At 43.5% G+C, this 144,179-nt stretch overlaps 3 protein-coding genes across 5 annotated transcripts in view; 2 read left to right on the forward strand and 1 right to left on the reverse strand.

Moving 5' to 3' along the window:
• The window catches only part of odad4 (outer dynein arm docking complex subunit 4), an 81,984-nt gene extending 58,810 nt beyond the window's left edge, over positions 1-23,174 (reverse strand). Inside the window, exons 1-6 of the mRNA XM_080213384.1 lie at positions 22,956-23,174; positions 14,541-14,672; positions 11,891-12,044; positions 9,184-9,245; positions 8,144-8,312; positions 3,830-4,054 (exon numbers count right to left, since the gene is read on the reverse strand). Of these exons, the coding sequence (XP_080069510.1) occupies positions 3,830-4,054; positions 8,144-8,312; positions 9,184-9,245; positions 11,891-12,044; positions 14,541-14,672; positions 22,956-23,078 (865 nt within the window). The 5' untranslated portion in view covers positions 23,079-23,174. The remainder of the gene's footprint in view (positions 1-3,829; positions 4,055-8,143; positions 8,313-9,183; positions 9,246-11,890; positions 12,045-14,540; positions 14,673-22,955) is intronic.
• Positions 23,175-25,431: 2,257 nt separating this feature from the next.
• On the forward strand, positions 25,432-119,313 carry aclya (ATP citrate lyase a). 2 transcript variants are annotated; one of them, XM_080213753.1, is made up of 29 exons: positions 25,432-25,877; positions 53,273-53,448; positions 57,142-57,264; positions 60,473-60,535; positions 63,054-63,244; positions 65,282-65,361; positions 66,670-66,800; positions 68,802-68,920; positions 69,857-69,993; positions 70,729-70,790; positions 74,132-74,249; positions 75,462-75,616; positions 76,091-76,184; positions 82,043-82,072; positions 89,266-89,407; positions 90,668-90,836; positions 92,381-92,485; positions 96,858-97,054; positions 97,950-98,031; positions 100,316-100,426; positions 101,049-101,176; positions 101,526-101,619; positions 103,083-103,237; positions 104,193-104,343; positions 108,858-109,001; positions 112,322-112,435; positions 113,074-113,156; positions 114,885-114,961; positions 117,726-119,313. In XM_080213753.1, exons 2-29 carry the CDS (start codon positions 53,290-53,292, stop codon positions 117,818-117,820), a joined length of 3,309 nt encoding a protein of 1,102 aa, XP_080069879.1. In that variant the 5' UTR covers positions 25,432-25,877; positions 53,273-53,289; the 3' UTR covers positions 117,821-119,313. The 2 variants fall into 2 exon arrangements, with proteins under 2 accessions (XP_080069879.1, XP_080069880.1); XM_080213754.1 differs by lacking the exon at positions 82,043-82,072.
• Positions 119,314-132,611: 13,298 nt separating this feature from the next.
• klhl11 (kelch-like family member 11) overlaps positions 132,612-144,179 on the forward strand; it is a 12,531-nt gene continuing 963 nt past the window's right edge. Inside the window, exons 1-3 of one of the 2 annotated variants that reach the window (XR_013889547.1) lie at positions 132,612-133,015; positions 138,210-139,889; positions 142,602-144,179. The exon at positions 142,602-144,179 is cut by the window's right edge and continues 963 nt beyond it. Coding sequence is in view for 1 of the 2 variants with exons in the window: in XM_080213489.1 (XP_080069615.1) it covers positions 132,612-133,015; positions 138,210-139,794 (1,989 nt within the window). In the remaining variant the exon portion in view is untranslated. Of the gene's footprint in view, positions 133,016-138,209 lie in introns of both variants that reach the window. The other variant, XM_080213489.1, reaches the window with a different exon arrangement.

Raw genomic sequence — 144,179 nt, forward strand, 5'->3', positions numbered from 1 at the left:
CCCTCTCTTATCAAAAACCCATCAACCCGCGTCTTAAAAATATTTAGCGAGGCAGCCTCCACCACTTCAACAGGCAGAGAATTCCAGAGATTCACCACCCTTTGAGTGAAGAAGTTCCTCCTCAACTCCGTTCTAAACCGCCCCCCCTTTATCTGGAGGCTGTGCCCCCTAGTCCTGCTATCCTTTCTGAGCGGGAAGAGTCTCTCCACCTCTATCCTATCCATCCCATTCATCATCTTATACGTCTCAATGAGATCCCCCCTCATTCTTCTAAATTCTAACGAGTACAAGCCTAGTTTATTCAGCCTCTCCTCATAGCTCAACCCCCTCAACTCCGGTATCAGCCTAGTAAACCTCCTCTGCACTCCCTCCAAGGCCAAAATATCCTTGCGTAAGTACGGCGCCCAAAACTGCACACAGTACTCCAGCTGCGGCCTCACCAATGCCCTATACAGCTGCAGCAAGACCTCCCTACTTTTATATTCAATCCCCCTCGCTATGAAGGCCAGCATCCCATTCGCCTTCCTGACCACCTGCTGCACCTGCAAGCTGGGTTTTTGCGACTCATGCACAAGGACCCCGAGGTCCCTCTGCACTGTCGCCTGCTGCAGTTTTTCTCCACGTAAGTAATAATCCTTCCTACCATTATTCCTACCAAAGTGGACCACCTCGCACTTGCCAACATTAAATTCCATTTGCCAGTTCCTGGCCCATTCGCCCAGCCTATCTAGATCCTTCTGTAGACTCTGCACACCCTCCGCACAATTTGCCGTTCCACCAATCTTGGTGTCATCAGCAAATTTCGACACCATACACTCGGTTCCCTCCTCCAGATCATCTATATCAATGGTAAATAGCTGAGGCCCCAGCACCAACCCCTGGGGCACTCCACTAGTCACCATCCGCCAATCCGAATAGCACCCATTGACCCCCACTCTCTGCCTCCTATTTGACAACCAATCCTCTATCCACACTAACACCCTACCCCCAACTCCGTGTCCCCTGACCTTCTGCAATAACCTCTTGTGAGGTACCTTGTCAAACGCCTTCTGAAAATCCAGAAAGACCACATCCACCGGCTCTCCTCTATCCACCGCCCTAGACACATCCTCATAGAACTCCAGTACTTTACTCTGTATCTAACCCAGTGCTGTACCTGTCCTGGGAGTGTTTGATGGGGGACAGTGTAGAGGGAGCTTTACTCTGTATCTAACCCCGTGCTGTACCTGTCCTGGGAGTGTTTGATGGGGGGACAGTGTAGAGGGAGCTTTACTCTGTATCTAACCCTGTGCTGTACCTGTCCTGGGAGTGTTTGATGGGGGGAACATTGATCATAGAACATTACAGCGCAGAACAGGCCCTTCGGCCCACGATGTTGCGCCGACCAATTAAAAAAGCAATGACCCTGTAACCTAAACCAATCCCTTTCCATCCATAAACCTATCCATGGACCTCTTAAACGCCCCCAAACTAGGCGCATCTACAACTGCAGCAGGCAGGGCATTCCAATCCCTCACCACCCTCTGGGTAAAGAACCTACCCCTGACATCCGTCCTATAACTACCACCCCTTAATTTAAAGCTATGCCCCCTTGTGCTAGCTTTCTCCATCCGAGGAAAAAGGCTATCACTATCCACCCTATCTAAACCTCTAATCATCTTATATGTTTCAATAAGGTCCCCTCTTAGCCGCCTTCTTTCTAACGAAAACAACCCCAAATCCCTCAGTCTCTCCTCATAGGACCTCCCCTCCATACCAGGCAACATCCTGGTAAACCTCCTCTGCACCTTCTCCAATGCCTCCACATCCTTCCTATAATGTGGGGACCAGAACTGCACACAATACTCCAAGTGCGGCCGCACCAGAGTTTTGTACAGTTGCAACATGACGTTGCGGCTCCTAAATTCAATCCCCCTACCAATAAACGCCAAGACACTGTATTCCTTCCTAACTACCTTATCTACTTGATTCCCAACTTTCAGGGATCTATGTACACATACACCTAGATCCCTCTGCTCATCGACACTATTCAAAGTCCGACCGTTAGCCCTATACTCTACACATCTGTTATTCCTGCCGAAGTGAATTACCTCACACTTTTCCGCATTAAACTCCATCCGCCACCTCTCGGCCCAGCTCTGCAACTTGTCCAAGTCTCTCTGTAAACTATGTCACCCCTCTTCACTATCTACCACTCCTCCGACTTTGGTGTCATCAGCAAATTTACTGATCCACCCAACTATACCCTCATCCAGATCATTTATAAAAATTACAAACAGCAGTGGCCCCAAAACAGATCCCTGAGGCACACCAGAGGACAGTGTAGAGGGAGCTTTACTCTGTGTCTAACCCCATGCTGTACCTGTCCTGGGAGTGTTTGATGGGGGGACAGTGTAGAGGGAGCTTTACTCTGTATCTAACCCTGTGCTGTCCCTGTCCTGGGAATGTTTGATGGGGACAGTGTAGAGGGAGCTTTACTCTGTATCTAACCCCGTGCTGTACCTGTCCTGGGAGTGTTTGATGGGGGGACAGTGTAGAGGGAGCTTTACTCTGTATCTAACCCTGTGCTGTACCTGTCCTGGGAGTGTTTGATGGGGGACAGTGTAGAGGGAGCTTTACTCTGTATCTAACCACATGCTGTACCTGTCCTGGGAGTGTTTGATGGGGGACAGTGTAGAGGGAGCTTTACCCTGTATCTAACCCCATGCTGTACCTGTCCTGGGAGTGTTTGATGGGGACAGTGTAGAGGGAGCTTTACCCTGTATCTAACCCCGTGCTGTACCTGTCCTGGGAGTGTTTGATGCGGACAGTGTAGAGGGAGCTTTACTCTGTATCTAACCCCGTGCTGTACCTATCCTGGGAGTGTTTGATGGGGGGACAGTGTAGAGGGAGCTTTACTCTGTATCTAACCCCGTGCTGTACCTGTCCTGGGAGTGTTTGATGGGGACAGTGTAGAGGGAGCTTTACTCTGTATCTAACCCCATGCTGTACCTGTCCTGGGAGTGTTTGATGGGGAAACAGTGTAGAGGGAGCTTTAATCTGGATCTAACCCCGTGCTGTACCTGTCCTGGCAATGTTTGATGGGGACAGTGTAGAGGGAGCTTTACCCTGTATCTAACCCCGTGCTGTACCTGTCCTGGGAGTGTTTGATGGGGGACAGTGTAGAGGGAGCTTTACCCTGTATCTAACCCCGTGCTGTACCTGTCCTGGGAGTGTTTGATGGGGGACAGTGTAGAGGGAGCTTTACTCTGTATCTAACCCCGTGCTGTACCTGTCCTGGGAGTGTTTGATGGGGGACAGTGTAGAGGGAGCTTTACCCTGTATCTAACCCCGTGCTGTACCTGTCCTGGGAGTGTTTGATGGGGGACAGTGTAGAGGGAGCTTTACCCTGTATCTAACCCCGTGCTGTACCTGTCCTGGGAGTGTTTGATGGGGGACAGTGTAGAGGGAGCTTTACTCTGTATCTAACCCCGTGCTGTACCTGTCCTGGGAGTGTTTGATGGGGGACAGTGTAGAGGGAGCATTACTCTGTATCTAACCCCGTGCTGTACCTGTCCTGGGAGTGTTTGATGGGGGACAGTGTAGAGGGAGCTTTACTCTGTATCTAACCCCGTGCTGTACCTGTCCTGGGAGTGTTTGATGGGGGGACAGTGTAGAGGGAGCTTTACTCTGTATCTAACCCCGTGCTGTACCTGTCCTGGGAGTGTTTGATCATGAATGACACTGGTGTTTACAGCGGCAGATTCATTCTAGTGAAAGTTCAGACTAGCCACAGTGCGGCATTAAGCCGGCCAGCCTGATTGGTGACTGTGCTCTGGGGTTCACATACACATGTCAATCTCTTCCATGCGCTGCAGAATGAAAGTGGTTTGCTCCGACTCCGCTTGTTTCCTTTGGCTTTTCCACCTCTGCTGCTTTATCCTCTGCTCCCGCTCTCGGGCAAAGATCGGTTTCTGCTGCCTCCAGAACTCAGTTCGTGTGTCGAGGAAAGTGATTCCGCTCATGATCATATCCTGGATAGTTCCTCCACTCTCCGTGCTGGTTCTCACCAGCTCTGGCAGCATTGGGCAGAGAGAAACGTGAGTGTGAGCTTCAATCATTCTTACATCAATCTCCCAGTCCCTCCTCCCGAAATCTCCCCATTCCTATGCAGGGTGCTCTCACGGTTTTGTGCCTCTTGCCTTGCAGCCTGTTCAGCAGTGGGCTGATCGACCATGTAGAGCATCACCATTAAGACAAATACAGCCCCTCACCCAGCATTGGGGCTCACAGCTTAAACCCTTGGCTGGTGATCACAAGTGGGACCTCTGAGTGGTTTCCTTCACTTAACCCCCACCTCTCCCCATCCCTCTCCCCACCCCGCACCTCTCCCTCACACCTCTTCCCACCCCCTGACCTCTCCCCACACCCCACAGCTCTCCTCCACCCTCCACACGTCTCCTCCACCTCTCTCCCCACTCCCCCACCTCTCCCCACCCCTCTCCCCACCCCTCTCCCCACCCTGCACCTCTCCCTCACACTTCTTCCCACCCCCACACCTCTCCCCACACCCCAAAGCTCTCCCCCATCCTCCACACGTCTCCCCCACCTCTCTCCCCACCCCCACATCTCTCCCCCACCCCTCTCCTCCACCCCCCACCCCTCTCCCACCCCCACACCTCCACACCGCTCCCCCACCCCTCTCCTCCACCCCCCACCCCTCTCCCACCCCCACACCTCCACACCGCTCCCCCACCCCTCTCCCCACTCAGACCCCTCTTCTCCACCCCCTCTCCCCCACCCCCACACCTCTCCCCCACCCCCACACCTCTCCCCCACCCCTCTCTGCCACCTCCCTCCCCACCCCCTACACTGTCTTCCCAGGAGGGGAGGGGGGAGTTGTTCCTGAGCCAGTTGAGTTCAGGGTCGTGTGTCCGGATGCTGAGACGTGGGGAGCAGTTTGTTGGGATTTCCTATCATTGCTTCTTTTGTCTGGAATTCTCTCCAGAGCCGGAGAGGGGGGGTCACATCCTCCACACTCAGCCCCCCACCCCCTCTGACAGCAGCTGATAGACTGGGGAGGGGGGGAATGGGGTAAGAGTGGTCGTGGGGGCCAGAGGAGAGGGCAGTAGTCTTGGAGGGTCTGATGATTCTCTCAGTCTGTGTGGGGAAATATCCCCCCCCCCAGTGGGTGTCACTGGAAACACTGGCTTCCAGTGTCTCCGAGCTGTCTCACCAGCTCCCTACACAACCTCTGAACAATTGAAGGTTTACTGCAATGGAATAAAGTATTTGTCGATTTAACAAGCACTGACAACCCTCTGCTGGTGAGAGATTGAACATCTGCAATGTGCATTTATATAGCACCTTTCACAACCAGAACGTCCCCAAGCGTTTGACAGTTAGAACTGTACTTTTCCAAGTGGAGTCATTAGTGTGATGTAGGAAACCTGGCAGCCAATTCCTGCACAGCATGATCCCATAAATAGCATTATTGACCAGATCATCTGTTTTAGGTGTGAATTGGGGGATAAATGTGGGCCAGTAAATCCAGAGAGTCACTGGGTGTTTATCTCAAATTAATTAATATCTTATCCAAAAGACGGAACCTCCGGTAGTGTAGCCAACCCCCCCCCACACCGAAGGAGGAATCTGTTGTGAAGGTTCAGAGAGGCGGCTGGCTCAGTGTTTGGAGTGGGAGGGTGTGTAAACTGAGAGTTTCAGAGTGTGTGAACTAGCGAGCAGATGGAGAGAGTGGGACTGAGACTGGAGGAGGGTGCAGAGGTAAATCAGTTAAGGATAAGCAATGCAGGGGACCAATGGTCGTTCAGTGACGGAAAGATGGAGATGGATGCCTTGGTAGGGAGAGATTATGTTGGAGAGTGTGGAGTGGAAGCTTTGTTGTGAATCATGTTAGCCCACATAGATTAAAAGATCCTGAAATTTGATCCCAAGGCTGTGTAAATTTGTGGGTTTGATCTCAGAAGTTGGGAGAACCACAATTAACCTCAATGCTCTGATCTTAAAAAGGGAAGCCAGCCTGGCCTCCGGCTCCTGCTCACTATCTAGTGACTTCAGCAAGAAAACATTTGCAACTAACTGTCCAGTCAGCACAAATCTGGCAGCATTCTGCTGCCCTCCACACTCTGGGCTCAGAGGACACTTCTAGCTCAGTTGCTCTTCGGAGATTTAGTACTTCACACACGTGCTCACCCCGGGTCAATACTGGAGGGTGAGCTTCCACCTGGAATCAGCACCATGGGGTCAGGAAAAGGGGAAACTTAGAAAACAGGCAGGGAATTCAAACTGGAATCTTGGCCTTCCTTGGTGCCTTGAGACAGGGAGAGGAGAAGGCCAGCTCCAATGGCCACTCCTGGTATTCAGTGCCTCCCCCACCCTGGTGAATGGTGTGAGTGTTGAAGGTGGGGACAGGCTCGGGCAGCTGGCTCTCCAGCCCAACCTTCACTCTGGGCTCAGAAAGAGCAACTGTGAGGTCCCTGGAACTGAAACAAAGCAACAGTCTGAAGAGGAAAGAGAGCCTTAGAAACAAGACTGTAGGGTTTGGATTCTGTGTTGCACAGAAGTGCAAGCCAGGCGATACCAAAGCAATGGATTTCCGAAAAGTGTTTGATAAGATACCAGACTAAAGGCTACTTGATAAGATAAGAGCCCACAGTGCTAGAGGTAGTATGTTAGCATGGATAGAGGATTGGCCAATTAGTAGAAGCCATGATGTAGAAATGCCGGCATTGGACTGGGTAAGCACAGTAACAAGTCTCACAACACCAGGTTAAAGTCCAATGTGTTTATTTGGCAGCACTAGCTTTCAGAGTCTCAAGTTCCTTCTTCAAGTGAAGTCTCACAACCTGGTGTTATGAGTCTTCTTACTGTAATTAATAGAAGACAGAGAGGTGGGGTAAGAGGGGCATTTTCAGGATGGCAACCTGTAATCAGGGGAGTGCCACATGGATCAGTGACAGGGGCACAATTATTTACAAAATACATTAATGATCAAGGGAAGTGAATGTACTATTGACAAGTTTGCAGATGACAAAAAAAGGCAGGAAGCTAAGTGGTGAGGATGAAACAAAGAGTCTACAGAGAGACATGGACAGGTTCGATGAGTGGGCAAACATTTGGCAGATGGAATATAAGGAGGAAAATGTGATGTTATGCACTTTGGTAGGAAGAATAAAGGAGCTCAATATTATTTAAATGGAGAAAGACTGCAGAAAGCTGCAGCAGAGGGGGATTTGGGGGTTAGTGCATAGGTCACAAAAAGCTAGCATGCAAGTTCAGTGGGTAATTGGGAAGGCAAGTGGAACATTGGCCTTTATTCCAAAGGGAATGGAGTATAAAAATAGGGAAGTCTTACTAAAACTATATAAGGCACTTGTTAGAATACCTAGAATATTGTGAACAGTTTTAGTCCCGTTATCTAAGGAAAGATATATTGGCATTGGAGGCAGTTCAAAGAAGGTTGACTAAGTGATCCCCGGAATGGAGGGATTTTGTTATGAGAGCAGGTTAAATAGTTGGTGACCTTATTGAGACATATCTGATTATCAGGGTGTCTGACAGGGTGGATGCTGAGAGGTTGTTTCTCCTTGTGGAAGAGCATAGGACCAGAGGGCATAAGTTCAGATGAAGGGGTCACCCATTTAAAACAGAAATGAGGAGGAATTTCTTCTCTCAGAGGGTAGGGTTCTTTACCGCACAGCACTGTAGAGGCTGGGTCATTAAATATGTTCAAGGCTGAGATAGACAGGTTTTTAATCAGTAAAGGAATCAAGAGTAATGAGGAGAAGGTGGGAAATACAGTTGAGGATTATCCTATCAAATCAGTCATTGAATGGTAGAACAGATTTGATGGGCTGAATGGCCTTTGTCTGCTCCTGTGTCTTATGGATTCTTCACTGGTGAAGAAAGCAGGATTTAGTGTAAATGTGCTGCGGTTCTCTATTGTGAGTGGCCTTTTCTCTAAACATGAGTTTGTTTTTTGAGGGATTTTTGATTGAATGGGGTTCAGGTGGTGGATTGGAATGATGTGCTCTCAGTATAAAACAGGTTGCTTCTGTTTGCTAACACCAGAGAGTGACAACAGTGTGTTTACTTTGCTGATAGCCACAGCAACAATTGACTTGTACTGACAATGCTTCCTTACCCTTGTCCAAGAGCATCTTCTCCAGGTATTCCTTGTCTGCATACAATTCCCCCAGCAGCACTCGCACCGTTTTGCTGGTTTTTGGCTCTTCCTGTTCCACTTTCACGCTCTGCTGATTCATGTTTAATTTCTGCCGTCGCAGTTGAGATTTGGTCTTGGGGACCACTTTCTTATTGCGAGATAGAAAGTGTGATCAGTTTATTCTCAGTGTCCTGGTGCAACAAGAGCAACTAAACAAGACAAGTATATAAATCCCAGCTCAGCAGTTAGGGAATTTAAATCAGTGGGTTCAATAAATCTGGATGGAAAAGTCTGTATCTATGATTGTGAAAAAAAACTCATCTGGTTTGCTAATGTCCTTGAGGGAAGGAAATCTGCCCTCCTTATGGACTCCAAATCCCCAGCAGTGTGGTTGGCTTGTCACTGCCCTATGAAATGTCTCAGCAAGACTCTTGGTGGCATCAAAACTGCAGCCAAAACTCTAGCCCACATAGTCTGTGGCTGTACAAGAAAACATCCTCAGGGGCAATTAGGGAGGGGCAGTAAATATCAGCCTGACTTTCAGATCCAATAAATAAATGTCAGCGTATCCCTTAACCTCATGGGTGGTCCAGTGGCACGGTGGTTAGCACTGCTGCCTCACAGCACCAGGGACCCAGGTTCAATTCTGTCCTCAGGTCTCTGTCTGTGTGGAGTTTGCACATTCTCCCCGTGTCTGCGTGTGTTTCCTCTGGGTGCTCCGGTTTCCTCCCACCCTCCAAAGATATGTGGGTTAAGCGGATTGGCCATGCTAGATTGCATCTCAGGGGACGAGCAGGGTAAATATGTGGGGTTATGGGGATAGGGCCTGAGTGAGATTGTTGTTGGTGTCAGCTTGATGGGCCGAATAGACTCTTTCTGCACTATAGGATTCTATGATTTATCTTCTCTCTACATCTCACAAACCACAGTACCACAGCCCACCACCGCACCCCACCATCCTCAGAAGGTTAATAATCTTTGTGATTTTCAGAACCAAATGAGGTGTCTTCCCCGCTCACCTCCTCACGTCTGTAAAATAAGGACAGGTCCCCTTTCGTATCGAGCTTCACTGAGGAAGGGCCTGTGTGAATTCAATGAATGGTTACATCAGCAAATGTTCATATTCAGAGTTAATAACAGAAGCTGTAGAGAAATGGACAGAGCTCTGAGCAAATCCTATTCAGTTTCAACTTCTCTTATTTCCTGTCCTCTGGTTGGTGAAGTGCAAATTAAACAACTTAAAGTTTTCTTGAATTACTCTCTTATGCTGCAGTGTCTTGCATCTTGGTGAACCTGTAATAACTCATCTTCGGAATGCACTACCTGCCCTCAATCATTCCAGATCTTGATTCAGTCTCCAAACTGTGAACGCCTGAGTCCCACCAATTACCTCCCCATGTCTACAGAGTGCTAGAACTCTCTTGATTTCCTCCATCTCACCATCTCCCTCCTTGCTTTCAAAAAACCGCTGAAACCATCGCCTCCAAAAGCAAAATTCTGCAGATGCTGGAACTCTGCAATAAAGGGAGGAAATGCCAAAACAACTCGGCAAATTGCAGCAGAGTGAGAGAGTAACAGTGGAAGTTTGAGAGTTGGGAGAATAGCCTGAATGTGCCCCAGGGCAGGTTCATGTGTAGGCCACTGGCTAAGATTCCCCACGGCAGTCTGGAGGTGGCCCAGTGTGTTGATTGGCTGGCAGAGGGCAATTTGCATAATGAAGCCTCCTATTGGGGCCATTAAGTGGGGCTGCCAGCGTTTTGCTAATGGCTGCTGTCTCGCTGGACAGAATTCTCCCACCCTGCGGGTGACGGGAGCAGAGGAGAATCTAACAGGAGCCACAACGTCAGAGACCTGCTGGCATTAAATCCCGCTGCAATTCTCCCAATGGCAGATCAGTCTTCCTGCTGGCTGGCAGGAATGCAGTTTGCATTCATTTTCATCTCATGAATCCCATTAAAACAGCGGCCAGCATTCCGTCAGGCCTCCCCAATCCCGCATCTCGCCAGCGTGAAATCACATTGCTCTGAAACCCGATTAGTAAAAAGAGTGGAGGGCACAAGATGGTCCTCACTTTGCAAAATACTTAGTGGTGAGTGTAACAAAGCCTTTCTGCCCCAGTGCCACGCTGCTCCTGATGCCCTGTACCAGGGCAGACCAATTCCTGCCCTCCATCGTCATGCCAAGCTAGTCTTCGTGGCCAGCACCATGCTGCTGGAGCCATGGACCCTCCTGCGTCACCATCTTGCATCAATACTGTGCCAGGGTTTGGGGAATACAGGAACTCCTTCCTCCAATGCCTGCATCAGTGTCTATCTGCACAGCACCATGGCTGTGGGACTTATGCAGCCACCTCAACAAAGGAGGGAGAGGGTTGGGGTGAGTGATCTGATTAAGCTAAGGGGCGGGCATTATGAAAGGAGGGTTGTGCAAGGAGTGGGGGGAGGATTTAGGGTGAGGCCTCATGATAGCGGGCAGCGAGCCAAGGAGCTGGATGAAGAAGATGGGAGGCAATGGGAGGCAGAGGGAACTGAACTCTGACAAGGCTGCATGAAAAGCTCACAAGCAAGGGGGTCAAAGGGACATCACATTGTTTACTGGAAGGTGACGGAGATGCCAGACACAGTGGGTAGAGGTCCATATAGGGCATGGGTGCCTCACAGGCTTGGTGGAAGTTGGGTTGAATTTAGGAAGAGAGCCTTTACCCTCTGGGTTGGTGACATCCTGCACAGTCTGGTGATGACAGCTGGGCTGGAGAGAGGGAGATGAGTGTCCAGGGCTGGTGTTTAAATATGGCACCGGGACCTTTGAACTCAATAGCTGATTGTGGGTGGACGAATCAGCTGCCAGCCCGCGAGGAGGGTTGGAGGAGAACTCGCCTGTGCCTAATTAATGAGGATCCAAGCACAGAATCTGGTGCGGGATCCCATCATTCTGTCCAGAGGGAAAGGCACCAACGGAGCTCCTGCCATCATACTTAGTCTCAAAATAAGAGAATTCCACCCTGTGTGGGGAGGTTCTCAGCTTCATGGAGGTGACTTCCCACTACGGGGTCTGGAGGGAGGAAGGACAGCGGCCAAGGCCTCAATCATCTCTCTCTGGAGAGGATTCCCCTCCAATTGATGGGGCTTTTTGCCCTCAGTATTTTTGAGGCCACTGTTTCTGATAACCTCTGCGAGGGCACTCCCAAAATGAGGCATCCTCATGATGAAGGTCACCAACCTGCCTCAGAAACATCAACTGCTGCCAGTGGCAATGTTGAGGGTTCAGAGTTGGGTGGCAGCTGCAGGAACCTGCCCACTCTCCTTCATTAGAGAGTGGAACGAGAGGTGGCTGGTTGGGAGGGAGAGTCACTGAACTGGTCCAACTGGCATGAAGTGTGGACTCGGACCTTTGCTCCTGGAGAACGCAAAGTCAACTGTGAATTTGATCATGATGTTTCCACCAGCTGTTCCATGATCATATTGAATAGTAGAACAGGTCCATGTGGTTTACTTCTATTGTTCGATTAACCCTAGAGATCTGCTAAAGTATTTACAAAATGTTCAGGTTTTGATTTAAAATGCCTTCTATTCACTCTGGGGTTTTCATGACTTCACCCCCACAACATTGCCTGTTCATTGTCGTTTCCCCTTTCTGCTCACAATCCATCCCTGTGGTTTTGATGTCCCCTTTTTCTGCGTTACAAAGAGAGAGGAAGGGGAGACTGGAAGATTAACACACACTTACTTCCCACAGAGTTGTCAATAGCTTCCCGAGCCTTCTGAATTCCCAGACGGAAGTTGCGGTCATCTGGACGGAGTTTATGTCCTCGATGGTAGAACATTAAAGCGAGTTCAAACTCCCCTTTAGCATACAGGGTTTCAGCCTTTCGATAAACACCCTAATAAGGCAACAAAATATATTTTAAAAACATTGATTTCTTTCAAAAATGTGCACATTAAATTTAATAAACATCAGACTACTTTACAGGACACTGGTACACCTGGGGCCCTTTAGTTATTAAATATTTACAAGCTTTACATTTACACTGCCACAGTACAATGCATCGAGTGTGTGCACCACTGGGACAACCCTGGTCTTAATACCTTTCGTGATGTGGAGATGCCGGCGTTGGACTGGGGTGGGCACAGTAAGAAATCTCACAACACCAGGTTAAAGCCCAACAGGTTTATTTGGTAGCACAAGTCACAAGCTTTTGGAGCACTGCCCCTTCATCAGGTGAGTGGGAGTTGTGTTCACAAACAGGGCATATATAGACACAAACTCAATTTACAAAATAATGTTGGAATGTGAGTCTTTACAGGAAATCGAGTCTTAAAGGTATTCACCAGGCAGGAGTCTTCTCTTCCTGTTGGGGAACACTTCAGGTCACAGGCATTCGGCCTCTGACCTTCGGGTAAGCGTTCTCCAAGGTGGCCTTCACGACACACGGCAGCGCAGAGTCACTGAGCAGAAACTGATAGCCAAGTTCCGCACACATGAGGATGGCCTCAACTGGGATCTTGGATTCATGTCACACTGTCTGTAACCCCCATGACTTGCCTGGACTTGCAAAACCTCACTAACTGTCCTGTTTGGAGACAATACACATCTCTTTAAACTGTGCTTAACCCTCTCTCCACTCACATTGTCTGTATCTTTAAGACTTGATTTCCTGCAAAGACTCGCATTCTAACCATTATCTTGTAAATTGAGTTTGCATGTTTACATGCCCTGTTTGTGAACACAACTCCTCACTCACCTGATGAAGGGGCAGTGCTCCAAAAGTTAGTGGCTTGTGCCACCAAATAAACCTGTTGGACTTTAACCTGGTGTTGAGAGGCTTCTTACTGTGCTTAATATCTTTCCCCACCCACTTTACCAAAGAGATGTCAACTTTAAGTGCATCCCACTGAGATGCTCCCAAAACCCTGACCTGGTGAATTGTCCAAACAAGTTGCGTTATCGCAGTTATATTGTCTGAGCTGGGTTTACTGGTTTGAGTCGGGGTAGCAGATAGTTCCTGGCTTCGGGAACCAAGGTGGGGAAATCAGCCAGGGTTCCTGCTTCCAATCCATCCCCACTGCTGAAAAGCACAAGTATTTGAATATCAGACAGGGATGAGTTTCCCTTTTGGCTGTGATGCCCCTCAAAATAAAATAGAGCCAAGATTCATCTAAATGAGTTGTGAAGAACAGTCATAGGAGAAATTACTGATTGTGGAACCTAATTGCCACTGAGTTCCTGGTAGGGCAAAGTTTGAGAGAGGAATTCAAAATCATGAGGAGTCTGGACAGAGTATATTGGGAAAAGCTGTTGCCATTTGTGAAAGGGTTGAGAATCAGAAGGCACTGATTTAACGTGAATGGAAATGAACCAAAGGAGACATAAAGATAAACATGAACATAAAGACAATGGGGATGAAGTAGAAAGAGTTGAGAGCTTCAAGTTTTTAGGTGTCCGGATCACCAACAATCTGTCCTGGTCCCCCCATGCCGATGCTATTGTTAAGCAAGTCTGCCAACGTCTCTACTTTCTCAGAAGGCTAAGGAAATTTGACATGTCAGTTACAACTCTCCCCAACTTTTACAGATGCACCATAGAAAGCACTCTTTCTGGTTGTATCAGAGCTTGGTATGGGCTCCTGCTCTGCCCAACACCACAAGAAACTACAAAAGGTCATGAATGTAGCCCAATCCATCATGCAAACCAGCCTTCCATCCATTGACTCTGTCTACACTTCCTGCTGACTTGGCTAAGCAGCCGGCATAATTAAAGACCCCAATCACCCCGGACATTCTCTCTTCCATGTTCCTCCGTTGGGAAAAAGATAAAGAAATCTGAGGTCACGTACCAACCGAATCAAGAGCAGCTTCTTCCCTGCTGCTGTCAGACTTTTGAATGGACCTATCTTGCACTATGTTGATCTTTCTCTACATCCTAGCTATGACTGTAACATTACATTCTGCACTTTCTTATTTCCTTCTCTATGAATGGTATGCTTTGTATAGCGCAAGAAACAATATTTTTCACTGTATGCTAGTACATGTGACAATAATAAATCAAATCAAGTCAAATCAAATGAGAAAGAATGCTTATTACAGAGAGAGATTTAGATCTGGAATGCAGGAAAGGTGAGATAGAGGGAACTTCAATTCTGGATTTCAAAGGGAATGGGGTAAGCAGGCGAAGAGAGAAGTTGTAGAGCCAAGGAGAAACCCTGGGAGGAGGGGGTGCCCAATTTATTGTTCTCTCAGAGAGGCTGGAATGGACTTGAAGGATTGAATGACCTCAATTGTGCTGTAACATACTTCTATGATTCTGTACACACACAACACTGACCATTCAGGTATCAAAGGCAATAAATTCACTGCGTTAAATGTTTTATTAATGTTACCTTGGGAAATTCTTTATTGCCCAACTGGGAGGCTTCTGCATCTTTCAGAGCAAGTGTGGTATTTCCAATGGCCAGATAGCATCGCGATCGGGCAACCAGGCAGTTCCTGTTCTTTGGTTCCTGCTGCAGAGCCTGCAGTAGAAATTTCAATAAACTTCATCATCCAGCATAATGCAAACCGATTTAATCACATTCATTAAAATGAAAGTTTACCTCAAATGAACACTTTCTGCCTACTCCGTAGATTTAAAACCAGGACAACAGCAAGATACAGAGTAAAGCTCCCACTGCAACATGCCCATCAAACACTCCCAGGACAGGTACAGCACGGGGTTAGATACAGAGTAAAGCTCCCTCTACACTGTCCCCCCATCAAACACTCCCAGGACAGGTACAGCACGGGGTTAGATACAGAGTAAAGCTCCCTCTACACTGTCCCCATCAAACACTCCCAGGACAGGTACAGCACGGGGTTCAGTACAGAGTAAAGCTCCCTCTACACTGTCCCCCATCAAACACTCCCAGGACAGGTACAGCACAGGGTTAGATACAGAGTAAAGCTCCCTCTACACTGTCCCCCATCAAACTCTCCCAGGACAGGTACAGCATGGGGTTCGATACAGAGTAAAGCTCCCTCTACACTGTCCCCCCCATCAAACACTCCCAGGACAGGTACAGCATGGGGTTCGATACAGAGTAAAGCTCCCTCTACACTGTCCCCCATCAAACACTCCCAGGACAGGTACAGCATGGGGTTAGATACAGAGTAAAGCTCCCTCTACACTGTCCCCATCAAACACTCCCAGGACAGGTACAGCATGGGGTTAGATACAGAATAAAGCTCCCTTCTACACTGTCCCCATCAAACACTCCCAGGACACTCCCCATCAACACTGCAGAAGGCAGAGAGTGGTTGTGGATGGGTCTTTTCCTGCATGGAGGTCGGCCACCAGTGGAGTGCCCCAAGGATCTGTTCTAGGACCCTTGCTGTTTGTCATTTTCATAAACAACCTGGATGAGGAAGTGGAGGAATGGGTTAGTAAGTTCGCCGACAATACGAAGGTTGGTGGTGTTGTGGATAGTCTGGAGGGATGTCAGAAGTTGCAGCGTGACATAGATAGGATGCAAGACTGGGCGGAGAAGTGGCAGATGGACTTCAACGCAGATAAATGTGTAGTGATCCATTTTGGCAGGTCCAATGGGATGAAGGAGTACAATATCAAGGGTAGGAGTCTTAGCAGTGTTGAGGAGTAGAAGGACTCTTAAATCGGTCCATAGGACTCTTAAATCGGCCTTGCAGGTGGAGGATGTGGTCAAGAAGGCGTATGGTGTGCTAGCCTTCATTAATTGAGGGATTGAGTTTAGGAGTCGGGGGGTAATGCTGAAACTTTATAAGACCCTTGTCAGACCCCACTTGGAGTACTGTGCGCAGTACTGGTCACCTCACTACAGGAAGGATGTGGAAGCTATTGAAAGGGTACAGAGGAGATTTACAAGGATGTTGCCTGGATTGGGAGGCATGCTTTATGAGGATAGGTTGAGGGAGCTAGGTCTCTTCTCCCTGGAGAGACAAAGGTTGAGAGGCAACCTGATAGAGATTTATAAGATGTTGAGAGGAATAGATAGGGTGGATTCTCGGAGGCTATTTCCCAGGGGCTGAAATGGTCGCTACGAGAGGACACAGGTTTAAGGTGCTGGGGAGCAGGTACAGAGGAGATGTCACGGGTAAGTTTTTCATTCAGAGGGTGGTGAGTGAGTGGAATCGGCTGCCGTCAGTGGTGGTGGAGGCGAACTCGCTGGGGTCTTTTAAGAGACTTCTGGATGAGTACATGGGATCTAATGGGATTGAGAGTTATAGCTAGGCCTCGTAGGTATGGATATGATTGGTGCAACTTGTGGGCTGAAGGGCCTGTTTGTGCTGTAGTGTTCTGTGTTGTATATTGACAGGTACAGCACGGGGTTAGATACAGAGTAAAGCTCCCTCTACACTGTCCCCATCAAACACTCCCAGGACAGTGGGTACAGCACGGGGTTAGATACAGAGTAAAGCTCCCTCTACACTGTCCCCATCAAACACTCCCAGGACAGTGGGTACAGCACGGGGTTAGATTGCTATAATTCATAGGAACATTGAAATTAGAAGCAGGAGTAGGCCATTCGGTCCTTCAAGCTGCTCCACCATTCATTTTGATCATGGCTGATCATCAAATTCAATATCCTGATCCCTCCTTCCCTCCCTATCCCTTGATCCTTTTAGCTCCAAGAGCGGTATCTAATTTCTTTTCAAAATCAGACAATGATTTGGCCTCAATTCAAATATGAATCACAAAGAGTTAGTATACAGGTACAGCAAGCGATTAGAAAGGAAAATGGAATGTTGTTGTTTATTGCAAGGGAAATGGAATATAAAAGTAAGGACCTTTTGCTACAGGTCAGAAACTTCAAAGTGTTTTATGAAGTCTGCCTGGATCGTAAGTTTTACATTTTGAATTTGGATAGAGTGAGTATGAAATACTTCACTTCAGGTAAGATTCAAATGACCCACTAGGGAGCTTTTATCAAAGTTTATTTAAGAATACAGTTACCATGTTTGGAAAGAAAAGTTGCAATATCTTTTACCAATTACAAACAAGGAAAAAATCATGAAATCGGATCAACCTTAACAGCCAAATACTGTTCCAATGGAAGAAATCCCATAAACAAAACCTTTGCCACAGGTTTAACACAGCTAAAACAAATGCTCACATGACACTAGAATTTAATCCTTTGGTTAAATGCTGCAATTCTCTTGAGGCACACACCGACAAGCTTGGAGTCAGAACACCTTCAGTCCTTTGGCTGGAGAATTTCGGTGACCAGTGAGCTTGTGCATGCCAGTGGGAGAGGGACTGCAGCTGGAATGAAATTCAACCAGGGTGAGGGTATCGGAAATTTGGAGCTGCGAGGAAATTCAGTGCTGAGGGGAAAGAGGTGCTTATCTTCGGGGGACCTGCGAGAGAGAGATTCGAGGGCAAGTGAGAGGTAAAAAGAAATCGAACCGTGACATCACAGCCAATAGGTATGTGATTTGGCTGGTGACTTGTAAGTAATTTTTCTTTTTTTCTCTTTTTTTCTCTTGGCATTGTAGTCGTTGTTTTAAGTTAACTTAAGTCATGGCAGGAGATCCCAGACTTGTGTCATGCTCCTCTTGTGCGATGTGGGAATTCAGGGACTCTTCCAGTCTCCCTGGCTCCTTCATTTGCATAAATTGTGTCCAAATGCAGCTCGTGTTGGATCACTTGACGGCTCAGGAGCTGTGGATAGATTCACTTTGGAGCATCCGCGATGCTGAGTAAGGGGTGGATAGCACATTCAGTGAATTGGTCACACTGCAGATAAAAACTACGGAGGGAGATAGGGAATGGATGACCACCAGACAGAGGAAAAGTAGGAAGACAGTGCAGGGGTCCCCTGCGTTCATCTCCATTTTGAGATACTGCTGGGGAGATAGCTCACCAGGGGAAGGTGGCTGGTTCTGCTGGACAGGAGGGCAGGAAAGAGAGTGGCAGAGCTTTAGTGATAGGTGATTCAATTGTAAGGGGAATAGACAGGCATTTCTGTGGATGCAAACAAAACTCTAAGATGGTACGTTGCCTCCCTGGTACAAAGATCTGGGAGAGGCTGCAGAGCTTTCTGGAGGGGGAGGGTGGAAATCCAGCTGTCATGGTGCATTTAGGCACCAACTGTATAGGTAAAAAACACTGGATGAGGTCCTACAAGCTGAATTTAGGAAGTTAGGAGTTGAACTAAAAAGTAGGACCTCAAAGTTAGTAATCTCAGCGTTGCTCCCAGTGCCACGTGCTAGTCAGAGAGGAATGTCAGGATGGCTAAGATGAATACATGGCTTGAGGGATGGTGCAAGAGGGAGGGATTCAAATTCCTGGGACATTGGAATTGATTTTGGGGGAGTGGGACCAATACAAATTGGACAGTCTGCACCTGGGCAGGACTGGAACCAATGTCCTAGGGGCAATATTTGCTCGTGCTGTTAGAGAGGGTTTAAACTAATGAGGCAGGGGGATGGGAATCGATGCAGGAAATCAGAGGGAAGTAAAGTGGGAACTGAAACAAAATGCAGTAAGGGGAAAAGCGGAAGGAAGAGAAACCAAAGGCAAAAATCAAAAAGGGCCACAGTACAGAGTACAGAGACTGTGGAGAACTCAGTGACTGGGTCCAGTAAGGTTAAGAGAAATAAAACAAAGGGGGAGTATACAAAACGTGACAGGACAGTTGGTCTGAGGTGTGTTTGCTTTAACCAAGGAGTATAACAGGTAAGGTGGATGATCCTAAAGCTTGGATTACTCCATGGAACTATGATATTGTGGCAATTACAGATACTTGGAGGAAAGAAGAGCAGGGCTGGTAGCTTAGCATTCCAGAATTTAGATGTTTCAGGTGAGATAGAGAGGGTGACAAAAGAGATGGGAATGTTGCTTTACATGTTAGGGAGAATGTCATAGATATACAGAGCGAGGACACCTTGGTGGGATTGTGCACTGAGGCCATATGGGTAGAACTCAGGAACAGGAGTGGTGCAATCACACTGCTGGGGTTGTACTACAGTCCCCCCAACAGCCAGTGTGAAGTGGAGGAACTGATGTGTCAGCAGATTATGGGAAGATGTAAAAACAACAGGGTTGTTGTGATGGGCGATTCTAACTTCCCCAACATAGACTGGGATTCCATTAGTGTCAGGGGCTTGGATGGGGCAGAGTGTGTTCAGTGTGTCCAAGAGAGCTTCTTGAGACAACATGTCAATAGTCCAACTCAGGAAGAGGTATCTCAGACCTGGTTCTGGGAAACAAGGCCATTGAATGATGTCTCAGTGGGAGACCATTTTGGGAGCAGTGATCACAATTCTATAAGTTTCAAATTACTTGTAGAAAAGGAAAGTAGTCCCAGAGTGAAAGTACAGTATTAGGCAGGAGTTCGGGAATGTAAACTGGGGGCAGCTGTTTGGGAGTAAATCTACATCCAATATGTGGGAGTCTTTTAGAAGTCAGCTGTGAACAATTCAGGACCAGTATGTCCCTGAAAAATTAAGGATAAAGATGGCAAGGATCGGGAACCCTGGATGACAAGAGAGGTTGTGAGCTTAGTGAAAAAGAAGAAGGAGGCATATATAAATTTCAGGAATTGAAAATAGATAAGGCTCTTGAGGAATACAAAGACAGCAGGAAAGAGCTTAAACAGGAACTTAGCTGGGCAAAACGGGGCCATGAAATGTCTTTGGCAGGCCGGGTTAAGGAGAATTCCAAGGCATTTTATGTGTATAAAAGGAGGAAGAGAGGAACTAAGGAAAGGGTAGGTCCACTCAAGGACAGTGGAGGGAATTTGTGTGTAGAGTCAGATGAGATGGGTGAGGTCCCTAACAAATACTTTGCATCAGTATTCACAAAGGAGAAGGATGTGGTGGACGGTGAGTGTAGAGAGGAGGATGTTGACATTCTAGGACATGTTAAAGAGAAAAAGGGAGGAGGCATTGGAAGTTTTGAAAACATTTAGGTGGAGAAGTCCCCAGAACCAGATAGGGTCTAGCCTAGAATACTGAGAGAGGCAAGGGAAGAAATTGCTGAGGCCTTGGCCAAAATCTTTGTATCCTCTTTAACCATGGGCAAGGTATTAGAGGATTGGAGAGTAGCTAACATTGTTTCTCTGTTTAAGAAGGACAGAAAAGACAATCTGGGAAATTACAGGCCTGTGAGCCTTACATCATTGACAGGAAAATTATTGAAGATTTTTAGGGACTGGATGTATTCACATCTGGAAGAGAATAGGCTTATTAGCGACCGACAGCATGGTTTTGTGAAGGGGAGCTCATGTCTCACAAACTTGACTGAGCACAGTAAGAAATCTCACAACACCAGATTAAAGTCCAACAGGTTTATTTGGAATCATGAGCTTTTGGAGTGCTGCTCCTTCTACTTGATTGAGTTCTTTGAGGAAGTGACAAGAAAAATTGATCAGAGCAGGGCAGTGGGTGTAGTACATATAAACTTTAGTAAAGCCTTCGATAAGGTTCCTCATGGCAGGCTGATACAGAAGGTGAAGTCATTTAGGATCCAATGTGAGCTGGTAAGATGGATACAAAAGTGGCTTGGGCATAGAAAGCAAAGGGTGGTAGTGGAAGCATACTTTTCTAACTGGAGGTCCGTGACAAATGGTGTTCAACAAGGATTAGTGCTCGGGCCTCTGTTGTTTGTAATATATATAAATGATTTGGAGGAAAATGTAGGTGGTCTGATTAGTAAATTTGCAGATGATACAAATATTGGTGGAGTAGTGGATACTCAGGAGAATTGTCAGAGGATAAAGCAGGATATAAATCGGCTGGAGACCTGGGCCGAAAGGTGGCAGATGGAATTTAAACTGGATAAATGGGAGATGATGCAATTTGGAAGGTCTACTGCAGAAACAAAGTCGACAGTAAATGGGAGAGCCCTTAGAAATATTAGCATACAGAGGTATCTAGATATGCACATCCACAGTTCCCTGAAGATGACAACTCAGATGGACAATGTGGTCAAGAAGGCGTATGGCATGCTGGCCTCCATTGGTCAGGGCACTGAGTATAAGAATTGGAAAATCATGTTGCAGCTGTATAAGACTTAGGTTGGGTCACATTTGGAGTGTTGTGTACAGTTCTGGTTGCCACACGAGTGGAAGGATGTTGATGCATTTCCAAGACAGGTACAGCATGGGGTTAGATACAGAGTAAAGCTCCCTCTACGCTGTCCCCATCAAACATTCCCAGGACAGATAGAGCACAGGGTTAGATACAGATTAAAGCTCCCTCTACACTGTTTCCCCATCAAACACTCCCAGGACAGGTACAGCACGGGGTTAGATACAGGGTAAAGCTCCCTCTACACTGTCCCCCCATCAAACACTCCCAGGACAGGTACAGCATGGGGTTAGATACAGAGTAAAGCTCCCTCTACACTGTCCCCCTCAAACACTCCCAGGACAGGTACAGCATGGGTTAGATACAGAGTAAAGCTCCCTCTACACTATCCCCCATCAAACACTCCCAGGACAGGTACAGCACAGGGTTAGATACAGAGTAAAGCTCCCTATACACTGTCTCCCATCAAACACTCCCAGGACAGGTACAGCACGGGGTTAGATACAGAGTAAAGCTCCCTCTACACTGTCCCCATCAAACATTCCCAGGACAGATAGAGCACAGGGTTAGATACAGATTAAAGCTCCCTCTACACTGTTTCCCCATCAAACACTCCCAGGACAGGTACAGCACGGGGTTAGATACAGAGTAAAGCTCCCTCTACACTGTCCCCATCAAACACTCCCAGGACAGGTACAGCATGGGGTTAGATACAGAGTAAAGTTCCCTCTACACTGTCCCCATCAAACACTCCCAGGACAGGTACAGCACGGGGTTAGATACAGGGTAAAGCTCCCTCTACACTGTCCCCATCAAACACTCCCAGGACAGGTACAGCATGGGGTTAGATACAGAGTAAAGTTCCCTCTACACTGTCCCCATCAAACACTCCCAGGACAGGTATAGCATGGGGTTAGATACAGAGTAAAGCTCCTACCAATTTCTCCCCCTCAAATTTCGATGTTCTAAATCTAACAAAAACAGAAAAAACTGCAAAAGCTCAACAGGCCTGGCAGCATCTGGTGGAGAGAAACTGGGGCAACAAATTCCTTTGACTTCTTTGGAGCTAAACCGAGGGAGAAAAGTGATGGAGTTTAAACTGTAAGATGTCTCACAGCACCAGACTCCACTCACCTGATAAAGGAGTAGCACTCTGAAAGGTTGTGATTCCAAGTAAACCTGTTGGACTTTAACCTGGTGTTGTGAGACTTCTTACTGTTCCCACCCTGGTCCAATGTCAGCATCTCCACATCATGGTTCTTAATTTGTTTGACATGGGATGGAAAAGATGGAGCAAAATAGACAAGTGGGAGTTGGAGAGAAAGTCTCCTCTAGATGGACTTTGAGGGAAGAGGGAAGGAATCCTATGGAGCTGAGCAGGGTCTATCGTGAACAATCCAGTATCCCCAGCGCCATTTCCTAAGCACTCGTTATCCTAGCCTGTGAACAACTATAGATGATTGCTGTGACCTGTGGGGCAACATTAAACAGCTCGTGGCGAGAAATCGGAAACAATTCGCGGGAACTTGCACCGCACTGAAACTCACCCCCTCCCCGCCCCAATTCCCTGAGGAACAATCGGCTTGGAAATAACCCCAGTCTCAATGGCCTGAGGGAATCACATTACCTGCAATACTCTTCAATTCTGTGAAAACATCAGGTACTTAGAGAGTTACAGCATCACTGGGTTGCACTGGTTAAGCCAGTCACCAGTTGTGCCCTCTGGCTGGTGATCTTCTCCTTTAACTTACGTGTGTATAACTGTTGATAGCCTTTTCATATTCTCCCAGCATGTACAAGCGGTCTCCCTCTGACTTGTAAGTGAGATATGAGCAAACTGGGCTCCTCATAATCTCCTCTTCATCGTCAGCCATATCTCTCTGATTCTGTGTCCGTCCCTGACTCTGTCTGCTCTTTGTGTGTGTGTGTGTGTTCTTCAGGCTCCCTCTCTGTCTCTGTTTCTCTCCTTGCTGTTGTAATCTACTCAATGCCTGGGCTTGTCGCGGTTACAATCTGTTTGGAATGTAACCAGCCTGTCTCCTAGCAACCCCCTGACAACCGGACGCTGGGTCACTTCGATAAAGCGGACTTCTGGTCAATTTACTTTGAAATTGATATCAATAAGTTGATGCTAATATTTTATAATCACTCCCCAGTTTCCTTAAATGCCAAGACTAGCTCAAAACAGCTATGAGGTTAATGTCCTTATAAACATGGGAACACCACGACCTGAAAGTTCCACTCCAAGCCACGCACCCTCCGAACTTGGAACCATATCTCTGTTCCTTATTTGTCGCCAGGTCAACCTCTTGGAACTCCCTCCTTAATACACCACATGGACTGCAGCGGTTCCGTTAAGGCAGCTCACTCCTACCTTCTCAAGGGCAAATAGGGATGGGCATCAAATGTCAAGGATGCTCACATCTTGTGAATGAATTAATAAACAAATTATCAGTTTCACACCCTAATATCCATAGCAGTTATCTCTAAGCGTATTTAATGGATACATTATTTTATAATTGGAATATGAGCTTATATTCAATAATGTATTGTATTTCTTCCCAGTGTAATGAGTGAATTGGGAACCTAACTCTACAACAACTCTGCTATTTTTAATTTATCAGGAAGTTAAATCCTCGATAAAAGAGTTAATAATTTGGCACTCTGTGAACAGTGTCTTTCATATTTAATGCAAAGGACTATATTCATATTTAATGCAGCAGGCGATGGTGCAGAGGGACCTTGGGGTCCTTGTGCATGAGTCACAAAAACCCAGCCTGCAGGTGCAGCAGGTGGTCAGGAAGGCGAATGGGATGCTGGCCTTCATAGCGAGGGGGATTGAATATAAAAGTAGGGGGGTCTTGCTGCAGCTGTATAGGGCATTGGTGAGGCCACAGCTGGAGTACTGTGTGCAGTTTTGGTCGCCGTACTTACGCAAGGATATTTTGGCCTTAGAGGGAGTGCAGAGGAAGTTTACTAGGCTGATACCGGAGTTGAGGGGGTTGAGCTATGAGGAGAGGCTGAATAAACTAGGCTTGTACCCGTTAGAGTTTAGAAGAATGAGGGGAGATCTCATTGAGACGTATAAGATGATGAATGGGATGGATAGGATAGAGGTGGAGAGACTCTTCCCGCTCAAAAAAGACAGTAGGACTAGGGGGCACAGCCTCAAGATAAAGGGGAGGCGGTTTAGAACGGAGTTGAGGAGGAACTTCTTCACTCAAAGGGCGGTGAATCTCTGGAATTCTCTGCCCATTGAGGTGGTGGAGGCTACCTCGCTAAATATTTTTAAGACGCGGGTTGATGGGTTTTTGATAAGCGAGGGGATTAAGGGCTATGGGGAGAGGGCGGGAATGTGGAACTGGGACACGACAGATCAGCCATGATCTTATTGAATGGCGGGGCAGGCTCGAAGGGCTGGATGGCCTACTCCTGCTCCTATTTCTTATGTTCTTATGGCTGCTCCATAACGAAAATCGCAACTTTCTATTTGGTTGTATGCACAAGTTAATTTAGTTGCTACCTATGCTCTAGGAAACGATAACCCCAATATATATTGCCAATATATTCACTTGAACATGTCACCAGGACCCATATAATAGGCTACAGATTACACATTTGACTTATTAAGAAATAAAATAAAATTAAAGAAAAGTCATATAACAGTGGATAGATCAAGTAATTCAATTATGGAGAGAGACTGGATAAACTGGGCTTGTTCTTCTTAGAGGTCATAGATCATGAAGGTTTTGATAAAATAAACAAGAAGTAAAACACATCTACACTGCAAGTTGTGATTTGGAATGTTCTGTTTAGAGGGAGATGAGGGCAAATTTAATTATAATTTTCAATACAGAATTGAAAAGGTAGCTTTGGCAGGGCGGTGTGACTAGTTGGGTTGTTCCTTTGTGCAAATAGCCAGCAATGGGTGAATGGATTGAATAACCTCCCGTATCTTTCCAGGGTTCAGCCGTTCACCAGAACAGCGCGGCCGGTCGCGCAGTGCGCTTCGGGAGCTGTAGTCCGGGTAGCGAGCCCCACATCGTGTTCCAGCGAGAGAGGGACTACAACTCCCAGCATGCATTGGATTCAGACGGCAAGCATGCGCACAAGGCGAGGGGGTGGGGCAGTCAGGCGTTCCTGTGATGTGCCCTAGGCCAATCAGCAGCCTGGGATGGGTGATCAGCAGATGGTGAGGCGAGAGCGCGGAGTGGTTTGAGAGCCCGCCCGAGAGAGCGCCTCAGACCGAGGCCGGAGCCCGCCCGAGAGAGCGCCTCAGACCGAGGCCGGAGCCCGCCCGAGAGAGCGCCTCAGACCGCGGCCGGAGCCCGCCCGAGAGAGCGCCTCAGACCGCGGCCGGAGCCCGCCCGAGAGAGCGCCTCAGACCGAGGCCGGAGCCCGCCCGAGAGAGCGCCTCAGACCGCGGCCGGAGCCCGCCCGAGAGAGCGCCTCAGATCGCGGCCGGAGCCCGCCCGAGAGAGCGCCTCAGACCGAGGCCGGAGCCCGCCCGAGAGAGCGCTTCAGATCGCGGCCGGAGCCCGCCCGAGAGAGCCTCAGATCGCGGCCGGAGCCCGCCCGAGAGAGCGCTTCAGACCGCGGCCGGAGCGGCACCGAGGGACTGGCTGGAGCAGGCTGAGGGATCGCGGGCTGAGAGACCGAGCCTGACTGGGCAGGTGAGAGGGGCCGGAGCGGGAGGTGGGATATCCTGCGATCTGCGGTACTGGGCCGGTCGATGAGGGAGGCGGCAGCCTGTGCAAGGCCGGAGTCTGGGATTGCCATGGATACAGTCGCGGGCAGGGAGCCGCAGCCGGCACCGCCGCGTGCTTCACAACAGCACCCGGGCTGTGGTTCCGGAGGCCTGCCTCTAAACTCTGCAGTCTCCTCCAGATCAGTGAGTTGTTGTAGGATTTCTGTGATCAGTGGCAGCAGTTTCAAGCTAACCAAAATTTAATAATGGACAATAAAACCAGCCGAGGAAATGGAGAGAATTATTTCACTGTTGTGATAGTGCGCTGCCTGAAAGGAAACAGATTCAATATAAACTTTCAAAAGGGAATGGGATAAGTACTAAAGAAAGGGAAAGATTTGCAGGGTAAGGGGAAAGGAGAGTAATTTTTGCAACGAACAGTTACGGTGGGTCCTTTTTGTGATTTGAATATAACTGCCTCAGGTTTACCTGTAATTTGTTTTATTATAGAATATGTCTTCGGTTGATAAAATAATCTATTATCCTACTTATAGTTTTTTTTTAAGTTTTATTTTATAGGAGAACTTCAATATTTCATAGTTCAGGGATAAGGTTTCAGTGACTTCAATCCACTTGGAAGCTAAATTTTTAATTGTGTTAAAGAAGTTCAAAGTTGTATTGTTTAATTTAGGGTAAAATAATTTCTCTTTGTATATGAGTGTTGCATATTGTTAAAATAAAAGCAAATTACTGCGGATGCTCTAATCTGAAACCAAAAGAGAGAATGCTGGAAAATCTCAGCAGCTCTGGCAGTATCTGTAAGGAGAGAAAAGAACTGATGTTTCGCGTCCAGATGACCCTTTGTGCTCTGAGATTTTCCAGTGTTTTCTCTTTTGGCTGCATATTGTTAGCTGTGCCTCAGTGGGAGCATGATCATGTCTGGAGTATAAGATTAGAGAACTGTTGTTGCAATTGTATAGGGTATTGATGAGACCACACCTGGAGTATTATGTCCATTTTTGGTATCCTTATTTGAGGAAGGATGTGGTAGTGTTGGAGACAGTTCAGAGGAGCTTCACCAGATTGATTCCAGGGATGAAAGGGTTGACGTAGGAGAGATTAAACAGTTTGGGTTTGTAATCACTGCAGTTTGGAAGGATAAGAGTGGATCGGATCGAGGTATATAAAATTTTAAAAGGGATTGATAGAGTAAAAGTAGATTAAATGTTTTCTCTCGTACTAGATTGCCCCACAAGTGGACACAGGAATAGATTGAGAGATGGTAGAATAAAAACTGATATGAGAAGGAACTACTTGCAGTGGGTGGTGGATTTGTGGAACTTGCTGCTCCATAGTGCAGTGGAATCTGAATCGTTGAATGGTTTCGGGAAGGAGATAGACATATTTCTAATAAAAACTGGGTTAAAGGGATATGAAGAACAGTTAGTGGATTTGAGACCAGGGAGAGATCAGACATGATCTGATTGGCCAAGCAGGCTCAGAGGGCTGAATTTGCCGACTTCTGCTCCTAATTCCTATGTTTCTATTCCTGTCAGTAGGTTGTGGTTATTAGCCCCACTCCGGAGAGTTGAGGCTGGAGCTCCAGTGCAAGCTGAGTGTTGCAGTGTATTGTCTTTTGGATGAGATGTAAAAGTAGCTATGGTGCTATTTCTCCCCAGTGTTTGGTTATGGCCAATATTTTTCTCTCAACCAAATTGCAAAAACAGATTATCTGACTGTTGTGACATTGCTGTTTGTGATGTAGAAATTGCCTGTTTTGTTCCCTACATTACACAAATAGTTGCGGACGGTGTCTTGAATTGATTTGTTGTTGTCACATGTATTGCGATATAGTGAAAAGTATTGTCTCTTGCAAGCTGTTGAAAACAAAACATACTGTTTGTAGAGCATAGTGGGGAGAAGGAATAGATAGTGTAGAATATAGTGTTACAGTTACCAATAGGGTGAGAGAAAGATCAGTGTACAATTTTAAGAACATAGAACGAGGGTAAAAAATAGAATTTGAGGGTATGCTGGGGACAGCTTACAAGAAGTCACCTTTGGTGCCATTTGGAACAGTGGAGCTAGGATGACTGGTACTTGGAAAAGTTACAATATTTGTACTTGTAAAAGTGAAGCAAGGCTAAGGGAACAAATCAATATTTGTGTATATGGTGAAATATCTGATAAGCTGGGAACCTTGTGTGCCGATGGAGCTGAGCAAAAGGATGGTCGTGTTTTTGGTCCAGGATGATAGAAAGCTATGTTGTATGGAAATATGTTGGGGAGTATCATTTGTTTGGAACCTGGAACATATGTTGCACAGTACAACATATATTGATAGGCAGCACTTGCATTCTTTAGATTTACTGTGTGTTATTCGGATTGTTATTAGCTGATTCTTACTGAGATTGCGCTCTGATTTCAAGAAGGTGGTGTAACACATTGCAATGCAATTTCATTGCCTATGAGTTTTGTTCACTCATCCACTTCAACAGTTGATAATCAACAGCAGTTTATGGCTACTTACTGTACGCTCACTCCAGCTCCAACACGTTTGCAAGAAAGTTGTAAGTTATGATTAAATTACTAGAGAAAATAAATATTGCATCTTGGCAATCTTTGTTCCTATTTTGCATAAAATTATGTCTGCGTAGGATTATAACGAGTACTCTAGAATCGATGATGTGTTAGTATATTTTAAGTCTGTGACATGGAACTGTTGGAAATGCATATCTGATAAGAGTCTTCAACAGGTTGTTTCCTGGTTCCCTCAGAATACATGAATAAGGAGATGGATATTTCTGTATTACAAACTGGAACTGTTTCTGAAAAGAATTGTAAAATTAGCAGAGAATTTGTTTATTTTTCTGCCTGAAGGTGATTGCTTTTCAAGGCATTCAGTATTTAACCAAGTTGTATGGCAGAAAGCTGGTGCAGCTGCTTTGCAATCCTTTTGCAATGAAATATGCCTCACTTTGTTTCTATTTTTAGATATGCTGGCCTCCAAATCAGTACCACTTTATTTAATACTGAATCCGTACATGAGCTTTGTAGCCATTCCTCCTTTTTATTGGCAGTGGTTGATTCATGTGTATGTTGTGATATAAAGGGTTTATCTGTAATGAGTCTATAAATATGCTGCTAGATACATTACAGCTCTGTACATTGATGCTTATTGCCCTGAGGAATTGACAGCAAAAAAAACGTTTAGTTGATCAGAACATTGAAAATAGGAGTTGGGACATCTTGTTGAAGTTATGCAAGACATTAGTAAGGCCACACTTGCAATACTGAGTATAGTTCTGGTCAACCTTTATGGAAATATTAAGCTAGAAAGAGATTTACTAGGATGCTACCAGGACTTGATAGTTTGAGTTATAAGACGAGGCTGGATAGACTGGGACTTTTCCCCCTGGAATATAGGAGGCTTTGGGGTCATCTTAGAGGTCCATAAAATAATGAGGGACATAGGTGAGGTATATAGTTGACATCTACGACATCTAATGCTTCACGTCGTTAGTGTATGCTTAAACTGAACCAACTGATGGGCAACACGACAGCTCAGTGACTATCACTGTTTGCTGTGCAGATATGTGGACCTGGGTCGCTGTCTGTGGGAGTTTGCACATTCTCCCTGTGCTTGCGTGGGTTTTCTCCGGGTGCTCCGGTTTCCTCCTACACCCCAAAAACGTGCTTTTAGGCTGATTGGTGTTTACAAATTGTCCCTAAATTAGACCTCCCTTGATCTGGCACACATATAATTCTCTAAATTTGCACCCCTTTATTGTGGAGTCCAAGAGGCGTAGACAAAAGTCATAGGTAGAAGAAGGATTGGAATGAGGCACTCACTGAATGTTAAAATGGGCAGCGCGGGCTTGTAGGGCCAAAGGGCCTGTTTCCTGTGCTGTGTTGTTCTTTGTTCTTTACCTTTTTCCAAAGGTAGAGGAGTCTAAAACGAGAGGGCATAGGTTTAAGGTGAGGGGGGAGAGATACAGAAGGGTCCAGAGGGGCAATTTTTTCACCTGATGGTGGTGAATTCTGGAATGAGCAGCCAGTGGCAGATACAATTTTGTCTTTCAAAAAGCATTTAGATGGGTAGATTAGGTATCAAGGATATGGGCTAAATGCAGGCAATTAGCACTGGCTTGTGGTAAAAACTGGGCAGCATGGACAAATTGGGCCAAAGGGCCTGTTTCCATGCTATAAACCTCTTATTATTCCATGGTTCTGGCTACGTTGAAATCATATCCCTTTATTATGTTGTTTCTTCCCTCACCTGTAACCAGGTAAAGCTATCCATGTGCTGGGGCTTATGGTGTGGTTCAAGCTTCTGTGGTGAGTGACTTGCCATAGTAACTCCACAAACCCTTTCCAGTGCCTACAAGGCGGGAATGTAATTGAATGCTTTCCATTCATCTGGATGGGTGCAGCTAAGCATCTGCTTGGGTGGCAGTTCACCAACCAGTTTAAACACCATCTGCTTTCGCTGTGACTCCGCTCTATACCATCTGCAAGATGCAGAAAGGCACCAAGACGCTTTTGACATTACTGGGTACATCATCTCCAAGTTACATTATAGAATCTCTACAATTCTTGCAGATGGAGACCATTTGGCCCATCAAGTCTACACTGATGACGATCCCACCAAAGCCGTAGCCCTGTAACCCCATGTATTTACTCTGTAAACTAATGGACAATTTATCACGACCACTCAATCTAACTTTCTCCTCTTTGAATTGTGGGAGGAGACCGGAGCACCTAGAGGAAACCTGTGCAGACCCCACACAGTCTGCTGAGGCCAGAATTGAACCTAGGTCCCTGTGCGCTGTGAGACAGCATTGCTAACCACTGTGTTGCCGTGCCAAGCCTGACTTGGATGTTTATCATCTCATATCATTTGTAGGTTGAAATTGCTGAAACTCCCTGCATAAAAATATTGAAAAATTTTCACCTTATCAGCTGCTTCAGATCAAAAAAGTGACTTTTTCAGTGGCAACTAGAGATTGGAAATAATGCCAGCCTTACTGGTGATACCCCCTAAAGAATGATTGTAAAATAGACCAGTGCAGTGCCCCTTTCTCAACTTTTCTCCTTGGAATTTTGTTCTTTGCTTTGCAACCTCCTGGCTTCCCTGTACTCTCAGTAAAAAGTCTGACAACACCAGATTTAAGTCCAACCGATTTATTTGATAGTACACTCACTAGCTTTCGGGGTTAGTCCCTTCGTCAGGTGAATGGAGAGTTCTGGCCTCAGACAGAGCATATAAAGCACAGACAGTTTACAGATTAGTGATTAGAATGTGAATCTTTACACCTAACCTGCTGTTCAAGTCTTAAAGTGGCTAACAATGCCACTTTAAGATTTGAACAGCAGGTTAGGTGTAAAGATTTGCATTCTAATCAGTAATCTGTAAACTGTGCTTTATATGCTCTGTCTGAGGCCAGAACTCTCCATTCACCTGACGAAGGGACTAACCCCGAAAGCTAGTGAGTGTACTATCAAATAAATCGGTTGGACTTAAACCTGGTGTTGTCAGACTTTTTACTCTGTTTACCCCAGTCCAACGTCGGCATATCCACGTCGTTCCCTGTACTCTGCAGAGATATCCTGTAACCCTTCACTCCTGTGATATGCTGTGTGAGATAGCTACTCCAAAAACACCTGCAGAGGTAGGATTTTCTGTTCAGGAGTCCTTGAACTCTGCCTTGACGTTTGTGCCCTTGGGTATATACGTGTTGTTTTCCCCTGACCAACCTGTTCCGTACAAGGTGTTTCTATCTGAGAATTTGGCAGCTTAGTGGATTGTTATTTGGCAAATGTGGTAGGTAAAATGTTAGAATCCATCATTAAGCAGGAAATTGCGAGGCATCTTGAAGGGAATTGCTTGATAGGGCGGACGCAACACGGTTTCATTAAAGGGAAGTCGTGTCTGACAAATTTACTGGAGTTCTATGAGGATGTGTCTAGGGCAGTGGATAGAGGAGAGCCGGTGGATGTGGTCTTTCTGGATTTTCAGAAGGCGTTTGACAAGGTACCTCACAAGAGGTTATTGCAAAAGGTCAGGGGACATGGAGTTGGGGGTAGGGTGTTAGCGTGGATAGAGGATTGGTTGTCAAATAGGAGGCAGAGAGTGGGGGTCAATGGGTGCTATTCGGATTGGCGGATGGTGACTAGTGGGGTGCCCCAGGGGTCGGTGCTGGGGCCTCAGCTATTTACCATTTATATAGATGATCTGGAGGAGGGAACCGAGTGCAGGGTGTCGAAATTTGCTGATGACACCAAGATTGGGGGAAAGGCAAATTGTGCGGAGGGTGTGGAGAGTCTGCAGAAGGATCTAGATAGGCTGGGCGAATGGGCCAGGAAATGGCAAATGGAATTTAATGTTGGCAAGTGTGAGGTGGTCCACTTTGGTAGGAAGAATGGTAGGAAGGACTATTACTTACGTGGCGAAAAACTGCAGCAGGCGACGGTGCAGAGGGACCTCGGGGTCCTTGTGCATGAGTCGCAAAAACCCAGCTTGCAGGTGCAGCAGGTGGTCAGGAAGGCGAATGGGATGCTGGCCTTCATAGCGAGGGGGATTGAATATAAAAGTAGGGAGGTCTTGCTGCAGCTGTATAGGGCATTGGTGAGGCCGCAGCTGGAGTACTGTGTGCAGTTTTGGGCGCCGCACCTGCGCAAGGATATTTTGGCCCTGGAGGGAGTGCAGAGGAGGTTTACTAGGCTGATACCGGAGTTGAGGGGATTGAGCTATGAGGAGAGGCTGAATAAACTAGGCTTGTACTCGTTAGAGTTTAGAAGAATGAGGGGAGATCTCATTGAGACGTATAAGATGATGAATGGGATGGATAGGATAGAGGTGGAGAGACTCTTCCCGCTCAAAAAAGACAGTAGGACTAGGGGGCACAGCCTCAAGATAAAGGGGAGGCGGTTTAGAACGGAGTTGAGGAGGAACTTCTTCACTCAAAGGGTGGTGAATCTCTGGAATTCTCTGCCCGTTGAAGTGATGGAGGCTGCCTCGCTAAATATTTTTAAGAAGCGGGTTGATGGGTTTTTGATAAGAGAAGGGATTAAGGGTTATGGGGAGAGGGCGGGAAAGTGGAACTGAGCCACGACAGATCAGCCATGATCTTATCGAATGGCGGGGCAGGCTCGAAGGGCTAGATGGCCTACTCCTGCTCCTATTTCTTATGTTCTTATGTTCTTATGTTCTTAAATAGTTGCCAGTAGTTTTATGTTTATAGTTGCTGTTCCACATCTAAAAGAAATGCCAGAATTTGAAATAAAATGTACTATTTGATTTGCGTACCTTCCACCTTCTGTCAGGAAGAAAATATAAAAGCCTGGGGTCATTTACCAATGACTCGTACAGCTTCTTCCCTGCTGCTGTCAGACTTTTCAGTGGATCTGCTTGCACTAAGTTGCTCGATCATAAGATCGTAAGAAATAGGAGCAGGAGTAGGCCATCTAGCCCTTCGAGCCTGCCCCGCCATTCAGTAAGATCATGGCTGATCTGTCGTGGCTCAGTTCCACATTCCCGCCCTCTCCCCATAACCCTTAATCCCCTCTCTTATCAAAAACCCATCAACCCGCGTCTTAAAAATATTTAGCGAGGCAGCCTCCACCACTTCAACGAGCAGAGAATTCCAGAGATTCACCACCCTTTGAGTGAAGAAGTTCCTCCTCAACTCTGTTCTAAACCGCCCCCCCTTTATCTTGAGGCTGTGCCCCCTAGTCCTACTATCCTTTCTGAGCGGGAACAGTCTCTCCACCTCTATCCTATCCATCCCATTCATCACTACACCTTGGTTATGATTGTGATACTACGTTCTGCACACTCTCCTTTCTTTCTCTATAAATGGCATGTTCTGTCTGTATAGTGCTCAAGAAACAATGCATTTCACTGTATACTAACACATGTGACAATAAAAAATTCAAATCAGCATGTCAGTCAGAATGAGGGACGGAGTGTTAATCTATTAGTCTGTTGATCAGTCAGAAGAGCTGTCGGTCCTCCAGTTCCAAATGTGGATTGTTTTTAGCCCTCTGAACATTAGGCTGAGGTTCCTCCTGGGGTGGAATTAAATTGAATGGATGGATGCACGCATACTACAACATGTGTTGATCGGACCACACTGGGGTATTGTTGGGTATCGAACTTCAGAAAATGTATATTGCCTTGGAGGGAATGCAGCACAATTACCAAAATTGTCAGGGCTGAAAGGGTTAAATTGAATAAAAGTTGCATTAAGTTGGCTTGTACCTCCTTGACTCTAGAAGGGTAGGGGATCTAATCAAAATGTTTCAACGAATAAATTGCTTTGAGGAATAAATTCAGAGAAACACTTTCCTCTGGGTGTTTAAGAATCATAGAATCCTTACAGCGCAGAAGGAGGCCATTTGGCCTGTTGAGTCAGCATTGACTCTGATAGAGTATCTTGCTCAGGCCCACCACCCTGCCTTATCCCATGGCAAACCCATCTAGCCTACACATCTTGGGGCACTCGGGGGCAATTTACCATAACAAATTGATTTAATCTGCACATCATTGCACTGTGGGAGGAAACCGGCACAGATTTAAGGAGAATGTGCAAACCTCACACCATCACCCAAGGCTGGAATTGAACCAGTGTCCCTGGCGCTGTGAGGCAGCAATGCTAACCAAGAAGGGGGCATAATCCAAAAATTATACTTTGGGATGAAATAATTTCTGAAATCAGATTTTTTTTTTCCTCGCTGGGTGGTGGAAATCTGGATCTCATCCCTCAGAACCAGTGGATACTGGGGAACAGTTGAACTTCTGGGATGTGGTTTGAACCCACAGCCTATGTATGGGACATAGATTTTAGTGAGGGTATATGAGATTATGGATTGAAATCTCATCCATGATCTAACAGAATGGAAGACCAAGTTTGAGGGGATTCCAGCTGTTGCTATGACCCCAAGACGGTGTAACTGTTGCCTGCTCTTTCCTTTTTCCCTAATTCTAGAAAGGATTTCATTTATAACCACCCTAGTTGACCTTTCAACTTTAGGCATTCTATTTCCATTTTCTTTTTGTATGTTAGATTTTTTCGGTGCCTTGTTCTTATAGCAGTCATTTTCTTTGATTTGTCCTCCGTCACTGCAACCAGGAATTTGCAAGTGTTGATGAAGCTGCCATCCACCTAAAATCAAAAGCTTGGGATTTCTACCCTGCTGACCTTATTTAAAAACAAATTGTCATTATTTTTAAAAAAAGCTGATTCATTGAAATTCAATTCTGTCTGGAAGTTGAGATAGTTTAAGCAATCTGTTTGTTCTGTGTGTTATATTTGCACTATGTATATTAGGAATAAGGAACAAGTTTAAACTAAATTCATGTTTCTGTAAACTTCAGTTTAGCTTCATCTTAAAGATGCCTATAAGTCTGTCGTCTGGTTTAAACTTTAGCTGCATTGTCCACCAGTGATGCAAAACCTGAAATACAATCTGCGGCTCTGGGCCACGCTTTGCCCATCAGACTTCTGAGTGCAGCCCCTGAACAATTTTGTTGACTATTTCCCGCATGCAGCATTGCCAGCTTCCACTGATTTCCATCCATAGGTTTTTTTCCCTACCATCTGACACTAAATATGAAGGAAGGGCAGATGAACTGAGGTGTGTGCTGATTGTACACAACATTGAGAGTGTGTGCTCCCTTTGTATCCGATCAAAGCATAAATACCATTTTGTTTTTATCATTTGAATTTGATTCATATGAGTGAGCAGTTTCTATCGCTTGTGAAATATTTGGTGTGTTAAATGTATTTAATCTAATCTGTAGGATCACAGTTAATGAACAAGTCCAATTTCAACCTTGCGGACCACGCTTGCAGCCCACTTGCAAGTCTAGATTGCCAACCACTCTTTTACATCGTAAAAGAAATTCCAGCCTTTAAAATAACTTAACCTGCTGCTTAGCAATGAGTTACTCACACTGAAAAGCTCGTAACAGGTAACCCAGAAGCAAGGAGTTTGAGAAATCCACAAAAACAAAAATTGGATCTATCAAGCCAGCTTTCATCCTGGTATCTGACTAGCCCAGTGGTAACATTAGCTGGGATTTTAACATGTAATTCATATACTTTAAAACCACTGATTAATTTCTGTTGTCTTCTGGATTCTTCATAAAAGATGTTTTTCAGTTTAATTACAGGACTGAAATTAAGGGAAGGAAATGAACATGTTTCCTGCGTAAATGTTTCTGTCGCCTTCCCATGCAACTTTAAAAGATAATTGTCAATTTTTTTTCAAAAACAGTTTTGTGAATACTGCCATTATTTGATGTCATGATTATGTTCTTTAGTAAAGTTAGTCAGCCTGTTAGCCCATAATTGGTTAACTCTCGATCTAATTTCAATGCATTACTAAGGAAAACCTTTTAATTTATGAAATATGGGTTGGCATTGCTGACTGGGCAAGTATTTGATGTCCATCTCCAATTGCCGTTGAACTGAGTGGCTAGGCCATTTCAGAGGGCATTTGCACTAACAAGATGCCATGAGTCACATGTAGGCCAGACTAGGTAAGAATGGTAGATTTCCTTCCCTATAGGACGTTAGTGAACCAGATGGCTTTTTATGACCATCAACATGGTTTAACAGCCATTGTTGGACTTTTAATTCCAGATTTTTAACATTCAAATTTCACCATCTAGTGTGGGAGTCAAACTAGTCCCCCAGAGCCTCTGGATTACCATTGATGTGACAATGCGGAAATTTATTCCGATGGTCAAAAAGGATAGTAGGAGGAGAGGTAATAAGCCGTGGATAACGAAGGAGGTGAAGGAAAGTATTAAACTAAAAGCGGAGGAATTTAGAGTAGCTAAGAGTAGTGGGCGAGAAGAGGATTGGGAGAGGTTTAAATGTCAACAAAGATTGACAAAGAAGTTGACAAAGAAGGGTAGGAGAAACTATGAAGCTGGGCTAGCGCTTAATATAAAAAGGGATAGCAAGAGTTTTTATAAATATATAAAAAGGAAGAGGCTGGCTAGGGTGAATGTTGGTCCTTTAGAGGATGAGAAAGGGGACCTAGTGGTAGGGGATGGGGATATGGCTAAGGTATTGAATAACTTTTTTGTTTCTGTCTTCACGGAGGAAGATGTGAATAATTTGCCGGGTGTTAGCGATGGAAAGGTGGTAGGACTGGAGGGTCTTAATGACATTACTGTTACTAGAGAGGCGGTGCTCGACAGACTGGAGGGGCTGATTGTGGACAAGTCCCCAGGACCGGATGGAATGCATCCGAGGGTTCTGAAAGAAATGGCAGAGGTGATAGTGGATGCCTTGGTGGTTATTTTCCAGACGTCGCTGGATTCCGGGGAAGTGCCGGATGATTGGAAAACGGCTAATGTTACGCTGTTATTTAAGAAGGGTGGCAGGCAAAAGGCGGGGAATTATAGGCCGGTTAGTTTAACGTCTGTGGTAGGTAAAATGTTAGAATCTGTCATTAAGGAGGAAATTGCGAGGCATCTTGAAGGGAATTGCTTGATAGAGCAGACGCAGCACGGTTTCATTAAAGGGAAGTCGTGTCTGACAAATTTACTGGAGTTCTATGAGGATGTGTCTAGGGCGGTGGATAGAGGAGAGCCGGTAGACGTGGTCTTTCTAGATTTTCAGAAGGCGTTTGACAAACTGCCTCACAAGAGGTTATTGCAGAAGGTCGAGGGACATGGAGTTGGGGGTAGGGTGTTAGCGTGGATAGAGGATTGGTTGTCAAATAGGAGGCAGAGAGTGGGGGTCAACGGGTGCTATTCGGATTGGCGGATGGTGACTAGTGGAGTGCCCCAGGGGTCGGTGCTGGGGCCTCAGCTTTTTACCATTTATATAGATGATCTGGAGGAGGGAACCGAGTGTAGAGTGTCGAAATTTGCTGATGACACCAAGATTGGGGGAACGGCAAATTGTGCGGAGGGTGTGGAGAGTCTGCAGAAGGATCTAGATAGGCTGGGCGAATGGGCCAGGAAATGGCAAATGGAATTTAATGTTGGCAAGTGTGAGGTGGTCCACTTTGGTAGGAAGGACTATTACTTACGGGGCGAAAAACTGCAGCAGGCGACGGTGCAGAGGGACCTCGGGGTCCTTGTGCATGAGTCGCAAAAACCCAGCTTGCAGGTGCAGCAGGTGGTCAGGAAGGCGAATGGGATGCTGGCCTTCATAGCGAGGGGGATTGATTATAAAAGTAGGGAGGTCTTGCTGCAGCTGTATAGGGCATTGGTGAGGCCGCAGCTGGAGTACTGTGTGCAGTTTTGGGCGCCGCACCTGCGCAAAGATATTTTGGCCTTGGAGGGAGTGCAGAGGAGGTTTACTAGGCTGATACCGGGGTTGAGCTATGAGGAGAGGCTGAATAAACTGGGCTTGTACTCGTTAGAGTTTAGAAGAATGAGGGGAGATCTCATTGAGATGTATAAGATGATGAATGGGATGGATAGGATAGAGGTGGAAAGACTCTTCCCACTCAAAAAAGACAGTAGGACTAGGGGGCACAGCCTCAAGATAAAGGGGGGGTGCGGTTTAGAACGGAGTTGAGGAGGAACTTCTTCACTCAAAGGGTGGTGAATCTCTGGAATTCTCTGCCCGTTGAAGTGGTGGAGGCTGCCTCGCTAAATATTTTTAAGACGTGGGTTGATGGGTTTTTGATAGGCAAGGGGATTAAGGGTTATGGGGAGAGGGCGGGAAAGTGGAACTGAGCAGCGACAGATCAGCCATGATCTTATTGAATGGCGGGGCAGGCTCGAAGGGCTGGATGGCCTACTCCTGCTCCTATTTCTTATGTTCTTATGCTGCTACGCCATTGCCTCCCACAAACCAGTAACATTGTCCCTATTTTCCCCCGAGTTACTGTTACTTTCCTTCAAATTATCATTCACAACTGCTCCCTAGTATGTCTTCCTAACAGTTAATTTTATGAAGGTATGTATTTATGAAGTTTTATTGGAGAAATAGACTTTATAGAAAACACTTTAAATGGATCATGTGTAAAGTACAGATTGTGCTTTTTAAGTGTTAGTACCTGGAAGAGAGCAACTAGATTAATCTTTCAGATGCAATCTTACACATTACCCTATCTTCATTAACTGTTGACTGATTTGTTCTGCCTTTTCCTTCACGTTTGCAGCTTTGCATCTCTTTGCATTCCACTATGCAACAGCATGTTTGGTTTATTGGCTTTTGATCTGACATGACCTTCATTGTCCATAGCTCCAGTTGAGAAGGGCAGCACATTCTTCTAGATCTGGACTTGACACTGCACAACAGACGTTGACATTTTTCATCTTCTCGGGAGATTTGTCAATAGGCAAAGTGTAGCATTGCTTATGTTCTTTTTCCCCTTTCCAAAGGAAGCGATTGGCTCACTTCCAAAGTACGTGACTCATTTTATTAATTTAGTGCAGATACCTGGTGTTTCGCTGGAATGGAAAGAATATTCTGAAAGTTCAGTTGATGAGGCAGTGCCTAAAGTAAAGCTGAATATGATGTTCAGTTCCTGGTCGGTGTTGAATTCGCTTGGGGCAGCTTCTGAGACTCAACAAATGGACTTACTACCTATGGGCGAGGGTTCCTGCTCACAGTTACTAATGCCAAATGTTCAACCTGAGGCATTTGCTTTCTATCTAAATGACTTCAGTTTTCAGTAGTTATTTTTGAAATGCTTTGTGTTCTGTTGAATGGCAGAGATTTCCTTGGTGTAATTCCTTCTCCTCAGTTGGAGATTGGTACCATTTTGGTCCAGAAAAGCAATAATTCTGTGTGGCTTGGTTCAGTGGATTCTCCAGGAAGATATTGCTCAACCTGCTGTCTGTGTTTCTTTCCAAATGCTGGCTATGAAAGTGGACACAGCTTTGGATTTCTTGAGAAGCCACAATATTAAAGAGCCCCAAAATACAGATTCTGCTTAATCCATGTCATATGGCAACAACATGTTATAGTGATGTCTTCTGTAATATGTGCACAACCTTACTTTAGCTTGAGATTGGCAGGCTCAAGTAAACATAAACCAGTCAAAATCATTATCTAAATTTTGGAATAGAAATCAGAGCTGGAGAAGTTTATACTTGATATTTAAGCTGGCGAGAGACGTGATGTAGCGGTTAAAGGGCAGATACCTTAATTAGCAGGATGCTGCTTGTGCTGTGCTGCAAGAATGTACTAGGACTTTAAATTTTCATAGCCATACACAGTGGGACAAAGCAACACATCCAAATTTGGCAATGACACAAAGATGTTCATAGCTATTGATACATGAAATGAATGGGATAATGGATTTCAGTGCAGGTAAAGATGAGATCTTCCTCTATTGTGGAGCAGGGTTCTTTCTCAATGGTGTCAATTTACAAGCAGCAGAAATTCAAATAAACTTGGTCCAGGTATATTAATAATTGAAATGTTACAGAGATACAGAACATAATCAAAAAGGTGAAAGGAATGCTGGCTTTTATATCTTCTAGGGTACAAGGGTCGAAGTCACACTTCAGCCCTGGTTAAACCATGCTTTAGGAAGGAAAGATTGGCCTCGGAGAGAGTTCAGCGTTATCTTTGTCCTTGTTTTCTTTCCATTTCTTTGCATGTTTCAGTTTTTTCTTTTGTGCAGTAGAATACCAGTCTAAGCACATCTTTTGTTTTTCTGTTTCTTTTCTTGTCCTATCACCATTCTCTTTGGTCTTGTATGACTGACTCTTCCGTTATTTAATCTCTCCTTTCACAGACCTTTTTGTCTTGTCCCACCCAGCCCTTGCTCAAACCTATTAGATCTTTAACTCAACTATTTACAATCAATGACTTGGGTGAGGGGCCGAATGTATATAGCTGAATTTTCCGATTACACCAGGATAGGTTGGACAGCAAGTTAAGAGGAGGAAAAGAGTCAATAAAGGTATATAGGCCAAGTTAGGTAAGTTGACTAAAATGTTTCTCTTTCCTCAGTTCTGATGAAAATCTGAGTAAAGCGTGGGGATTGAAACAACTTGTGTTAACTGAGACAGACAGTGGCATTGCAATTATCATTGGGCTAATAGTAATCCAGCAACCGAGGATAATGCTGTGTTTGAATCCCACCGCAGTAGATAGTGAAATTTGAATTCAGTAAAAATCTGTTGACCATGAAACCGCTGCTATTGTGAAAGCCTTTTTGGTTTACTAATGTCCTTTAGGGAAGCAAATCTGCCATCTTTACTTGACCTGGCCTAGATGTAACTCCAGATCCACAGCTGTGTAGTTGACTCTCAACTGCCCAGCAAACCACTTAGTTCAAGGGCAGTTGGAGATGGACAATAGGTGTGATGCCCATATCCACTCGTTTTTGATAAGAGAGGGGAATTAAGGGTTATGGGGAGAGGGCGGGAATGTGGAACTGAGCCACGACAGATCAGCCATGATCTTATTAAATGGTGGGGCAGGCTCGAGGGGCCAGATGGCCTACTCCTGCTCCTATTTCTTATGTTCTTATGAATAGAATAAAATTTAAAAAGAAAATCAGCACTCTTTCTCTCCACAGATGCTGCCTGATTTGCTGAATATTTCATTTTATTTTAGATTTTCAGAATTCTCTCAATTTGCTTTTCACTGGGTGATTATAGCTCCAGTCTCTCTTGGTGTTTTTTGTAGTGTAAACAGTGATTTTCCTCTCTGGGGAAGGACAACTGCGAAAGGTTGAGGCTTTTTGTTACTCCTTTCCGCCTCCACCAACCCAGACTCAATACGACATTTCCATTTCCCAAACCTTGTGGTTTGTGTGAAACCAGACTTTCCTGCTACATCGCTGAATCACAAATAGTTGTGCCCGTTTCCTGTAGATAGTGCAAATAATTTATCGTGATGAGGCTTTCATTGTACGAGCAATGATGAAATTTTTATCCTTCCTTATAAATTTCTCTATCGCTTCTCTCCTCCTTTCTGAAACCCTCCAAGATGTCTGTGCTCTTCTAATTCTAGCCCCTCGTGCATCCCTGAGTTTCATTGCTGCACTGTTGGCAGCTGAGTCTTCAGCTCCTGGACCATAAACACTTGCATTCCCTCTGAACATTTTGGCTTGTCTCCTGATATCTCCTGAGCTGGTTGTCAAATTTTGGTTGATAATGCTCTTGTAAAATACTTCTGGATTTTTTTAAAACTCATTCATGGGATATGGGTGTTGCTGGCTGGCATTTATTGCCCATCCCTAATTGCCTGAGGACAGTTGAGAGTGAACCACATTGCTGTGGCTCTGGAGTCACATATATGCCAGACCCAGGTAAGGATGGCAGATTTCCTTCCCTAAAGGACATTAGTGAACCAGATGGGTTTTTCTAACTATCAGCAATGGTTTTATGGTCACCATTAGATTCTTAATTCCAGACATTTTATTGAATTCAAATTCCACCATCAGGTGGGATTTGAACCTGGGTCCCTAGAGCATTAGCTGAGTTTCTGGATTAAATCTAGTGATAATATCAGTAGGCCATAGCATCATAGTAATAAGAATAGATGTAGGCTATTTTTTGCTTTGAGCCTGCTCCACCATTTGATAAGATCATGACTGATCTGCCTGTGGTCTCAGCTTCTCTTTCCTGTATACCCATATAACTCCTTGACTGCCTTGTCAATCCAATTCAGTCCTGAATAAATTCAAATTACCCAGCCTCCACCACTAACTGGGGAAGAGAATTCCACAGACTGATGACCCCTGAGAGAAAGCTTTCTTGTCATCTCCGTCCTAAAAGGGAGACCTCTTACCCTTAAAATGTGTTCTCTAGTTCTAGTCTGTCTAACGAGATGAAACTTCGTCCTGGTATCAAGTGTCTAATCAAGTGCAAGATAGGGTGCATTGCCTTATCTTGTCAGCTTGAATCTTGTTTGTCTCTCTTGTGACCATGAGTTGGATTCAATTTGAATTTGGTTTCTGGAGCAAGGAGAGAATGGATTCAGGTTTGCATGGTCTGCTCTGAGCATTGACTTTGTAACTTTAAGGATGGAGTAATAAAATAAGCTCCGTTCTTAGTACAAGGCTGTTTTGGCTGTGGAGGTCTGTTTTCTTACGTGGTCACACATTGAGGAACTGAGTATTGGGCTGATTGGTCACTTCGTTGGAAGGTTTTTTGTGATGACCCATGGATGATATCAGTATGATTTAAAGTTACAAAAGTTCATTTGTATATAAAGGTTGACATACTTCCTGTTCAGTGCATTCCCTTTGGAATATTATTAAAATCATTCATTAACACAAAGGAATAATAAATCTGTACTGTACAATGAAATACTTGTGCGTTGGAGATTGTTTGTTTGCTGAAGTTACATGATAGGGCAGAATAAAAGGTAACTAGGTAGGGCTGAACAATAGATGCATTGCCTTTGCCTGACCAAACTGGCAAAGGCCCTGGGGACAGCAAGATTTTCTGGTTTAATATTGTTCCTGTTCTATTTGGTCCAATAACTCTCATTCCCTCATGACAGGAAAGCAATAACAAGGTGAGTGTTAGTTCACACAACTATCTTGATTGCTTAGTATGGCATTTGGAAGAACCAAGTTCCTTGGTTGATGCTGTTGGCTAACAATAATATTGGCCAGTGGAGTGTACCAATTAACCTCTGCTTTCCTGGTAAGATCAGCTAGGGGGAGAAGATTGGGTGTCACGGTGGGGTAAAACTGGCTCTCATGTCAAAATCATCCCTTTTTCAATGTATAAAGGTTCTAATGTGAAATTAGTCTGAGTATTCTCTGTGCAGTTCTGCAACAATTGTTACAGTGCAGAAAGAAGACATTTGGCCCATTGTATCTATATCAGTTCTCTGAAAAGTTTGTTTAGTGCCATTTTTCCACCACCTCCCCATGTCCCTGCAAATTCCTTTTTTCCTGATAACTCTAATTCCATTTTGAATGCTTTGATTAAACTCTCGGGCAATGTATTCCAGTTCTTAGCCATCATTGCCTGAATTGTCTGTCTTGTCGCTTTTGCTTCTTTGTCATTACTTTAAATCTGTGCTGTCATGTTCTCAATCTTTTCATGAGAGGGAATGTTTTTCCCCCATCTATTCTGTCCAGACTTCTCTCAATTTAGAATACGTTTATCAAATTTCTTAATATGACAATGGTTACCAAAATCAGTCAGACTAAAGGATAGGCAGTACCTGAAATGGAGGGGAGAAGGCAGACAACAGTTGAGGGTGATCTTGAGTGAGGAATTGAATTAACTGTTGAAGCTGAGGGAGACTTGGTCTGTTGTACCTGACTTAGGATTGCTTAATTCTGTCGTCGGCAGGGTTACAGCCTCACTCATAGAATCATAGACTACTGGGGAGGTCCCAGAAGATTGGCGAATAGCCAATGTTGTGCCCTTGCTTTAGAAGGGTAGCAAGAATAATCCAGGTGATTGCAGCTGGTGAGCCTTACATCAGTGGTAGGGAAATTATTGGAGAGGATTCTTCGAGACAGGATTTATTCCCACTTAGAAATAAGTGGGCCTATTAGTGAGAAGCAGCATGGTTTTGTGAAGGGGAGGTCGTGTCTCGTGAACTCGATTGAGTTTTTTGAGGAAGTGATGAAGATGGTTGATGAGGGTAGGGCAGTGGATGTTGTCTACATGGACTTCAGGAAGGTTTTTGACAAGGTCCCTCATGACAGACTGGTGCAGAAGGTGAAGTTGCATGGGATCAAATGAGTTGGCAAGGGCGATACAAAACTGACTCTGTCAAAGAAGACAGAGGGTAGCAATGAAGGGGCGCATTTGAGTGGAGGGCTGTGACAAGTGGTGTTCCTCAGGGATCAGTGCTTTTGCTATATATATATAAATGATTTGGTGGAAAATGTAACCGGTTTGATTAGTAAGTTTGCGGACGACACAAAGGTTGGTGGATTCGTAGATAGCAATGAGGACCACCAGAGGATGTAGCAGAGTATAGATCAGTCGGAGACTTGGGCGGAGAGATGGCAGATGGAGTTTAATCTGGGCAAACGTGAATAATGCATTTTGGAAGGTCTAATACAGAAGGAAATATACAGTAAATGGCAGAACCCTTAAGAGTATTGATGGGCAAAGGGATTTGTGTACTGATACTAAAAGTGGCAATGCAGTGGAGAAGGTAGTCAAGAAGGCATACGGCATGCTTGCCTCCATTGGCCGGGGTATTGAGTTTAAAAATTGGCAAGTCATGTTGCAGTTTTATAGAACCTTTAGTTAGGTCGCACTTGGAAAATAGTGTTCAATTCTGGTTGCCACACTACCAGAAGGATGTGGAGACTTTGGAGAGAGTATAGAAAAGATTTACCAGGATGTTGCCTGGTATGGAGGGCATTAGCTATGAGGAGAGATTGGAGAGACTTGGTTTGTTCTCACTGGAGTGATGGAGGTTGAGGGGGGACCTGATAAAAGTCAACAAGATTGAGAGCTATGGATAGAGTGGATAGTCAGAAGCTTTTTCCCAGGGTGGAAGAGTCAATTACTACGGGGCATAGGTTTAAGGAGCAAGGTTTAAAAGTGATGTATGAGGCAGATTTGTTTAGAGTCTGGTGGGTGCCTGGAACTTGCTGTCGGGGGAGGTAGTGGAAGCAGATACGTTAGTGAATTTTAAATGGTGTCTTGACAAGTACATGAATGAGATGGGAATAGAGAGATATGGTCCCCAGAAGGGTAGGGGGTTTTAGTTAAGTTGGGCAGCACAATAGGTGCAGGCTTGGAGGGCATAAGACCTGTTCCTGTGCTGTAATTTTCTTTGTTTTTTGTACCGACAGTGCAGAAAGAGGCCATTAGGCCCATTTGAGTCTTCACTGACCACAGTCCCCCCGAGCCTCTATCCCTGCAATCCTACATATTTACCCTGCTAATCCCCTGACACTAAGTGGCAATTTAGCATAGCCAATCAACCTAACCCGCGTATCTTTGGAGTATGGGAGGAAACCGGAGCACCCAGAAGAAACCCATACAGACACTTGGAGGATATGCAAACTCCATACACACCTAAGTCAGGAATCGAACCAGGTCCCTGACGCTGTAAGGCAGCAATGCTCACCACCGTATCACTCGGCTGAGACTGGAAATACTTGCTTGCGGTCATCGGAGATTTCCATTGTTGGACCCTTGCCCACTCCAATTCCTTGTCAGGTGAGATGGTAGAGTTCCAGCATAGGTGTCTACAATGGAAATTTTCATTTGACTTTCTAGGCGCGATACCATGGCACAGTGGTTAGCATTGCTGCCTCGCAGTGCCAGGGAACTGGGTTCAATTCCAGTCTTGGGTCACTGCTGTGTTTGCACATGCTCCCTAGTTCTGTGCAAGTTTCCTCTAGTTTTGGGTGCAAACAAGGAATGGATTTGGGTTTGCGTGGGTCCACTCTGAGCATTGCCTTTGTAACTTTAAGAATGGAGAAAAAAAAACACCCCTTTGCTGTAAATTAGATTCCCTTCCACAGTGATGATGCTGTAGTGCTTCATATGCTTGACCAGCACTGAAGAAGACCCTTGCAATGCATTCAGCCCCATCTGTTTCCAAAATTGCATTATTTAGCTAGAATTATAAAATCAATGTAGTAATGGTGACTGAATGTCTTGGCCTTGACTTCAGCTAATTTGGTATTCACCAATTGTGTTCGGGTATAAACTACTTGGAAAAAGGAAAATACTGTGGATGATGGAAAATCACAGCAGGTCTGGCAGTGTCTGTAGAGAGAGAAATAATTAACATTTTTGAATCCATATAACTCTTCAGCGCTGCTCTGAACTCAGTGTGAACTCTGATTCTCCCTCCACAGATGCTGTAAGAAGTCTCACAACACCAGAACCATAGAACCCTACAGTGCAGAAAGAGGCCCTTCGGCCCATCGAGTCTGCACTGACCACAATCCCACCCAGGCTGTACCCTCTGTATTCCTACACATTTACCCACTAATCCCTCTAACCTATGCATCCCAGGACACTAAGGGGCAATTTTAGCATGGCCAATCAACCTAACCCGCACAGCTTTGGGCTGTGGGAGTGAACCGGAGCACCCGGAGGAAACCCACGCAGACACGAGGAGAGTGTGCATACTCCACACAGACAGTGACCCGAGCTGGGAATCGAACACAGGTCCCTGGAGCTGTGAAGCAGCAGTGGTAACCACTGTGCTACCGTGCCGCCCAGGTTAAAGTCCAACAGATTTGTTTGGAATGGTGAGCTTTTGGAGTGCTGCTTCTTCATTGCTGGCTCGATTGAAGGAGCAGCGCTGTGAAAACTTGTGATTCCAAATAAACCTTTTGGACTTTAACCTGGTGTTCTGAGACTTCTTACTGTGCTCATTCTGGTCCAACGCTGGCATCTCCATATCATGGTTTCCACAGATGCTGTCAACCTGTGTTGTTCTAGCATTTTCGGCAATCCAGTTGATATTATGCGTCCTTTATACAGAATGCTGACCAATTTTCCTGATTTTAGGCTGACTTCATTCTGCTGTATTGTTTTCCTTTTATCTGCAAGTATTTAACACAACTGTTGCCGTTGGAAGTGATACTGTAAATGATTGTGGTTTCTGTAACTTGACTGATAAGTTGAACAAACAGAACAATTTGGTCGTAGCCACTTGAAAGAGGGGAGTGTGTATCTCCTTATCACTCAAGGTTAAACAGCTATGACTGCATGCTGCCAGCTCTATAATATTGTCACTACAAGGACAGACACATAACGCAGCGCAACATTTATCTGTTTCCCTTTGGGGTAAAGACATTTATCGAACTGCATAGATATGGGGGGAAAGGCAAGATCAGGGTTTTGAATTTTATGATCAGCCAAGATTGTAATGAGTAGTGAAGCAGGCACGATGGGCTAAATGGCCTACCCCTATTTTCTATCTGCTTGTATATCTTTTAGAAAGATTGAGTTCTGGTCTCAGTTACTTGGCACATATAAATGTTATGAAAATATAATTTGTATAATATCTTCCAGAAATATTCCAATGTTTCACATTATGATTTTATTTGAAGTGACTTTTTTAGGGAAAATAGACTGCCTTGTGGTATACATGACTTGTTTTGAGATCAATTTCTCAGCATGATTATCTACTTCTAAATCTAGGCAGCAGTGTAAGAAATGTTAATGGGTAAATCTTTTATATTGTGATTGTAGAAACTTATACCCAATTTTATCAATTTTATATTCATTTTGGTTGTCCAATTCTAAATTACTTATTTTAAAAATGCCCAAATCTTCCAGTTGGGGTCAGAACCCCTGTTTCTGACCATGGTTTGACAAAAAAGTACCCACTTGCCTTTCTCCAAATTTTCTGGCCAACTTTTTGATGGAGGATTCTGCAGAACTCATTCAGCACAGGGAACCTCCAACATCAAGAAAAAGATAATCTAATCCATGCAGAAGCTATGAGTCCTTTATACAGCATGAACTGCCATATTCTGGATAGTGTTTGCTAATGCACTAAAACCTTTGAGACATTTAAACAGAAGTGCAGTGTATTAGCGAATGACGTGGGTGGGTGTGTCGGGTATGGGGGTATTACGGAAGCTGAATAAGGTGGTGCTCAGGTCAGAGTGGTGGTGGCTCGTTAGTCAGTGGAAATGGGAGTTGGGTGGGGGGGGGCTGTCAGTTGTATGGAGTTAGACTAGGATTCTTGCTACCACTTCCTGGATAACTATTTAGGTAAGTAATCAGAACTGTTCAATGACTTTGAATCTTAAGTCAAATTTGGAGATCTTTTGGGCTCTGGGGATCAAAGGAATCGCCCATTGGAAGTTCAGATTTCTCAGGCAATTTCTATGGTGCAAAAGACAAGGCTGAAACATTCCCAACAATCTTCAGTCAGAAGTGCTGAGGGGATCATCTATCTCTGTGTCCTTTGGAAGTCACAGATATCATTCTTCAGCCAAATGTACTTACCCTGCCTGATTTCAAGAAACGGCTGAAGGCACTGGATAATGCAGAGGCTGTGGGCCCTGACAATTTTCCAGCAATTGTACTGAAGACTTGTGCTTCAGATCTTGCTGCACCCCTAGCAAAGCTGTTCCAGCAGAGCTACACTGCTATCATCTACCTAGCAATGGAAAATTGCCCAGGGATGTCTTGTGCCCAACAAACAGGAGAAGTCCAACTCAGTCAATACCGTCTCTTCAGTCTATTCTCGATCATCAGTAAAGTGACTGAAGGGATCATCATTAGCGCTACCAAATGGCACTTACTCAACAATAACCTGTTTATGGATGCTCTGTTTGTGTTCCACCATGGTCTCTCAGCTTCTGTATCCAGGGCGGCAGTGGTTAGCACTGCTCCTTACAGAGCCAGGGATCCAGGTTCACATCTGGTCTTGTGTGATTTTGTGTGGAATTTGCATGTTCTGTCTGTGTAAGTTTCCTCTGGGTGCTCTGGTTTTCCCTTTATCAAACATGTCATTGGCCAGAAAAAGAACTGGGCTTCTGAATAAATACTGTGGCTACCAGAGCATGTTGAAGGCTAGAAATCCCACAGAGTAATTCACCTCCTGACTCCCCAAAAGCTATCAAAAGGCACAAGTCAGGCTTGTAATGGCATACTTTCCACTTACCTGTATGCGAGCAGCTCCAACAACACTCAAGAAGTTCATCACCATCCAAGACAAAGCAGCTAGTTTGATTGCTATACATTCCATGAACATTCAGTCCCTTCACCACTGACGAACAGTGGCAGCTGTATGTGTCCCATCTACAAGATGTACTACAGGAACTTACCTTGGGCAGCACGTTCCAAATCTATGACCATGACCACCTAGAAGGACAAAGGCAGCAGATACCTGGGAACACCACACCTGGAGGTTCCCCTGACTTGGAAATGTATCGTAGTTCCTTCATTGTGGCTGGGTCAAAATCCTGGAATCACTCCCTCCCTATAACAGCACTGTGGGTATAATTACACTTCAGACTGCTGCAGTTCAAGAAGGTAACTCAACAGCACCTTGTGATGGGCAACTAAGGATGGTCAATAAAAGCTGGTCTTGCCAACAATGCCCACATCCCATAATTTTTTTTAAATGCATCTGCTTCCACCACACCCTCGGAGTGCATCTTAGATCTTAATTACTTGCTGCATAGAAACAGTTTTCTTATCGTGCTTTTGCTGCTTTTACCAATCTGCGCCCCCTCGTTTTCTGATCCTTTCATTAGTGGGAACAGTTTCTTTCTATCTACTCTGTCCAGACTCCTCATGATTTTGAATACCATCATCAGATTACTTTCAGCCACCTTCTCTCTTAGGAAGACAACCCTAACTCTAATCTGTCTTTATAACTGAAATCTCTCATCCCTGGAACCATCCTTGTGAATCTTTTCTTCATTCTCCCCAATGCTTTCCTGAAGTGTGGTGCCCTGAACTAGGTGCAATATTGTATGCCACTATTAAGAGAGCCTAGGATACTAGGTTCACTAGGCTGATACCGGAGATGGGGGGTTGGCCTATGAAGAGAGACTAAATAGACTGGGCCTGTACTCGTTGGAGTTTAGAAGGATGAGGGGGGGATCTTATAGAGACGTATAAGATAATGAAGGGGATGGATAGGGTAGAGGTAGAGAGATTCTTCCTGCTTAGAAAGGATAGCAGGACTAGAGGACACAGCCTCAAGATTAGTGGGGGGCAGTTTAGATCAGAGTTGAGGAGGAACTTCTTCACTCAAAGGGTGGTGAATCTCTGGAATTCTCTGTCCGTTGAAGTCGTGGAGGCTACCTCGCTAAATATATTTAAGTCACGGGTAGATAGGTTTCTGATGGATGGGAGAATTAAGGGTTATGGGGAGAAATTGGGAAAGTGGAACTGATCCACTTCATATCGGCCATGACCTTACTGAATGGTGGGGCAGGCTCGAAGGGTTAGATGGCCTACTCCTATCTCTCATGTTCTGTTCTTATGATACTGTATGCTTTTATTAACCGCTCTCTCGACCTACCCTGCCACCTTCAATCACTTGCACATATGCACTCAGGTCCCTCTGTTCCTGCATCCCTTTAGAATTGTGGCCTATTGTCTTTCCATGTTCTTTTGACTAAAATGAATCTTTTTTTTGTATTGAACTGCAATACCTATTTACTATTTATATAGATGACCTGGAGGAGGGGGCTGAGTGTAGGGTGACGAAATTTGCTGATGACACGAAGATGAGTGGAAAAGCAAATTGCGTGGAGGGTGTGGAAAGTCTGCAGAGGGATCTGGATAGGCTGAGTGAGTGGGCGAGGACCTGGCAGATGGAGTATAATGTTAGCAAGTGTGAGGTTATCCACTTTTTGGCAGAAATAATAGTAGGAGGGATTATTATTTAAAGGACGAAAAGCTGCAGCATGCTACGGTGCAGAGGGACCTGGGGGTCCTTGTGCATGAGTCACAAAAACCCAGTCTGCAGGTGCAGCAGGTGATCAAGAAGGCAAATGGTACGCTGGCCTTTATAGCGAGGGGGATAGAATATAAAAGCAGGGCGGTCTTGCTGCAACTGTACAGGGTAGTGGTGAGGCTGCAGCTGGAGTGCTGTGTGCAGTTCTGGTTGCTGCACTTGGGCAAGGATATTTTGGCCTTGGAGGGAGTGCAGAGGAGGTTCACTAGGCTGATACCGGCGATGAGGGGGTTGGACTATGAAGAGAGACTAAATAGACTGGGTCTGTACTCGGAGTTTAGAAGGATGAGGGGGGATCTTATAGAGACGTATAAGATAATGAAACGGATGGATAGGGTAGAGGTAGAGAGATTCGTCCCGCTTAGAAAGGATAGCAGGACTAGAGGACACAGCCTCAAGATAAGTGGGGAGGTGCAGGGGGCAGTTTAGATCGGAGTTGAGGAGGAACTTTTTCACTCAAAGGGTGGTGAATCTCTGGAATTCTCTGCCCCTTGAAATGGTGGAAGCTACCTCGCTAAATATATTTAAGTCACGGGTAGATAGCTTTTTGACAGACAAGGGAACTAAAGGTTATGGGGAGAGAGCGGAAAGTGGAACTGATCCACTTCAGATCAGCCATGGTCTTATTGAATGGCAGGGTAGGCTCTAAGGGCTAGATGGCCTACTCCTGCTCCTATTTCTTATGTTCTTACCTCATATTATCTGCACGCTTTAAATTTGTGCCCTGTACACCCAAGTCTAGGTCAATATGTATCAGGAAAAGCAAGGGTCTCAAAACTGACCTCTAGGAATTTTACCATAAACATTTCTCCAGCCTGAATAGCATCCACTATTGTTTCCAGCCACTCAACCAAATTCACATCTGTTGCTACTGTCCCTTTTCGTTCCATGAACTGAAAATTTGCTCAAGTCTGTTGTGTGGCATTGATCATATGCCTTTTCAAAGTCCACGTACACTACATAAGTTTAATTGTCCTCATCACTTTGTAAAATTCATAGTCGGTTAAACATGATTTTCCCTGAAGAAATCCATGGTCTGACAGACTGTGACACTAATGATACAAGAATAAGGAATAGGAGTAGGCCATTCAGTCCCTCCATTCAGTTTAGTAAGATCATGGTTGACCTGGCTTCCACTGCTCTCTGGGAAAGAGAATTCTACTCGCACTGTCTACTGTTGGTTTTGGACCATGCACCCACTGGAATGAGGGGAATTATGTTGCTTAATTCAATTCCATTTACAACGCAGAGTTCATTGAACTGAGGAATGTTGAGATAAGTGCTGGGGGCTATGTGTCTGTTTCTGAGGGGATAAGTAAAGAACACTGCACAATATATGGATACACATTCAAAGGCGTCAATGTGTTGTATTTCAGACCAATAGTTAAATGTTCACTTAGACCAAAGCATCTAAATATGAATCATACCATTGTAATGCACTTGGATGCTGCTTCCATGGTTTACTCTTTAAATAAATTTAGCAACCTGAATATTTGGACACACCCTAATTGGGCATTTTTTAAACACTGTTGTAATTGTAGTGTCAAGTCCAAGGTATTTTGCAGACAAATTAAAATTGAAGTTATCTGCTCGTATTTGCTATCTTGTGTATATGCACAATCAACCATCCTATGTTTAAATCCTGTTGATCAAAAATGCATTCTGACCAAAGTTAAAATGGAATTCACATGATTCAGATCATGGACATTAAGTGCATTCGCTGATAATACCACAACCACAGATTCAGTCTGAAGTCAAACAAACTTGTTTGCTTTCATCATAATGATATACCTTGTACAATCATGAAAGATATTCTTGAGAAGATGGATCTGTGTGAATTTTGTGTTTCCAGGACTTGAGGATGAGAACAATAAGATTACTGATAATCTATAGCTGGTCAAAGTCTGCAATATATTCTACTGATCCAACATTGTTCATTGTCCTAACCCATGAGTTGTTTGAATGAAACGCACTGCATTGAATTTGAAGTCCATGTTCATTTTCTAAAATCACTTCCTTATTTGTTTAAGATTGATCTTCTGATGTTTTTGTTTTACAGTAACCAACTGAACAGTCATGTCTGCTAAAGCAATATCTGAGCAGACTGGTAAAGAATTTCTTTACAAATTCATCTACACAAAGATTCCAGTTCAGAACAAGTTTAAATATGCTAGATTGCAACCTGAAACTGACTGGGACCTTCTCGTCCAAGAGCACCCCTGGCTTCAGACTGAGGTGAATGTGTAAGACATGATAGTGATATTATAAGATGCACTGATTTTAGTAGTGTAAATGCTAGAGAATGTGGGGGGAGAGAATCAGTTTCAGTGATCTGATATCTTGTAAATATGTCGTCATTTCACAACTCCATGGAAATCTTAGAACTTGCAGAAGGAATTTGGACTGCCAAAATTCAAAGCCATAATTGTGATACCTGTGCTTTTGGATGACGTGAAGTATCTATGATTGAGTCAGGAGTGTTTAATTTAGAAACCGTTCTATCTATTTGTGGTCCATATCAAGTCAAAAGAATTGAGAATCTTTTCCCACTTTGTCCTGTTTTATTTTGTATTTCATGTACTTCCCCGGTGATGAGTGCTGGAATCGAGACACTTGGATTTTCCAACATTCAATGATATCAGATCCTTCCAAGTCAATTGCATTAACACACCCAAACAAAAAGGAAAGGGGCCTCCATTCAGTTCAGCAATCTACCTCTGCTTCCTCTAATACAGCAGTCCCATAATCCCATAGCAACCACCTCAGTAACATTAGATACTAAATTGGGGGCCGTTTTATGATTTGGATCCATACCCACCAGAGTGGACTTGCTTCACGTGGGATCCCAGTACTTTATAGAAGGAAGGGACATTTATCCTGGCAGAGCTGGGGTGGACTTGTTATAATTCTTTCAGATTTAAAAAAAATAGTGCTATTTGGTTCTTTTAAAGACTAATTATGTGAAAGGTGATGAAGTTGTTGGTGCAGATGGAGATTTGTTTAATCTATTTCTAAACACAAGTGAGTAGGTTACTGTCTCAATAGCAGTAACTGCAGCTGTAATAAATGAGATCCAAGTAAACTGACTTAGCTTGCATTTCACGTGCGTTTTCCCCAAGTTATTTGCAGAAATCTTCATAAATTAGGTTTTTGTTTAAAATTCCTTTTTGTGGGTCTTCTGAATGACATGGCAGATATTTGCATGATGCGGTGAGTAATGAATATTTTGGCGCTCGTTGCATATATGATTTTCCCTTGCATTTCACCCTTTGCCTGAAAGATACTGACTTGCTGGGGTGCATTACCACTGGTGTTGCAAGTCACTTGGTTCCTTGCCTAACAGCTGTTCCGGATGGGTTAGGCTATTAAACTGAGGCACATCAAAGCTAAAGTCAGTGCAGTTCTTCAGTAGCTCACTGTTGAAGTTATGAAATTGAAATCAATATATCTGCTCATTTATAAACGAGGAAAATGTGGAAAGTAAAAGCTGGCTGCTCTGTGTGCCCTTCAGTGAAGGGAGCTGCCCATTCCTATGCATTTACCCTGCACTTGATTCTAATGAACACTTTAATTCATAATGCCTGTCTGAAATACTGAGTAAAGCACAGGTTTTCTTGGGCGTGTGTAGGAAAAGGGAATAAAGGAATAGCATTCAGCTTATCCAGAAGAAATGCAAGATACTGATATTTCAAAAACAGTAGGCCCCTCACCCTTTGTATTTCTTCCCAAGCATAAGGCGTTTGAGGCCAACTAAATTCCAAATGCAGCTAATTCAGTGAAGGATAGGGAAGCAAGTTTGGGATATTCTGGTCTTTGCCTTTCATGATCGTTAGCATGTTGCCTGTTCAGTAATGTTACTCGTGGGGCTGAGCAGATTTTGAGCAACTTGTACTTGTGACAGGGGTATCTGTCAAGGTACTACATACCAGGAAGGTAGCAGAAAATGTGGGAAAACTGTAAACCTGGCAGAAATATTGGCAATTGTTATCTGTGGTGTGGAGTTCTGTTTGTGATCAGAACTCCCACTTACTTGATGAAGGAGCAGCGCTCTGAAAGCTTGTGGCTTGTGCTACCAAATAAACCTGTTGGACTTTAACTTAGTGTTGTAAGACTACTTACAATTGTTATCTGAGCAAGAGATTTTTTTGGTTAGTGTTTATCAACATATTTCGATTTTAAATTTGAAGTATTCTTAAGTGGTTCATGATGGAGATATTTGAGTTTTTGGATCTTTGAATTTAGGTGAGTCATTTTTTTGAAAGCAAGAATAGGATCAAAATGAGAGGTTCTGCCATAGCAGTCTGCTTCTAGTTGATATTAGTAAACTGGAAGAGATGGAATGATGATCCCTTCCACCATCACCCCTACTGAGACATCACAATGGAGAAGTAATATTCAGACTGTATTACATTTTATTCATCTTCCATTCCTATCCAATTGTCACATCCAAAAACATTGGGGACTTGTAACTGGATTTAATGTGGGTTTTAACATTACTTTCTACTGCTTTGGAATATATGCTTGCTTTTTGTTTGTTTTTTGAGTTGTCTCTCTTCCAAGTTCTAGATGATGCATATGTTGACCACTAGAGATATGTCATGGTGACTCTTGGGCCATTTTATCCCTCTTCACAGTTTTTTATTTCATCTCTTCTATTCACCATCCTTCCCTTTTGCGACTGCAGGATTGAAGTCAGAAAATCAGTGGCTGTAGGTGTGCACATAAAACCATTGTCATTCTCATTAAACTCCAGCTTGTATGCAAGTGTATATCCATAAACCATTCTCTTAAATACATAGCTGAATTCATCACTGCCTGTTTTACTCAAGCATTCATTGGTGACTTATGAAAGCTTCTAAAGATTCCTTACCATGTGTGCTGGTAAGCCAGACATTTGGAAATCAGTTTCAGACTAATTAAATTTTCTCTCTTTAAACCTGGACAGCCAGTAACATCAATTTACATAAATCTCTTGATATAATTGACTTTTGGAATTAAGTGGCTCCTCAGTCTGACCAATTTGGCAGAAACATCATGTTTCATGTTGTACTCTGAAAGCATAATTCAATTTATATTGGCACTTCTGAAATTGAGAATTTCTCAAGGTTAAGTTTATTTCTACATCATTTTCTACAAGTTGGAATCGAAAAGATTTGGGCTGTAATCCAAATAACAAAGATTACATAGATTCTGGTGCAAAAACTCAAGTTCTGTCAGGACAGGAAGATGACTGTGGAAGGAAGCCCTAATGTGACTTGCAGTAGCTGCAACTTGTGTTGGGTTTTGCATTGCAAGTTGGTGCTACCATGCTGTGAAGCACTTAAATCAAATCTTATAAAATTCAATTTTTAACTCTGGAATTTTTCACAGCCTCCTTCCTGTGTGGCTACAAGTGCCTTACCTTTGAATTCTGCTTCAGTTGAGGCCTTTCTGGATACCTGGTTAACCCTTCATGCACAAAGTAAAATTCATTTAATGAAAGTTTTGTAGTGCGTTTTGCAACCTTGGGATATCTCAAAGCATTTTTCAGCTAATGGTGTATTCCTGAAATATAGTCACTATCATGTAGGAAGTGTGGCAACCAATTTGTGCATAGTAAAGTCTCTCAAACAAAGCCAAATAATGACCAGGTAATCTGGTTTAGTGATTGGAGGATAAATGCACTGGGGATAGCTCTTCAGATTCGTACACAATCCCCTGCCATATACTACCAGCTGAGAGCTGTGAAACATTTGGAAATATCCTGAGGATAAAATTCTGATTAAATGCAAGTCCTTCTTTTGAGGGAAGCTATTTAGCTGTAATGATTAAAGAACTATTTTCATTAAAATCAGAAGGCTTTTCCTCAGTTCTTTTGGATTTGATATCCAAGTGCTTAATTAGAAATGTTTTTATTGCCTTAACATTTCCTCCTTTCTCTATCTTTAGCATCTGGTGGTGAAGCCAGATCAGCTGATTAAACGTCGTGGGAAGCTGGGCTTGATTGGGGTTAACCTGGATTTGAACGGGGTGAAAGAATGGTTAAAACCACGACTGGGATGTGAAACAATGGTGAGTGCTGCAACTGGTGGTGGAGGGAGTGGTGTGTGAACAGCACCACTGCAGTGAAAAATATTGCCTGACTGATCCTGACTGAGATGAGATTTAACTTTTTTTTCTGTTTCTATGATGATCTGATTCATTGTGATGATTCATCATCTGATTGATAATGAAATTGCAGTGGCAGATTTGCTGCAAGGAAGCTTGCCAGGTAGAGTTATCTTGTCCTTCTAGAAGGTTGGGCTGACACCATCCTTCAACTCGCGGGGAAACCTTGATAGTATAAAGTGCTGCAACCTGCATGATTAATATGGATTCAGAGAGGTGGGCTACTTTAATCCACTAACCAACCCTTCATGTATGTAAAACTGGATGTGTTATTAAAATTAACTGTAATAATGGGCCTATCAGAATTTGAAGCTAAAGTAGTGACATTGATTTCTTTAGAGTGGAGAGCAGATAGGAGTAGAAGTTGAAGATGGAAAAAGATGTTAGGTGGTGCACGTTGCTAGCATAGACAAATATAATTAAATATATTGGGAAAGCTCCATCCTTTTCTGCCTGTATCCCACCACCTCCCCAAGCTCCCAATTCGGGTAGCTATATAACTGAAAGCCAATACGAGATACAAAATTGCAGGCGCATTGTGCGTAGTGGTCTTGATAGAGAATGGTGTAGCAATTCATGCAAAAATGGTTATACTGTGTAAATTTGGCAATCCAAACTCTCAACACAAGCAAAGTATATGTTTGCCTTGAGCTCAATTCAGCCACATACTCGGGAGGATGCTGAGAACTTTGACTGAAGGATTTGTGTGCATTTCAGACAGGGTTTTGGAAGCTGTCACTGCTCTGCTGACTTTCCTGGGCTGAGATTTGAAAGCAGCATGAAAGTTGGGCTTTACCGCAAGGCTGATGTGGACAGATTGCTGCCTGGTGAGCTACCCTGGAGCAGCCTTCCTCACAAATACAATCACAGCTGTCTATTAAGTGCCAGACTGAGGGGATAGTCCATTAGGGAATGTAAAGTAATTCTCTGCTTCCAGCACGAAAGCCATAATGAAGTTGTCTGCTTGCATTTTGTTTGATGCATTTGACGTGAAGTATAATTTACCAAAATGCCAACTACTTCAGCCTTGTCTAAAGATGTTCAATTATTTTGCTCAGATCTAAACATAGAAGAAAACTTCTATATATGGCTTCATAATTAATCACGCTCTATAAAATAAACATATTGGAACTGAAACGTGTTACCATGGCAGTGGGAATTACTTTCTCCTAATCCTCCAGATGATGCATAGCTAGCTTAATGGGGTATTACATAGAATCTATAGCACAGAAGTGGGCCATTCAGCCCAACTGCTTTATGCCAGATAGAGTTAAAATGTAAACAGTGTTTCCAGATAATCAGGGTTTAGGGCCAGAAGTTTGGTGTCGCACAGGTAAATGTTTAGGACAGCTACTAGGAGACATTGCTTGACACAATTGGGTTCATGTCACATTTTCTGTTAGCCCCATGACTTGCCTGGGCTTGCAAAATCTCTCTAACTGTCCTAGCTTGAGACAATTCACACCTCTGTAACCTGTGCTTAACTGTCTCTTCACTCGTATTGTCTGTACCTGTAAAACCTTTTTACCTGTAAAGACTCACATTCCAACCATTATCTTGTAAATTGAGTCTGTGTATGCCCTATTTGTGAATATAACTCTTCACTCACCTGAAGGAGTAACACTCCGAAAGCTTGTGGTACCAAATAAATCTGTTGGACCTTAACCTGGTGTTGTGAGACTTCTTACTGTGACACAAGATGACCAGCTGCCAGAGGAGGCAGGAGAATTATTGAGATCTGTTGTTGTATTACAAGCAGTCCATTATGCAGCAAATAATAGGTGTAAGCATTTATATAGCTTTGAAGTCTATTTTTAAAATTAGTTCTCCAGGGGTTTGTGTTGCTGCACCTGATCTAAGGGAGTTGTGAAGGAAATGTATTGTGAAATCTTCTTTGCCTTTTCTCCACTTTTTCTCAACACTGCTGTGGATGACAAACCTGTAACCTACCTATGACTTGTGAACCAGTTTAAGACACGCACAGTAGTAGTGATTCTCTCAGCCTTGTGGCTAGAGTGTAGGTGGCTTTGCTTGAATGAGATACATGATCAAACCTGATTCTCAGCTGCTGTGTCACCACACATTCTGGGAAGTGCTACCTCATAGCTAATACAATAGCTAAGTATTAAGACTGATAGCTAATATAATTTTAAATGGTATTTCATAGAACCCTACAGTGCAGAAAGAGGCCCTTTGGCCCATTAAGTCTGCACCAAACACAATCCCACCCAGGCCCTACCCCCATATCCCTACATATTATACCCACTAATCCCTCTAACTTACACATCCCTGGACAGTAAGGGGCAATTTCTTAATATGGCCAATCAACCTAACCCACACATCTTTGGACTATGGGAGGAAACTGGAGGAAACCCACGCAGACATGAGGAGAATGTGCAAACTCCACACAGACAGTGACCTGAGCCGGGAATCGAACCCAGGACCCTGGCGCTGTGAAGTAGCAGTGCTAACCACTGCTACCGTGTCGCCCCAATAGACCTTCTATCTATATATTGGTATAGATCGGGTGGATTCTCAGAGGCTTTTTCCCAGGCTGAAATGGTTGCTACGAGAGGACACAGGTTTAAGGTGCTGGGGAGTAGGTACAGAGATGTCAGGAGTAAGTTTTTCACTGAGGGTGGTGGGTGAGTGGAATCGGCTGCCATCGGTGGTGGTGGAGGCAAATTCGATAGGGTCTTTTAAGAGACTTCTAGATGAGTACATGGGACTTAATAGGATTGAGGGTTATAGGTAAGCCTAGTTGGTAAGGATGTGATCAGTGCAACTTGTGGGCCAAAGGACCTGTTTGTGCTGTAGTTTTTCTTGGTCTATGACCTATGGTGAGTTAGCTGATAAATTGGAGAAGTAATGGAATGGAAATGAATTTAATGTGCAACAATATTTCTGTCACAACCAGCATCTTGTTGCTTGTGGAATCTCGCTGTATTCCAAATATCTGCACTTGGTTTCAGTAAGTAACTGATTTAGAATATGTTACATGCAAAACATTTCTGAGCAACATAAGATACTTTTATACATCTAATTAATTGTTCCTGGCAGGATACAGTAAAATTTTGGTAATTTCTTGCTCCTGCTTTTTTTATTTAACCAGGTTGGACGAGCAAAGGGCATTCTGAAAAACTTCCTGATTGAGCCGTTTGTACCTCATCGACAGGTTGGTCAAATCTCAGATTTCAAAGAAATTGATTTGCCTTTCGTTATTCTAGCAATGGGAAGAAATATTGATGGGTTTACTTGACATTGTAGCACCTCCCATACATTCTTTAATTTACACATAGAACTAAAATCTTAGTCTGTGATGCAGATGTTGCTGGCTGGGCCAGCATTTATTGCCATTCCCTAATTGCCCTTGAATTAGGTGACCTGCGAAGCTCATTTTGGGGGGCATTTTAAGAGTAAACCACATTGCTGTGGGTCTGGAGTCAGATTTCAGTCAGACCAGGTGAAGATGGCGAATTTCCTTCCTTAAAGGAAGTGAGCCAGATGAGTTTTTACAACATTCACCAATGTTTCTTGGTCACCATTAAGATTTTTAATTTAATTAAATTCAAATTTCAACATCTGCCATGATAGGATTCTAACCCAGGTCTGCAAGATATTCTCCTGGATTGCTAAATTTGAATTACTGCTCCAGTGACCATACAACTGTGCCACTGCCTCCCTATAAAATATTCTTAATCCTGACTTTGAACACTGTTCACGGTTTGATAATTTATTGTTTTTTGTTTAAAAATTCTGAGCCTTGACAGGGGCAAACCTTAGGACCCTAAGCAGGCAGCTGTCAGGAGCTGGGATATGAATGGCAGTCAGTTAAAACTCTATCAGGATGAAGTGCTGTTATTTATTTATGATTACTGAGACATCCTGTTTGATCAATAGATGCACATGATAGACGTGATGATGTCTGAATGGAAATGGGACTAGATGTGTTTTTGGTTTACAAGATTTCACAGTCCTTTCTGCAGCATGTAAAGCTAGAAGAAGAAATGGAAAAGCAGAATATATTTTTGAAATGTGAAAGACTAGTAAATGTTAGTGCTCAGAGGGGTTTTGGTGCCTTTGTATGAAAATCACAAAATTAACAAGCAAATGCAGGAAGCAATTTGGAAGGCAAATTGTATGCTATTCTTGATTGCAAGGGAGAGCGTAAGACTAATGAAATTTTGCTGCAATTGTACAAGCTTTTGGTGATATCATACATAGAGTACTCTGTGTGCAATTTTGGTGTTTTTTGGTTAAGGAAGAGTCTGCTTGTCTTTGGAGGGGCCATGGGTCGAGGGGGTGAGGTGCAGGGTTGTAATGAAGATTCACTCTTGATTCCTGGCATGAGGAGGCTATTGTGAGAAGATCTTGAGCAGAATGGGCCTGTATTCTTGGACGTTTAGAACAATGAAGTGATCTAATTGAAACCTAGAACCTGTAAAGCCCTCGGTGAATTTTCTGAAGCTGTATCTCCTAATTGATGAATCCGGGATAAACGGTTGGCCTTTTTAGGACCGAGATGAAATGAAATTTCTTCACTGCATTGTGAACCTTAGAAATTCTCCTACCCTGTGTTGAGTGAACGCGAGACTAAGATTTAATTTTTGGAGACTAGGGGAATTGAGGGATATGAGCTAATTGCATGAAAGAATTGATGTGGAAGTTCAGCCATTATAGAACAAAAAAACAATACAACCCAGGAACAGGTCCTCCAAACCTTCAATGATGGAACACAATTAAGGACCTGCATGATCTCCTCCTCTGAATGTGTTATGTTTTCTCTTCAGTGTGCAAGAATTCTGCCACAGAGAACTGTCTTTCACAAGTTTAACCAGGAATATATCAAGTTCAGAATTCCATGAATGTACAGTTTAGCTTTCTAAATTTCCATCCCCTTTCCCAACCTACCAGATGTTTGAACCATGCAAATTCAGGTATTAAAGTAGAAATTGTGAACTGCATGATTCATTACATTCTAACTGAATTTGGGGAGGGATCCATGATGATCCCCTGGCTGGAGAACTGGCTTCTACCCTGCCTTAATGTGGCTCAACTCAGCAAACTTTTAAATGTGCATTCTTGATTGGCTGTCCAATATAAGAATTCTAAGAGATTAGGGAAAAAAAGGTTACATTGAAGCTGGTTACTTTTCTGACTGAACAATTGTGGAATTTTTTAAAAAACTAGCTCAGAGGAATTTTAAAGTGTATGGGCAGCAGCAGAAAATTGAAATGCATCATGGAAAAAACACTATCGGATTTTATGGGGTAACTGACCTAGGAACTTAAGAGCAGAGGTGGACTATTTAGCTCCTTGAGTCTGCTCTACAAGTCAATTAGGGTAAAATAATTTGCATCTTGTTCCACTTCCATTTAAACATCTCACAATAATCTTTGGTTTTAAACACTAAATTACCATGGCAAATGTAACCTTATGAGGGAGAGTGTCTGTCCCAGGTTTTGTTTGTGAAAATGTGACCTGGTATTGTCCTGAATGGCAGAAAACTAATTTTAAGATTTGGCCCCCATATTCCAGGTTTCCCTCACCACAGAAGATAGTTTCTCTCTTGAATCATAGAATGTTTACAGTATCCTTTGAACTGTTCAGGTCACTGCTTGATTTTTGGAAAGCTAGAGGGAATACAAGCCAAGATTGTTTGTGAGCTGTAACATTTTGCAATTCTTCTTCAGGAAGAAGAGTTCTATGTTTGTATCTATGCTGCTCGGGAGGGTGACTGTGTGTTGTTCCATCACGAGGGTGGGGTTGATGTTGGTGATGTTGACTCTAAAGCCTGCAAATTCCTGGTGGAAGTTGATGGAAAGTTGGATAAACAAGACGTTAGTAACCACCTTCTGCAACATGTGCCTGAAGACAGGAAAAGGTAACTTCAATAAAAAATATATTTCATGTTATGTGGATGGCTGTTGAACCTCCACCAGTGCTGCTAGATTTCCCCACTGGATTCTTCCACTGTTTGATGTGGGATGGAGCCATACAGATGGCTAAGATTCCAGCTTCAGTTATTGGTCTTTGCTGAAGTGACTGCCAATCTGGGGTGATGATTAAAACAGGTCAGAGAGTTGTGGGTTCCAAGTCCTACTCAAAACGCAAATATCTATGCTGGCAGTGCATTACCTACTGAATGCAGAAGTGCCAGGGTTGCGGTATTTTGGATGAGGAGATTAATTAAGACCCTTTCTGCTCTCTGAGGAATGTAAAAGATCCAGTGACACTATTTTGAAGATGTAATTTTATAAAAATGATCTGATTTTCACACTGCTGTTTTTGGGAGCTTATTGTGTGCATTGGCTGTTAACTTTCCTACATTGCAATAGTGACTTCTTCAGAAGTGCTTCATTTGTTGCTAAACATCCCAGGACATCTTGTGGTCATGAAAGGTCCCCCTCTCCTGATTATTGTCCCGTTTTAAAGTGCACACAGCCATGTCATGAGGGTAGAGCCAGGAGATTTGCCTGTTGTCATTCCAGATGATAAAGTAACTTCCCAACACTTGCATTCTGTTTGGAGACATCCAAGGAGCAAGTTTCAATTGTTACTCCTTTTTACAGGGGGGTGGTAAGTTTCAGAATCTTATAGTGCCGAAGGAGGCCGTTTGGTCCAAGTCTGCACTGACCGCAGTACCACCCAGGCCGCATCCCCATAACTCCATGCATTTACCCTGCTAGTCCCCCTGAAACCAAGGGGCAATTTAGCATGACCAATCCACCTAAGTAGTACATCTTTTGACTTTGAGAGGAAACTAGAGGACCCGGAGGAACCCTGCAAACACGGGGAGAAAATGCAGACTCAATGCAAGCTGGGAATCGATCCCTGGTCCTTGGTGCTGTGAGACAGCAGTGCTTACCCCCCACCCCACATCTTTCGCACCATGGTGGATTTGAAGATGCAGAATATTTTAGTTTAAACCTAGGTGGTATGGTGGCACAGTGGCTAGCACTGCTACATTAGAGCGCTTGGGACCTGGATTCAATTCCTGGCTTGGGTCACTATCTGTGCAGCATCTGCATGTTCTCCTTGTGTCTGCGTGGATTTCCTCCAGGTGCTTCGGTTTCATCCCACAGTCTGAAAGATGTGCTGGTTCGTTTGATTAGCCATGCTGAATTTCCCCACAGTGTACCCGAACAGGTGCCAGAGTGTGGTGACTACACATTTTCACACTAACTTCATTGCAGTGTTAATGTAAGCTTTGTGATACTTCTGAATAAATAAACTTGGGCCAAGAGAGAAGTTTGGTTTGCTAAAGAAACACACAATGTTGGAAAAAGAAACAGAATTAACTTTTTGAAGCCTGTCTGACTCTCTGGAGCTGGAGGTAAAGATGTGATGGGTTTTATGCTGTTGAAAAAGGGGGTGGGGCAGGTAGAGCAAACCAGAAAGTCAGGAGTGGGCTGGAGAGCAGGAGAGATTAAATGTCGTGGAACACAACAAAGGGAGTGGTAAAGATGAGATTAAAGACTAAAGCGGGTATTATTAGCAGAATAATGGTCAGCATTGTTTGAAAGCAACATAGCAGAATTGTTAACCTACTGTTTGGTAAATTGGTTTTGGCCTGTCTACATCAAAATGGTTTGAAGGAAAATGACAGTGTGAAGATTGCAAGCTTGACTCAAAACTGTGTTAAATCTGCGCATTGTGAGCAGCTGCTCAGCTATGGTGATGCCTTGCTCTATCTGGGTGAAATCACCTGCATGAAGCCAAATCACCCACTACAGGAGCAAGATTAGGCCATTAAGCTCCTTGAGCCTGTACCACTGCTCTGTCAGAACATGGCTGATTTTTGTTTGTAGTAACACTATATTTTTCCTCATCTTCACCTGTAGTTTAGGTAAAAATCATAAATTACTGTTATTATAATCCATTTTGTTGTTTTAATTCTTTGGTTTTCTGATCTCTTCAGCATTTTAGCCTCTTTCATTGTTGGACTCTTCAGACTGTATGAAGAACTGTACTTCACCTACCTCGAGATTAATCCATTAGGTAAAAACTATTTGTCCATTATTCTCGTGCAGCCGGGTGGCTTAAACCAAATTGACTGAAATAAGTGCACGTTTGCACTTGCTCCTTTACTTTGTAGGATCACAGAATCAGAGTGCAGAAGAGGCCCTTTGGGCCATGGAATCTGCACTAACCCTTGGGAACCACCAAATCCACCTAACCTAATCCCATTCACCAGCACTTGGCTCGTAGCCTTGAATGTAATGATGTGCCAAATGATCAGCCCAAATATTTCTTTAAAGGATTTGAGGCAACCTGCCTCTGCCACCACTCCAGGCAGTGCATTCCCCCTGCCCCTGGGGTAAAAAGATTTTTTCCTCACATCCCCTTAAATTTCCTGCTCCTCACCTTGAACTTCTGCCTTCTTGTGACTGACCCTTCAACTAAGAGGAACAATGGCTCCCAATCCATTCTACCCACGCCCCTCATAACCTTATACATTAGATTTGTTTAAGAAATGCAGGGAGTTGGTTCCACACATTTATGATCTAAGTTGCAGGGATCAACCGCCAGTGACTGTAAATATGGATTATGAAGCATTGAGCTTTGTTTCTGAAAATGAGATCAGAAATCCTGTTGTACTACAGGGTAGCATTTCAGAACATTGCAGTTTTTTTGAAGTATCCCAATTAACCTTCAGTTTCCTTTTAGGTGTTGGTTGACTGTACTGCTATGAGTCTTATGGTTTCACAAAAGGCAAAGTACCCTTCATTTTTGCAGATTAGCAGAGCTCGTATTGACTCAAAACCCTGATGTCCTCTTCAGTATTGGCCGGAATGTGATTTGGTCTCTGCCTAAAAGCATTCGTGGCGTGAACTTGGGAGAACTTGTAACGTATCACTCATGTCAAAACTGCCAACCTTGAGTTTCACAGAGGAGAAATCAACAAAATTGTGCAATGCAATTTCTAAAAGTATAGGTAAAATCTTAAAACTAAAATTAGAATGAATTTATTTTTTCATGCATCGTAAACCTGTAGTCCAAGTCTTGTCCTGTCTCCTGTTATCCCTTGTTAATGAGTCTTGTCTACTTCAGGATGCCTTTTATGTTGTTGCAAGTTTTAATTTTAATTCCTCCCTCATCTATCTGAAATCCAGCAGTCTTTAGATGAAGGATGAACAGCGAGAAGAAACAGGGCAGCAAAAATAATGAAAAGATCTCTAAACCAGACTTATATGTAAGAGTTTCTACAGTAGCACTGCTGTTGAAGCCTAGGGGAAATATGATGGCTTGCAATGTTTCCTTGCAATTATTCATTTGAATACCTTTTATCTCCTCAATCTACTGCAGTTGTGACCGATGCTGGTATATTTGTCCTTGATATGGCAGCAAAGATAGATGCCACTGCTGACTACATCTGTAAGGGTAAATGGGGAGATGTGGATTTCCCACCACCATTTGGGAGAGAAGCTTACCCTGAGGTAAGCACTGATGTATGTGGGGGGGACACATGATTTTCAAATCGATGTGGGCATCACTGCATTTATCTCTCGAATTTGTTCCAACGAAGTAATGGTGAAGTTGACTTGTGCAGATGGGTTGTTGGCTTTTTTATATGAAGGTCCTCGGGCAATTTTCATCGATCCTGTTAATGTTTATATAAATATAATTACCAATTTTCCTGTTTTGTTCGCAAGTTTACCAGGGCCTTGTAACCACATCCTCTCTGCTTCACGATAAAGGCTGATTGACGAGAGAATACTTGTTATCTGGCTTTGCACCCAGTTGTTGCTCAAGATCTGCTATCTGATGAAATAAATTGAGGTGGTGCAGATTGGCTTTTGCTAATTTTGAGGCACTTATCCAAATAATGTCTCATTTGGTTAGGCTGCTTCTGAGAGATGCTGTTGAGCTATGAGGAGAGGCTGGATAAACTAGGCTTGTACTCATTAGAGTTTAGAAGAATGAGGGGAGATCTCATTGAGACATGTAAGATGATGAATGGGATGGATAGGATTGAGGTGGAGAGGCTCTTCCTGCTCAGAAAGGACAGTAGTACTAGAGGGCACAGCCTCAAGATAAAGGTTTAGAATGGAGTTGAGGAGGAACTTCTTCACTCAAAGGGTGGTGAATCTCTGGAATTCTCTGCCCGTTGAAGTGGTGGAGGCTGCCTCACTAAATATTTTTAAGACGCAGGTTGATAGGTTTTTGACAGGCAAGGGGATTAAGGGTTATGGGGAGAGGGCGGGAATGTGGAACTGAGACACAACAGATCAGCCATGATCTTACTGAATGGCAGGGCAGGCTGGAGGGGCTAGATGGCCTACTCCTGCTCCTATTTCTTATGTTTCTTATGTTATGTTTCTTATATCTGATATTTATTAACTTAGCACTGCATCTGTTAGTTCTCCTTTGCAAGTGAGCATAATTAGCATAAAGTAGATTAAAAGTATAATGATCTGAAGTATCCTATTCTTTCAACAGAATCCTGTCAAAATGTGGCCCACAGTTGGCAGGAATTGGAGGCTTTGTTAATTGTCTTGGGGGCCCTCTTCTGTTAGTTTTCAAAGCAAAATATTCCAAGTTTTCCTGATCCTCTGGATTGAGGAATCAGACTTGTGACTCTTTGCCCTGCTTTCAAAGCTTGTTGTTGCCCTCGTATTGGGATAATGCGGCAAACATTGGAAAGATGACTGCTCAAGACTATGGTCATCTAACGTGTGTTTGTCACTTGGAGCCATATTGTGACTAACAACAGTAATGGAACAGGTGTACTGAACTTTCTCATGTCACCGAATGTTTAAGTTAAATTTATTTGCCCAGCTGATTGCTAATGTGACAGAGCAATGCATGTGGGACCTTGAACAATAGGACAAACCAATAAGGTTGCAGAATTTAAAAATAAAATGGGAGGACTAAGGAGGGTGATTTCAGGGATGGAAAGAGATTGAATCGGAGAGTAAAAATTAAGAAAATTTGTATTTTAATCTTAATTCACAATCTGAAGGGATAAAGCTCTCCAATTTTTTGATTTGCTTTCTGGATCTGAGATTGATTTGGCAGTCATTAACAATTATGCTAAGAGATACTTTCATTGTTAATTGTATCTGTGGTGCATTTCTTGGGGCAATTAACATGCAAATGTGGCAATTTCATAAGGCTGTCGGAGTTTGAGGGCAAAGTTTTTTTTTGCTAAACTAATGTCCAAGTGGGCCACATTGGCCACCAACTTGTGGCAAATGAGAATTCAGAGTATTTCTTCCTCACTTCATTTATAAATGTGCATTGGGTATTGTTTTTTCAGACAGATCTGGTTGAGTAGTTATTTTGGTTATGTTGCATTTGTCTTTAGGTTGTGGTTGTGTTGCTGGTGAGTGAATGTTGTACTGAGTTGGAGCACCCTGATAAGAACCCTGTCTTATCTTTGACAATCTGAGGATTGGCAGTGACTGTTTTGTGTTTTGATGCCTTTACAATTATAGGAAGCTTATATTGCTGACCTTGACGCGAAGAGTGGAGCCAGTCTGAAACTTACTATCCTCAACCCCAAGGGCAGGATTTGGACAATGGTGGCTGGAGGAGGTGCCTCTGTTGTGTACAGGTATTACTTAGTCTTCATTAACTAAATCCAGATGCCTTAGCTTTAAAACAAAAATGTTATTGGGTGGCACAGTGGTTAGTACTGCTGGCTCATCACCAGGGACCTAGGTTTGATTCTTAACTTGGGTTGTTGTCTGTGCGGAGTCTGCACATTCTCTGTGTCTGCGTGGGTTTCCCCTGGGTGCTCTGGTTTCTCCCACGGTCCAAAAAATGTGTTGGTTAGCTGCATTGGCCATGCTAAATTCTCCCTCTGTGTACCCAAGCAGGCACCGGACTGTGGCGACGAGAGGGTTTTCACAGAAACCTCATTGCAGTGTTAATGTAAGCCTACTTGTGACACAAATAAATGTTAAAGTTAAAACTTCACGCCACCCTTCTAAGCATTGGTGCACTTGGATCCTGTCACAAACAAATTTGGTTGAAATTCAGCTCCTGTTTCCTATCAGTAGACCAGTCAAGATCTCAAGGAAGGGTTTAGGGCATTTTCTTCTGGTGTTCTGCTTTTATTTGAATATTTTGTTTAGGGAAAATGAATGTATGGCTGTGAATAGTGGAAGTATCCTGAACAAATTTGAATACTTTTTGATCCAAGTGATTCTATTTTCAAGGCATGATATGCTCCACAAGTTTGTAGAAGATTAATGGTGGATCTGGGGGGAGAGGAGGGGGAAGATGAGTGCTATTTTCCTTGAGCTTTTTACAACTAAGTACAAGAATAGAACATGTTCTTTTTATTGCAGTCAGTTTTGGTTCAGCTACTAGAACAAAATAATCATGGTAAATGGTTAGCAGATCAGGCAGCATCTTGGAGAGCTTCTTCCCACAGATGCTGCCTGACCCTGGTTTTTCCAGCATGTTTTGTTTTTGCTGGAAAATTGAAAGATTTGGCTGTTGTATCATTTAGCTATTAACTGCTTTCCTTGCTGTTTGATCACAGTGACACGATTTGTGACCTTGGCGGAGTGGATGAGTTGGCAAATTATGGCGAGTACTCGGGCGCCCCCAGCGAACAGCAGACGTATGACTATGCTAAGACCATTTTGTCTCTCATGACCAGAGAGCAACATCCAGAAGGTGAGAACAAAAGGGACTGGAATCATCTTGTTATTAAGTTCAAAATACAGCATTTAAGACCATTTAAGGGGAGCACACTTCAGCAATTAATTATAACATTGTGGCTCTTCTCCCGTTTTCACTGACTGCATTGTACATACTGAATCTCTAATGGCTCCCTTATTAGCTTGGATTTTTCCCTCAATGTTATATACATGTTGTTCTTCAGAAATATGGTGAAGCGTAATTGTTTCCAATGAGTGCTGATAGCAGTCAGCACTTCATCTTCTGTATTGATTCTCAGGACATTGTTAGCCTCATCCATCAACTTTAGATAAGATCATAGAGTCCCTACAATATGGAAGGAGGCCATTCAGTCCATCGAGTCGATACCAACCACAATCCCACCCCCAAGCCCTATTCCCTATAACCCATGCATTTACCCCCACAAGTCCCCCTGGCACTAAGGGGCAAATTAGCTTGGCCAATCCACCTAACCTGCACATCTTTGGACTGTGGGAGGAAACCCACACAGACATGGGGAGAATGTGCAAACTCCACACAGATAGTGATCCAAGCTGGGAATTGGACCCGGGTCCCTGGCGCTGTAAGGCAGCAGTGCCCATCACTGCCACCAGAAAAAACTTTGATGTTTCCACCATTGACTTACTGTTCTCTCTGTCTCTGTGATGCTTGACTTTATTTTTTAACCGACTCCTTTATCTTGTCTGAGTAAATATGTTCAATTTTATTCAGGGAAAATCCTCATTATTGGAGGCAGCATTGCTAATTTCACGAACGTAGCAGCGACATTTAAGGTAATGAATCATTCCTCTTGCTCCACCCCCCGATCTATAATAATAAACAATTTTCTCTTTCTGGACTTTTCAGATTCATCAGTGGGTTGATTGAGCGGATGAAGCTTGGTGTGTGGAGGACCAGAGTGCATGAAGCAGTCACTGGTGAAGGGATTCAGGAACTTGTGGGGGGCATTAGTGGAGAAAGAGAATAGTAAGCTATAAATCAGGTCCAACAGCAAAGTTAACCTGGCTGGAGAGATTGGGGAGTGGGGATTTAGCAGGGTAAAGGACACTTGGTGGAGATCGGGATGCTGCTAGAGAGAAAAAGACAGTGGAAATTAAGGGGAGCCAAGTGTCAAAGATATCCTGGCTGGAGGGATTGAGGAAGAGGAGTGGCGTGTGGTAACGTCATGGGAAAATTGGAGTGTAAGGTGGGCGCGATGGGGGATGGAGAAGAGGGATAGAAGGATGAGTGGGGAAAGGATGGCAGGGGATTGAAGGGAAGGGTGGAATGACATAGGAACGGAAGTAGGCTATTTGGCCTGTCAAGCCTACTGTGCCACTCAGTTAGACCATGGCTGATCATTTATCCCAATGCCAGTTTCCTGTGCTACCCACATATTCCTGATGTCATTATCCAAAAATCAGTCAATTTCTGTCATGAAAATGCTCAGCATGTGAGTTTCCACAGCCCCCTGGAGTGGAGAATCCCAAAGATTCACAGCCCATGGTGAAGAAATTCTTCTGCATCTGGTTCTGTGCTCTCAGCTAGGGGAAACTGTCTATCGACATGTACCCCTTTATACCCTGTAAAAATTTCATAAGTTTCAATGAGTTCACTTCTGATTCTTCAAATCTTCACAGAATCCAAGCTCAATCTCTCCTTGAATGACAATCCTGCCATCCCAGAGAATAGCTTGGTGGCTTCTGTTGCACTCCTCCTATAACAAGTATATCCTTTTTTAAGTGAGATCAAAACTGTGCATGATACACCAGCCCTTGCAATGGTGGTGTGGGAGGGATAGACTGCCAGAATTGCAGTGGGACTGACCAGGAAGGTACTCCATTACTCCATGTTAAGGACTAAGGCCGCGATCCTGTTCTACTTTGAGAGTCAGTGTTCGGGTATATTTGATTCATTGAATTTTAAGAGAATACTCTATGGGGAGATGGTGGCAAGTAGTTTGGTCACTACTAATAATCCAGAGACCCAGGACAACACTATAATTAAGAAAGCCCACCAACGCCTCTACTTAGAAGACTAAGGAAATTTGGCATGTCAGCTTCGACTCGCTCCAACTTTTACAGATGCACCATAGAAGGCATTCTTTCTGGTTGTATTACAGCTTGGTTGGCTCCTGTTCAGCCCAAGACCACAAGAAACTACAAAAGGTCGTGAATGTAGCTCAATCCATCACACAAACCAGCCTCCCATCCATTGACACTGTCTACACTTCCAGCTGCCTCAGCAAAGTCACCAGCATAATTAAGGACCCCACGCACTCAGACTTTGTCTTCCGCTTTCTTCCGTCGGGAAAAAGATACAAAAGCCCAAGTCAAAAACAGCTTCTGTCCTGCTGCCGTCAGACTTTTGAATGGACCTACCTTGCATTAAGTTGATCTTTCTTTACACCCTAGCTATAACAACACTACATTCTGCACTCCCTTGTTTCCTTCGCTATGAACAGTACGCTTTGTACAGTGTGCAAAAAAAACTTTTCACTATATACTAATACATGTGACAAATCAAATCAAAGGGTAATGCTCTGGGAACTTGGCAGACCGTGAAATTTGAATTGACTAAAAGTCTGGAATTAAAAGTCTAATGACGACCATGAAACCGTTGGCAATTTGTTGTAAAAACCCAACTGGTTCACTAATGTCCCTTGGGGAAAGCAATCTGCTGTCTTTACATGTGACTTCAGAAACATAGCAATGTGGTTGACTCTTAAATGCCTTCTGAAATGGCCTGACACTCCAGGGGCAACTGGGCATAAGCAATAAATGCTGGCCCAGCCAGAGATGCCCAAACCCCATGCATGAATAAGAGAAGAATTCCAGTCAAGCTGCTGGAAATGGGCAGGAAGGGTTGCATCAAAAGGATAGCATAGGAAAAATGGAATGGGATTGACTGTATGCAATGGATAAGGATGGCAAGGGATGGAGATGATACGAGAATGTAGAGGCAATGGAGAAAATGAAATAGCATGGGACAGGGATAGCCTGGGAGAGTTGGACGAGAAGACATTTGCTATGTGTACCAATTTGGATGCAGATTTCTTGCTGGAAGAATGTTTGGGATATCATAGGAGGAATAACATGTAAATGGAGCAGTAGTATGGGAATAATGGAGGTGGCACATGAGGGGAAGATGTGATTGAATCAGTTAAGCATACCTAACTTTGTTCATCTCAACAGAGTCTCAACCCCTGATTTGATATATTATTGTCATGTATTGGTATACAGTGAAAAGTATTGAAAAAAACCTCTGATAATTGCAATTCATTCTCAAGTAAACATTTTTCCAATCACTCGCTGTGAGCAGGTTTGAACCTGCGCATTCAAATTAAACTGTTTTAGGTATTTGCTCCCATTACTCTACACCTAATCATTCATGCTGGGACTAATGAAACTGACTTATTTTGTATCTTTGTAAAATATCAAGTCTGGTAGATTTGAAACGAGAACAAAGGTTCCATTGCTCGTAGTGCTTTGCCTATTCTAGTAATTTCCACAGCTGTCAATTCGGCTCTCTCTGTTATAACTATTAATTGCTGAGCTGATGTCCTTTTGCCTCTTGGCATTCCTTCTGTCTTTTTCTAGGTTACAACCCTTTTAAGCTAACTTCAACCAGCCAGAATAAAAATAAATTTCAAAGGCAGTAATTAAACTGATGGATTTTTTAAAATATTGCATGGGTGACTTGTTTGAGAAAAGGGGAAGCATTTGCAACCTGAAGGGCACCTTCTGAAACATGACTAAGGATTTGCATGTCTGTGCTGCACTATTATATCACTTGAAGCAGGTCTATAATTGTCTTCTGAGTCACCTAACTGGCTTCCTGCTGGTGAAGCTGATTGATGTTCCCAAGTGATCCATACCTGACTGACCAACATGCTTCTGAATAAAAATTGTTACTAAAAAGTCTGGCCTGTCAAGGCAAAATTATATGACAGTAATTCCCTTGTGCTTGGGAAAACAGCTAAACATTCTTGACTTGGAGAAATTATCCCTGTATGATTCTTTAATGATTCCATGAATTAAAAGCCAAACAATCTTTCCCCTAGAAATTTCTTTGATTAAATGGGTATTTTATTGAAGATAACATGTCCTGTTAACCGTTTTCTTTACTTTCATAGGGCATTGTACGTGCAATCAAGGATTACCAAACTCCGCTGCAGAACCATAACGTCTCTATTTTTGTCAGAAGAGGTGGACCCAATTACCAAGAAGGCCTCCGTGTGATGGGGGAAGTTGGTACGGTTTGATTTTTTTAAACCAGAAATCCAAGCAACGAATCCAATGTAAAATGAAGAATTGTGCTGCATATTAAAACTTTCAAAATTTATTCATGGGTTGTGGTATCATTGGATAGGCCAGCATTTATTGCCCATCCCCAGTTGTCCTTGAGAAGGTGGTGGTGGGCAATTGCAGATTCATGTGGCTGGCATAGGGTACATCCACAATACTGTTAGGGAAGTGTGTTCCAGGATTTTGACCCAACGATTGTGAAGGAATGGTGGGTGCTATGTTTCCAAATCAGGATAGTGAATAGCTTGGAGGCAACTTCCAGCTGGTGGTGTCTACAGTGCTTGTCCTTCAAGATGATAGTGGTCATGTATGTGAAAGATGCTGTATAAGGAGCATTTATGTACTGCAATGCATCTTGTTTTATACTACAGCCATTTGTGTTGTAGAGGAGGAAGTGAGTGTTTGTGAATGGGGTGTTAATCAAATGGGCTGCTTCCACCTGAATGGTGTTGAGCTTCTTGAATGTTATTGGAGTTTCACTTGTCTGGGCAAGTGGAGAATATTCCGTTACGCTCCTGACTTGGGCCTCATAGTTCATGGATAGACTTTTGGGACTTGCTGCAGGATTACTAGACTTTGACGTGCTTTTTTTTATATGTTCTCGGGATGTGGGCATCATTCACTAGACCAACATTAGTTGCCCATCTCTAATTTCCCCTCGAACTGAGTGGTTTGCTCAGCTATTTCAGAGGGCATTTAAGAGTCAACCATATTACTGTGGATCTGGAATCACATGTAAGCCAGACTAGGTAAGGATGACAGTTTTCCTTCCTTAAAGGACATTGGTGAACCAGATGGGGTTTTATGTCAATCAAAAATGGTTTCAGGGTCATTGTTAGACTTTAATTCCAGATTTTTATTGAATTCAAATTTCAGCATCACCCACGGTGGGATCCAGAACATTACCCTGGGTCTGTGGATTACACATCCGGTGACAGTGTCACTACGCCATTGCCTTCCGATTTGGAAGATGAGAGAAAACATATTGGATTTCTTGTCACTCGTTTCTCTGACTTTCCTAAAATTGCATGTTTTCCCATCAACTTGATTATTTTTATCTATAAACCTTCTGACTGGCACAATAGAGAGATTCATTTTCATATTGTACCACAGTTATTCAGTTCCATCTGTTTTAATCATTACTTAACCTCTCTGTAGGGAAGACAACTGGAATTCCAATTTATGTCTTCGGAACAGAAACGCACATGACTGCAATTGTCGGAATGGCACTTGGTCACCGGACCATTCCTGACCAGCCACCAATGGCTGCCCACACTGCTAATTTCCTACTAAATGCAAGTGGCAGTCCCTCGGTAAGTGTGGGAGCTTAAAACCAAGAGTGATCTGGTTGAATGAGAATTTGATGGAGTAGAAAGGGGAAGTGGCAGGGAAGTCTTGAACAAAGGGGTGTGATTATAAAATTAGTATAATGATATTGGGTAGTACCTCACAGAAAGGCTAGCTGAAAACTGGAGATTAACAGATTGGGCATAGGTATTCAGGGTCATGGAAGCAAGCTGGGTGAAAAGAATTGATCTGCTGTTCATAAAATGGCAGAGTAGTTTGCTCACTGTTGCTTACCATCCCCTTCTGAGAAAGAAGCTAAAAGAAATGTAATGTTGTGTTCTGTATCAGGGGGAAGAGTGCAGCATGTGTAAGTATTTAAGGGGGGTGCGATTTGCATCTTGTCTGGTCCTCTGCACTGCAGTGAATGATGAACAGTTTGCTGATGACTGCTGCATCTCAAATCAAGCTGTAGATTAACTTAGTTTTTAATTTCCTTTTAGACTCCAGCCCCTAGCAGAACTGCTTCTTTCTCTGATTCAAAATATGAGGATACCAGCAGAACATCGAGGAGCCTGAAACACAGCATTCCATGTGGTAATTCTGCACATGCATCCATAAAGGGCAGGCTGTAGCTAAAGCCTTGGCTTATAAATGTATAATTTACATTGAAGACAAGCCTTTGTTGAAGGGAAATGTCAGACTCTAAATTACTGCATTTGACGAATGAATTGTTCCTATAGCTACTTCCATTTAATTTTATTTAAGAATTCTGTCAACTTGCGGCAGGCAGCATTTGTCCTGTGCACAGATTTCCTGCAGCCTTTTATCAATAGCTTAGCATCATTAATGCTAGAATGCTTTCTCCAGTCTCCTGTCTCCGTGCCTTTCACCGAGCAATGTCATTTATATTAGAGAAATTAATTCACTTTGCCAAACTCCTGTGTTCTATTTGCTGGTGACATCCTGATATTCATCACATGCCCCATCAACTTCCTGACTCACTCCCACTCTGGCCCTGCTGTTTTTCACCTTCCACACTTTCAGAAGCTGAACATAAGATCAAGAAACAGCACTGTCTTTTTATGCAAAGCCCCGTTGGCCTTATTGCTTACTTTGCTGCTTGGATATATTTTCTTTCTCAGACATTTCCAAGGGGAAGGACCAAGTTTGTGTTTGGTTGAGGGACCCTCCCTTTGAACAGCCAAGATAGTCAGTACACTCTGCCTGCCTGCCTTTTTCTTTCAGGCTCCTTAGTCACAACAACCAGTTGAGGTTAGCAAAATCATACTTCTCATTTGACCTACCTCATTTGACACGGTGGCATACTGGTTAGCACTGCTGCCTCAGTGCCAGGGACGCTGGTTCAATTCCTGGCTTCGGTCACCCTGTGCGGAATTTGCACATTCTCCCCATGTCTGCGTGTGTTTCTTCCAGGTTCTCCAGTTTGCTCCCACAGCCGGAAGGATGTGCTTGTTAGCTGCATTGGCCGTGCTAAATTCTCTCTTGGTGTACGCGAACAGGTGTCACAGTGTGGCAACTAAGGGATTTTCACAGCAACTTCATTGCAGTGTTAATGGAATCCTTGTGACTAATAAATAAACTTTAACTTTCATTTTCCCACTTTCTGAAGCTATTTGCATGTTCTGCTCATCGTATGTCTTTTTTCTCTGAGTTAGTGCTTCTTATTCTCGCCTGCCGATCTCTTCTGCCATTTGATCTTTTTTGTTTTCTATTTAAACACTTTACACATCCAGTTTTTCGTGCCTTTTTTTCCTTCTTTCTCTTTGTTCTTTAACGCTGTTCGTTGATGTCTTCCAGTTTTGACAAAGGACCCATGCTCCAAAATATCCAATTGCTACATTTGCTGATTTTTTTTTTAAATTTCAGCTTTGATGCATTTATTAAAACTTATTCACTACCAAAAGATCATTGGGCTTCAAAGTCAGATAATGTGTGGAAATTATCTGCAAACCAAGGACCTCTCCCTTGTACACTTAAGATTTAAAATATTAAATTTATACCGATCTTGTTGAGCTAAATATGAAAAGAGCATTGATGTTACACAGAAGTAGCTTGAATCCTGAGGCTTTTTGAAAGTGATTCACTGAACTGACATCATTGTCAAATATACAATTTATTATAATTTCCATAAAATTCTGCTTTTGTGCATAACCTGTGTGGCAATCTATGAATTGAAATACTAAAATGAAAGCAAATAGATTTTATTCGTTGTTGTTGGTTCGATACAAGTAAGGTGAACAATCTGAATGGCTCTGTTCCTCTTGAGGATGGGCAATATTTGAGCTACTTTTAAGCAAGTGGTTGAGGTCTGCTTCACTTGTTACGACTGAGGAATTGCTGAAGGATGGATAAAGCCAAACATGCAGTTTAGGTCCATTCCCGAGACAATTGTCAAAAGCAGATGTTGCCTATCAATCTTGTTCACCGTGGTGCAACGAAATGTTTTTCTTATGTTTGCCTGACTTCAGCCTTTGTCATTGGGTATGGAGATGAATTCAGTTACTTCAATGGCTCACGTGTTTCTGTTGCAACTCAAGCCTGAGGGACTTCCAGCAGCAGCTCAGTGTCGCCAGCTTGCATTTTATTTATACGAAGTATTTTTTAAATAGTGGAATATTTTTGCTGTGACTTTAGTTACATATAGACTCAAACCAACTTGGAAAATAGAAAGTTGGTCTTCTACATGTAGAAATGCCCATTCAAGTGACACAGTTTGATGTCCATCTCAAAAACCAGATTATATGTAACCTTGAATAAATTTTGATTGCACGGTTGTGATTTGTGTGATCGTGGTACCACTTTGATTTTTATTCACTCATGCATTCTTTCCATACCCTGCCGTGCTATTTGGTTGACAGGATCCTGGCTGATCTGATTGTGGCCTCAGCTCTACTTTCCTGTCTACTCCCCATAACCCTTGGTTCACTTGTTGATCAAAAATGTATCCACCTTGGCCTTAAAAATATTCAAAAGCACTGCTTTCTAGGGAAATAAATTCCAGACTTATGACCCTCAGAGGGAATCTCACCTCATTTCCATCTAAATGGGAGACCCCTTATTTTTACATTCTGTCCCCTAGTTTGATTCTCTCCCATAAGGGAACTTCCTCTTGGCATCCACCCTGTCAGATCCCCTCATGAGCTTGTATGTTTCAATTAGATCATCTCTCATTCTCCTTTATCTTCAAAGGATATGGGCCTAACCTGTCCGATCTTTCACCATAAGTTAATCCCCTTTAATCCAGGAATTAGTTGACTGAACCGTCTCTGAACTGCTAATGCAATTATAATAAGGATATCAAAATTGCACTCAGTACTCCATATGTGGTCTCACCAACGCCATGCATGACTGTAGCAAAACTTCCCAACTTTACTCTTTCTCTTTGCAATAAATGCCAACATTCCATTTATCTTCCTCATCAATTGCTATACTGCATACTATTTGTAATTCATGCGCCAGGACACCCAGGCCCCTCTTTTCCTCAGAACTCTATAGTCCCTCTCATTGGATAATATGCTTTCCTATTTTTTCTGTATTTTACTCCACCTACCAATTTTTTGCCTACTCACACTTATCTATAATCTATTTATACTCCTTTGTAGAGTCCTTAGTTTCTCTTCACAACCTACTTTCCTACCAATCTTTCATCAGCAAATGTAGCAGCCGTAGATTTGGTCCCTTCATCCAAGTCATTCATATAAACTGAAAATAGAGGCTCCAGCATTGATTCCTGTGCCACTTAGTGAGTGAGCTTTGTGATAACAGCAAACTGAAATGACCCATTTATCCCTACGCTCTGCTTCCTGCTACCTAACCAGTCCTCTATCTATGCTAATATGTTCTACATCTTGAAATTTTATTTTGTGTAGTAACCTTAAATGTGGCATCTTATCAAATGCCTTTTGGAAATTCAATTATACCACATTTACGGTTTCCCCTTTATCCACGTTGCTTGTTACTTCCTCAAGAACAAAGAAAATTACTACACAGGAACAGGCCCTTCAGCCCTCCAAGTCTGCACCGACCATGCTGCCCGGCTGAACTAAAACCCCCTACCCTTCCAGGGACCATATCCCTCTATTCCCATCCTATTCATCTATTTGTCAAGATGCCCCTTAAAACTCACTATTGTATCTTCTTAAACTACCTCCCCTGGCAGCAAGTCCTAAACCTCGACCACCCTCTGTTTAAAAAAACTTGCCTCATCTCCTTTAAACCTTGCCCCTCACACCTTAAACCTGTGCCCCATAATAATTGACTCTTCCACCCTGGGAAAAAGCCTCTGACTATCCATTCTGCCCATGTACCTCATAATCTTGTAGACTTCTGTCAGGTCACCCCTCAATCTCCGTCGTTCCGGTGAGAACAAACCAAGTTTCTCCAACCTCTCCTCATAGCTAATGCCTCCATACCAGGCAACATCATGGTAACTCTTTTCTGTACCCTCTCCAAAGCCTCCACATCTTTCTGGTAGTGTGGCAACCAGAATTAAACACTATATTCCAAGTGTGGCCTAACAAGGATTCTATAAAGCTGCAACATGACTTGCCAATTTTTAAACTGTGGCCTGGCCGATGAAGGCAAGCATGCTGTATGCCATCTTGACTACCTTCTCCACCTGCATTGCCACTTTAAGTGACCTGTGTACCTGTACACCCAGATCCCTCTGCCTGTCAATACTCTTAAGGGTCCTGCCATTTATTATATATTTTCTATTTTTGTTAAACCTTCCAAAACGCATTACCTCACAAGAACATCAATGAATGAGTCAAATGCTAATGCTTTTCACAAAAAAACCATATTGACCTTTCCTAATTGCTATGAGATTTTCTAAGTGCCCTGCTATAACGTCCTCAGGGAAAATGATAGAATCTATCACTATGACGGGTGTTGGGCTAACAGGCCTGTAGTTTCTGGCATTATTTGCCTCCATATTTGAATAGAGGAGTTATATTCTGTTTTCCAATCTAATGGAGCCTTTCCAAAATCTAGGGAACTTTGGAAAATTACAGCTGATGCCCCTATTATTTTAGCAGCCACTGGCTATCTGGCCCTGGAGATTTGTCAGCCTTTAGCTCCAGTAGTCTACTCAGCACCCTTTCCACAGTGATGGTGGTTATTTTAAGTTCCTCCCTCCCCTTTATCTCTTGGTTCACAAGAATTTCTGTGGTTTTATTTTTTACAGTGACAACAGACATAAAATATCTGTTCAACGCTTCTCATTTCCTTGTTTCCCATTATTAATTCCCCAGACGCACTCTAGATGACCAGTGTTCACTTCAATTTCTCTCTTCCTTTTTAAATAATTGTAAAAACTTTCTACTTTTTATACCTCTAGCTAGCTTTCTCTCATATTCTCCTTCTTTAGTCGTTATTTGCTGGTCTTTAAATTTTGTCCAATCTTTTGACTTGCCACTAATCGTCACAAAATTGTATATTCTTTGTCTTTTACTTTCATGCCATCTTTAACTTGGCCATGGATGGTGTGTCCTTTTCTAACTAAGAGTCTTTATTTCTCATTAAAATGTATCTTTTCAGAGTATTCTGAAGTAAGTCCTTTAATGTCTACCACTGCATCTCTATTGCCCTGTCCTTTTACCTAATTTCCCAGTTCACTTTAGTTAGCTCCGTCATTATATGCTCATAATTTCCTTTTTTCAAGTTTAAAACACTGGCCTTAGACCCACTCTTACACTGAATGCAACATTCAATCATGTTATGATCACTGATACCTAGAGGTTACTTCCTAATCATTTGTTCTTGCATTCTATTTGTGATTCATTTACCAGGGTGCTCAGATCTCCCTCTTTCTCAAAGCTCTGTAATCTCTTTACCCAGATAATCTGATTTTTTGGACAGGTTCGGAGGCTCTTATGAGGTCAATAATCTTATCGCATTGCATATTATTAGGTCTGGAATAGCCTGCTCTCTGGTTGCAGATTCCACTATTTTTGGCATGCAGAAATATTTCCTGATTTCACTCCTGAATGGCTTAGCTGTAATTTTACAGTTTATTTCCACCCAAAATGTAGGCGACAATGTTTTCTGTGTGGGCTATGCTCCACTTAGAGTTATTGACTTTCCAAGATGGCTGGTAATTGGATAATGCTTTCAACAAACCGGCAAGGCAAGATTGGTCTGTTTTTGTGCTATTCAAGATGCTGAGATTCATTTGACTTATTTGTCCCGCTCCACCTGAGACCACAATTCTCCACTGTCTAATTTGGATTGATTTGGGAACCAGAGGGAAAAGCTGATCAGATTATTAAACTGCCTTGCGTTGTTGTGGTGGAAGTGTTCTCATTTGGGCATATTAAAAGCAGTTAGAGTAAAATGAGTGTGTGGCCTATTAAGGGTGTATCAGGTGAGTGATATGTTTAAAAGTCTTACTATATGTGATGCATTTCTTTTGTTGGTAATCTCTTTGACAGAAGGAAAGGCAAGGCAAGAAAAGAAAAGAGGTAGGAGGGATATGGTTGGATAAATGTATGTTCATGAAAGGTGTTTGGTTGCTATTTACTATGCTGCTTTCCAGCAGAGAGCTGTACTGTTTCTGCTTCATTTGAATTCAGATCAAATCAACAGTGGGTAAATCCCTGGGGTGTTTATTTACCTGAGACACCTGGGAATCAAAGGGATCAAACCCTCTTGGACACATTTCTTTCTTGCATTTAAACAGTTGGTATGGAGCAGACCTTTTGAGATTATAATATAATGAAGCATTAACTCTCAGCTTGCTGTTTGTAGGGTGGTATTGCTGGAGCTATGTACAGCAAGATGACTGCAGCATGACTCCATATTTTGGCTCTAAGCTGTGCCCATGTGACAGGGCACAGCTGGAATCCAAATACTCGAACAGCTGTGTGCAAGCTTGCCCTTTCTGTGACGACGGCTGACTAATTCTCGACTGCTTTTATATAGCCACACCTCCACAATGCTTCTGCAGCTGCAAGAATCCTGCGAAGTTTACACAAAATGAGCTTGCTCAAAAGACCTTGTTTTTATAAAGCCCTGAAGAGCCTTGTCAGCATTGTGTATTAACACTGGCCCATCTGATATCTCTTTGGCTTATTGTTGCCAGTGAACAGTATTGCAAGCTGCTGTTCATTTCAACTGTTTAAAATTATAAAAAGTTACTCGATATTATGAGACCTGATTTAACCTGTTAGTTTTTCGCTCCCTTCAGACCTTCATGGGGTGAGAGGGAGAAAGTATGACAAGGATGGAATGTCTGAACTTCTGTAAAGAGCTCAGATGATAATACTTCCTGTTTACTCTTAATTTCTCCTCATTTTCCTCCTTTTTATTCATCCCTGTGCTGTCTTGCAGGTGATTTAGACCATCAACCCTGCATCACTATTTGTATCTGCATGTTAATTTAAGCATTTGTAGTACAGTGCCCTTCACCCTATAATTCTTCATTCCCTTCTACCTCTACATCTTACTCCCTTTTCGGGAAAGGCAGTCAAGAAATAGATTTTAAAAATCAGATATCTGAAACAAAATACTGTTAGAAATACACAAGATATATCAACGTCTGTACAGAAGACAGATTAATGTTTGTAAGCAAGATAACTATCAGCTTGGAAGATAAATAAGACCTAATGTAAGACAACAGCTGTCTCCCTCCCCTCTACTTTCAACTTCAGTCACCTCTGTTTTGGATAGATTTATGTAAATATCTTTCAATTTATTTTGGTTAGCTTCATGCTGCCTTTGTTCTAATTTATTGTGCACTAAGAACAGCCCTTTCTAAATTTCCCAGGGTGATGAAATGTGAACGGGACAGCCGGCAAGTAAGGTATATAAACACTATAAGACTGAGTTTTCAACCGAGGGCTGGTCACCACCTGCTCTGTAAGACTGAACTGAGGCAGGGAAGGGAGTGTATAGTGAAAATGAGAGAGTTGTGTGCCAAATCTGTCATGGGTATAGTCATAAGGGACTAGTGCAGTTTTTGTGCAGCAAAGCTTCACAACTTTTCCAAGCTTGTTTTGCTGTCTGTTCTCTCTACTGACTGCCTGTATATGACAAGACTTGGCATTCTTGACTTTTGCTATATTTGTCGTTTCCCCCCCCCCCCCCCCAAACCCGGTGTCCGTTCTTTTTGTTCAGACTTGCATAGCAGGGTGTGCCCTTGCAACCCAGACATCGCCGTTCCATTGCCGCTTGGCGGATTTGGAAATGTCTGCTCTAAAGGAGCGTATTAAATTAAAAGCTGATGCGTTCAGAGTGGCTAAAAATAGTGGGTGATTAGAAGATTGGGAAAGATTTAAAAACCAACAAAGAATGACTAAGAAGGTGATAAAGAAAGGAAAGATGGAGTATGAAGCTAAACTAGCACTAAATATAAAAAATGACAGTAAAAGTTTTTACAAATATATAAAAAAGATGAGGCTGGCTAGAGTGAATGTTGGACCCTTGGAGGATGAGGGGGGTGATTTAGCGGTGGGCGATGGGGAAATGGCTGAGGCTTTAAATAAGTTTTTTGCCTTGGTCTTCACAGAGGAGGACACAAATAGTTTGCTGGATATTAAACATAGAAGGATGGTAGGAGTTGAGGGCCTAAGTGCGATTACTATCACTAGAGAGGTAGTGCTTGATAGACTAATGGGACTTGGTAGACTAATGGGACAAGTCCCCGGGACCGGATGGAATGCATCCCAGGGTTCTGAAAGGAATGGCAGAGGTGATAGTGGATGCCTTAGTAATTATTTATCAAAATTCGCTGGACTCCGGGGAAGTGCCGGAAGATTGGAAAACGGCTAATGTTACGCCGCTGTTTAAAAAAGGTAGCAGACAAAAGGCAGGGAATTATAGGCCCGTTAGTTTAACATCAGTAGTTGGAAAAATGCTAGAATCCGTCATCAAAGAAGAAATAGCGAGGCACCTAGAAAAGAATGGTTTGATCAAGCAGATGCAGCACGGATTCGTTAAGGGGAAGTCATGTTTGACAAATTTATTGGATTTCTATGAGGGTGTGACTAGTGCGGTAGACAGAGAGGAATCAGTGGATGTGGTGTTTTTAGATTTCCAAAAGGCGTTTGATAAGGTGCATCAAAAGGTTGCTACAGAAGGTTAGGGTGCATGGAGTTGGGGTAGGGTGTTAGCGTGGCTAGAGGATTGGCTGTCTAATAGGAAGCAGAGAGTTGGTATCAATGGGTGCTATTCTGGTTGGCAGTTGGTGACTCGTGGAGTGCCACAGGGATCGGTGCTGGGGCCTCAACTGTTTACCATTTATATAGATGATCTGGAGGAGGGGGTTGAGTGTAAGGTGACGGAATTTGCTGATGACATGAAGATGAGTGGAAAAGCAAATTGCATGGAGAGTGTGGAAAGTCTGCAGAGAGATCTGGATAGGCTGAGTGAGTGGGCAAGAACCTGACAAATGGAGTATAATGTTAGCAAGTGTGAGGTTATCCACTTTGGCAGGAATAATAGGAGGGATTACTATTTAAAAGGCGTAAAGCTGCAGCATGCTACGGTGCAGAGGGACCTGGGGGTCCTTGTTCATGAGTCACAAAAACCCAGTCTGCAGGTGCAGCAGATGGTGAGGAAGGCGAATGGGATGTTGGCCTTTATAGCGAGGGGGATAGAATATAAAAGTAGGGAGGTCTTGCTGCAACTGTACAAGGTCCTGGTAAGGCCGCAGCTGGAGTACTGTGTGCTGGTTTGGTTGCCGCACTTGCGGAAGGATATATTGGCCTTGGAGGGAGTGCAGAGGAGGTTCACTAGGCTGATACCGGAGATGAGGGGGTTGGACTATGAAGAGAGACTAAATAGACTGGGTCTGTACTTGTTGGAGTTTAGAAGGATGAGGGGAGATCTTACAGAGACATATAAGATAACGAAGGGGATGGATAGGGTAGAGGTAGAGAGATTCTTCCTGCTTAGAAAGGATAGCAAGACTAGAGGACACAGCCTCAAGATAGGTGGAGGGGGAGCAGTTTAGATCGGAGTTGAGGAGGAACTTCTTCACTCAAAGGGTGGTCAATCTCTGGAATTCTCTGCCTGTTGACGTGGTGAAGGCTACCTCGCTAAATATATTTAAGTCACAGGTAGGTAGGTTTCTGATAGACAGGGGAATTAAGGGTTATGGGGAGAAAGTGGGAAAGTGGAACTGATCCACTTCAGATCAGCCATGATCTCATTGAATGGCGGGGCAGGCTCGAAGGGCTAGATGGCCTACTCCTGCTCCTATTTCTTATGTTCTTATGTTCTTAACAAGGCTCACTTACCTTTTGTTCTTACTTGTGATAAAGGACAGCCATGAGAAATACTAACAGATGCCCTCTTTTGAATCTGGTGCTGGGTTGCCTCATCCCAGCAACACCTTGCATGTCCTGGCAGCAAAGAGGAACCCATTCCATCAGCACTGCTGTCAACCTGCCCTGGCCTGAAGTTCATTTAGGAGCATCATGATTGAAAGACATGGCACATGAAGTGACAGTTCAGACTCTGAATAATTGTACAGAAGTTGTCTTTTCTGTGTACATTTCAGCATTGTCTTTAGTGCAGTGCTTTGAGTTATGTCCTTCAGCAAACCAGGTAAATTGCATAGTGGCCAATCTGTAGTACAAACACTGAATGAGCTTTATGCTGGATATCACTGCTCCCTGGGCAAGAAATCGGTTTGATATTATATCCTCCTCCCTCCCTCCACCCCACACCACCCGTTCTCTCAAATTTAAATTTAACATCTTCCTGAAACCGCTTTTCATTTAACAAATGGGTATTTCAAAGTGTCCATTGAATTTTGTTCTTTGATCTCTCATAAGAACATAAGAAATAGGAGCAGGAGTAGGCCATCTAGCCCCTCGAGCCTGCCCCGCCATTCAGTAAGATCATGGCTGATCTGTCGTGGCTCAGTTCCACATTCCCGCCCTCTCCCCATAACCCTTAATCCCCTCGCTTATCAAAAACCCATCAACCCGCGTCTCAAAAATATTTAGCGAGGCAGCCTTCACCACTTCAACGGGCAGAGAATTCCAGAGATTCACCACCCTTTGAGTGAAGAAGTTCCTCCTCAACTCCGTTCTAAACCGCCCCCCCTTTATCTTGAGGCTGTGCCCCCTAGTCCTACTGTCCTTTCTGAGCGGGAGGAGTCTCTCCACCTCTATCCTATCCATCCCATTCATCATCATATATGTCTCAATGAGATCTCCCCTCATTCTTCTAAACTCTAATGAGTACAAGCCTAGTTTATTCAGCCTCTCCTCATAGCTCAACCCCCTCAACTCCGGTATCAGCCTAGTAAACCTCCTCTGCACTCCCTCCAAGGCCAAAATATCCTTGTGTAAGTGCGGCGACCAAAACTGCACACAGTACTCCAGCTGCGGCCTCACCAATGCCCTATACAGCGGCAGCAAGACCTCCCTACTTTTATATTCAATCCCCCCTCGCTGTGAAGGCCAGCATCCCATTCGCCTTCCTGACCACCTGCTGCACCTGCAAGCTGGGTTTTTGCGACTCATGCACAAGGACCCCGAGGTCCCTCTGCACCGTCGCCTGCTGCAGTTTTTCGCCCCGTAAGTAATAGTCCTTCCTACCATTCTTCCTACCAAAGTGGACCACCTCGCACTTGCCAACATTAAATTCCATTTGCCAGTTCCTGGCCCATTTGCGCAGCCTATCTAGATCCTTCTGCAGACTCTCCACACCCTCCGCGCAATTTGCCATTCCACCAATCTTGGTGTCATCAGCAAATTTCGACACCCTACACTCGGTTCCCTCCTCCAGATCATCTATATAAATGGTAAATAGCTGAGGCCCCAGCACCGACCCCTGGGACTCCACTAGTCACCAACCGCCAATCCGAATAGCACCCATTGACCCCCACTCTCTGCCTCCTATTTGACAACCAATCCTCTATCCACACTAACACCCTACCCCCAACTCTGTGCCCCCTTACCTTCTGCAATAACCTCTTGTGAGGTACCTTGTCAAACGCCTTCTGAAAATCAAGAAAGACCACATCCACCGGCTCTCCTCTATCCACCGCCCTAGACACATCCTCATAGAACTCCAATAAATTTGTCAGACACGACTTTCACCTAAGCTCACCAGACTCTCACCTAAGCTCCTACCTGTGAAGATCAGATTTTTTAACAAAGGAGCTTCTGAATTTTTAAAACTAACCTTTGGCCACTATTTCTTTCGAGTGTAAAAATGTCCAATTTGCCATTGCCCGACAGCAGAGATATTTTCTCTAGATCTTAAAAGCTAGCACTGGACTTGACAGTGCTCGATGAAGCCTTGTGCAAACAGGGAGTGCACCACGGAGCCATTCGGCCCTGAAACCAATGGTGTAAAGGTAAAGTTGCCTTTAATAACCATGCTGTTTTGACTTGATTGAAAATGGGTCCAATTGATAATGTACTTTAAAATGTATAACAAACCAACAGCAACATAACTTCCACGCCCTCCCCTCTGCACGTTAATTCTAAAATAGCAGAAAATACATTAAATTTAGGGTTTCAAATGCTTCTAAAGATACCAGAATGAGTACATTTTCTCTGGACTGTTAGTGTGGTACATTTACTCAGCTTTTTGATGTCAACCTGAATGGCAGGAAGAAAGGGGCAGTGTATGATAGTGGAAGTCTATATGTATATATTTCATAGCAATATATTTACCCTGCAAGGGTGTCCAAACTGCAACTTGTGAACTGCTGCAAACCACCTCCACTAACCAAGGCTAACATTATGCTTTTGTTTGTAATTATTGCTTGCTGGTTTATCCTGTTCTGAATTTCCTGGGCCTGATGACTTGGAAAAGGCTGTACATAGCACTGTTGCCTCTTTGGATAAATCCTAATTCAAAACGCTAGTATCTACTTGGGCTAGACAATAAATGCTAGACTTGCTGATGACAACTATGTCTTCTGAATGAATATTAAAAAACTGAGATGCATGTAAATTAATTGACCAAAAATTTAAATTTATAAAATCCAGAGGCTCCATGGTACAAACCCAAATGACCCACAAACGTAAAAAGCTTGGACATTCCTAATTAGTTAAGTGATGTCAGGATGCTAGGGGTACCTTGTAAAATATTTCTCTTTTTATCTCCTTCCTCCACTCTCCCATCCCCTCATCCTTGTTCCAAACAAACTGCAAACTCTACCTAATTAGAAACAACAGGTTTGCTTTTCAAATATCTTGCCAATCAAAAGTTCACTATTCACTAAAGTGGTACCTTAACACAAGTCCTGCTTGATTCTACCCCCATTTTAGCTATGGTGGGTGAAAGTGTCCAGATGTTCAGTTTAAAATGGGGATAAAATTCAACTGTGTTTTCAAAGAATGCAAATTGTGTGAGATTACACCCTAAATATGACAAAATTGTAAAATTTGTGTATTTTGTTGAGCTGGGTAATTTAAGGAGGAAGTTGGAAGGGAAAGACAGGACTTTGGACCCAAGAAGCTATTATTTGGTTTTGAAGCATCGCCTGTGACAGCCAATTTGTTGCATTTGTAATCTTGAGCTTAGTCATCAGGTTTCTTGTTAAGTAGAATTTTGATCTCTCCTCCAGCCCTCTTTCTTGTTCAGTCCTCCTGTTTTGCCTTTTGTGTATCCATTTTATTTTCCTCCACGATCCACGGTGGAAAGTTGAGTTAAGGCACATCACTTAACTTGTGCTGTTGGCTTTCAGGTAAAGCCACCACCCTCTTCAGCCGTCACACAAAGTCCATTATTTGGGGAATGCAAACACGGGCTGTGCAAGGAATGCTGGATTTCGACTATGTCTGTTCAAGGGATGAACCATCTGTTGCTGCCATGGTTTACCCATTCACGTAAATATGTTTTCCATCTCGTCTGCATTTCTCGCTCTCCAGGTTTTGTGCATGCTAAGTGTTGACATGTTGGATTGTGACATGACATTAGGATCTTGTAATCTTATAACACACCAAAGTGCCTCAAATCTTGAAACACCAGCTATGTTACGCACCTGCAACTTCAGGCTTGGCCACTTGTGGCGCTGCAACAAAGTTAGTCATGATAAATCTCCAGATTTGTTCCAGGCAGTACTGTAAAGATGTGTTTATTTGCGCTCAGAACAAGGGAGACCACTTTTTGCATGTTTGCAGATACTGTATCAGAGCCTGTACTTCACAGCAATTTTGCAGATGCTTGCGTCAAACACTCCAGTTCCAAGTTAACGTGGATATTCCCAGGGAGTTTTCTGTTGGAAGCGCATCCCAGTTTAAAGCTGCTTATGAACCAATAATTGATAATTGGAGTTAAGAGTTTCATTAGCTTTTAAAAGTGGTTTACACAGCCCCATGTTGCAAACCCTTGCCTTCTCTCACCACTCTGCTCATTATCTCACTTCTCCCTCTGGGTCCTGTTGGCTCACTTCCAGAAAAGTTGAGAAATGGAAAGGAGAAGTGTGGCAGGAGAGGGAGTGAGGAATAGTGGGGTGAATGAGGAGTGTGGGCAAGAGTTAGGTGGGTGGAAGCAAGCGAAATGGAAGAAAAACAGTAGCTGAGGTTAGAGAAACGGTGTACACGCCAGCCGCTGGAGGCAGTGTTTACTTCCTAATTTTCATTAACTCCTGGCACCAACAAAAAGGAAATGTTCTAATGTTATTCTAAAATCCAGAAATCCTTGGCCAAGCATTCTGGATTAGAGAGGTTACAGTGTCAATGACATCCAGTGGAAGGACAAGTCACCACTATCTCAGGAAGTCACAAATTTTCATTTTCCTTCTGATGTAGTCATTATATTTTTACTGCCATTCACTCAACCCACTGCAGATCCTATTAACAGACTTCTGCTGTCCATTGGCCACCCAATGTCTTCTGCCAATTTCAGGCAGGGGTTACCCTGGATTTATAAATCTCTCTGGGCTTGTTGCTCACCCTGCCCATTTGCACAGGAGGATCTCAGTCAACAGTGAAATCAGAGCATTAATACTTTTTATAAGATTTTAAAAGATATTTCTCTGCATCTGGTTTGAATTGGATCCTTTACTAGAATTTATTAAAGTTTCATGTTGCTGGAAATTGCCTGCCTTTTGTGTTCACGGTTCCTAATCCTGTCTGTCTCCATAGTGGTGACCACAAGCAAAAGTTCTACTGGGGACACAAGGAAATCCTCATTCCTGTCTACAAGAACATGGCTGATGCCCTGAAGAAACACCCAGAAGTGGATGTTCTTATTAACTTTGCGTCATTACGCTCAGCATATGACAGCACTGTGGAAACCATGAACTTCTCCCAGGTTTGATGATGTTTCATTCACTTTCAAATAACATAATTAAAATATAATTAATTATAATAACATACCTAAAATATAGAGCTTGCTCAACAGGTTGGATGGCAAGGCTGCTCTGGACATGTTAACTTGCCACTTTTGTCATTCCTTCCCCAATGGGAGGGGTAAATGAGCTTTACAGTAAATTCTTAAACTTTTTTTAGCACAGGGAAGGCTGTTTTGTCTTACTGGCTCTTTCAAAAGGCAACCTATATATTCCATAATGAAAGCAATACATTCCATAGTCCATGAAGTTGATATTCATGTATAAAGTATTTGTACTGGGAAGATGATCATGTTGAGGATAATTTTATTAATTTAGTGAATATTCTAATCAGTAGTAATGGGCTATAAGCTTTGTAATGAGATTTACTTTTAATCTGGCTGTTTTTATTTTTGCCAAGCTTTTATCGGTTACCCCATGATCAAATTGAACAGTGGGAAAATCATTCCATGCTTACTAGCTTGAATTTTTTTGAGGAAGTAAATGATTGAGAGTTACGCAGTGGATGTAGTTTATGGCTTTTAAGGCAGTTGACAAGATCCCATATAGTAGACTGGTCAGAACGGTAAAGACACGTGGGATACAGGGGAACATAGTGGGTTGGATCCAAAATTGGCTCAGTGACAGAAAACAATAGGTGATGTTTTAGTGAATGGAAAGTAACATTAATAGTTTGAGTGGGTGCAAAAGTGGCAAATAGAATTCAATCTGGAAGGGTGTAAAACAATGTATTTTGGGAGAGCAAAGAAAGCAAGCGAATGCACAATAAACAGGAAGATATTAAGAGGTAAGTGAAGTGAGAGTGCATATCCTCTGGTCCCTGAAGGTGGCAGGATGGACTGATGAGGTGTTAAAGAAGGCTTATGGAATGCTTTCCTCTACTGCATGAGGTATAGAATACAGAAGTATGGATGTAATGCTGGAACTGTATAAAGCATTAGATATGAAGAAAATATATTAGATGCTTCTATAAAGATTAGACTGCAACTGGACAGTTGTGGTTATCATATTACAAGAAGTTGCTCAGAATACGGACAAGATTTACAATGTTGTTTGAGGGGGGAGCATGGATATAGTCGACAGGAAATCTTGTTTCCTGTAATGGAGAGTTCACTTACCAGGGGGCACAAGTTTGAGTTGATTGAAAGATTAGAGGGAATATTGACAAAAACATTGAGTGTGGTGGGTGAATAGAATTTGCTGCCGTGAATACTGGTTGAGACAGAAATCGTCAACTCTGTCAAAATGTACCTGGAGCTACACCTGAAATGCTGTAGCTTTCAAGGCTATGGACCAGGTGCCAGAAGGTGGATTAGAATGGGTGCTTAGTTTTGTTTAGCTGGTGCAAATGTGTTGGACTAAATGGCCTCTTTCTGTGCCATAATGTTTCTATGGTTCTAACTTTGGAAGCTAGTTTACTAATCATGTTTCCTTCCTCCCTGTTTTTGCGGGAATACAAGATGAAATGGATGTGCTTCAGTCTTCCTGTAGTTCTTCTGTATTGCAGATCCGGACAATTGCCATCATCGCTGAAGGAATCCCTGAAGCACTGACTCGGAGATTAATCAAGATGGCTGATGAGAAAGGTGTCACCATCATTGGGCCAGCTACGGTAAGAAAGGAGCTTTTAATATCTGCTAGGAGCTGAGTATGGAGATGATCAAGATTAGAGCTGATTTGAGTGCTTTTGGGGTCACGTGATATTAGCACATCATCCTGTTGAGAAGAAGAGATTCTTGTTCTTTCCTGAGATAGCCTGACTGAATGTCTGAATTGAGACTACTCCGTTGCTAGGGTTTCCTTGATTTGGAGAGGAGGGGGGAGAGAGAATGGTTGGGATCGTGTTGATAATGGGTCTGAGTGTGACTGGAGATGGGGCAAGTTTGTTTTGTTTGAAGCCCAGGGGTGGCGTGAATACTCCTGTCGACCCTTTTATGTCGTTGTTTGAAGCTTATCTTGGTTGGGAAGGTTAGGGCAGTAGCTACTTTGATACATTTCCGGCACCCTGTGGCACTAGATGAGGGAATAGGCTGTCCTCCCCCGAAATGTCCGGAGAATAACTCCTCTTTGAGGTTTAGATTCCTGAGGGAGTAGTAAGGGTCCTCTTGTGCGCAGAGCCTGCGTGAGCCCCGGATATTTGGGCTCTGCGTTTTCTGAGGTTCTATGAGGTTATTTAGCTCTATTGCTGAAATCCTGCTCGAGACGGTGTACACAGTCAAACCATTTTTGTGTGGTCTTATCCTGGTGTTTCTCTCTCTGCAAGGTTTCCTTTTCATTTTCCGGGTCAGTAGGGTGCTGATACAAGTTTGACTTGTATTTAGTCCTGCAGGTTTCCCTCTTGTTGGGAAGGGAAGGATTCCCCAAAATATCGTGTTTCTGGATGTCTTAACGATTCTCTTTCTTGTTCTTGGGGTTTCCTTGGTGGGGAAATGAGTTAAATTTTCTGACTGGTGGTGGGGCTTGAATGGCACCTCCAGTGAGGCTTGTTTTGTTGATTATTCTGTACTGTACTGGATTTCAGGAGTTTTGACAATTATTTGATAAAATAGAGTACTTTCTCGTGTTGCAAAAATGTTTTCTGGTGTTCAGTGTTACCTTGCTCGGGATAGATGTCCTTCTTGATGGACGTTTCATGAATATTACAGCACATAGAGACCATTCAGCCAATCATATCTGTGCTGACTCTTTGTTAGAACTCCTCAAATTCATGTTTTCTCATAGCAAATTATTTCCCCTCAAATATATCCAGTTATTTTGGTCCTATAATCCTGTGTCGTCTAGGTATGTGTGTGTTGTACAAGAATGAGACTTTTTTTGCTTCTAAGAAGTATGTATAACGTTTTTTTTTTAAAAATGATATCTTATCGAGCAACAGGCAACTGCTGAATCTGTAGTACCTCAGCTCCGCTCCTTCACCGAAATGCTCATTCAGGATTGACTCCTTGCTTGTGTTTATTGGAGGCTCATTAAAAATACAGATTTGCTGTGCCAGAGACAAGTAGAATGACAGTGTTGAAAGGAGAACATAACTCCATATGAAGTTTAATTACCCCCTCCTGGCCAACTTATTTTGAAACCATTTGCATTCTGTTTTTCTACCCCCAAAGGTGCGAGAAAATGTCACCTGTCACAGCTGGATGAGAATTGCTTCACTGATACTGTCCAGTTTATTAGTAGTGTGGCTTTGTGCCAGCTGCAAAGTGAACTGCTTCTCTAACCGCAAACAGTGTGTGGAAAACTGTCCTTCATTCGCCTGCTGCCTGCATGTACTTAAGCTGGGTTATGGCCTGGATAAGAACTATCTGACCCTCCCTTGCTACCTCCATCCCCCCAGGTTTCCCTCTTGTTGGGAGGGGAAGGATTCCCCAAAATATCGTGTTTCTGGATGGCTTAATGATTCTCTTCTGGTTGAAGAGGTTTCCTTGATGGGGAAATAGGTTAAATTTTCTGGCTGATGGTGGGGCTTGAATGGTATCTCCAGTATGGCTGAAGATGAGTGATGCTAAGATCTGATTGGTGAGTAGGAGTGACATTTGGGCCTTCTCTGATCTCTGGCTTAGCCTCTTGTTATTGTGTGCACTTCCCCACTGAGCTGTCATTGCTGAATGGTTACCCAGATGTGGACATAGATCCAGACAGTGACTGTCAATGCTGCAAGTATCCTTGGAATACTAGGGCAGTTGATTAAAAGTAAAATACTATGGATGGCACAGTGGTTAGCTCTGCTGCCTCGCAGTGCCAAGGTCCTGGGTTTGATTTCCAGTTTGTGCAATCTCTGCACAGACAGTGACCCATTCTCGTTCTGCATGGGTTTCCTCCCATAGTCTGAAAGACTTGCTGCTTAAGTGCATTGGCCACGCTAAATTCTCCCTCAGTGTACCCAAACAGGTGCCGGAGTATTGTCCACTAGGTGATTTTCACAATAACTTCATTGCAGTGTTAATGTAAGTCTATCTATGATGCTAATAAATAAACCTCAAGTTTGAAGTACAACTAGAAAATGCAGAAAATACTCACCAGGCTAGGCCATATCTGTGGAGATAGCTAATGTTTCAAATCATTGAACTTCCACTTAAACTGGAAGAAGTTAGAAATGTAATCTTTTTTAAAGAGGGGTGGAGGCAGCGAGAAAAGAACAAATAGTGGTGGAATGAATGGTGAAAGGCAAAAGGGGATGGGAATGGGCAAGCATGGGGAGATGAATCAAGATGACATATAAAAAGCTGTGTGCATCATTCTGTTGAAATTGTTTCTCGACTTTAAACTTCATCTGTAATCCAGTGTTTTATCCTCCGTTTCGTGATATTTCAGGACTGCAGATACTGATTTGATATTTCTGATCCAGGTGATATGACCATACTGGTTTAAAGTTCTGGATTATTCACATCGAAGAGATGTTTTCAGCTCCTTCACACAGACTGTTATAAGTCACTACAGTTGCTTTTCAAATACTACTTAAAATTTAATTTATATTCTCAATATATTTTCATATATTGATGAGTCCTCACTTGGAAAGTCATTTGTGTATTTCCAAGGGGGGATAAAACATCTTTTGACCCTGGGCTGGTGCTGTTCATCTGTGCCAGTTGCAGAAGTGACAGCCACTTCCAATTTGACTTCTGTAGCCACAACAAATCTGTTTGTTACAGCCATGATCGTCCATCGTCTCCTGAGATGGCTTGTGTATGTTTTGCATTTTTGCAGAGCTGGCTGATTTCAGCTAAGGTGGCATTCAGTGTGACCTCAGGAAGGAAAATCATTCAGGCTTCCTGTTCCTGATCACTGTCCAGGAACTCCTGATAAAATATGTATGAGTGATCATTAGGTGAGGACTTGATTGTGATGTATCTTGAGATCAAATAGCTGGTGAGCACTTGCTGTTTGGGTCTGCATGTGGAAATCGCAGTTGAGTGCTGGAGTACCCCTGTAACTGCATCCCATGAATCAGTGCTTTATGATTTAGAATACAGGAGTTGGGACGTCTTGTTGAAGTTGTACAAAACATTGATATGGCCATACTTGGAATACTGTGACATTCTGGTCACCCTATTGTAGAAAGAATATTATTAACCTAGAAATTACGCAGAAAAGATTTACTAGGATGCTACTGGGACTTCACAGAATCATAGAAACCCTACAGTGCAGAAAGAGGCCATTTGGCCCATCAAGTCTACACCAACTACAATCCCGCCCAGGCCCAAACCCCATATCCCTACATGTTTGCCCGCTAATCCCGCTAACCTACGCATCTCAGGACACTTAACGGGCAATTTTTAGCATGACCAATCAACCTAACCTGCACATCTTTGGGTTGTGGGAGGAAACCAGATCACCCAGAGGAAACCCACGCAGACACAGAGAATGTGCAAACTCCACACAGTGACCCAAGCCAGGAATCGAACCCAGGTTCTTGGAGCTGTGAAGCAGCAGTGCTAACCACTGTGCTACCATGCTGCCCCTCAAGACTTGATGGTTTGAGTTATAAGGAGACGCTGGATAGACTGGGACTTTTTTCTCTGGAGTGTAGGAGGCTGAGGGCGATCTTACAGAGGTCTGTAAAATAATGAGGGGTATAGTTCAGCTAGATAGTCCACCTTTTCCCAAAAGTAAGGGAGTCTAAAACTAGAGGGCATAGGTTTAAGAGGGGAGAAATACAGAAGAGTCCAGCGGGGCAATTTTTTCAGAGGGTGGTGAGCGCCTGGAACAAGCTGCCAGAGGTACTAATAGAGGCGGATACAATTTTGTCTTTTAAAAAGTGCTTAGACAGTTACATGGGTAAGGTGGGTATAGTGGGATATGGGCCAAAGATGGGCAATTGGGACCAGCTTAGGGCTTAAAAAAAAAAGGCAGTATGGAAAAGTTGGGCTGAAGCGCCTGTTTCCATGCTATAAACCTTTTATAACTCTAAGAAAACAAAATTTGAGTAGAAATCTGTTTTGAAACATTGCAGCTTCTTTCATGGTTTATGTCATGGTGTTTTTCAGGTGGGCGGCATTAAGCCAGGCTGCTACAAGATTGGAAACACAGGTGGAATGCTGGATAACATCCTGGCCTCCAAGCTGTATCGCCCGGGCAGTGTAGCGTATGTCTCACGTTCTGGTGGGATGTCAAATGAGCTTAACAATATCATCTCCAGAACCACCGATGGTGTTTACGAAGGGGTTGCTATTGGTGGAGATAGGTAAGAATTGTGCGTAGGCTGACTGAAAAGCTGTGGGATCTTCCCCTGTTGAGGGTCCTTACTAGCGGATATTTGTGGCAATAGAATTGCAGCTTATTGCCTGCTTATTAAATACTCTCTCCGTTACTGATACTGTTGCAATGGATTAAGCATTCAATTAATTAAAAAAAGAAATAGTTTATCATTTAACCAATTAATTTCTAAACTTGAGTGGATTATATCAGGCTTTCACCACTGGAGGATGTCCAGCAATAGCAGAGTGAAAATTGACTCAAGCTTGACATCCTATAATTAATTGTGAATTTCTTCACACCCTGCAAAATGTGAATGAGACAGTTCATTCCAAAATGTTCCAAATGACACTCAGCACACTCACTAATAACATAAAGTTGCCCCTTCTCTGCAGAATCTAGAATATCATAGAACATACATAGAACACTACAGCACAAACAGGCCCTTCAGCCCACAAGTTGCACCGATAACATCTGTACCTACCAAGCCATAGAACTGTCTGTAACTCCCAATCCCATTAAATCCCATATACTCATCCAGAAGTCTTTTAAAAGAACCCAGTGAGTCCGTCTCTACCACCACTGATGGCAGCCGATTCCACTCACTCACCACCCTCAGTGAAAAACTTACCCCTAGTTACCTCATCTGTTTAAAAAAGATGTTCAGCTCAACATTCGGTTTGCTGGGTGCTACTGCTTTCACTGTATAAGGAGCTGTTCCTCAAACTGCATTTCACCTGGAACTGCATCACCAATTTTTAAGCTTATTGATTATAAATAAATTCATTTCAAAAATGTTAACAATTGTGGAAGAAAATCTTTCACATTCAGTAAATATTAACTTGGTAAAATGACAAGGGATATTATTTCCCTTCCCTCACCAGGTACCCAGGATCTACATTCATGGACCATGTCTTGCGTTATCAGGACACACCAGGAGTTAAAATGATTGTTGTCCTTGGAGAGGTGAGTGGCTCCAGGTGTCATTGGTTGTAGTCTTGAGGCATTGTTCCAATTCCAAACTGGTTCTAATTCTAAACTATTACCAACCTTTTATTGCTAGTAAGAGAACTATTGTCTGCTTATGATTGGGCAGAGGCACCTCAGTTGTGGCACAGGCAATGTTTGGGTAATGGGATATGATGCTTTATTTTAGGAGCTTATTTTACTTTCTGATACAGCAACACTTTACCTGTCATACATCTTTACAGTTTTTCTTTAACTTCTTACACAAAGGAAAATTGTCTTTTAAAAATTTGATTCTCGTGCATAATTTTGAGTTATTCCACTGGTAACTTTACTAGGCTGGTACCGGAGTTGAGGGGGTTGAGCTATGAGGAGAGGCTGAATAAACTGGGCTTGTACTCGTTAGAGTTTAGAAGAATGAGAGGAGATCTCATTGAGACGTATAAGATGATGAATGGGATGGATAGGATAGAGGTGGAAAGACTCTTCCCGCTCAAAAAAGACAATAGGACGAGGGGGCACAGCCTCAAGATAAAAGGGAGGCGGTTTAGAACGGAGTTGAGGAGGAACTTCTTCACTTAAAGGGTGGTGAATCTCTGGAATTCTCTGCCCGTTGAAGTAGTGGAGGCTGCCTCGCTAAATATTTTTAAGATGCGGGTTGATGGGTTTTTGATAGGCAAGGGGATTAAGGGTTATGGGGAGAGGGCGGGAAAGTGGAACTGAGCAGCGACAGATCAGCCATGATCTTATTGAATGGCGGGGCAGGCTCGAAGGGCTGGATGGCCTACTCCTGCTCCTATTTCTTATGTTCTTATGTTCTAACTTACTTTTTATTTGGGGGTGATGGGAAGAGGAGATTGGTGCATTTTGTTAAATTTTTCCCACCTCCAATGTCCCAGGGCATTTTGGAAATATCACCAGCCGCTGCCTCAAAACTACAAGGCACAAGTAAGGAGTATGATGGAATACTCTCCACTTGCCTGGATGAGTGCAGCTACAGCAACACTCAAAATGCTTGACATCGTTCAGGACAAAGCAGCCTATCCACCAGCTTCAACATTCACTACCTCCACCACCACTGCACAGTGGCAGCAGTGTGTACTATCTACAAAATATACTGGAGCAATTCACCAAGGCTGCTTCGAAAGCACCTTCTGAACCAATGACTGCTGTCACCTAGAAGGCCAAGGGCAGCATTGATGTGAGAACATCACAACCTGCAAGTTCCCCTTCAAGCCACACACCACCTTGACTTGAAAATATATCTCTGTTCCTTCACTGTCACTGGGTCAAAATCCTACAACTCCCTTCCTAACTGCATAGTGGGTGTACCTGCACCACATGGACTGCAGCAGTTCAAGAAGGCAGCTCACCATTACTACCTTGAGAACAGTTAGGGATGCTCGCCTAGCCAGTGACAGCTACATACCATGAAAATATATTTTTAAATAATTACTTGATACTAAAGGATAATTTATTTAATTAATGGCTTTGTGATTTGGACCATAAGGAAGATGGATGGAAGATGGAACCTGTAATGATGAATAAACAAAGGTTTTAAATTTATTTATTAATCAAAAGTAAGGCTTACGTTAACACTGCAGTGAAGTTACTGTGAAATTCCCCTGGTGAATAAACACTTTTCACATCTTCAAGATGTCCCATGGAATCTCTCAGCAATGAATTGCCTTTGAAGTGTAGTTGCTATTATTTTTGGGCAAACATGGCAGCGAGATTCCACAAACAGCCCTGTGTCGTACATTTATTAGTGTGTTGGTAGAATGAACTATGTTGTGTTGATCAGAGAAGGCAGAGTGGCCTTGGTTCAACATCTTCAATAGATCCCTGTTTCTGACATGGAACATAGGAATTAGGAACAGAAGTCAGCAAATTCAAGCCTGCTGCGCCATTCAATCAGATCATGGCTGATCTCTCCCTGGTCTCAAATCCACCTCTCTGCCTGTTCCCCATATACCCTTTTTTATCAGAAATATATCTCCTTCTTGAAACCACTCAATGATTCAGACTCCACCACTAATCAGTGCTGCACTGAAGATCTGGAGTGGGACCTTCTGACCCTGGTGAGTTCTAACTCTGATATTCTGTGTCACCCAGCCCCAGCTCCGACCCCCCCACCCTAATGCTCAGTGACACTGTAACTGGGAGCTGGACAGCCAATGATTGGAAATTTTAAAAATAGAATATAATAATGTTAACGCTGCATCCCAGTTGGAGGATTAACTGAGGCAAGCAAGAAATCAATTTAACCTAAATGTCTCTGTAGATTGGTGGAACTGAAGAATACAAGATCTGCACAGGGATCAAGGAAGGACGAATTACAAAGCCTGTTGTCATCTGGTGCATTGGGACTTGTGCAACCATGTTTGCTTCTGAGGTAAGTGTGTCGTAACCATCCTCAATAACCTGTGGTGAAGCATCTTTTTGAAAAAAACAGTTGAGGACTTGTGTTCAAATCCAGCCCAGACATTTGAGATGAAAGCTCCCTTGTGTCCTATTTGGTGTGACATTTTCAGCCTCGATCCATCACTATATTGACCCAGGGCCCAAAATTTGCACCAAGTTGAGAAAGAATCACAGGTTATGGATACAGAAAAATGCATTATGGGCTACCCTAGTGTTTGGTGCATGGTAGAGTGAGTTTTAGCTTGTTTCTGCTATGCCTGACTCCTATATGATGTGTAATAGAAGAAGCTTTATTTCTTCAAGCTTTGACCTGTGAATGTTTAATGCTATTGGGCAAATATCCTAATTTCTCATCAGTAACATTTCCTCACTTTGGTTAGCAAAAATGTTCATGGGGATTTTAAAAGGCTGCTGTAGCAAAATGCAAACGTAGTGCGTAAATAAACTTTCAAAACAAGCCCATAAAATGGTCAGAGACAAATCTGATTTGAAGGGGTTTAATGTTGCACATGGTGCCAGTTCTTGTGTCTCATTTCTTGTTCAGGTAATGGGTACTCTCACACCTTTTGCTTCTTTTTCCCCCCCTTGTACAGGTGCAGTTTGGCCATGCTGGTGCGTGTGCGAATGAAAAATCTGAAACAGCCATAGCCAAGAATCAGGCCCTGAGAGACATTGGGGCCATTGTGCCAAGGAACTTTGATGAGCTGGGCGAGGTCATCAAGTAAGAGCATCATTTACAGGCACATTGGGACAACAGGGCAAAGGGCAAATTTGGAGCGCACATCTGGAATACGTTCTTTATGCTCAGGTTGATCCCATAGCTGGAGATGGGTTACTGCTGAAAGAAGATGAGGCCAAGAGAATGGATTCAACTGATGCTATAATAGGGAGAGGATAGGATTGATATTCTGAAAGAAAGAAATGTGGTACAGACCTCCTTATAAACACTTGTACCATTAGCAATTGTGGAGTAGCTAGCTGATAAACGGTGAGCTGAACTGTATAACCTGTTGTACATGTACTCAATGTTCCCAAGTATTGCCTATTGAGCATTCTTTTTAATTTGATAGGACTGTTTATGATGACCTTGTTGCTAAAGGTGTAATCGTACCTGCACAAGAAGTTCCTCCTCCAACAGTGCCAATGGACTATTCCTGGGCAAGGGTAAGTGATCCATACATCCAGCAACCTCTGTGGAAACCTTTTCCACTACTTCTCTACTTTATTAATATGATCTGGTACTGGAGTACGTTTGAAATCCCAGTTATCCATTAGGAGAATAAAGCCACAAGATTCCATGGTTTTAAACAAAATGATCTTTACAATCTAAATTATCAATCTTTATTTAAATTTGAACATTAACATGAAGCAAACATGAATTAACAGGCAAACTGGTAAACATAGCCCTCTGATTTCCCAGCAACCCACCCACCACTGAAAGTCACAAAATCTCATCAGAACCCTGTCACTCTCAAGGGATTTCACCCCTTGCCTTTTGAAGATTTAGCCTGTAAGCCCCTCAAAAATCATTCTGATTCAGACTGCCTCAACGACTGCTCGCCTCTTGTTCAGTCTCTTCTATTGAGACTGTTCCACAGGATTCACAAAGCTGCTGTCCCATCTCTAATTACCAACACAACTCCAGCTCTTGTGCACACTGGTGGCTTCACTAAACAGATATTATCCCTAGATTTCTCGAAACTCCAGTCTCCTGGCTGCTCAGAGCTATGTGATTCCCAGGCCCCCTCTGAGCTCATACTGTCTCCAGCATGGAATCAACGAACTTTCACTATCTCAGCTCTCCAGGACTTCCCATGAGTCCTGACTGCATAAAACTTTTCTCGGGGTTTCTCTGTGAGCTATAAACTGCAACTAACCCCGATAAATTGAAAGCAGAGAACCTTCTTAAATTCCTCCCATCTCACAGCTCTAACTCTCAAAACAACATATCTCTCCATACTTCACTTCTTTGCTAGCAGCTAACTAAACCCATCTCCTGTTTCAGGATCATTTCCTTCTGGCAGTTAACTCCTTAAAATCAGCCTGGCCAGTCAATTCCATTTGCTTTAGTTCCAGTTATCACTTTCTACAACTAAACAATTTTTCCAAAACTAAAGATTACTTTTAAAATTGTAACATAAACTCGATACTCATCGAGTTAAAATATTTTAATGACTTATGAAATTTTCCTTTTAAGCCAGTGATTTTCAACCCCTCTATGGTGTAGGGAGGGCCCTCCCTCCCCTGTGCGAATACCGCGCTTAATTTGCTGCTTGATCATTTCTGTTGCTGATAGATGTGGTAAGATATTATCTTACCCCAGATGGACAGAAATCCAATGAGCTTGTTGTTTCCCTTAGGCTCCACATTGATCGGTTTGAAAAGTTTTCTTTAGGAATTATTATATAAAATAATAATTTTAAAACTATGGCCATTTCTTTATCTAAACATTCCCAGGAGCTCATCTCCTATTGCAAACTGACACTAAATTGGAATCTTCGATGCCCAATGAGTTACAGTATTGTTTATATAAGAACATGAACTCTGGTAGCCAAATGAAAGGGTTTTTTTTGCTTAAGCACCATGAACCAGATAATGACTATTAACTTTCTGTACACATATTGCAGGAGTTGGGTTTAATCCGAAAGCCAGCTTCCTTCATGACCAGCATATGTGACGAGAGGGGTCAAGAGCTCATCTATGCTGGAATGCCCATCACTGAAATCTTCAAGGAAGACATGGGCCTAGGTGGTGTCCTGGGCTTGCTTTGGTTCCAGAGAAGGTGAGGTACATGCCTCTTCTATCTGGTAACTCAAATCCATTCAGTTTTTGGGGACAGCAGTATTATTTAACTGTACTTATTATTCATCTTCCCTAAAATTGGATAAAACAAGAAAAATGGCGTGTTGGGATAATTTCTGAAGGACACTACTGCTGATTTGAATGCAGTTTAGCACTGCTTCAATTTATTTGACAATTTGAGCTTTGACAAAGGGTCATCTGGATTCCAAACATCAGCTCTTTTCTCTCCTTACAGATGTTGCCAGACGTGCTGAGATTTTCCAGCATTTTCTCTTTTGGTTTCAGATTCCAGCATCTGCAGTAATTTGCTTTTATTCAGTTTATTTGATTTTGTTTAATTGGTTGTTCACTTTTACTCGAGTATAAACAGGAAAATACTGGGGCCACATGGCAAAACTAAACTGATGGATAAAAACCTAGAAAATAGGAGTAGAAGGAGGCCAATCAGCCCTTCCAGCCAGCTCCACCATTCAGTATGAGCATGGCTGATCATCCATCTCAGTAGCCTGGTTTTTCTCCTCTCCCCCGCAAACATTTTTTTGTGACACCGGAATTGAAATGAGTGTGTGTGAGCGTTTTGAGATGAGCAACAACCTTTGGCAATTTAGAAATCCGACCGACACACTTCGGTTACTTTGAATGTCCCTTGGATTTCAATCCTAAATTGTTTCTTGTGCGTCACTCTGTAATACCTGTCTCCAGATAGAACATGCTAGGAAGAGAGACTGACTGGAGATTACCAAATGGACAAAATGGGAATTTTAAAAAAAATGATAGGTATTGATCCATAAGTTGTCACCCTGAAAGAGTTAAGTTCTGAAACTAATAAAGCATCTCAGTTTAAAGTTGCTGTCTGGATTCTGATTAACCCTGCATTTGGTTAGATAAGTGCTTGTTTCCTTGCTCATATTGAAGTTATTTTCTTTTCCTCCAAGGTTGCCAAAACATGCCTGCCATTTTATCGAGATGTGCCTGATGGTAACAGCAGACCATGGTCCAGCTGTCTCTGGAGCTCACAATACCATTGTCTGTGCCCGAGCCGGGAAAGACCTTATCTCTAGCCTCACGTCAGGCCTCCTTACTATTGTGAGTCTCTACAGAATGCATTTACCTCAATGCTAATCAATAGAATGTGGATTGTACATTTTTACTAAATCCTCCTGTTCTGCTTTGCTTTTCTTGTTTTAAACCAGTTGGCACAGAAATTAGTTTCTTAAAAATTAAGTAACTCTGTGTTGCTCCCTGAAGTTGGTGCCAGTGTGTTTCTGAACAGTTACACTGCGAGTTAACTGTTCCTGTTTCGTCAGACGAGGGAGCGAGCTATCTTGGATCTGGTGCTATGTAATGAAGCGGGTAGAATTAGGGACCTTGTGGTGAAGGATCCTCTTGGGGAGAGTGATCATTGTATGGTGGAGTTTCTGGTGCAGATGGAGGAGGAGAAAGTGGGTTCCCGGACACGCGTCCTTTGTTTGAATAGAGGGGAGTACGGTAGGATGAGAGAAGAATTGGCGAATGTGGACTGGGGGAGCGCGTTGGAGGGAGGGTCTGTTGAGGAGCAGTGGAGGATCTTTAAGGAGATCTTTCTTGGTGCTCAGCAGAAGTTTATTCCGATGGTCAAAAAGGATAGTAGGAGGAGAGGTAATAAGCCGTGGATAACGAAGGAGGTGAAGGAAAGTGTTAAACTAAAAGCGGAGGAATTTAGAGTAGCTAAGAGTAGTGGGCAAGAAGAAGATTGGGAGAGGTTTAAATGTCAACAAAGATTGACAAAGAAGTTGATAAAGAAGGATAGGAGAAACTATGAAGCTGGGCTAGCGCTTAATATAAAAAAGGATAGCAAGAGTTTTTATAAATATATAAAAAGGAAGAGGCTGGCTAGGGTGAATGTTGGTCCTTTAGAGGATGAGAAAGGGGACCTAGTGGTAGGGGATGGGGATATGGCTAAGGTATTGAATAACTTTTTTGTTTCTGTCTTCACGGAGGAGGACGTGAATAATTTGCCGGGTGTTAGCGATGGAAAGGTGGTAGGACTGGAGGGTCTTAATGACATTACTGTTACTAGAAAGGCGGTGCTCGACAGACTGGAGGGGTTGATTGTGGACAAGTCCCCAGGACCGGATGGAATGCATCCGAGGGTTCTGAAAGAAATGGCGGAGGTGATAGTGGATGCCTTGGTGGTTATTTTCCAAACGTTGCTGGATTCCGGGGAAGTGCCGGATGATTGGAAAACGGCTAATGTTACGCCGTTGTTTAAGAAGGGTGCCAGGCAAAAGGCAGGGAATTATAGGCCGGTTAGTTTAACGTCTGTGGTAGGTAAAATGTTAGAATCTGTCATTAAGGAGGAAATTGCGAGGCATCTTGAAGGGAATTGCTTGATAGAGCAGACGCTGCACAGTTTCATTAAAGGGAAGTCGTGTCTGACAAATTTACTGGAGTTCTATGAGGATGTGTCTAGGGCGGTGGATAGAGGAGAGCCGGTGGATGTGGTCTTTCTAGATTTTCAGAAGGCGTTTGACAAACTGCCTCACAAGAGGTTATTGCAGAAGGTCGAGGGACATGGAGTTGGGGGTAGGGTGTTAGCGTGGATAGAGGATTGGTTGTCAAATAGGAGGCAGAGAGTGGGGGTCAACGGGTGCTATTCGGATTGGCGGATGGTGACTAGTGGAGTGCCCCAGGGGTCGGTGCTGGGGCCTCAGCTTTTTACCATTTATATAGATGATCTGGAGGAGGGAACCGAGTGTAGAGTGTCAAAATTTGCTGATGACACCAAGATTGGGGGAACGGCAGATTGTGCGGAGGGTGTGGAGAATCTGCAGAAGGGTCTAGATAGGCTGGGCGAATGGGCCAGGAAATGGCAAATGGAATTTAATGTTGGCAAGTGTGAGGTGGTCCACTTTGGTAGGAAGAATGGTAGGAAGGACTATTACTTACGGGGTGAAAAACTGCAGCAGGCGACGGTGCAGAGGGACCTCGGGGTCCTTGTGCATGAGTCGCAAAAACCCAGCTTGCAGGTGCAGCAGGTGGTCAGGAAGGCGAATGGGATGCTGGCCTTCATAGCGAGGGGGATTGAATATAAAAGTAGGGAGGTCTTGCTGCAGCTGTATAGGGCATTGGTGAGGCCGCAACTGAAGTACTGTGTGCAGTTTTGGGCGCCGCACCTGCGCAAAGATATTTTGGCCTTGGAGGGAGTGCAGAGGAGGTTTACTAGGCTGATACCGGAGTTGAGGGGGTTGAGCTATGAGGAGAGGCTGAATAAACTGGGCTTGTACTCGTTAGAGTTTAGAAGAATGAGGGGAGATCTCATTGAGACGTATAAGATGATGAATGGGATGGAAAGGATAGAGGTGGAAAGACTCTTCCCGCTCAAAAAAGACAGTAGGACTAGGGGGCACAGCCTCAAGATAAAAGGGGGGCGGTTTAGAACGGAGTTGAGGAGGAACTTCTTCACTCAAAGGGTGGTGAATCTCTGGAATTCTCTGCCCGTTGAAGTGGTGGAGGCTGCCTCGCTAAATATTTTTAAGACGCGGGTTGATGGGTTTTTGATAGGCAAGGGGATTAAGGGTTATGGGGAGAGGGCGGGAAAGTGGAACTGAGCAGCGACAGATCAGCCATGATCTTATTGAATGGCGGGGCAGGCTCGAAGGGCTGGATGGCCTACTCCTGCTCCTATTTCTTATGTTCTTATGTCAGCTCTTCCACTGATTTAAGGTTTTACCCCAAACTATCGATGTGTTTCTGCCAGTTAATAAAGTGCTAGATTGTTGAACAGGACAATGATTGATCAACCTTTAACTTTATTCTGACAACTAGTTCAGGGAAATCTGTCTTCCAGGCTGACACATTTGTTTTTCATATTGTGTGCTGTGAAGTGGGAAATAACAATTGTATTAAACTGTTCAAACCAGCAACATTACTGTGATATTCTCTAACATTCTTTCTCTTAGCATTTTTATTTACCTCCTCCCCACACTGCCCAGAATACCTTCCAAAAGCCTCATACATCCACTTGTACACTGCTGTTCCTATGTGTACTCATCTCTACAACAGGTGGACACTTTTTCAGCTAGTGCAATGAGCTATGAGTATGGGGAGTTGAGGATGTTGTACTGGGTAGAAAGTCAGGCTCTCTATAACCTTGAATATGATTCCAGTGACCTGAGGTTAGCAACTGGGCAACTTTGTTAGTGACAGGGGCAAATAGTAGTGTTTTGAGCTAACAAGTTGTGCTGGTGCGAATCCATTCCTGTGATTCTGCATTGGGTGGACTTGAATCAGTGAAGAGACATTTCTTGCAAGCAGCCAGGAGTTAACAGATTCTTTGCTCAGGCACAGGGACAGTTTTTAATTACTTTACTCCTTTCCAAGAAGCAATGCTAAAGAATTCTGCTCACCAGTGAGTGTGAAGGAGAAATTCTGATTTTTTTTTCAAAAATCATATAATGGGACAATATTAAGCTCCACAGGTTCAAGTACTTGCCTTCTGTACCTGAGATTGTAATGTCAGATGCAAAGTATTCAGATCCACCCAAGTATATTATCAATATACCTATTTAGATCCACTTGTGTTACCCAAGCACCACAAGAATTTGGACACCAGGTAAAGTCAGTAGGTTCCATACAGATTAACTTCAGCACGTTGCTGCCACGGTGTTGCTTCCACTACCAAAAGCAAGTCAACTTGAAGGCCTTATGGTTTCATTGGCACTGACCCTTGTAAAAAAAAAGGACTGCACATGACCCTGTTGATAGTGTACTATTGATGTTGATTTTTTTTATATATTGAGGACCATTTTTTAAAGTTTAGTATTTTTCCACAGGCAGTTGTATATGTGGAAGGGATACAGCTCAGATGCTGGAAAAGCAGGATAATTACTCAGTTTAGACGTGGAAAGAGCTTAATGGACTTTTTGTAAACTGGAGAAAAGATCTCCTAGAGTTTTTGATTAAAGAAATGGAGATGATTTTAGGTTGACAGGGTCATTTGATAATGTGGCTAATGGGAGGAATTAGGTACATAGAGAGAAAATAGATTTCAGTTCTAGCTGGGTTTTTTAAAATTAGATTTGCAAGCTGTTCTCCACAAAATTTCTCTGCTTCAAGACTGACTATACCTGTTATGGCTGCTAACTGTATTTAAAGTGGTTTTTGAGTCTGTGGAACTGAAACAGTAAATTAGAAATTAGTTATTCCTTTTCATGTTCAAATATTGTTCAATTAAGTAATAATTAAAGCTACTTCATTTTGTTAGAGTTGTATTTAAAATGTGTTATTTAATAACGTTTGGCTTACTACAAAAGATCTCTGATTTGTCAATGGGGTTACTCCTGAGTGAAGCATCCTATCCAACTATGTCAAACTAGAAAAATTGTTGGGTTTAGCCTGGCTTTTTAATTTATCTTGGGGTTTTGTGTCCAGGATACTAAACGTGTACTGTTGCCTTTGGAATGTTGCCATCAGACAGCTAAAGTCCAAACCATTCAGAAACTGTTTGTGTTTGCTGTGTAAATATTATTGTAGTAATGTCTCCACCAGTTTGGTAATGGTTACTGTACAGAGTGTTAATACAGAAATCAGTATTTCCAATTTATTAATGTGCTCCACAGGGAGATCGATTTGGAGGTGCTTTAGATGCAGCTGCCAAGCAATTCAGCAAAGCCTTTGACAGCAGTCTCATTGCGATGGACTTTGTCAACAAGATGAAAAAAGAAGGGAGGCTGATCATGGGAATTGGACACCGGGTGAAGTCGGTGAGTTCCAACACAGTTTAACTTCGGTTTATTTATGGTACCAAAGACAAAACTATGAAATCTTGCCGCAGAAAGAATTGCATTTATTACAGGAGTCAGTGTCTGTTTGCTGGTATACATTTTCACTTTAGGTTAGCATTGGTTTAGCTGTGAAGCTTTCTGTGATAAAGTAGCACAGTGCCACTGTGTCTTGGCTTCTGCATAAATAATAAGTCCCAGTGTTTGCTGAAACATATTTTGGAATGGTTTTTAGCCAGGAGTTCAATTTAGGAGAAATAGTCTGAGTCTCAGTTTTTTTAAGAACTCTTTTTTTAAGAAGCCTTTGTCTTACTCATGCTGTTCTTGTGAAAATGATAAGTCTGTTGTTGCTACTTATTGCTCTGTGAAAGAAGAGGCATGTTGAAGCAGTGAGGATTTTTCTCATTAGGGCTGACAGTTCAGGCTGTGAAATGTCCTTAGAACATAGAACATTACAGCACAGTACAGGCCCTTCAGCCCTTGATGTTGTGCCGACCAGTGGAACCAATCTAATGACCCTCTGACCTAAACTATTCCAATGTTATCCATATGCTTATTCAATGACCATTTGAATACCCTTAAAGTTGGCGAGTCCACAACTGCTGCAGGCAGGGCATTCCACGCCCTTACTACCCTCTGAGTAAAGAATCTACCTCTGACATCCGTCCTATATTTATCACCCCTCAATTTAAAGCTATGTCCCCTCATGTTAGCCGCCATCATCCGAGGAAAAAGGCTCTCACTATCCATCCCATCTAATCCTCTGATCGCCTTGTATGTCTCAATTAGGTCACCTCTTAACCTTCTTCTCTCTAACAAAAACAACCTCAAGTCCCTCAGCCTTTCCTCATAAGACCATCCCACCATACCAGGCAACATCCTGGTAAACCTCCAATGCATCCACATCCTCCTTATAATGCGGCGACCAGAACTGTACACAAAACTCCAAGTGCGGCCACACCAGAGTTTTGTACAGCTGCAACATGATCTCACGGCTCCGAAATTCAATCCCTCTACCAATAAAAGCTAACACACCATACGCCGCCTTAATCTTATCAACCTGGGTGCCACCTTTCAGGGATCTATGCTCATGTACACTGAGATCTCTCTGCTCATCGACACTACCAAGAGTCCTTCCATTTGTCCAATACACTCTAATCCTGTTACTCTTTCCAAAGTGAATCACCTCACACTTTTCTGCATTAAACTCCATTTGCCACCTCTCAGCCCAGCTCTGCAGCTTATCTATGTGCCTCTGCAAACTGTAACATCCATCCTCACTGTCTACAACTCCTCCGACTTTAGTGTCATCCGCAAATTTACTAACCCATCCTTCTACACCCTCATCTAGCTCATTTATAAAAATGACAAACGGCAGTGGCCCCAAAACAGATCCCTGTGGTACACTACTAGTAACTAGTTACTACACCACAAGTAACTAGTAACTTGGTGACATGCATTTCTGTGACCACTTCCCCATTTAAAAGGTGCTGTGATGAATATTTGAGAAAGTGCAATCTTATGTGACTCCAAATGTTCTGTACGCTTTAAAAGGAAGTCTAAAGCAATTTGTCTTTTACCCTCATGAAAATAACTGGCTGGGAGATATAATCCTGGCTGTTCTGTAACCATGATGTGGAGATGCTGGCATTGGACTGGGGTAAGCTCAGGAAGAAGTCTCTCAACATCAGGTTAAAGTCCAACAGGTTTATTTGATAGCACAAGCCACTATCTTTCAGAGCACTGCCCCTTTGTCAGGTGAGTGGGAGTTCTGTTCACAAACAGGGCATATAAAGACACAAACTCAATTTACAAAATGTTGGAATGCGAGTCTTTACAAGTAATCAAGTCGTAAAGGTACAGACAATGTGAGTGGAGAGAGGGTTAAGCACAGGTTAAAGAGATGTATATTGTCTCCAGCCAGGACGGTTAGTGAGATTTTGCAAGCCCAAGCAAGTGGTGTGGATTACAGATAGTGTGACATGAACCTAAGATCCCGGTTGAGGCCATCTGCATGTTTGCGGAACTTGGCTGTCAGTCTCTGCTCAGCAACTTTGCCTTGTCCTGTGTCATGAAGGCCACCTTACCCGAAGATCAGAGGCTGACCAACAGGAAGGGAACACTCCTGCCTGGCTCGACATTCACCAGGCAAGAGTGTTCCCTTCCTGCTGGGGAACACTTCAGCAGTCACAGGCATTCTGCTTCTGATCTTCAGGTAAGCATTCTCCAAGGCGGCCTTCACAACACAACAACAAAACGTCACTGAGCAGAGACCGATAGCCAAGTTCTGCACACATGAGGACGGCCTCAACTGGGATCTTGGGTTCATGTCACACTATCTGTAACCCCCATGACTTGCCTGAGCTTGTGAAATCTCACTGACTGTCTTGGCTGGAGACAATACACACCTCTTTAACCTGTGCTTAACCCTCTCTCCCTCACATTGTCTGTACCTTTGAGACTTGATTACTTGTAAAGACTTGCATTCCAACATTTTGTAAATCGAGTTTGTGTCTTTATATGCCCTGTTTGTGAACAGAACTCCCACTCACCTGACGAAGGGGCAGTGCTCCAAAAGATAGTGGCTTGTGCTACCAATTTAACAGTGTTGAGACTTTTTACTGTTCTGTAACCAGCCACTAGATGTCACAGGAGAGCAAAATTAGTTTTGATCAGAACTGTCTGTTCCTGAGATACAGGAGTTCATATGCTGTACACTTTAGTTTGGACACCACTGTTCTAAACCACCATACCAACAATTCAGTTTGTGCAGCTTGGGAGTGTATATCATAAGATTTAATAACTCGCCCCATATACAATTACTCAACTGTACTGTTCCCATATGCTTTTGATTCGAATCCTTATCATTGAACTTCAGGAGTCACGGATAAAGTACATCCCAATAATTTGCATATGAAGTTTCATTGATTGCTCCTAGTGAGCTGATGTGGATTTATCAAAGAACAGCTCTTTACAAACTGAAACAGGATAATCAGCGAGTGTGGAACACAAGTGCAGGTCTCCCTGAGCTTCTGGGGTTTTCAGGCTGTGTTCTGGGCACTTGTCAATGCTGCTTATATTTAATAAGTTCAGATTTGTACAAGGTGTGGAAGATGGAAGGCTGGCCAAGGCTGCATTGAAATAGTTCCATCAGGAGGTAAAAGAAAAGTGATGAGAGTAAATGCTGGGAGGACAGGCTGTTACTTTGGTAACACCATAAGCTAATATGGTGATAGTTGTGAGGATTGCACATTAAGCATCCCAGTGCAGTGATATCATGAATCCAACTTTCCTGATCACAGATTAATAATCCAGACATGAGGGTGCAGATCCTAAAGGATTTTGTGAAGCAGAATTTCCCAGCTACTCCCCTCCTTGACTACGCACTGGAAGTGGAGAAAATCACTACCTCCAAGGTATGGAATTATATTGGTGCATTGAAACCTGATTAGCAAGTAACCAGTTTTCCACAGTGATCGATTCTATCGGGGATTTAATGACAAATATTAAAGCAGCTCTAAAAATTTAAAAATGAATCTTGCAAACGCTTATCAAGCCCTTCAGTGTTTAGAAAGAAGGAAACACATCCTCTTTCTGAACCCACCTGAAACAATCTCTCCCCTTTTTAGTTTGGTGTGTTTTTTATTTCAGATTTTTAAATAGTTTAAAATTCTAAACTATTCCTTGTGGCTTTGTGCTATATATATGAGCACACTGTGGAAACTGCTTCATTTCCAGATGAAAATTTGATTGGGCATGTATTCAGTGAAATAGCATGAATCCAATAGTTTGTGTGCCGGATAACGCAGCAGTGTTAGGGAGTGGATTTTAATTCTCTCCATTTGAAAATTTTTACATAACTAGAAGCTGCAGAAAAGGGTGGCAGGATGAGCATACAAACTTTAGTGGTTTATTTTGCAAGTTAAGAATCCTGGAGAAGAAATGACCATTTCAAAATTTATTGCGGTTATTGAAACCTTTTCCCTTGTTTATTCCTTACAGATGTACGAATATTGATTGAGAATTGAACGGTTAAATGTTTTTTATGTTTCAGAAACCAAACCTTATCCTGAATGTTGATGGTTTTATTGGTGTTGCCATGGTTGACTTACTAAGAAACTGTGGTGCTTTTACAAGGTAGATATTTTCTTTCAATTTGAAATGTGGGGCTACCTGAGACTTGTGTTTCCATTGCAGTTTCACGACTACAGGATGTCTAACGTGCTTTTTAGCCAATGAAGTATAGTTACTATTGTAACATAGGAAATGTAGCTGCCAATTTACATTCTGCCATGTTGGACAAGGGATGAATATGAGTCAAAACACATGGGGAGTGACCTTCTGTTCTTTGAAATAATGTCATAGGATACTTTATAGCCATTTGAGGGCAGATACCTGATCTGTAACACTGCACCTCCAACACTGCAGCACTCCCTCAAGCCAACACAACTGTTTCTGCAGGCTGTGTCAAGGAACCTGCAAGAGAGATTATATTCATTTTAGTAGGACAAATTTGAATGCAGATTGCAGGGTCAATGGCAGGGTTCTGAGGAACAGAGGATCTTGGGGTTCATATCCACAGATCTCTGAAGGTTGCCACTCAAGTGGATAGAGCCATGAAGACAGGGGGTTTGAGTTTAAGAGCCGTGGGGTTATTGCTGCAACTGTACAGGACCTTGGTGAGACCACATTCGGAATTGTGTGTGCAGCTCTGGTCACCTCGCTATAAGAAGGATGTGGAAGCGTTGGAGAGAATGCAGAGGAGATTTACCAGAATGCTGCCTGATTTGAAAGGTAGGTCGTATGAGAAAAGGTTGAGAGAGCTTGGGCTTTTTCTCTTCAGAGTGGAGGCGGATGAGAGGCAACTTAATAGAAGTTTACAAGATGATGAGGGGGATAGATAGAGTGGACATGCAGAGACTATTTCCTCGGGTGGATGTAGCTGTTACTAGGAGGCATAACTATAAGGTTCATGGTGGGAGATATAGGAGGGATGTCTGGGGTAGGTTCTTTACTCAGTGGTTGGGGTGTGGAATGGACTGCCTGCTGTGATAGTGGAGTTGGACACTTTAGGAACTTTCAAGTGTTATTGGATAGGCACATGGAGCACACTAGAATGATAAGGAGTGGGATGGTTTTGGACAAAGCTCGGCACAACATCGAGGGTCGATATCACTGCATTGGGATGCTTAAATGATCTGTTTCTATGTTCTATATGTGCCAGATAGCTTAGCAATTATTACTGTACAAAGAGCTGGAACTTCAGATGAAGCTTTTTCATGCTTCAGGGTATTCCAAAGTGCTCTACGTGGTGAATTTAGTTTGTGCCATTTCCGTTGCTAAATGTTGTGATATGAATGTCGGATTTCCACGTAAATACTGAGGACATCAAAATGCTTCAAAGCAAGTTTCAATTTATTTATTTGTTTTGTGGGCAGATGGTGCAATTTATGCATTGCAAGGTTCAATGAACTATCTTTTTTTGATGGTGGTGATTTTGGTTGAACAATCAGATTTCTGATTTTCTTGATATGTGACATGAGATTTTAGTGCATGTGGCAGGATCCTTACAGTCTGAAACTGACAGCTTTGACAGGGCAGCACTGCACTGTCAGTGTTAGTTATGTGCTGAACTCTTGAAGTGTATCTTCTGACTCTGTCAATTGAGTTGCCACTGACACACTATTAAATCTTGAGAATGGAGGGGGGAATATTTTTCTTCATACTTTTTCTCTTGCATGTGCATACTTGCACACCCTACTTTCCAAGTGGAAATATCTAGCAGGTTCTGGTGTCTGGATAGAGATTAACTTGACGTTCATCCTTTCACTCCCAAAAAAAGTAATAAAATGACTTTGTGTGCAGAGAAGAAGCTGATGAGTACATAGAGATTGGCGCTCTGAATGGAATCTTTGTTCTGGGACGAAGTATGGGCTTTATTGGTAAGTTAATTATAGTGATGTTTTCTTTTAAATGATCAGGATAAAAATAGCTAGAATGACACCTCTCTCTCGCCTCCCCCAGGGCAGCCTTGTTCTATCAGGAAGTACTTCTTCCACATAACACTATTCTCCCCTGAATCTGGCTAAGTTAGGGGTTCTATTCGTAGACACGCAGGGTAGAATAGGTGTAGGGTGATGCGGCGGCGTGGGCTTGTTGGGCCGAAGGGCCTGTTTCCCGTGCTGGGTTGTTCTTTGTTCTTTATAAAGGATAGTGAAATAGAGTCATCGAGGTTAACAGCATGGAAACAGACCCTTTGGCCTAACTTGTCCATGCCACCCAGTTTTTACCATTAAGCTAGCCCCATTTGGCCCACGTCCCTCTATATCCATCATATCCATGTAACTGTCTTAATGCTTTTTAAAAAACAAAATTGTACCCATCTCTACTCCTACCTCTGGCAGCTTGTTCCAGACACACACCACCCACCGTGTGAAAAATTGCCCCTCTGGACCCTTTTGTATCTCTCCCCTCTCACCTTAAACCTATGCCCTGTAGTTTTAGACTCCCCTACCTTTGGGAAAAGGTGTTGACTAACTACCTCCTCTATACCCCTCATTATTTTATAGATCTCAGTATGATCATTCCAAAGCCTCCTACATGCAGAGGAAAAAAGTCCCAGTCTATCCAGCCTCTCCTTTATAATTCATACCATCAAGTCCCAGTAGCATTCTAGTAAATCTTTTCTGAACTCTTCCCAGTTTAATATTCTTTCTGTATAATAGGATGACCACAACTGTACTCCAAATGTGGCCTTACTAATGTCTTGTACAGCTTCATTAAGATGTCCCAAATCTGGAACTTTATTTCCAAAAGATTGTATGTTCTAGTTCAATTGAAGTTTTTAAAATTGAACTAGATAGATTTTTGTTAGTTAAGAGTAATAGAGTATATGGAATCAGGATAAGTAGACAGTTTATCTGTATTTTAATTATATTTACCTCCTTTACTTCCATGCTCCTCAACAGCCCTGCCAAATAAAAATTGACTGGTCTCATTGCTACATTTAAGTGTGCAAAAAAGATTTACTAGGATGCTACTGGGACTTGATGGATTGAGTTATAAGGAGAGGCAGAATAAACTGGAACTTTTCTCTGGAGCGTAGAAGGCTGAGAGGTGATCTTACAGAGATCTTTAAAATAATGAGGTGCATAGATCAGCTAGTCAAATGTCTTTTCCCAAAGATAGGGAAGTCTAAAACTAAAGGGCATAGGTTTAAGGTGAGAGGGGAAAGATGCAAAAGTATCCAGAGGGGCAATTTTTTCACACAGGGTGGTGTGTCTGGAACAAGTTGCCAGAGGTAGTAGTAGAGGGGGGTCCAATTTTGTCTAGTTACATGGGTACGATGGGTATAGAAGAATATGGGCCAAATGCAGGCAATTGGGACTAGCTTTGGGGTTTTTAAAACAAAAAGGTGACATGAACAAGAAGGGCCTGTTTCCATTGCTGTAAACCTCTATGACTCTAATTGACTCAATTCCATTTGAACTTCCTACGCACAAAGGCATGCAAGACAGGTTTGTGACCTGTCCTCGTAATTTAACTTTCCCAGCCCATGGTAGTACCCCCTCCACGTGGCCAATGTCTCCTGCCTGAGGTGTGCCCGCAGCAGAACAGTTACTCCCAACCAGTCTAAGATTTTAGTCTTAAGATGAAGCATAGTTGTATTAAAATCCCCTTGTGTTCAAGACCAGCACTCCAACCTTCAATTTTTTTGACAAAGGTTTGTCTGGGCTCAAAGTCAGCTCTCTTCTCTCCTTACAGATGCAGCCAGACCTGAGATTTTCCAGCATTTTCTCTTTGGTTTCAACTTCCAGTATCTGCAGTAATTTTCTTTTTTCCTTTTCAATTACTTTGTAGCTGTGAACCAACTCCTGATGCTGTGTCCGTGAACCTCTAAATCCCTTGCAGATTCAAATCTGTTTTCTGTTGAGAAACTATTCTGATTTATCACCCTTGTCCAATATCATTGCCCTGCGCTTTGCCACATTTAACACCATCTGCCATACAAACTCACGTAATCTGTTCTTGTCCCTTTGCAAATTTCAGCCTCCAACTAACTGTTGTCACTAGAACTGAAGTGACTTGGGGATTGGTTTGTATTGCAGGTGGGTGGCAGAACTCCCAACAGCTGTGTATGCACACTTGCTTCAGAATTGCACTTCACACCAGTAGAACACGTGGCTGTGTGCAGGGAGACTCGACTCGCCTGCTGCCCCAGGAAACTCATGTTGGCAGCAGCAACTTGTCTTTCTGTTGCCAATTCTGTTCTAGGGAAGGTGTACCCAAAGCTGGAATGTGAAACTTGTCACCATGTGGAACGATAGAAGCAAGTATGATAGATACATTTAGGAGGAAGCTAGATAAATGAATAGGGGAGAAGGGAATAGAAGAATTATTAATTGGGTGAGATGAGGTACAGTAGGAAGAAGATAATGTGGACCATAAACATTAGGCAAGATCTCTAAGGCTGAATGACTTCCCAGGTTTTAAAATCAATACAATTTGTGGCCCCACATCTCAAGATGGGTGCTTGCATTAGTGTTTTTGTATTATCGTTCTGTCTCTGAAGGGGTGCAGATGGTGTTCTAACTGCTCTATACCAAATTCCTCCCTGAAAATCCCTATTATTGGAAAAGTTGAAAACTAGTTGAAATTTCAAAGCTTTCATTTGCATTACTTCCTGTGATGTACTTAATTTTCCAGGACACTATCTGGATCAGAAGCGTTTGAAGCAAGGACTATACCGTCACCCGTGGGATGACATCTCATATGTCTTACCAGAACACATGACCATGTGAACATTTGGGTTCGCTAAGGGGGTCTCGGTGCAGAAACATCTCCCTGATCCCAATATTGCCCACCCCAAAAGGTGTTTACATTGCTTTTCTTCTGTGCACTGAAATTCTTGGTAGATGAGGGAGGAGAAGAGAGGAACAGGAAGGGGGATGGGTATCTGTGCTTCATGAAGTGATGCAGCTCTTTTTAATTATAAAAAACCAAATACCTGCTGCTGTCGAGTCCATTAGGAAGTAGGTGGGACCTGGTGTCAGGCTGGGTGTGGGTGCATGTGTGCACATCACGCAGTATTTGGAAATCTAGTATAGGATACAAAGTAAGCAAAGAATCGGTGTTGTCAGGAGTCTTTTATCTGCACTGCCATTGCAGAATACAGCAGAACCCAAAGTAGAATTGTCCTTTCATTTTAAATTAATTTCAGGAAAAGAATCCCAAAGGGTTTCTTGTTACATTGCTAATGCAGCATTTCCATTCAGTGGGACTGAAGCTCATTCTCAGTTCGTGGGATTTTTTTAAACAAAGTCAGTAAACTGGGAATTCGGACTGGGGTTTGTAGAATTCTTATCCATCTGAAGGAACCAGAGAGAAAGAGAGACAAACTGTGACTAAAGCCATAGACAGCTTACAAACTGTATTTATCCACCTGGAGAAGCATTAGCAACTCAATTCATTTGCACTTTTTTTTGCTCTGCTGATGCGTCCTGTCTGATTCTACTGACCCGGAGTTTCAGAAGGCTGTTCTGGATGCTGCTGCATCAGACAGTTTTTAGTCATAAATCTACAGACTGAGATGTATTGGTAGCAGCCTGATGTTTACAAAGTAATGGGATTTAAACTTCTTCATCTAGAAATTTCTGTTGATATTAGCCAACAAGTACACACATCTGTGTATGATCTTCCTTTGTTCACTGTTTTGTTGCTTATGTTGCCTTTTTATATGCATATTAACACCTCCGGTTGAATTAGTGGACAGTGGAATGTCATGCAGGTGTTTGTTTGGTGGCGGTGCCAGCAGTGTTTCTCAGGCTTATATGTAGCTCAAGTGGCCACCAAAGGCAACATGTTTGACGTTCATTGGAGCAATGCAATCAATCCGACTGAAGTGATTACTTTCTCTTGCTGGGATCTGCTGTACAGCTTCAATGGCATTTCATCTGACCACATTGCTGTCTGTGAATCCAATGTAGTAACTGTGCTGATGTACGCTTATTTAAGGGACCATTTGTACTAAACCGTTGTCTGCTCTGTGGTTTCAGAGTTATAATTTTAAAATTAGGAGATTGGGAATGAGATTTAATTTGTGTTAAGGGATGGAAGGGACAAAAAGGTCCTTAATCATTAGAAATTCAGTCTGTCTTCAAAAGGAAAACCTTTACTGTAACCACATGCAATGTCTTGCTGTGTTTTCTGCAATCTGAAGATACCCAGGCCTGAACCTATAACCACAAAGTCTATCTGGTATCTTAGTATAAATTAAAGTATGTAATTTATTGGGTTTAATGTTGTCTGTGTGATTTATTTGAAATTGCCTATTTGCAGACACCGTCTCCTGCAGTACATACTTTCTTCCCATTGATTTGTCTCCCGCCTCTTTGAGATAGACCTACTTTTCTAAATCAGTGTAAACACTTTTAACAGAATCGAGGTTGTTCTGGGAGAGTTGATCATTTTTTCCATCAAAACTGCTCAGAAACTTTGAGAGCCTCAAATTTGGCTCAGTTCATTTCTGCAGAGCAGCATTAAATAGCCTCTGGCTATTTAAGTACCTGTCTAATTTGTTGGTACCCACAGGTTGAAAGGTCATCCACTGAATCGCCCAATCAATTATTTTCACATGATATGTTCTTCAAACTTCACTGACTAATTGTCTGAGAGATAATGATTTATCCTGAGGCTGAGCTTGTTTCAGAGAGGAGTTGTAACTAGTGGCAGTTATGGTTCCAAGCAAATCAGGTGTTGAAATAAATAACTGGACTTCTCTCTCAGGCTGTCCAATCTCATCTGGTGGGGGATGGAGTGGTAATCATGGCAAGGACTGATTCCTTGTTCTGTTTGTGTCTGAGTGGGATGTGTGATGCTTTAACATGTTGTCATGGCACTGTCTATAAAATAGTTCTACATATAAATCCATACTAAGATGTTCTGTCTGACATGCCCACATATGCTTACATTGGCTATTTTTGTCATGTCCAAGTAATTTTTAAAAAAATGAAACTGGGGTTGTTAACGTAGAACATTACAGTGCAGTACAGGTCCTTCGACCCTCGATGTTGCACCGACCAGTGGAACCAATCTAATGACCCTCTAACCTAAACTATTCCAATGTTAACCATATGCCTATCCACTGACCATTTGAACGCCCTTAAAGTTGGCGAGTCCACAACTGCAGCAGGCAGGGCATTCCACGCCCTTACTACCCTCTGAGTAAAGAACCTACCTCTGACATCCGTCCTATAATTACCACCCCTTAATTTAAAGCTATGTCCCCTCGTGTTAGCCATCACCATCTGAGGAAAAAGGCTCTCACTATCTACCCTATCTAACCCTCTGATCATCTTGTATGCCTCAATTAGGTCACCTCTTAACCTTCTCTCTAACGAAAATAACCTCCAGTCCCTCAGCCTTTCCTCATAAGACCATCCCACCATACCAGGCAACATCCTGGTAAACCTCTGCACCCTTTCCAATGCCTCCACGTTCTTCTTATAATGCGGTGACCAGAACTGTACACAATACTCCAAGTGCGGCTGCACCAGAGTTTTGTACAGTTGCAACATGGCCTCACGGCTCCAAAATTCAATCCCTCTACCAATAAAAGCTAACACACCGTACACCTTAAACATAGAACATAGAACATTACAGCGCAGAACAGGCCCTTCGGCCCACGATGTTGCGCCGACCAGTTACAAAAACAATGACCCACTAGCCTATACCAATCCCTTTTCGTCCATAAACCTATCCAGAGATCTCTTAAACGCCCCCAAACTAGACGCATTTACAACTGCAGCAGGCAGGGCATTCCAATCCCTCACCACCCGCTGGGTAAAGAACCTACCCCTGACATCCGTCCTGTAGCTACCCCCCCTTAATTTAAAGCCATGCCCCCTCGTGCTAGCTTTCTCCATCCGAGGAAAAAGGCTATCACTATCCACCCTATCTAAACCTCTAATCATCTTATATGTTTCAATAAGATCCCCTCTTAGCCGCCTTCTTTCCAACGAAAACAACCCTAGATCCCTCAGTCTCTCCTCATAGGACCTCCCCACCATACCAGGCAACATCCTAGTAAACCTCCTCTGCACCCTCTCCAACGCCTCCACATCCTTCTTGTAATGCGGGGACCAGAACTGCACACAGTACTCCAAGTGCGGCCGCACCAGAGTAGTGTACAGTTGCAACATTACACTGCGACTCCTAAATTCAATCCCCCTACCAATAAACGCCAAGACACCGTACGCCTTCTTGACAACCTTATCTACTTGATTCCCAACTTTCAGGGATCTATGTACACACACACACCTAGATCCCTCTGTTCATCCACACTATTCAAAGTCCTCCCGTTAGCCCTATACTCGACACATCTGTTGCTCTTACCAAAGTGAATTACCTCACACTTCTCCGCATTAAATTCCATCCGCCACCTCTCGGCCCAGCTCTGCAACCTATCTAAGTCTCCCTGCAGACTATGACACCCTTCCTCACAATCTACCACACCTCCAACTTTGGTGTCATCAGCAAATTTACTAATCCACCCAACTATACCCTCATCCAGATCATTAATAAAAATTACAAACAACAGTGGCCCCAAAACAGATCCCTGAGGCACACCACTCGTAACTGCACTCCATGATGAATATTTACCATCCACCACCACCCTCTGTCTCCTATCTGATAGCCAATTCCTGATCCAACTTCCTAGATTACCCACAATCCCATACATCTGCATTTTCTGCCGAAGCCTACCATGGTGAACCTTATCGAACGCCTTACTAAAATCCATGTATACCACGTCAACTGCCTTACCCCCATCCACCTCTTTGGTCACCTTCTCAAAAAACTCAATAAGGTTAGTAAGGCACGACCTACCCGCTACAAAACCATGCTGACTATTTCTAATCAATTCATTACACTCCAAATAACTATAAATCCTATCCCTAATAATTTTTTCTAAAACCTTGCCCACAACAGAAGTAAGACTCACCGGTCTATAATTCCCGGCAAAGTCTCTGTTCCCCTTCTTAAACAATGGGACAACATTCGCTATCCTCCAATCCTCCGGGACTACACCAGAGACCAATGACGACCTGAAGATCTGAGCCAGAGGCTCTGCAATCACCTCTCTAGCCTCCCAGAGAATCCTAGGGTAGATCCCATCCGGACCAGGGGACTTATCTATTTTCAGCCCCTCAAGAATTTCCAGCACATCCTCTTTATCAACCGTAATACTGTCTATTTTACACCCCTGCAACCCAATGTCCTCCTCAGCTATATTCATGTCCCCCTGCGTGAACACCGAAGAGAAATATTGGTTCAATACTTCTCCAATCTCCTCCGGTTCCACACACAACTTCCCCCTGCTGTCTGTAACTGGCCCTAATCTTGCCCTGACCAACCTTCTGTTCTTGACATACCTATAGAACGCCTTAGGATTCTCCTTAATCCTATCAGCCAAAGTCTTCTCATGTCCTCTTTTAGCCCTTCTCAACTCACTCTTCAACTCCCTCCTAGCCAATCTAAAGCTTTCTAGTGCACTATCTGAGCCCTCCAATCTCATCCGAACATAAGCCTCCTTTTTCTTTTTAACCATCGACTCAACTCTTTTAGTGCACCACGGTTCCCTAGATCTACCAAATCCACCATGCCTGACAGGGACATACCTATCAAGGACTCGCAGTAGCTGCTCCTTGAAAAAACTCCACATTTCAGACGTTCCCAGTCCCTGTAATCCCCTAATCCAATCCATGCTTCCTAATTCACTCCTGATAGCCTGATAACCTTCTTAACCTTATCAACCTAGGTGCCGACTTTCAGGGATCTATGCACACGTACACCAAGATCTCTCTGCTCGTCGACACTACCAAGAGTCCTTCCATTAACCCAATATTCTGTTCTCCTGTTACTCTTACCAAAGTGAATCACCTCACACTTCTCCACATTAATGCAGACTCCAAAATATAAATCAGAAATTTAAAGGTCATGTAACAAGGATAATGCAGTAATCATTGACTTTAATCTATATTTAGATTGAGTAAACCTAATTAGCACTAATGCTGTAGAGGATGAATTCCTGTAACATATACAAGGTGGTTTCCTCACTCAGAATTGGAGGAGCCACCTAGAGAACGGCTATTTTAGACTTTATCCAGTGAGGCAGGGCTAATTCATCAATTTGTAAAGGAGCATTTAGGGAAGAGTGACCATAAAATGTTAGAATTTTTATATAGTTTCAGTCTGAACTACATTTTCAAACAAAGGTCTTAAAGGAAACTAAAGGTATGAGGGACAAGTTGGCTGCAATTGGGAAACTACATGAAAAGGTATTACGGTCAACAGCTAACATTTTAAATGTATACAACAAATATACATTCCTTTTGAAGCAAAAAAACCAACAAGAAAGTGATTGAATTGTGGCTAACAAGTTTAAAAATTGTATTAGATCAAAGAGACCAAAAAAATTGCAAGCCTGACGATTGGGAATATTTTAGAGTTCGGTAAAGTAAGACCAAGAAACCATTAAAGGGAAAATAGAATATGTGGATAAATGAGAACGGAATTGAAAGATTCCAATAGAGTAAGCAAGGACATTACAGACAGGAGAATTTATAAAGTGAATTGGGTTTCGCTAATGAGTTAAAACCTCAACCATTATCATAAAGTCAACAAATCATTAGACTCTGATGGAAGGAAGAAGCATTGTTGGAGCAGCTGAAGATGTTGAGTCAAGGATACTCTCCCTTAAGGTAATCCTACAGTGATATCCTGGAACTAAAATGATTGATCTCCAACAACCACAATCATCTTCCTTTGTGCTAGATATGGCTCTATCTATATGAATTAAGGGCAGAGCCTGCTCTAGTACTTAATAAGATCATAACTGATCTGTTTATGTTTTGAATTTCACATTCCTATCACCACCCAATGCATTATTAATCAGGGTGTATCACTACTTCCACTACCCTCTGAGTGAAAACATTTTTCCTCAGATACTCTCTAAATCACTTACTCATCAGCCCAAACCTCTGGCATAGACACCTCTATCATGGGGAAAAGATTCTTGCGATCTACCATATCTATCCTTCTCAATTTTATATACCTCTATCAAATCCTCAGCCTCTGCTCCAGGGAAAACAAACTCTATCTATCCAGTCTCTCCTCATATATGAAACATTCCATTGCAGGTAACATCCTGGTGAATCTCTGCACCCTCTCCAGTGCAATCACGCCCTTTCAATACTGTGGCAACCAGAACTGCAGACAATAAACCAAAGTTGTACCAATACCTCTCTGCTCCTATATTCTATGCCCTAGCTAATAAAAGCAAGCATTCTGTACGCCTTCACCTTATCTCCCTATTCTACCACCTTCAGTAATCTAAGGACTTGTACACCAAGGTCTCTTTGTTCTTCAGTAATCCATAGGGATCTACCGTTCATAACATATACCCAACCCTTATTAGACCTCCCACCTCACATTTATCAAGACTAAATTCTATCTGCCATTGCTGTGCCCAACTTACCAGCTGATCAATATCAGTCTGTAGCCTCACTAGTGATTAGTGCCCTTCTCACTATCAACAATGCCACCAACTTACATGTCATTTGCGAATTTACTAATTATAAATTCACACCCAAGTTGTTTCTATAACATAAGAGTTCTAGCATTAATCCCTGTGGTACATTGCTGGTCACAGGTTTCCAATCTCAAAACCAGCCTTCCACCTTCACACTTTGCCTCCAAGTAACAAGCCATTTTGGATCTAATTCATTAACTTGGATCCCATGAGTTCTAATGTTTGGGACCAGCCTTCAGTGTGAGACCTTGTCAAAGGCCTTATTGGAAATCAGATGTAAACTACATCACCTGCACTATCCTTATCAGTATATTTAATTACCTTTTCAAAAAAAATGCAATTATTTGGATAGGATCTTCCCACCAACAAATCCATGCTGTCTATCCCTGATCAATGCTTGCCTTTCCAGGTGTTTATTAAGCTGGTCTCTGAAGAATGTTTCCAATAATTTCCCTGTCACTGACAGACTAACTAACCTGTAATGCCCTCCTTGAATAAAGGTACCAGACTAGAATCATAATACACCTGCAGTGCAGAAGGATGCTATTTGGCCCATCAATCCTGCTCTGACTTGCTGATGGAGCATCTTACTAGGCCCAACCCAAACCCATGCATTTACCATGGCTAATCCTCATGACCTACACATCTTGAGACTAAGGGGCAATTTAGCTTGGCCGATCCACATAACCTGCACATCTTTGGACTGGGTGGGGGGATGGGAGCACCCAGAAGAAACCCATGCAGACACTGGGTGAATGTGCAAAGTCAACAGAGATAGCCAAGGCCACAATTGAACCGAGGTCCTTGGTGCTGTGAAGCAGCAGTAATAATCACGATATCACCATGCTACCCCACTATTAGCTATCCTCCAGTCATCTGGCACTTCATCAAATAAACCTGGTGGACTTTAAGCTGGTGTTGTGAGACTTCTTACTGTGCCCACCCCAGTCCAATGTCGGCATCTCCACATCACCACCTGTGGCCAGCAAAGATTTAAATATCTTTCAGGGCCCCCACAATTTCCTTGCTTGCCTCCCATAGCAACCTGAGATACATCTCGTCAGGCCCTGGGGATTTATGCACCTTTATGTCTGCTAAAACATCTAGTACCTCCTTATTAATCTTAACATTCTCTATAAACTTCACCATTCCAACTGAAATATCCAACAACAATGTATTTCACCTTAATGAATACAGAAGAAAAATATTTTAAGACTTTGCTTGTGTCCTCTAGCTCCACACACATTGCCCCTTTGGTCCCTAAATGGGGCCCACTCTTTTCCTAGTCACCCTCCTGCTCTTAATATGTTCATAAAATTCTGTGGGGTTTTCCTTAATCTTATCTGCCAATGATTTTTTGTGGCCCCTTTTTGCCCTCCTAACTTTTTTTAAATGCCTCCCTATGCACTTTATACTCCTGAAGAGTCTTCCCCCAAGTTTAGTGCCCCTGTACCTACTATGTATTTCCTGTCTATCAAACCCTCTATCTCTGGGCATCCAGGGTTCCCTGGACATTGCCGCCCTTGCCATTCACTCTTAGAGGAACACATTGGCTCTGAACTCTCACCATTCTAAGAGACTCCCACTTTCTAGATGGAGATTTACCTGCATGTAGCTGCTCCCGGTCTACATTTGCCAGATCCTGAATAAAGATATGAAATCGTCCTTCCCCCAGTTCAGACACTTGATTTCTGGAATATCCTTATCCCTTTCCAGAATGACTTTGAAACTTACAGAATTTTGGACACTATTCCCAAAATGCTCGTGAACTGACATGGGTGGAATTTTACAGCCTCACTTGAGCGAGACTGAAAATTTCCACCCGAGGTCAACAGAGATTTCCATTGTTGGACCCTTACCCACTCTGATTCTGGGCAGGCGAGGTTGTTCTGTCTGGCCTTTATTCTATTTTCCTGCCTTCATTCTCTAGGATTAGGGAGGTCTAGGATTGGCAAAGTTGAAATCCTCTAACACTGGGGGAGCCTTTTCTGTCAGCCAATTAATGTTCTATCCATGCTGATATATCACTCCCTACATCATGAACTCCTATTTTGCATGATAAGCTTTTATCGGGCATCTTATCGAATGCCTTCTGGAAATTCAAGTACAGCAAATCTAAATGCTCGCCTTTATTAACAGCACATTACTCCTTCAAGGAACTCCAATAAAATGTGATTTTCCTTTCACAAATGCTGACACTTCCCAATTGCTGTAAGTTTTTCTAAGTGCCCAGCTAGAACCTCCTTAATGATTGATTCTAGCATCTTCAAATTGACAGATGTCAAGTTCACTGGCCTAAAGTGTTTTCTCTCTTGAAGAGAGGATTATATTTGCTACTTTTCAGTCTGGTGAAACGTTTTTAGAATCTAGTAAATTTTCACCCAACGCATTTATTACCTCATTAATCACCTGTTCAGAGACCCTAGGGTCAGTCCGTCGGGACCTGGAGACTTATCAGTCCACAGCTCCATCAGTTTGCTCGGTACTGCTTCCCTAGTGATTATAATTTCACCAAGTTCTTCTCTTCCTTCCACCTCCTGATTTACAGACATTATTGGAATGTTTTCTGTATCCTTCAATGAAGACAAAAATAAAATATTTATTCTATTTCCATTTTTAGAATATAAAATGTGGTTGCTGGAGTAGATAACTTCGTATCCAATTTAGACACAGTAAAATCACAAACAGTAAAAAGTATTATATTTTTGTTAAATGGAGTAGATTGAAATAAATTTTTGGACACAAAAGAGCTACCCTATTGTTTGAAGTGCCATTGGATGTACATCCATTGTAAACATAGGTCGGACCTTGGATTAATCAAAAAGATTCAGACCGGTAAGTCAATTCTGCTCACTGAACTTCTGCATATGAAGACAATTGGGAAAAAAGAGGAAGAATGGGAGTTGTAAATAACCTTGTGCGAAATTCTGTTGTAGTGGAATGAGTTAAGTGAGCTACAGTCCAGGAGCTGAGCTTCATTCAGCAGCCTGACTGAATGAAGATCCTGTAATCTGTCCTGTGTTTGAGATCCTTAGACATTGCCACAAAACTGTCAGCAATTTGGCGCAAATTGGTCAAGCCTCTGTCGCAAAGTTGAGCTAATCATCCCCAATAAAAGTGGAATTGTAGTAAAGATTTGTGCAGCATGTTATAGTGATGGATGTTGTCAGACTATTTCATTGCGACTCTTGACACTTGAATTATCTGACAGATGCCCAGCCAATACTAAATCCTGTTACTGCTGGTTCATGTCATTCTTACACTGAAAATTTAATTGTGCAGGGTTATCTTCTGCCAATTTTCTGATCGACAGCAACTGTTTGGATGGTTATGCACTAGGTATCTGAGGATTGCAAAACTATCTGTGCTGCTTTTGACTCTCACTGTCACAAGGAAAGCAGCAACCATTATTTCTGGCTGGCACATTGTGAGAAATCTTCCAGAATACAAACGCAGCAGTTACACCACAGAAGCAACTAAGCCTGTGTTGGTATTGCCGCTTTCGTGTGAAACAAAATTGGATCGAATTAAATGAATGGAGGATAACAAACAAACCCCACCCACCCCCTGCAAAAGAAACAAAACTTTAAATCAAAACAGGGTTCTGAGGAGAAATGATGCACCCCAGCCCTTGTGCTGCCCACTGACCTTGGAAAGCCCCCCAGGGGCAGTCTCTGATGGTATTTACCCCGCAGTGCTGACAGTTGTAATTATGTGTCGTCCCAAATCCTTTCCTCCTCTTTGTTTTCATTATTATTAGATCACCTCTTATTCACAATATAGATCCAGTCTCTTCAAAAGGTGTACAAAAGGTTCAGGGAACTCGGAGAGGTTAAGGATCTTGAGGAGTATAAGGACTGTAGAAAGGAGCTTAAAAGGGAAATTAGGAGAGCCAGAAGGGGTCATGAGAAGACCTTGGCGGGTAAGATTAAGGAGAATCCCAAGGCCTTTTATAAATATGTGAAAGGTAAAAGGATGAGAAGAGAAGGGATAGGACCTATAAAAGGTGAAGGGGGAAAGGTCTGTGTGGAACCAGAAGAAATGGCAGAGGTGCTTAATGAGTACTTTGCCTCAGTATTCACGGTGGAAGCTGATCTGGGAGATTTTGCCACGGATTTGCTGCAGATGGAAAAGATTGAGTTTGTGGATATTAAGGTGGAGGATGTATTAGAACTTTTGAATTCTATCAAGATTGATAAGTCGCCGGGACCAGATGGGATATACCCCAGGATACTGTGGGAGGCGAGGGAAGTGATTGCAGAGCCCCTGGCGATGATCTTTGCGTCATCAGTGGAGACGGGAGAGGTTCCGGAAGATTGGAGGATTGCGGATGTAGTCCCTATTTTCAAGAAAGGGAACAGAGATAGCCCGGGAAATTACCGACCGGTGAGTCTGACCTCAGTGGTTGGTAAGCTGATGGAAAGGCTTCTGAGGGACAAGATTTACGACCATTTGGAGAGGTTTGACATGATCAGGAATAGTCAGCATGGATTTGTCAAGGGCAGGTCGTGCCTTACGAGCCTTGTTGAGTTCTTCGATAATGTGACTGAACATATTGACGAAGGAAGTGCCGTGGACGTGGTGTACATGGACTTCAGCAAGGCGTTTGATAAGGTCCCCCATGCAAGACTTCTTGAGAAGGTGAGAGGGCATGGGATCCGAGGGCCTTTGGCCTTGTGGATCAAGAACTGGCTTGCCTGCAGAAGGCAGAGAGTGGTTGTGGATGGGTCTTTTTCTGAATGGAGGTCAGTCACCAGTGGAGTGCCCCAGGGATCTGTTGTAGGACCCTTGCTGTTTGTCATTTTCATAAATGACCTGGATGAGGAAGTGGAAGGATGGGTAAGTAAGTTCGCTGATGACACGAAGGTCGGTGGTGTTGTGGATGGTCTGGAAGGATGGCAAAAGTTGCAGCAGGACATAAATAGGATGCAGGACTGGGCGGAGAAGTGGCAGATGGACTTCAACGCGGATAAATGCGTAGTCGTCCATTTTGGCAGAACCAACGGGATGAAGGAGTACACTATCAAGGGCAGGAGTCTTGGTAGTGTTGAGGAGCAGAAGGATCTTGGGGTCCGGGTCCACAGGACTCTTAAATCGGCCTCGCAGGTGGAAGATGTGGTCAAGAAGGCGTATGGTGTACTGGCCTTCATAAATCGAGGGATTGAGTTTAGGAGTCGGGAGGTAATGCTGCAACTTTGTAAGACCCTTGTCAGGCCTCATTTGGAGTACTGTGTGCAGTTCTGGTCGCCTCACTATAGGAAAGACGTAGAAGCTATTGAAAGGGTACAGAGGAGATTTACAAGGATGTTGCCTGGACTGGGAGGCATGCCTTATGAAGTTAGGTTGAGGGAACTGGGTCTCTTTTCCCTGGAGAGACGTAGGTTGAGAGGCGACCTGATAGAGGTTTATAAAATGTTGAGAGGAATAGATAGGGTGGATTCTCAGAGGCTATTTCCCCGGGTTGAAATGGTCGCTACGAGAGGACACAGGTTTAAGATGCGGGGAGGAAAGTACAGAAGTGATGTTAGGGGTAAGTTTTTCACTCAGAGGGTGGTGAGTGAATGGAATCGGCTGCCGTCAGTGGTGGTGGAGGCGAACTCGCTGGGGTCTTTTAAAAGACTTCTGGATGAGTATATGGGATTTTATGGGATTGGGGGTTATAGATAGGAGTTGATGTGATCGGCGCAACTCGTGGGCCGAAGGGCCTGTTTGTGCTGTAGTGTTCTATGTTCTATATGTTCTTCAGCTTCTTTTCAGAGGACAGTTCCCCTCACCTCAGGAATCAATCTATTAGAGTTTTGTTGCATTCTTTCCAAGGGTATATATTCTTCCTTAGGTAAGGATTGTGAAACTGTACACAGTTTGATCATTATTCAATCTTAGCTTGGATGTTTGAATTGAATTTTACTGCATCAACCCCTTGGGTGTTTTCCTGATGACCCAGAACAATAACCCGAGAATTGCCACTTCCAAATAGTTGTCTAATCAATAACCTTGTCCAGAGCTGAAGCTATTGATTCTTTCTATTGCTCCTATCAATTAATTTATTGTACATTAAAGATTGGATTAGTATTAATTAGTCAGCGTACTTACCAAGGCAGGAGTCTTTTTAGATGCCAATATTACAAAGATCATCACATTAAAAATGTCAGAGTTTGAATACTATTTATAATTCAGTTTTAAATAATTAAAATGTCTCCTTGTACATTCATCATAAAGTTAACTAGAAGTTACCATTAACCAGAAAATGAACTGGATGAGCCATATAAATACTGTGACTACAACAGTAGGTCAAGGGCAGGGAATCCTGCTCACCTCCTGACTCCCCAGTGCCTCTCCACCATGTACAAGGCACATGTCAGGAATGTGATGGAATACTCACTACTTGCCTGGATGAGTGCAGCTCCAGCAACACTCAGGAAGCTCAACATCCCAGACAAAGCAGCCCACTTGATCGACACTCATTCACCACCTGAAACATTCACTCCCTCCACCACTGATGAACAGTGACAGGAGTGTGTACCATCTACCAGATGTACTTCAGCAAGGCTTCTTCAACAACACCTTTCAAACATGTGGATGCATGGGAATATTGCCACTTGCAAGTCCCCTTCCAAAGTCGCACACCATCCTGATTTGCAAATATATCGACCATTCCTTCACTGTCACTAGAACTCCCTCCCTAATGGCACTGTGGGTGTATCTACAGCACATACATTGCAGAGGTTCAAGAATGCAGATGATTACCGCCTTCTCAAGGGCAAATTAGGGATGGGCAATAAATGCTGGTCTAGCTGGTGACACTCACATCCTGTGAACAAATGAATAAAAACAAGCACAAAAGGGATTGGAATTTATGATCAGTTAGACTACAATTCTGAGGGGCTGTGGTGAACTCACATCCACAAGTTACATACAGTATATCTGTGGAGTATATCTGATGGTCATTGTGAAATCACCCAAGAATTTGATAAATTTTTGTGGAAGATGTTGAGAGGATTCTTTCCCTGGCAGGACTGACTTTCTAAAACAGTCTCAGAACAAGGAATTAGCCATTCAGGGCTGAGATAAGGAAAACTTTTTTCACTCGAAAGTGTTGTGATTCTTTGGAATTTTCTACCCCAGAAAGCTGTGGATGCTGAATCACTGAGTATATCCTTGGATTTTTGTTTCCCAAGGGAAGTAAAAGATTTAGGGATAGTGTGGGGTAGTAGACGACGTGGACTGATCTACAGAATGATCATCTGAATTAGCATAGCAGAGTCAAATTGCTCACTCCTGCAATTGTTGCTGTTTCTGAACCACCTTCAGTCCCACAATATAGAATACCAAAGCCTTGTAATTCATTACAATGGTGTGTTACCCAATTGGCTGAGGGATGTGAATCTTTGGAGTTCGTTATCCCAGGCAGTTGTTGATAAAAGCAGCCAGCATAATTAAGGACCCCGGACATTCTCCCTTCCATCTTCTTCTGTCGGGAAAAGGATACAAAAGTCTGAGGTCACGTACCAGCCGACTCAAGAACAGCTTCTTCGCTGCTGCTATCAGACTTTTGAATGGACCTACCTTGCATTGAGTTGATCTTTCTCTACACCCTAGCTATGACTGTAACATTACATTCTGCACTCTCTCATTTCCTTCTCAATGAATGGTATGCTTTGTCTATATAAGCGCGCAAGAAACAATACTTTTCACTGTAAATACATGCGACAATAATAAATCAAATCAAGTTCAGCCCATTGAGTCTACATTGACTCTGGCAGGATATCTTAGCCAAGTCCTCTTCCCCTCCCTGTCCCATAGTTAACCCATCTAACAGCACATGGTCAGCTGTGGGTTTTATTGAATGGGGCTGCAATTGGATGGGGAAGGGTTAAGTGCACAGAAATGGATGACATAACAGGGGCGGGGGAACCCGATAGCGTAATGCGCATGTTTTGATGACGTAACTAAAGCTTTCACGAGGCCTTTACGCACGTGATGACGTAACTGCGCAGGTTGCGATGACCGTTGGGGCAGCCATGGCGGCGGCGCCCGCGGGCCCGGAGCAGGCGGAGGGCGGCGATGCCGAGGCCGATGTGTTCGACTCCAAGAGCCACTGCTTGGAACTGTCCCGCCGACAGAACGAACAGAGGAAGCGAGGTCTATTCTGCGACCTGACGCTGTCGGTGGGAGGCCGCGAGTTCCGCGCCCACCGCTCGGTGCTGGCCGCCGCTACCGAGTACTTCGAGCCGCTGCTCGGCGGCAACTTCGAGGAGTCGCGCTCGGAGCGAGTAGAGATGCGCAAGTGGAGTACGGAGCCCGGGCCTGAGCCCGACACGGTGGAGGCCGTTCTCCAGTACATGTACACCGGCAGCATCCAGGTCTGCACCGGCACCGTGCATGAGGTGCTGGAACTGGCCGACAGGTGAGGCAGTACCCGCTGTGATTGGCCAGGGCCACTTGGGGGGGGCGGGTTGTGAGTGGCCAGGGTCACTTTGGGGGGGGGGGCTGTGATTGGCCAGGGTCACTAGGGGGGGTGGGTGGGTGGGGGGGGGGGCTGTGATTGGCCAGGGTCACTGGGGGGGGGGGGCTGTGATTGGCCAGGGCCACTGGGGGGGGGGGGGGGGCTGTGATTGGCCAGGGCCACTGAGGGGGGGGGGGGGGCTGTGATTGGCCAGGGCCACTGCGGGGGGGGGGGGGGGGGGGGTGGCTGTGATTGGCCAGGGCCACTGGGGGGGGCTGTGATTGGCCAGGGCCACTGAGGGGGGGGGGGGCTGTGATTGGCCAGGGCCACTGAGGGGGGGGGGGCTGTGATTGGCCAGGGCCACTGAGGGGGGGGGGGGGGGGCTGTGATTGGCCAGGGCCACGGGGGGGGGGGGGGGGGGGGGGCTGTGATTGGCCAGGGCCACGGGGGGGGGGGGGGGGGGCTGTGATTGGCCAGGGCCACGGGGGGGGGGGGGGGGGGGGCTGTGATTGGCCAGGGCCACGGGGGGGGGGGGGGGGGGGGGGCTGTGATTGGCCAGGGCCACGGGGGGGGGGGGGGGGGGGGGGGCTGTGATTGGCCAGGGCCACGGGGGGGGGGGGGGGGGGGCTGTGATTGGCCAGGGCCACGGGGGGGGGGGGGGGGGGGGCTGTGATTGGCCAGGGCCACGGGGGGGGGGGGGGGTGGTGCTGGGTTGTGTTTGGCCAGGGGGATGGGGGCCTGACTGCGGCTCCTGAGGATGGGCTTCTGGCTGTGATTGGCCAGAAACACTTGGGCCCCTGGCTGTGATTTAGGGCAATGTAGTGATTCTGGCATTGGACTGGGGTAAACACAGTAAGGCATATAAAGGCATATATGCCTTTCTCTGAGCAGACAAACTGATTGGACTTGAACCTGGTGCTATGAGACTTCTTCCTGTGATTTAGGGCCGCAGGGAAAAGCCTGTGAACTATAGGCTGGTGACCACGGCGCCAGTGTCTGTGGGAGTTTGCGCATTCTCCCCATGCTTGTGTGGGTTTTCTCTGGGTGCTCCAGTTTCCTCCCACACCCCAAAGATGTGCTATTAGGCTGATTGGAGGTAATAAATTGTCCCTAAATTAGTTTCCCTCAATGTGGAATGCCATAAGCATAGATAAGGGTCATGGGTGAAGGGGGGACTGGTAATGTTAAAATGGCAGCATGGGCTCATTGGGCTGAAGGGCCTGTTTTCCGGGCTGTTTTTGTTCTTTTATCTGTGGTGGGTAAGTTGTTAGAAGGTATTCTGAGAGACAAGGACTGATTAGGGACAGGCTTTATGAGTGGAAAATCATGTCTCATGAATTTGATGCAGTTTTTTGAAGGGGTGTCCAAGAAGGTCGATGAGGGCAGTGCAGTCAGTGTGGTTTACGTGGACTTTAGCAAGGCCTTTGACAAGGTACCACATGGTAGGTTGTTGAATAAGATTAAATCTTATGGGATCCAGGGTGAGGTAGCCAACTGAATACTAAACTGGCATAACGACAGAATGATGTGGGTATGCCGGTGTTGGACTGGCGTAAACACAGTAAAAAGTCTGACAACACCAGGTTTTAGTCCAACCTATTTATTTGATAATAGACTCACAAGCTTTCGGGGTTAGCCCCTTCGTCAGGTGAATGGAGAGTTCTGGCCTCAGACAGAGCATATAAAGCACAGACAGTTTAGAGATTACTGATTAGAATGTGAATCCTTACACCTAACCTGCTGTTCAAGACCTGAAGTGGCTGATAATGTGAGTGGAAGGAGCACTGATCACAGTTTAAAGAGATGTGTATTGTCTCCAGACAGTACAGTAAGTGAGGTTTTGCAAACCCAGGCAAGTCACGGGGGTTACAGATAGTGCGACATGAACCCAAGATCCCTGTTGAAACCGTCCTCATCTGTGCAGAACTTGGCTATCAGCTGTACTGTCTGGAGACAATACACATCTCTTTAAACTGTGATCAGTGCTCCTTCCACTCACATTGTCAGCCACTTCAGGTCTTGAACAGCAGGTTAGGTGTAAGGATTCGCATTCTAATCAGTAATCTCTAAACTGTCTGTGCTTTATATGCTCTGTCTGAGGCCAGAACTCTCCATTCACCTGACGAAGGGGCTAACCCCGAAAGCTTGTGAGTCTATTATCAAATAAATAGGTTGGACTAAAACCTGATGTTGTCAGACTTTTTACTGTGATAACGACAGAAGACAGAGGTTGTTTTTCAAACTGGAGGCCTGTGACCAGCGGTGTGCCTCAGGGATTGGTGATAAGTCCACTGTTATTTATCATTTATAGTAATGATTTTGATGAGAATTTAGTAAGCATTGGTGGCATAGTGGACAGTGAAGGTCATCGAAGATTGCAATGGGATCTTGATCAATTGGGCCTGTGGGCTGATGAATGGCAGATGGAGTTTAGTTTGGATAAATGCAAGGTGGTACATTTTGGTAGATCAAACCAGGGCAGGACTTGCTCGGTTAATGATAGAGCTTTGGGGAGAGTTATTGAACAAAGAGATATGAAGATACAGGTTCATAGCTTCATGAAAGTGGAGTCACAGGTGGACAGAATAAAAGCAAATTACTGCAGGTGCTGGAATCTGAAACCAAAAGAGAAAATGCTGGAAAATCTCAGCAGGTCTGGCAGCAACTGTAAGGAGAGAAAAGAGCTGATGTTTTTGAGTCCAGACGATCCTTTGTCAAAGCTTGGACAGGTTGGTGAAGAAGGCATTTGGCACGCTTGGTTTCATTGATCAGAACGTTAAATACAGGAGCTTGGATGTTTTGCTGAAGTTATACAAGATTTTGGTAAGGTCACACTTGGAATACTGTGGACCGTCCTGATCATTCTATTGTAGAAAGGATATTATTAAACTAGAAAGAATGCAGAAACAATTTACTAGGATGCTATCGGGATTTGATGGTTTGAGTTATAAAGAGAGGCTGAATAAACTGGGACTTTTTTTCCCTAGAGTGTAGGAAGCTGAGGGGTGATCTTATAGAGGTCTATAAAATAATGAGGGACATAGACAAGGTAGATAGTGAACATCTTTTTCCAAAGGTAGCAGAGTCTAGAGGGCACAGATTTAAGGTGAAAGGGGAGAGATACAAAAGGGTCTACATGGACAATTTTTTCAGAGGGTGGTGAGTGTCTGGATTGAGCTGCCAGAGGCAGTAAGAGAGGCGGGTACAAATTTGTCTTTTATAAAGCATTTAGGCAATTACATGGGTAAAATTGGTATTGAGGATATGGGCCAAACACAGGCAATTGGGACTAGCTTAATGGTAAAAACTGGGTGACATGGACAAGTTGGACCAAAGGGTCTGATTCCATGCTGTAAACCTCTATGATTGAAAGGGGGACCTATAGCTATTGGAATGGCGTGATGTGGAGATGTGTGTGCTTCTATATGCCCTTCTCTGATCAGAACCTTCCACACACCTGACGAAGGAACAGTGTTTCCAAAAGCTTGTGGGTTTACTATCAAATAAACTGGTTTGACTTTAACCTGGTCTTGTGAGACTTTTTATTGCTATTGGGATGGCACAATGGTTAGCACTGCTGCCTTATAATGCTGGAGACCTGGGTTCAATTCTGACCTTGGGTCACTGTCTGTGTAGAATTTGCACGTTCTCCCTGTTTCTGCATGGGTTTTCTCTGGCTGCTCCAGTTTCCTTCCACAGTCCGAAAGATGTGCTGGTTAGATGGATTGGTCATGCTAAATTGCCCCTTAGTATCAAGGGGACTAGCAGGGTCAGTATGTGAGGATAGGGCCTGAGTGGGATTATTGTCAATGCACTCTTGATGGATGGAATGGCTTCCTCCTGCATTATAGGGATTTTATGATTGCTATCAGAGGAGAGGGGGCCATTTGACAATGGGATGTTGGGCACATGCCTCCTTTGGTAGTGGGGCTTGAGTGATGCAATTGGCCAGGGCAGGGTAGTGTGGATCAGGGCTCTAAGGGTGTGGACATGATCATCGTTTATCGTAAGGAAGGAACAAGTTTGTCTGTCTATTCCCTCAACATTCTAAAATATGCCGCATCCAGTTAATCAACTTTTGAGATGTAATCACTGATGTTATGTACCGAATGCAGTGCAATCAGAGTACATGGGAGCTCTTTGATCATTGAGCGTTCAGAAGTGGGGGGGAGTGCAGTTGTTTTAATCTTTGCCATTGAACATGGTGGCACTCTGTTGAGTACTTTCTTAAAACCCATATAGATAACACCCATTGCTTTTCCTTAATCAGCCTTAGATTAATCAAGCAAGAAATACTTTTTACAAACAGTGACCTAACTCTGCAGTAAGCAATTGAAAATAAGAGCAACAGTTAGTGGGATGAGTAGAGCTGGGCGTCATCAGGATGTATATGAAAGATGACTCCATTCTTTAGGTAGAATTGCCAAGGAGTAGCATGTAGAGGACCAAGGATGGACACTCATGCCCATGTGGGTGCGGATGAAAAAAGATGCTGCTTCGGAGAGTTGATACAGATTCACTGGGTTGAATGGCCTCCTTCTGCACTGTAGGGATTCAGTAGTTTTAAGTCTGTCATGAACGACAGTGACAAAGTCAGCACATGAGCAGGTTGTAATCGTGTGGGATTTTTGTACTGTGACTGTAAGCCTGATGTGCATTTTATGATGCCCGTATAACTAATGCAGAATTATTTCTGGTGAAAGTGGTTCCGAGGTGTGAACCTGATAAATCCTTTTTTCCATATTTGAGAACAACAGATAAGTGTAGATCGCTGTGATGCTGCAAAAGGATCTGTTTCGGCCAGATGTTGCTGACTGAAAGAGAATCACTGCATGCTCACTGTCAGAATTAAACAGCAGCTTCCCTGTGGCAGCTGAGCAGTTTGTGGCATTAGGCAGCTAGCACTCTCACCACTCCCGGTTCAAAGGCCTCCTGTTTTCTTTGCACAAATTTATTTTGATGCTATTGTCCTCCTCTCTGGAAGCATGAATAAAACAGCTTTGGTTGATGATCTCTAACTCCTATTTCATGCAACATGAAATTTATAGTAGCTTTAGTTTCTAAACAGGTTAAGCATGTGGCACATTTATTTTCAATGTACTGTCTGTCAGTAGCATTTGCAACATTTTCCAAAACTGCCATTTCCTTGTTCCAGGTTCCTCTTGCTTCAACTGAAGGAATTCTGTGGAGAGTTTTTGAAGAAAAAGCTAAACCTCACCAACTGTGTGGCAGTTCACAGTCTGGCCCACATGTACTCACTAGACCAGCTGGCATTGAAAGCTGCAGACATGATCCGCAGGGATTTCTCCAAGGTGGTGCAGGATGATGAGTTCTACACATTGCCTTTCCATCTGGTGAGGGACTGGCTGTCAGACTCTGAAATCACAGTAGACTCTGAGGAAGTTCTTTTTGAGGCTGTGGTGAAGTGGGTGCAGCGGAACCCAGAGGAGAGAGAGAAGCACTTTGAGGAGTTGTTCCAGTTGCTGCGGTTGCCTCAGATGAAGCCCACATACTTAACCCGGATCATCAAGTCTGAGCGGTTAGTGGCTGATAATACCAACTGCCTCAGGCTGGTCTCAGAAGCAGTGGAAGGTCATGCACTGCGGTCGGAGAATCTTCAACCTCCCAATCTGGAGCACTGGGCGTCCCATGTTGTGTCGTTCCAACCTCGCTTTGGGCAGAATATGGACATTATCATGGTGGTGGGTGGTGTGTCAGAGGGCGGTGATTATCTGAGTGAATGTGTAGGATACTTCATTGATGAAGATCGATGGGTAAATCTCCCCCACATTCACAATCACCTTGACGGCCATGCTATGGCCATTACAGATTCTCATGTATATGTGGCTGGCTCCATGGAGCCTGGATTTGCAAAGACGGTGGAGAGGTACAGCCCAAACAGAAACAGCTGGGAACAGGTTAATAACCTCATCACAAGGAAACATTCCTTTGGCTTGTCGGCAGTTAAGCAGAACTTGTACAGTATCGGGGGGCATGGGAATTTTAGCCCAGGGTTCAAAGATGTTGACGTTTATGAACCTGAACAGGACAGGTGGCACCATCTGGAGTCAGCTCCCAAAATATTGCGGGATGTTAAAGCCATCAGTGTGGAAGATCGTTTTGTATACGTCACTGCTCGCACCCCCGTGGATACTGATAACGAGGATGGGCTGGAGACTATAAATGCGAAGTATGATACTGATACGAGGCAGTGGCAGGACGTGGAATCTCTGCCGCTCCTTGATAACTACTGCGCTTTCCAAATGGCCATTGCAACCACAAACTTTTACCACACAGCTTCTTGCTGCCCCAAGTGTTACCCTGTGACAGATGGTGAAGCAAAACAGAAAATCTCTAGCATGACAGCTGATGAAATCCTGGAAAGCTTACCACCGGAAGTGCTGAGTATTGAGGGTGCGGCCATTTGCTACTTCCGCGATGATGTCTTCATAATCGGTGGCTGGAAGAACAGTGATGACATGGACAAGCAGTACCGGAAGGAGGCATACCGCTATTGCTCAGAGAGAAAGCGTTGGATGCTGCTGCCTCCCATGCCCCAGCCACGATGCCGAGCAACTGCTTGCCACGTGAGGATACCTTACAGATACCTGTATGGAGTCCAGAGGTACCCAATGCCACAGAACCTGGCCAGGCAGCGGGAAAGGCTACAGCAGATGCAGCAATTGCATCGACGATCTCTAAGCCTCAGGCGGCAACTGCAACCTCAAGTTGAATGTTAACCAGGAGCACTTCTGGGGTTTGGGAGTTTGGTGAAAACCCATCTCCAAAAGTTCCAATACAAATCTGGCTCTTCGCAGCTTAATATAATTTGGAGGTCAGTGCTATCTGGAATTCCTGCCCCTCCAAAAACAAATTGCTGTGACAATACAGATTATATAGGCAGCTGAATGTAGCAGCAGTGTGTTGGGGGAGAACTTTCATACTCAACTGTTCTAGAATAGAGGTAAGGGTCAGTGTTGTACCCAAATGGACCCAGATATCAAACAAGACTTGAATGTCATATGTTTTTCTGACAAGTGTTTGCTCTCTGGGGTTGTACCTTACAACAAGGTAAATATTCCTGAAGCTATGGGATTAAATCACTTTAGGATGGTTCACTACATTCAGTCACTTGCGTGTCTTTTTCCAAATTAGCTTCTTCCCTTGCCACACTCCATCTCCAACCATGCCGATGTGTGCCATGTTTTTTTAAAAAATGTCTTACCTTGGTGTTATTCATGTAGCATTTTCTTTTTTTATTAACTACTTCATCCGTCGTAAGACCCAAGTTTTACCTCCTCCATAAAACCCATGTTTATTTAAATATGTAAAATTTCTAGTTTTCTGAACATGAGGCAGCAGAGAGAGCCTATTCTGTTCTGTTGAGCCGTAGTAATTTTTCTTAGGATGTCACTCAGTTATGTGAACATGGCCACTGCTACTTGCTCCATTATATGTCATGGCAGTGCAACTTTCCTGTATCTGCTCTGATCAAAAACAATGGTGGTAGTACACCAGACAGCCAGTCTGATGGATTCCATTCTCCTTGGTGCCTGAGAACACGTGCAACCAAGTCTTAGCGTGATAATTTATTGAGAGTATGGTAAGGGTAAGTTCGTTGGAGTTGAACATTATAAAAGTAGCACAATTGACGTGGAGACCAAGATAATTTACTCTGGAGTTTCCAGTTGTGACCCACACATCAGATTGGGCTCAGTTAACAGTTGGAAAACTAATTACTAACCAGAATAGGATTCCCTAAGCACTTTGGTTATTGTAGAAAGCACTTTAAACTGATGCTTGTTGACTTGAATAGAGCACACAGTGAACAGTATTGCTATTAAACCACACTACAATTAAACTTACTGGTTTCCATTTTAAGTTTGTTCCTTTAAAGTACTTGTGTCATGATTAGCTTTCTAGTTTTGACCAAACTATAGGTCAGTGAATACTGATTCATTGGTCCAGTAACCTGGTATCTGATATGAATTGGGTATTGATTTGTTTAAATTCATTTTGGGGATTTGTGGGTGTCACTGGCTAGACCAGCATTTATTGCCCATCCCTAGGTACCCGGCGGTGGTGAGCTGCTTTGAACCACGGCAATTCCTGAGGTTTAGGTACACTTCTAGTGCTATTAGGGAACAAATCCCAGGATTTTGAACTAGTGATGGTGAAGGAATAGCCGATATGTTTCCAAGTCAGGAGTGACTTGGAGGAGAGCATCTCTTGGGCTGCTCTTGTCCTTCTAGATGGGTTTGGAAGGTTACATCTTATTTTTGGCTTTCAATTTGGACTGTGCAGGGAAGAGCTTAACATCCTACTAAAGGGTTTGATAGAATTATAGTTCAACGTTTTAGGGTTGGCCAGGATAACTGATGGAGTGATTGCTCTGAATGATTATTTGCTGACCCATGCCATCTTTTCTTTTTCTCTCCCTTATTTCCTGCTCTTGCTCAGAGCTGGGAATTATGCTGAGTTTTGCTTGGATTCAGCAGCATTTGTCTGTTGCATGTAGATTTCATTGATTGCTTCATCCTGTTCAAATTGATTGAGACTCTCAACTGTGAGGTTTGATTAAGAGTTTTCGATGTTCCTTACAATGGACAAGGAGAAACTACCCCACCAAGTCCTTTGTGTAACTATTTAAGTCTTTTATTCCTGCAGTTAAAAACCTAGAAAACATTACAATGTAAGAGTGTTAAATAGTTCTGTCATACAATCAACTATGTTTCCAAGGTATAGTGAGTATAGCTTTTAGTTGCAGTGTCTCCTGTGGTGCTGTCACTTTCTGCTGTGCTGTGTATATATGTTGCACTGTGTGTATATATGTATCCTGACATGTAAGACCATTGGGTTCTGAGGTGTATTTTCCCTGTATAGATACATATATTTCCAAGCCTGTTACCCTCAAAAAGAGGGAGAGGCGTAAATTTAAACTGGTCAACCTTCTGTATCAGAAGTCACTTTGTTTGAAGTAGTATAAGTGGTTCAAGTAGAAGATTGAATGTGTGTTTTGTAAATGTATTTGTAAGATGACTTTGCAAAATGGCTTTATCATACCGGTGAGGGAAGAGGGGGTATGGTCATGCCTTTGTTTTGTGACTATGGGCAGCTTGTCTGACAGGGCTGTGGTATTTTCTGGGGAGAATGTCCTGCAAGTCACACAATGTCTGCACAATTCCCTTTTCTCCTAAATGAAACTTCTATAAACTCACTTTAATATATAATTTGTGATGTCCCAATGTTTATTCATCGCAACTGGTTTCCAAAACTGGAGATTTTTTTGTGCTGTACCATTTGCCATTTTTATCATGATGCTCGGGAATGTAACACTAAATCCCAAAGAAGGATTAATACCAAGGAAGCAGGTTTCACACTGCTGGTATTTTCCTTTCTGTTTAAATTTTAAATGATCAAGAACCATAAGTATTTATAGTTACTAGGCTTGTTTAGTATGTGTTCTGTCTGGAGTGGGATTGTATTTTAAGTGTTGTGTTTCTGATACTAATAGACTGAACTAATCTCATCATCCCTTCACTACCAGTGGCCTACCTGGAACCTCAGAATGCTCTCTACTGACAAGCCAGTTTGGAAGGAGAGGTTCTGTAATTGTATTGCTGAGGTGTTCTCTCCATTACACTTCACTGAAGTCATTGTGAGCTTCATGGCTATTGAGTGCACAGTTTCCTTATCAGTCCTCATGCTCACCTCGGATGATCCTGGACTGGGATTTCTTCCTCCTCGTGCCAAATTATATTTATACTATCAGATATGACACAACCATCCAGAGGTAAGTAATGCTGGTGATACAATTGAGGGTGTGTTATTTAGAGGGTTCCATTCACTGGGATGTGGCTTGTTGAGTGGTGAATTTCTGTCTTGGGAAAACCATGCACAGGCATGGTCTGCACAAGTAATCTGACTCAGTCTGACTTATGCTGTTCAAAGGTAAGACACTGGGCCAGAGGAGAAAGTTTTCAGCTACATTCGCCCAACCTCAAATGATCTGGTGTCTTTATGTACTGAAATACTCTGTGCTAATGAGGCATTTTATTTTTAGATTCAGCACATGCAGTGTCACAAGCAGTGGTAAGTGATACATCAGCATGGTTTAACAGGAGAGGTGTTCTGCCTGTTTAGCATGGAGCACTAAAACAATGAGAAATGTTTTGCTGCACCTCGCTTTATATTCCATAAAGTTCAAGCTGCAGTAAGAATGTAGTTTCTTCAAGTTTAACGTCCAGCATGAAACCTTGCCTGCAAACAGTCCAGTTCGGTGGCCCCTTATTGTGATGTAGATTTGAAAGAAGGTATTGTTTTGTGTGTCTTACTGCACCTCGGAAATATCTTGAAGTATTTCATGTTCATTTTTGGAGTGAATTTTAACTGTTCTGTTGGAAAAAGATAGCTGTCATGAAGTGTACAGCAAGATCTCAGTAGCAGTTAATTGGCGATCAATGATAGACTGCCATTGATTTCAGCATTTTTCAGTTGTGTTAGAAAATTTGGGTAGCTGTAGAAGCATCACCTTATTAGGAGTGAAGGTCATTTAAATTGTTTTTAATTACCTGTATGTGACGCAAATCCTGATGCTCTATTATGTCCTTGATGTTGGCAGCTCTGCCTTAGAGTATCTCTAGTCAGCTGGTGGCACCACATTGTGCACACTCTGGACATTTTATATATCCCTGTGACCTTGTGTTCATGCAACACAGGAGTTGAGTGGAATCTCCTACACTAAGTGATGAGATGTACAGATGAGATGGATTGGACCAGTGAGAATATCAGTGAGGATGTCTTTTTTTTTAATTCATTCCTGGGACATGGGCATCACTGGCTGGCCAGCATTTATTGCCCATCCCTCGTTGCCCTGGTTCAGAGAGCTCTTGAGAGTCAACCACATTGCTGTGGGTCTGGTATCACATGTAGACAAGACTGGGTAAGGACGGCAGATTTCCTTCCCTAAAGGACATTAGTGAACCAGATGGATTTTTCCAACAATCGACAATGGTTTCGTGGTCATCAGTAGATTCTTATTTCCAGATAATTCTAAATAATTTGTTTCTATTAACATCTACACATTATCATTGGCATGTTGGATATTTTAACATTTGATTTCTCT

Source organism: Carcharhinus amblyrhynchos, chromosome 27, assembly GCF_965287045.1.
Source record: "Carcharhinus amblyrhynchos chromosome 27, sCarAmb.v2.hapA, whole genome shotgun sequence".
Lineage (NCBI taxonomy): Eukaryota > Metazoa > Chordata > Chondrichthyes > Carcharhiniformes > Carcharhinidae > Carcharhinus > Carcharhinus amblyrhynchos.

Bases quoted from the DNA above. Each gene is read 5' to 3' on its own strand.
- aclya (XM_080213753.1), top strand. From the start codon at position 53,290: ATGTCTGCTAAAGCAATATCTGAGCAGACTGGTAAAGAATTTCTTTAC. The intron at 89,408-90,667 runs GTAAATATGTTT...CTGTCTCCATAG, and splicing joins GCCATGGTTTACCCATTCAC to TGGTGACCACAAGCAAAAGT. The intron at 114,962-117,725 runs GTAAGTTAATTA...TTAATTTTCCAG, and splicing joins ACGAAGTATGGGCTTTATTG to GACACTATCTGGATCAGAAG.